This window comes from Petromyzon marinus, chromosome 72 (assembly GCF_048934315.1).
Source record: "Petromyzon marinus isolate PM22_M1 ecotype Great Lakes invasive population chromosome 72, UKy_Petmar_22M1.pri1.0, whole genome shotgun sequence".
NCBI lineage: Eukaryota > Metazoa > Chordata > Hyperoartia > Petromyzontiformes > Petromyzontidae > Petromyzon > Petromyzon marinus.
Genome location: NC_133738.1, coordinates 7243483 through 7387661, shown reverse-complemented (window position 1 = coordinate 7387661; position 144179 = coordinate 7243483). Strand labels below are relative to the sequence as shown.

General features: G+C 49.5%; 2 protein-coding genes across 2 annotated transcripts; one reads left to right on the top strand and one right to left on the bottom strand.

The window, feature by feature from the left end:
* Positions 1 to 6530: 6530 nt before the first annotated feature.
* AANAT (aralkylamine N-acetyltransferase) lies at positions 6531 to 13132 on the bottom strand. Its single transcript, XM_032979394.2, has 3 exons — positions 11519 to 13132; positions 9920 to 10074; positions 6531 to 8724 (listed from the first exon to the last, which is right to left on the bottom strand). The coding sequence occupies exons 1-3, from the start codon at positions 12180 to 12182 to the stop codon at positions 8230 to 8232; spliced, it is 1314 nt and encodes a 437-aa protein (XP_032835285.2). The 5' UTR covers positions 12183 to 13132; the 3' UTR covers positions 6531 to 8229.
* A 53198-nt stretch (positions 13133 to 66330) lies between these two features.
* Positions 66331 to 139338, top strand: LOC142906939 (RNA binding protein fox-1 homolog 2-like). The gene is made up of 10 exons (XM_076055733.1): positions 66331 to 66805; positions 94499 to 94771; positions 96342 to 96395; positions 109877 to 109969; positions 112496 to 112559; positions 113228 to 113474; positions 115583 to 115622; positions 116066 to 116133; positions 121099 to 121174; positions 128459 to 139338. The coding sequence occupies exons 1-10, from the start codon at positions 66746 to 66748 to the stop codon at positions 128501 to 128503; spliced, it is 1020 nt and encodes a 339-aa protein (XP_075911848.1). The 5' UTR covers positions 66331 to 66745; the 3' UTR covers positions 128504 to 139338.
* The last annotated feature ends 4841 nt before the right edge of the window (positions 139339 to 144179 follow it).

Here is a 144179-nt window from a genome sequence, read left to right as displayed (position 1 = left end):
TGACCCACCTACCCATCCACTCACCCACCCACTTACCCACCCACTCACCGACTGACCTACACTAACATCCACCCAAACACCCACCTACTCACCAACTCACACACCAACACACCAACTCTCACACTCACACACCCAATCACACACCCACCCAAGCACCCACTCGCTCATCCATCCACTCACCCATTCAATCACTCACCCACCCACTCATTCACTTACCCACCCACCCACTCACTTACTCACCCTTTCACTTACTTACCCACTCATCCACCCAACCACTGAAATACTCACCCACTCACCCACACGAAGATCCACCCAAACACCCAACTACTCACCTACTCACACACCAACACACCAACACACGAACTCACCCGCTCACGCACCACACACTCACCCACCCCCTCACTCACCAACCCACCCACCCACTTACCCACTCACCCACCCACTCACCCACTCAATCACTTACCCACACACTCATCCACTTACTCACGAACCCACCCACTCACTCACCTACTCATTCACTCACCCACCCACTCACTCACCCATCCACCCACCCACCCACTCGCTTACTCACCCATTCACTTATCCACTTATCCACGCAACCACTCACTTACTGACCCACTCAATCACTCATCCACCCACTCAAACAAAAACACCCACCCACTCACCCACTCATTCACCCACCCAGTCACCCACCCACTCACACACCCACTAATCCACCCACTAACACACCCACCCACCAACTCACCCACCCACCAACTCACCCACCCACCCAAAAACCCACCAACTCACCTACTCACACACACGCACCCACCAACTCACACACACACTCACACACCCACCCACTCACCCACTTACTCACGCACCCATCCATCCACTCATCCACCCATTCACTCACTCACGCACCCACCCAAACACTCACCCACCCACTCACCTACTCACACACCCACCCAACCACCCGACCACCCACTCACCCACTCACTCACTCAAATATCCACTCACCCATCCACCCACTCATCCACCCATTCACTCACTCATGCACCCACCCAAACACTCATCCAAACACCCACCCACTCACCTACTCACACACCCACTCACTCACTCATAAATCCACTCACCCGCCCACCCACCCACTCATCCACCCACCCACCCACCACCAACAACAATAACCACTGCTGTTCACCACTAAGTGGTAATGACGTCTTCACGGCGATTGTGCCAGGCTAGGTGCACTTTGAGGCGATCATGTGAAGTGTCGAAAGCCGGCTGGCGAGGAGATTACGGGACAGACCCAGCAGGTTCCATGGGTTGACTGACTGAGATCGCTGGGTAGATGCACCACCTGTGCTCCAATTATTGTGGTAGGCTCGGTGCAGAAGGTCACGGGACAGACTCTACAGTTTACCATTGGTTGACTGACTGAGATGACTGGCCAGTACACCATTTGTGCCCCCTACTGTGCCAGGATAGGTGCATGAGGGCACGGGACAGACCCATCAGGTGTCATGTGTTGGCTGACTGACATGACTGGCCGATGTACCTCCTGTGCACCCCTACTGTGCCACTCGTTGTTATGAGCATAACTCATCTGCCCTCTGTTGTTGCTGGAGGGCGACTGCCTCCTCCTCCTCCTCCACAGAGGCCGACCTTGACACCGCTAATACCAGTCCATTGATAAGTCCACTTATCTCCACATCCTCCTGTACCGCACCAGTCCATCTCTGTTCTAGCCCGTGCCATGCCACTTTATCCCCAATTCTCCACTGGCTGAACAGAATGAGGTTTCAAACACATATGCTTAACACATTCACAATGCAATGCATTGTGAATGTGTTCAATATTACGACGTAATCTAAACTATAAACTACTTATATTTTACTAGGGTAAGGATCACCACTGAGCTATGTAGCTCTTTCTCAGAAGCGACATGCCTATCACAAATTATAGCTTAACGAATTGGCTTATCAGCATCACGTGGAAATTAATTGCAGCCAAATACTCTAAACGCGTTTTTTTCTTTGGAAATGTAGAGGGGAAAACTGGAGCATCCGGAGAAAATTTCAAGCGACCACGGGGAGAGAGAGAGAGAGAAACGCAAAATCTAAATATATAGCAGGCATCGTCAAGGTTGAGGTCGAACCCACGAACCTCCTTTACACAAGGCGAGGTAGTTAACACCTCCACGGGCAGAGAGGGAGATAGACGCAAACTGCAAATATACAGCAGCAGGCATCGTCAGGGTCGGGATCGAGCCCACGATCGCCTGGAAACCAGGCGAGGTCAAATGTGATATCCTCTTCCCTGTGCATTGCAAGGGTTCCATCACGTACAGTCGCTAGCTTGGACATGATTCTGGGGCTCGGGAACTCGATTGCATACCCAAGAGTACAGTCAATTAAAATTTTACTACAATTAATCTGCTACAGTCGTATGCATCACACTTAAAGTCCGTCCATAAATGACGTCACGCACCTAGGGGAGGAGGGGGGTCAGACATTTGTGACGATGTGTGACAAGGGGGGGGGGGGGGGTGGTGGTTGAGAAATGTGACGTCACATAAAAATGCGCAACTTTAAATAAATATAGACAACACGTTCTACTTAATCAAACATACTTTTTAATAAATATTTTCTCCTACAACATCAGAGTGCAGCGCCGCATTTAATATGCACTACAATGACAATAGTTTAAAGCGATTTGAAGCATGTTTAATTTTTTTGGGGGGGGCAGAGTTTTGTGACGTCATATTTGAGGGGGGTCTGACTTTTTGTGACGCCGTGTGACGATGGGGGGGGGGTCAAAAGTCGTCAAAAATCGCGTGACGTCATTTATGGACGGCCCCTTACATGTGTGTGTGAACGAGAATGTGTAGTGTAGCAGAACGACACTACTGTATTGGCTCAGCATGGGGGCTGTAGGCAGGTGTCACGGGGGTCGTGTCGGGCCATGACACTCTGCGTGAAACCAACAGGACACGTGACCGGATAAAGGGGGGGCAGGGGCCCAGGGGAGTCACGTGGTTGGGGTTCGGGCCTTCCCGAAGGATCTGAAAGGTGGGCGTGGCATGGGGCGGAGCCGGCCAAGCCAGAGTGGTTATGTGGGGGCCGCTGTCCCCCGCCTCCACCGAATTGTCGGGGCCGCTGTCTCCCGACTCCTCCGTTACGATCGCGCTACTACCCCCTGACTGCTCTGTCGGGTTTGGGCTACCGACCCCCAATACCTCGCCCCCCTGTACCCCCGACTTTGTTGCTGCCCGCGTAGGCATGATTCGCGGCTGGCGCTTAGCCCCCCGGGATCCGTTCACACACACGCCCTAGTGCCCAGGCACTAACAAACCCGACTCCGCTACCTGCCCGGCTCCGTACACCAATCACACGCGAGGGACTTGGGGTTAGGGGTTAGAGGGCAGGGGTGTCCACGGTGCGCGCGCCGCTGATTGGAGGGAGTCACTCCGCCCCGATTTAAAGGCCGCTTAAACAGCCGCGCATGTACGCAGACGCCAGGCGCTTCACCCTCCTCTTCGCTGTAAACAGCCGTGCATGCACGCGAACGCAAGGCACTTCACCCTCCTCTTCACACTCAAAAAGAGCACCCGACACAGTTTATCCTCTACTGGCGATTTTATTCCCCGTGAATAACCCGCTAAACTACGCGTGATTGTGTGGGTCGACAGACACTAACTAGCCTATCCTTCGGGGATCCTGGACTCAATTTATCCTGCCTGTTGCTCCACTTTCTACTCTCTGATTAATCAGCCCCAAACTCACCTCTCCCTTACTTACGCTTACTCCCAATCTGATGCTCCGGGAGCTGTGGAAGGGCGATGCTGTGCATCGTCTCCGTGGAGAATTGGGCCTGGCTGCGTTGATCTTCGTCACACGGACGACTCGAATGGCTGGCTCCAACACCCCGCTGATCCTGATGCCTTGAAGGACTCCTGTTTTTACTGCCTGAATCCCCCTCCTTTTATCCTACCTACAACAAAGGAGTTCCGCTGTTTTGCCCCCTTGGCCTCCCGTCCAATCAGGGGCTCGGATTTTCCTGCTCTTTTGATAGTCGGATCCCAGCTCTGGTGACGTCACCGCAGTGGTCCCCTCGACGTCCGCTTTCTGCTCCTTCCGCTACCGGGATTTTCCCGCTCTTGATATTCGGATCCTAGCTCTGGTGACGTCACCGCAGTGGTCTCCTCGACGTCCACCTTCTGTTCTTCCCACTATCAGCCTACTGACTCGTGCTGTGTGTGCGCACTTCCATCCGCGGTGGCTCAACAGCCCCTGCCGTGACCATGCCATTACAATCCAAGGTCACGGCGCCGCGGTGCCCGTCAGCCTCGGGGGTAGGTCGCCCAATTCCCCGGCCGTAGGAAACCATGAAGCTTGATCCCAGTAGGGGGTTCTGGACGAAAACCCGTCGGCCAGGTGACCTTCCCCACCGGCTCTACATGAGGTATGCGTGCATTCATGTGGGGGGCGGCGAGGGGCACGCAGCGTCGGCGTCGTCACCCCTCGGTGGCGGCGTCATGGCGGTGGGCACGGCCCTGACGGAGCGGCTCCGCTGTGGCGGCACCACAGTTATAAGCGGGGTGTGGACGGAGAGCTGGGATGTTCTGCACTGTTCTGCTGGGTCAACTCTGGGATGAAGCCACCATCTACGATCCTCGGTCTCCGGCAAGGCCGTAGCCATGGAGTCAACATTGGGGGGGACCAAATCTTCCAGGGTATCTGGGGGTCCCAACCCAGAAAAATATCTATATTTTGAAAACTCATTTCCTGCCTAAAATATTTAAAAATTCACTAACACATGGGATGGAGTTTTTATTTATTTTTTACAATAATGTTTAATAGTGTTTGTATTACATTGCTCTGTTTTTACTTTTTTACCATTTCTTGTTTCATTGTATGTAATGGCAGAAATTAGGGATTAATAAAGTACAACCATAACCACAATAATATAAACAGAATATACGCATTGATTTATATGAAGACAAGTCCAGATATTGTGGCCAAGGTTTAGCAAATTGTTCTTTTTATTTACATAGCATAGCAAAAAATATATTGTAGCAATTTATTGGGGGGGGGGATATTTTGAGCATATTTGAATATTGGGGGGGGGGGGGAGTGTGTCGTCGTTCCCCCCCCCCAAATATATATTATAATCACGGCCTTGGTCTCCGGTCCAGAAATGTAGTATCCCCGTGTGTTAGCTAAGTTAGGAACGGTGGTTACCACCACCCTATGTCGTTATCCTGTTCTGTTAAGAGTTACCCGTTGTGTTTAGCTAATTAATTGTGTTGCCTCCAAAGTTCCAGTGTGTGCCTGAATTGAACCCACTACAAATGTGTAGAGCGGCAATGGAATGGTTTGTGCGCTGCCATACGAAACCCTTGCGACCCGAGTTCAATTCCCACTCACTGCCAACACCGGTGGCGATTATCTGAACTGGTCCCAGGACTCCCCTAGGTCGCCGCTGTCTCAAATGAGGACCTGATGCTGTGGTGTGTAGTAAACAACGCCACTGGGGAGACAAAGGTGGCCAGGCGGGCGTGGTACTGGCCATCCACCCCCTCGTGTGCCACAGTGCTGGCCTTCATAGGTGCTCACTGATAGCCCTTGCCCCAACAGCCTGTTCAGACTATACGGGGGGTCTGTGTATCTGTCTCTGTGTTTTTTGGATCTCCGTGTGTATCCAGCAAGGACACCCCCAGCGGTTGTCAAGTTCGGCTTCTCTCGAGCAGAATTTTACGGTGGAGGCTGGTGATGTACGTGACTGGGCAGTAGGAGGCAGTCGCCCACCAGCAACAATGGAGGGCTATTAATGGAGTGCCGCTCATAACAATCAACGGAGCGCCGGGTGGCTTTAAAGTTGGTCCTGTGATGAGGACAGCTGGTGGTGGTGCATCTGCCCAGTCATCTCAGTCGGTTAACCCATGGCACCTGCTGGGTCTGGCCCGTGATCTCCTGCTCCGAGCCTGGCACAGTGGAAAGAACAGGTGGTGCATCTCAACCCATAGCACCTACTGGGTCTGTTCCATCACCTCCTGTCAGCGACAAGCCTTGGACACTTTCACTTAATGGTTTCAAAGTGCACCTAGCCTGGCACAGCCGCCATTGTTGTTGTGTCTGTGTCTTAGTTTATGTATATGCGTGTGTGTCTATGTGTGTGGGGAGTGGTCCTCTAGCGGTTAGCAGGACGAACTTGGAAGACCCGAGTTCAATTCCCGCTCACGGCCAATACCAGTGACGATTATCTGCACTGGTCGTGGGCGTCCCCTAGGTCGACCTAGCCTCAAAAGCCTTTTTTCACGTATAAAAAGGGGTCCTGTAGATGTAGTTGCTAATGTAGCCCCTCCTACTACTCAATTATTCCTGCCCACTATTCGGGTAGCCCCGCCCACTATTCATGAAGCTCCCACTCCTCAGCAAGCCCCGCCTATTGTTCGTGTAACCTCTCCCACTACTCACATAGCTCCGCCCACTACTCGCGTAGCTCCTCACACACATTCCCAAAGCCACACCCACCCGCTCGCTGATCCCCACCCATCTATTATACCTCCTCCTCCACACCCCCCTACAGACCTCAAGCCTCACACAGTCCGCACACACATTCACGATTCTGAGCGCCACACGCGTTCGGTATGGTAAAGACACGCCGTTTAATTCACCTCTGCACGCAAAGGGAGGGTATTTACAGATTCAGAAACCGATATTCACGGCTCCGACTAGGAGAGACATCTCCGGACACAGACGCGCATAGATTTACAATTGAACATTGCCTCTTCACATTCTCCTCCGGACTCTTCCGCAACGGCAGTTAAGAGACTATACATATATAATGCATATCAAATGTTCTGCAGTTCCATCGTGTAAGTGAATCGTGAAATTTTTTTACATGTAGCCAAATAACCATGTTGGTGTATGTCATGTATGTTAGATGCGTTGGGAAGCAGTGTTATTATGTACAATATATAACAGACTCACATACAGAATCGCAGACTCTAACAGAGAGACCCGTAGATTCACATAGAGCCCCACATACTTGCATGGAGAATTATCGACTCACACAGAGACCCATAGACTCACATAGAGAATCGCAGACTCACACAGAGGCCCGTAAAATCGCATACTGAATCGCAGACTCACAGAGGCCCGTATAATCGCATAGCGAATCGCAGACTAACACGGAAGCCCTCGACTCTCATAGAGAATCGCAGACAACCACACAGAGACCCTTAAACTTGCAAAGCCCCACAGAGTAGCACAGAGAATTATCGACTCACACAGAGACCCATAGACTCACAGAGAGAAACCCATAGATTCGCATAGCGACCTATGGCTTATCTCCTTTCTCTCTCTATAAAGAATTCGCCTTTTGCCCATCCAAGGACAGGTGTATTGCAATAAATCTGAAACTTGCAAGCAAAAAGCAGACCACGACATGATATTCATTGCATCAATTTGTGTGCAATGTGTAAGGGCGTGGTGACACAGACCTATTTCATTTTAAGGTTATAATCCCTTGTTCATCATGACGTCCTTTTTACTTTGATGTCTCAACAGCGTGACAGAGATTGCGTGACGTGAGGGCGCCTCCGCCCCCCATGTGGAGTGACGTCAGCCGCTAATTATTATAAATGTGGGGAGGGGTGTCAATTTGGAGGACGTCACCTGCTCATGAATATTAATGAGGGTCGCTGGTCGATGTGGAGTGACGTCACAAGGGTTAAGGGCAGACATTCCTGGGTGATTATAGTAGGTATATGACCGATAGTCTGGCCTAAAAAAGTATTTTTTTCATTTTAATTTATATTTTTGGGACCCGTTTTGCCAGTTAGTCTGGCTTTGGGTTTTCAAAGGGTGGTGGTGTTGCTGGGTGGTGGTTGTGGGTGGTGGTTATGGTGGGTTGCGGTGGTGGTCATGGTAAGTGGTGGTGGGTGGGTGGTGATGGTGGATAGTGGGTGGTGGTGATGGTAATGGTGGGTTTCGGTGGTAGGTGGTGGTGGTTATGGTGGGTTGCGGTGGTGGTCATAGTAGGTGGTGGTGGGTGGGTGGTGATGGTGGATAGTGGGTGGTGGTGATTGTGGTGGTAATGTTGATGGTGGATAGTGGGTGGTGGTGATTGTGGTGGTAATGGTGATGGTGGCTGGTAGGTGAGTTCTTTTGTTGGCAGCCAATCAGCAGCATCTTCTTCGAGGGAGCCAGCCAGACACCCAATCAGACAGCCAGCCAGCCCAAATCACCAGCCGCTATTCCTCCGCCCTCCGAGTGCGCGACGGCTCGCCCGCCACTCCATCTCGACGAAGGCGAGCCCGGGCACGTGCACGGCGCAGGCACCCAGCGCCCGGAAGCCCGCGCGTGCGTAGAAGCCCACCAGCTCGCGCTCGCACATGAGCAGCGCCCGCCTGGGGTACACGGCAGGGCTAGGAGGAACCACAGCCGCAGCCACTGCAGTTGTGGCGGCGGTGGTCGAGATGTCCCTGACCCGCGTGGGAAACGCCGGAGTGCCCCTTGGCCAAGTGGGCGTGGTCACGGGCGAGGTGGGCGTGGCCAGGGGGGAAAGTGCGTTGGGTTGTCGCGGCTCGCCAAACCCGCTTCTGCCGCCGTGCTCGAGGCGTGCCAGGAAACGCCACAGCAGGGCGGAGCCCTTGCCCTGCTGGCGGCAGGCGCGGTGCACCGCCAGCACGTGGATGTGGGCGCACAAGCCACCCGGCACGTGTGTGTCCAGCGACTCCTGTTGTTGTCATTGTTGGGTGGTGGGGTGGATGGTCGGGAGGAGGAGGGAGGGAAGAGAGAGGAGGAACGAGAGGAGAGAGAAGGAGAAAGTCGGGGGCCAGAGACAAGGTCAGAACAGTACGAGTCGAGGGCACGTGTGGGCGACTGTGTGTGGCTGTGCATGTGTCTCTGCCATGTCTCTTCATCACTCCCCGTGTCTCCCTCTCCATGGAATCCCCGTGTGTCTCTCCCCGGGTCTCCTTGAGACCCTCTCCATGGCATTCCCGTGTGTCTCCCTGTGTCTTTTAATCACTCCCCGTGTCTTCCTCTCCATGGCATCCTCGTGTCCCCGTGTCTCTCTCCCCTTGTTTCTTCATCACTCTCAGTGTATCCGTCTCCATGGTATTCCCGTGTCCCCCGTGTCTCCCTCCCTCTCATCTATGTGTCTCTCACCCACTGGCGTACCCACCCACACACCCACTTGCTCATACATCAACGATCATCACGCGAACTCCGGTCATCCTCGCAGCGTCGGCTAGCCATAGAACAAAGACGGTCACCGCATCCCCAGTGACCATCTTTGTTGCTTCTGCGGCCGCCTGGAACACTCTCTTCCCTCGGATATTAGGATGCCACTGGGAGCTAGACGCTTTTAAATCAGTACCTAGATTGACAAACTCGTTTCTATAGAACTGCTGCTTATTTTTGTGTTAAATTTGTTGTCCTTCCCCCGCAACCTGCGATTAGCGCGGTTGGCTACATACGGTGCCAAACAAGTTCAACATACACACATACAAACTACTATCCACTGCACACTACACAACTATACACTACAGTATACACTACACTGCTATACATTACACACTATACAACTGTATAATACACTATATAACTACACTATACATTACTACACTACTATACACTACTATATATTACACTACTGTATACTACAATATATTATACACTACTTTACACACACCACTATTATACATCTACACTACACTATACACTGCACTACTATACACTACAATACATTATACACTACTTTACACGCTACACTACTATACATGTACACTATACACTACAATGCTATGCGCACTCCGGTTGGCTACGTACAGTGCCAAGGAGTTCACCCATACATGCACAAACCCACTGGCCCCTGCGTGTCTGCCCGTATGTCTCCCTGGCCCGTGTGTTGTGTCTCTCTGTCTCACCTGAGACAGTCGTGGCTTGTCCCAGCGCGACGCGATGATGAAGGCAGAGAGACGTCCCTGCTCGAACCAGCCGAGCGAGAGCTCGGGACACGCTCGCAGAAACGAGCGCAGCTGCGGCTCGCGCAGGGGGCACTCGCCAGACACAGACACGAAGGCTGCGATCCACGGGGAGACAGGGGAGGTGGAGGGTAGAGAGACGCGGTCAGCATGGTCACTCGAACTCCTGCATCACCCACTCACTCCTCTGCTCAAGTCACTCAATCACCCACCCACTCACCCGCCCATTCACAAACTCAGTCATCCACTCATTCACCTACCCAATCACTCACTCAGTAACTCACCCACTCACTTATTCACTCACTCACTGACCCACTCACTCACTTATCCACCCACTCACTCATTCGCTAAGTAACTGACCCAATCACTCATTCACTCACCCACCCACTTGTCCACCCACCTACTTAAGAAACGAAACTTTGTATTTTACCAGAGAAAGCCCACCGAGCTCTGCGGCTCTTTTCCATTTTCTCAAAGTGGATTATTATCACGTGGAAATGTATAGCAGCCAAATACTATAAGCCCATGTTGATTCAGAAATGTGGAGGGGAAACCCCCCGGAGAAAATCCGGAGAAAAATCCACGCGACCACGGGGAGAGAGACATGCAAATACCAAAAATACGGCCATCAGGGTCGGGATCGAATTCATGACCTCCTGACTACCAGGCGAGGTAGTTAACATCTTCTAACCACCGTGGCGCCCAATCCACCCACCTACTCACTCAATCACCCACTTACTCATCCCATTCACCAACTCACCCACTCGTCGCCCTCCTACTGGCAGACCAATGCACAGAGACAACTGTCACTGACGAGCACCTACGAAGGCCGGTACAGCACACAAGGGGTGAGTGGCCAGCACCACGCCCGTCCGCCTTTGTTTCCCTATTGGCGATGTTTACAGACTGCACCACGTACACATTTGAGGCTGAGTCGACCTAGGAGATGCCCAGAACCGGTTCAGATAATCATCACTGATGTTGGCCGTGAGCGGGAGTCGAACTCGTGTCGCCAGGTTTATAGCACAGTGTGCAAACCACTACACTACCACTCCCCACGCATACCTACACACACAAACTCGCAGACACCACACATACTCACACACACAGGCTCGCACTAACACGCAAACAGACTCACACAGACGCAGACTCATACACAGACACACACAGACACACACAGACACACACAGACACACACAGATCCCCCGTATAGCCTTAACAGACTGTAGGGGCAAGTGCTGTTAGCGAGCACCTATGAAGGCCGGAACGGTACACGAGGGGGTGGGTGGCCAGCACCACGCCCGACCGCCTTAGTCTCCCCAGTGGCAATGTTTTTATCCACCGCACCAGGTTCTCATTTGAGGCTGAGTCGACCTAGGGGAGGCCCAGGACCGGTTCAGATATTCGTCACTGGTGTTGGCCGTGAGCGGGAATCGAACCCGGGTCGCCAGGCTCATAACGCAGCGCGCTAACCGCTACACTACCGCTCCCCACGCACAGACACACACAGACACACGCACAGACACACACAAAGACACACACCTTCTCTCTCGATTTCGAAGACGCTGGTGGCGTCTGCCTCGCACAGCTCCCGGAACTCGCTGGCGGGCAGCGTGTGCCTACGGGGCCTCAGGGCGCCACACCTCACGATGTCCTCCTCCTCATCCTCCTCTTCACTCGCCTCTTCATCCTCATCATCGTGATCATCATCGTGATCATCATCGTCGTCGGACGGTCGACATTCAGTCGAGCCGTCGTCCTCCTCACGGCCGCCGTCTTGATATTCGCGGCGCCTGAAGATCTCCTTGATCTTCTGGAGGTCTAAGGTCTCCACCTCCTCTTCCTCCACCTCCTCCTCCACCACCTCTTCTTCTTGATGTTCGTGGGACATCAACTTATCCGCTTGATGTTCTAACGTCTCATGATCTTGAACCTCCTCCTGCTGTCTCAACGTCTCCCCCTCTTCCTCCACCTCCTTCACCTCCTCCTCCTCCTCCTGTCTCAAACTCCCATTCTCCTCCTCCTCCTCACGTCTCACATCTTCTCCCTCCTCCTGACGTCCAAAGGACCCTTCCTCCTCCCCCTTTTCTTCGCAGAAGAGCGAGGAGGCGAGGGGCTGCGGGGAGGTGGTGGAGCTCGGGCAATGCTGGTGCTGCGATGAGGTTTTGCTCGTCAGCGAGTGAATGGGGACAGAGAGAGAGGGCATGGCTGTCCCTTTGCGTGTCTCCGCGTGTCTCCGCGCGTGTCTCCCCTGTGTCTTCCCGCGTCTCGGCGTGTGTCTCCTGTCTTTCGCGCGTGTTTCCACTTCTCTCTCCGTAACTCTCTGTGTGTCTCTGCACCCGGTCTCCACACCTTTAATAACCACCAACCCCTCCCCTCATCCCCCCCCTCTTCATCCCCCTCACCCCCACCTCTAATCCCTCTACCCCATCCTGATGCTAATCACCTCCGCACGAGCACACGAGATTAGGGCGCGGGGGGGGGGACGCACGTGCTTGGCCCCTCCTCCCATCCCCCTCAGACCCCCTTCCAACTCCCACCCACCCAACGAGGCTTATCCACTCCACTCACCCAGAGCAGTGAGCTAAAGCTCGTAGTGTCAACGATTCAGACAGAGTTTCCAGGAGGCACCTTCTTTATTAACAACTTTCATGGTCTCGTCCACACACTCTCCGCAGTATCTTAGTCTAGCCTATACACAACACTAACCGTCTAACGCTGACGGCGCTGACTGAGATAGCCAACTACTCTCCTTCGTAGGGCAATATCTAGCAGAGACGATCAGCGACGACGAGACGAGTCCACTCCCAGAACCGGCAGCCGCGAGCCCCCCGCTCTCAGCTCCTTTTATGCTCCCAGAGCGGCCTGGCTGCACCGACCTAACCGCGCCTCCCTTCTCGAACCCGCTAGCAGGTCCCAGGGGCCTCCAGATGGGGTCCTCTACTCTGCCATTACACACACAACATGCTCACGCTCACCGGCGTGTGGACCGTCTGTCCACCACAGCTGCCGCTGCTTTCCAGCGCTATTACACTACACATGCATAGATACTTATAGACACTCACAGACATATGTTGAGACTCATAGACATGCATAGAGACTCATGGACATGCATAGACTCATGGACATGCTTAGAGACTCATATATATGCATAGAGACTCGTTGACATATATAGAGGCTCATAGAGAGACACGTAAAGACTCATGTACATGTCTAGTGAGTGAAAATGAGTCACAGATGTAGAATTGGAGGCAACACATTTATTTAACTCCAACACACGGGCTAACTTCCCCTTAACAGAATAACAACCTTTGGTGGTTTAACACAGGGATAACTACACTAGGTACAACGTAACTTCTACTATGGACCGGGACCAACAGCTCGGGTCCAGGTCCACGTGTTGGAGTCTCGTTGAACGGAGAATGTAGATTGTAGACGAAGGTTTCTTCCAGGATGAACAACAACAACCCTGGTCCATCTCGGCACCCGGCTTATATTCTGTGCGGCGTGGCTGGCTCCGCGCTTGGCCACGGCCACCTTCCAGAATCCTCGGGGAGGATCTGGATCCCAACCACGTGACCCTTCTAGCCCCCACTTGGGGCCCCTTTGTAGACTTAACTGGTCACGTGTCCTCTCGGGTCAACCAGAGTACCATGGCCTTTAGTAACCACATTCCTACGGCCGGCACTCCCACACCCTATCCTGTAGGGTTGGCACTGCACGCCAAGCGTGGTGCCATCCAACACTATCAATCAGCGCTCACCGGGCCCCTCTAGGGCCGGTTCTACACCCACACCATTTTGGTATCCGCGATGTCGTTACACCGCACGCCGTGCCTCTCTAGGGCCAGCACTGCACAGTGACATCCCGCGATGTCACTACACATCAGAATCAGAATCAGAAAGGGTTTTATTCGCCATGAAAGTTCACACCGACACGGAATTTACTTTGGCAGGATGGTGCATACATTCAACATATAGGAATCTAAAATCTTAAATAAGTTTCAAACAAGTCTTACTGTAATAATAAGGGTTACAAGTCTAACTAACACCAAGGGGCTGAAGTATATAAAATTGAATAAATATCGAATATAAAATAGCTTTAAGATATAATTTGAAATAAAAAAATACAAATAGGTTAACATAGTTAATATCGGCAAGGTGTCATTATGTAGCATAGCGCTGGCTGCTGTAGGTAAAGGGTAACTGCGGTGTATGGCAGTAACAACGTCACCAGGCCACGATAGACATGAGAGGGGGACATCTCGGGGAAAGGTCACAGAGGTGGGGCCCATCGGGAAGTAGGTTCCAGAAGGGGGGCATGGCCGAAGCGGACCGAGGCCATGCTAAGAGTATGAGAGGAGCCTCTGTGAGGGACTTCGTGGCTGTTGCTGGAAGTGGGATCCCCGTCGTGCTTTTCAAGATCGTCGTCGTTACCACCTTGTTGCCATCGTCGCTGTGATCTTCACTCGATATTGCGCTGCTAGATAGTTGTTGGCTGTCTCCGCTCAGCGGCGTCAGTGTTAGACGGCTAGTGTTGTGTATAGGCTAGCAACAGTAATAGTGTGTACTCATGTAGTGTTGTCCATAGGCTAGCAACATTAATAGTGTGTACCCACGTAGTGTTGTGTATAGGCTAGCAACAGTAATAGTGTGTACCCATGTAGTGTTGTGTATAGGCTAGCAACTAATAGTGTGTACCCACGTAGTGTTGTGTATAGGCTAGCAACAGTAATAGTGTGTGCCCACGTAGTGTTGTGTATAGGCTAGCAACAGTGATAGTGTGTACCCACATAGTGTTATGTATAGGCTAGCAACAGTGATTGTGTGTACCCACATAGTGTTGTGTATAGGCTAGCAACAGTGATTGTGTGTACTCACGTAGGGTGTGGATTATCCCGATGGTGCTCGTTAAATAAAATCATTGCCTCCAAGTCTTACTGTCTCCAAGTTGAGTCACTACATTTGGTGTCAGAAGTGCTAAGACAAAGAAAATTCGTCATTTCAAAAGCAGCGAAAAGGAAGAACGTCAGCCCCTCAGCAGCCCCGTGATCCGGGACCCTGTCCATCTGTCCCGAGGCTGCGGCACCTGCAGACCAGCGTGAGCAGAACGCCGGCCCCTCGCAGCCACCAGCCGACGAGGGGTGGCATGACCTCACCGACCACCTTGCACACCTAATCTCCTCTGCCACGCAGCTGGTCGTCAAACTTGAGTCGGCTGCACCCCTCCAGAGGAGCCGCAATGCAGGGGCTGCAGGCGGACGGCTCACCTTCGACCGCCGTGCCAGCGCGGGAACCGGCGGGTTTCTTGCCCCGTATAAGCGGCCGCCATTTCGCCCGCCGCGGGCACGGCGCAGCAAGTGGCCGCCATTTTGTCAACAGCGTAGAGCCTCATGGACATATGTAGAGACTCATGGAAATGCATAGAAACGCAGGCATACGTAGAGACTCATAGAGAGGCATGTCAAGACCCATAGACATACATAGAAGCTGATAGACATGCATAGAGATTCATGGACATGCATAGAGACTCATGGACATGCATAGAGACCCATTGACATACGTATAGACTCAGACATACACAGAGTCTCACAGAGAGGCACGTAGAGACTCATATGCATATGTATTGGGCCCAACTGAGTCTAAGACGTATTTCTTAGAGGCAAAACATTCATTACACCAACACGAATACACAAAGGGGTAGCTGCCCCTTTACCAGATAACAGCCTAGGGTGGTGGACCACCCGGCTAACTACACGAACACACTGGGAGTTAGCAACAATGGACCGGACCCCGGCTCGGGTTCCGGACCACGTGTTGGAGACTCTTTTGGACGTAGAACGTCGATCTTCAGATGACGGTAGCAACAACGAACCCCGGTCCCTCCGGGGACCCGGCTCGTCCCTTGGCCCCTCCAACCTTCGAGAAAGCTTTGGCTCTCTCTCGACTCATCTTGAGACAACTTTCCCTGGACACGTGACTACCCCTTAGCCATCACCTTGGGGCCCCCCTGTAGACTTTATTGATCACGTGCCGTCGGGGTCAACCAGAGTGCCATGGCCCAGGGTAACCCTGTCCCTGGGCTGACACCCTCCCACTCCCTCCGGTGGGAGACAGCACGCCACGCGTGGTGCCACTGCGCTATCCCAGCACTCACCAAGCCCTCACTAGGGCTGGTACGACAGCCACCTATAGGGTGTCCGCAATGATGGTGCATCGCACGCAGTGCCTTGCTAGAGCCGGCATTACTCGGTGTGGGGTAGGGGGAGGGCGAGCGCTGCGTGGTGTAGTAGTACCCGGCAGATATGATAGACGACAACCACTACAAAGCAGTTAGGGTTTTACCTGGTTAATAAATCATCTTCGTGGCTATCAGGGACGATTATAGATGGTCAAGAATACAGGCAGAGCTCACTTAGCATTGACCCTGGAGAACGCTGATTCGTTACGTGCTCTTTTATTCTGGAGAATATTTATCATCATTATCATCACAATCCATTGTTGCAGATATTTAATAAACCCAACACTACCATTGACTCGCCACTACCTATGGACTCAACACTGCTCATAGACTAAAAACTACCTATACACTCAACATTGCTAATAGACTCAACACTGCCCATAAACTCAACACAACTCATAGACTCAGCACTGCCCATAGCCTCAACACTGCCCATAGACTCTACACTGCCCCTGCGATTAGCATGGTTGGCTATGTACGGTGTGAAAAAAATTCAACATACATACTACCCATAGACTCAACACTGCCTATAGACTCAACACTAACCATAGACTCAACACTGCCCATAGACTCGACGCTGTCCATAGACTCAACACTGCTCATAGTCTCTACACTGTACCTGCAACTAAAATGGTCGGCTATGTATGGTGTGAAATAAATTCAACATACATACTACCCATAGACTAAACACTAGCCCATAGACTCAACACTACCCATAGACTAAACACTGTACATAGACTCAACACTGCCTGTAGACTCAACACTGCCCATAGACTCAACACTACTCATAAACTCAGCACTGCCCATAGACTCAACACTGCCCATAGATTCAAAACTGCCCATAGTCTCAACACTGCCCATAGACTCAACACTACCCATAGACTCAACACTACCCATAGACTAAACACTGCACATAGACTCAACACTACCCATAGACTCAACACTGCCCATAGACGCAACACTGCCCATAGACTCAACACTACCCATAGACTCAACACTACTCATAGACTCAACACTACCCATAGACAACACTAACCATAGACTCAACACTGCCCATAGATTCAACACTGCCCATAGTCTCAACACTGCCCATAGACTCAACACTACCCATAGACTCAACACTGCCCATAGATTCAACACTGCCCATAGACTCAACACTGCCCATAGATTCAACACTGCCCATAGACTCAACACTGCCCATAAACTCTACATTGCACCTACGATTAGCGTGGTTGGCTATGCACGGTGCCAAAGAAGTTCAACATACGTACATACTTAGAGGTCTCCTGGCCCAACTCCATTTAAAACTAAACTATTGATTTTTTACCAGGTGTAAGGTCCACTGAGCTACGTAGCTCTTTATCATAAGCGACCTGGCCATTATAAATGATCATGAAGTGGCTTATCATCATCATGATGTAGAAATGTCATGATCATCCTCACCACTATCATCACAATCCCTGGGGCAGGTAGCCCGTAGTCGTCACATTTCGTCTTTTGTTATTTTAACTATCATCTCTCTGTCTTGTAAGTGCCAATCTTGCTCAACGAGTGCACATCCTAGTAGTGTAGTGTATAGTATTGTATAGTAGCATAGTGTACAGTAGTGTAGTGTATAACAGTGTAGTTTATAGCGTAGTGTATAATAGTACAGTTTACAGTGTAGTGTATAGCATAGTGTATAATAGTGTAGTGTATATTGTAGTGTATAGCATAATGTATACAAGTGTAGCATATAGTGTAGTCTATCATCATCACGATCCATGGGGCAGACAGACCATCGTAGGTATGTCCACCACTGCAAATTTAATATTTTGTTGTTTGCACTTTCCTCTCTCTGTGTTTTAAGTGCCAATATTTCTTAAGTAGTAGCGGCACATCTTTCTGGCTCTGATCTCTCTCATGATGTGGTCTTTGTCAAATCAATTACTCTGTGATTAGCGGGTTCTTCTTCTCTTTCACGGATTCCTTCCATGCGTGTGTGTGTGTCCAAATAGTGCCAGTTTCATACTCTTTGTTTTTTTCGGTAAAGTCACGTAGGTGAAAAAATAAATAATTATAAAATATATAGAAATAAATAAATCACGACGTTTCGACTGCAACACAAGCAACCATCATCAGGTGTGACAACCACAGCAAGGATTTTTTTTTTACTGAAGTGGGAGAGAGACCAGGGTTAGAGAGGGGGGGAGGGTAGGGGGGGGGTTGAATGGTGCAAGGGGTGCGTAAATTGCAGGTAGAGCAGAGACGCTGAGAGTAAAAGGACAACATGATTGTTGTCAAGATAGATGATGACATCTAAAGTCGCACTGCTAAACGCTAAGGATGCAATTAACTCGGTGAAATAGACTAATACTCGGTAAATAAGATGGAACAACTATGAACAGTTAAATTTTACTTGGTTAATAACATCTTTCCAATGATTGCTCAGTTTATATCCGTCCTCTCGGATGAAGTTATGTCTATGTTTATATATCTGGATGGCTTCATGAACAAATCTTTGATGGTAGCCAGACGGCTTGCAGAGCACCTTGGTCTTGGAGAAAACAATATCATGAGAGCCCACAGCCTTATAGCAATGATCAGCAACGGCTGAGGAATTAGTTTTGCCGTGTTTCAGATCTGACTTGTGCTCGCGGATCCGGTCAGAGACATGACGTTTCGTTTCCCCAATGTAACAATCACCACAGATGCAACTTAGTTTGTAGACTCCAGGGTATTGCAAGTCAGGAATGACATCCTTCACAGATGACATTAGATAATGTATTTTGTGTACTGTACTGAATCGGACCTGGATCTTGTGTTTGTTTGAGATTTTAGCAATCTTTTAGGTAATGCCTGCTATATGTATGGTAACGTGATGGTTTTAGTCGGCGTCTCAGGAGGCTGTTTCTCCATGTTTGGAGAGACAGCTTTGCGGATAATACGGTCCGAGTATCCATGCATCTTGAGGACTCGGCGTCCGTGTTCCAGCTCACTGGCCAAGTGGTGTTGGTCAGAAATGCAGTGGGCTCTATGGTGCAAGGTTTTGATGAGATAATTCTTCTGTGCCAGGTGGTGGTGGGATTCAGGTTTCAGATATGAATCTGTGTGGGTGGGTTTCCTGTAGACAGAATGTCCTAAGGAGCCATCAAGCTTCTTTTCAAACAAAACATCCAGGAATGGTAGCTTACCATCCTTCTCCACTTCCATGGTGAATTTGATGGATGGGTGTATGGAATTGATGTGGTTGAGGAATTGGTTCAATGCTGGCAGGTCATGTGGCCAAATGACGAAAGTGTCATCTACATATTTCTTCCACAAGGAAGGACGTAGGGTGGATGTCTGGATGGCATCAGTTTCAAATTTCTCCATTAAAACATTCGCTATCACTGGAGATAAGTGGGGACCCATGGGTGTACCTTCATTTTGTTTGTAGAAAGTACCATTCCAGGTGAGGTAAGTATTGGTAAGGCAGTGCCTAACAAGAGTAGGAACATCAGGGTTCAGTCCATGTTGGACTAAATCTTCAATTATTGATAAGGTGTCAGGCACTGAAACCTTAGTGAACAGATAAACCACATCAAAGCTGACGAAAAGATCATCTGACTAGGTGAGCTGAATTAAGTACTGCTGAGGTAGTCTTGCCAGTGAATGGAAGCAAGGCGTCAGACAGAAAACGGGCTAGCTTGTAGTTAGGTGAGTTGATAAGTGGATCCTTGCAGTCACGAAACTTCAAATCTATAAAGTGCAGTTTCCCTTCTCATCACTGCCTGCATGGATGTATCAGGTCGTCTTCTTCTATGTGTGTAACCTTTTTTCTTACTTCTAAGTTGGTTACTCTTTTGTTACACGCAGTAGAACTCTCGATTATCTGCGTTAGTAACCACGAAGACGGCCGCGGATAATTCAAAATCGCAGAAAATCCAAAACATATCACAGTTTTCTGCGAATCTATATGCGTGCCAAACACACTAATTTAGGAATATATTATAATTAAGCTAAGTAAATAAAGTTTATTAATGACCGGATACTCACAAATGACTGATCGATGATTCGCTCCAGCCCAGCAGAAGACTCTGCCAACTAAGTGGATGATAGCAGAGCCACAGCCAATCATAATCAATAAAACTCCATGCCCACTAAGTGTAAATATATGCAACTACTGTACTGTAGAGGGGATCACTTGGATTTTTGATGAACCGGAGGCAACATATTTGTTCGGTTTCAGCACGTGTGACTTGTAATCAACAATTCTCAGACTATCAATATACGGTATAAGTTTGTAGATTATTAATTGGGCTTAAGGGGCCGTCCATAAATTATGTCACGCACCTAGGGGAGGAGGGGGGTCAGACATTTGTGACGATGTGTGACGATGGGGGGGGGGGGGGGTTGAGAAATGTGATGTCACATAAAAATGCACAACTTTAAATAAATATAGACAACACGTTCTACTTAATTAAATAGACTTTTCAATAAATGTTTTCTCCTACATCAGAGTGCAGTGCCACATTAAATACGCACTACAATGACAATAGTTTAAAGCGATTTGAAGCATGATGTTTTATTTGTTTTTTTGGGGGGGTGGGGGGGGCAGAGCTTTGTGACGTCATATCTGAGGGGGGGTCTGACTTTTTGTGACACCGTGTGACGAGGGGGGGAGGGGGGGTCAAAAATCGTTCAAAATCGAGTGACGTCATTTACGGACGGCCCCTAAGGGAAAAAAAAACCATCCAAGAGTTCTTAATTCATGTCAAAATCTTAACCATTACCGGTGTCATTAACTCCGTGAAATGTGTGTCATAAACATCACAACTGGGGAAACAAATGGGGCATTGCATGGTCCTGGCCAATCACCGCCTTGTGTGCCACTTTGCCGGCCTTCAAAGGTGCTAGCTAACAGCACTTGCCCAAAACGTCTGGTAAGACTATACGGGGGCTCTTTATATTTTTCCTGGTCAGTATCAGCTGTCCCTGTGCATTGGTCTACCAGTAGGAGGGCGATGAGTGGGGTGGATACGTGGATGGCTGAGGGGGTTAGTGGGTGAGTGGGCGAGTGAGTGGGTGAGGAACTGAGTAGATGAGTGGTGGGGGAATGAGTAGGTGGATGAATGAGTGGGTGGGTGAGTGAGTGGGTGAGTTGGTGAGTGAATGGTTGAGTTAGTGAGTGGGTAGGTGGGTGAATGAGTGGGTGGGTGAATGAGTGAGTGGATAAGTGAGTGAATGGGTGAGTTAGTGAGTGGGTGGGTGAGTGAGTGAGTGGATAAGTGAGTGAGTGAATGGGTGGGTAAATTCGTGGGTGGGTGGATACGTGGATTGCACGCTACCGTGGCAAGACATTAACTCCCTTACCTTGTATACAGGAGGTCGTGCGCTCTCCCTCTCACCCCGTGGTCACGTGCATATCTCTCCAGGTCCTCCGGGTTTTCCCCTCCACATTTAGAATCAACATCACACGTTTAGAGTGTTTGGCTGCCACTATAAATGTCCACGTGATGATGAGCCACTTCGTTGGGCTGTCATTTTTGATAGCCCGGTCGCTTCTGGAAAAAAAATATACATAGCTCAGTGGGGTCTTACCTGGAAAAAATAAATTGTTAAAATGGATTAACATCGTCAATCTAATATTATTGGTTCTTTCGGTAAAGTCACGTAGAAGAGAAACAATAAAATAATAAACATATAAAACAATACAATTCTCACGACGTTTCGACTGCAACAAAAGCAATCATCATCAGGCGTGAAAACCACAGCAAGAAAATTTGAAAAAAGTGGCGGTTATATTTAACGTTAGCACGAATGCAGTCCGAGACATGTCGTTTGGTTTCTCCAATGTAACTACTACCACAGAGGCAACTTAGTTTGCAGACGCCAGGGTACTGTATGTCCGGAAACACATCTTTTACAAACGGAACCAGATCACGGATTTTATGTAATGTGTTGAATCGGACCTGGATCTTGTACTCTTTGGTTTTATTCGGTAAAGTCACGTAGGTAAAATAAAATAAAATCAAAGAAAACAATTAAATCGCGACGTTTCGGAGGCAACACAAGCTTCCGTCTTCAGGTGGAATAGTCACAGAAGAAAACCTGTGTTAAGGACACAGCTCTGAAACGATCGGGTTTATATATAGGTCAAGGGGGGGGGGGAGGAGTCAGAAAGGGGGCGTGGGTGGGTGGGAGGGCTGAGTCAAGCCGCCTTTTTTTAAGCTGCAGGGGGGTCTGGAAGAGGCTGTGGTGCCAACAAATGCGGGTAAAATCCCTTTTGTTGTGCTGACGGGAGGTTGGGGGGGAGGCGATGGCGGGCGAGTAAGCCCCATTTTTGAAAACGAAAAGATCTAAAGTTTGGCATACCACCAATGAAAATTGCAGTACAATTAAAAGGCAGCTAACGTTTGACTTGATTTATAACATCTTTCCAATGGTTGCTTAATTTGAAACCATCCTCTGATAATAGCCGGTAGGTTTGCAGAGTACCTTGGTATCGGAGAAAACAATATCATGATAACCCACAGCGTTGTAACAGTGATCAGCCACGGCAGAAGAATTTGTTCTGCCGTGTTTCAAATCTGATTTGTACTCGAGAATTCGGTCAGAGATATGTCGCTTCGTCTCCCTGATATAGCAATCACCGCAGGTACAACTCAATTTGTAAACCCCGGGGTACTGTAAGTCAGGAATTACATCCTTCACGGATCGGATCAGATCACGAATTTTGTGTACTGTATTGAACCGGACCTGGATCTTGTGTTTGTTTAGAATTTTGGAAATCTTTTTAGTAACGCCTGCTAAATATGGTAGTGTGATGGTTTTGACCGGAGTATCAAGTGGTTGTTTCTGTATGGAGGGAGAAACAGCTTGGCGGATGGTACGGTCAGAGTATCCATTCCTTTTGAGGTCCAGGTGTACATGTTTTAATTCACTGGTCAGGTGGTGTTGGTCCGAAATGCAATGAGCCCTATGGTATAAAGTTTTTATGAGATAATTCTTTTGGGCTGGGTGGTGGTAGGAATCAGGTTTCAAGTAGGAATCTGTGTGAGTGGGTTTCCTGTAGACAGAATGCCCCAATGAGCCATCAGGTCTCCTCTCAAACAGAACATCTAAGAATGGTAGCTTGCCATCTTTCTCCACTTCCATGGTAAATTTGATGGCGGGATGTCTGGAATTGATGTGGTGTAGGAAAAGGTTCAGAGCTGGGAGGCCATGTGGCCAAGTGCAGTGTGTACTGCACAGTGTGTGTTGTATAGCGTGTATTGTACAGTGTGTATTGCACAGTGTGTGTTGTATAGCGTGCATTGTACAGTGTGTTGTATAGCGTGTATTGTACAGTGTGTATTGCACAGTGTGTGTTGTATAGCGTGTATTGTACAGTGTATTGTATAGTGTGTTGTATAGCGTGTATTGGCTAGAGTGGGAGTGATATGAGCACGTCTAGAGAGTGAGCGATAGGGCGGGTGAGCAGTGTTAACTAGCGGGTGTTCGTTATAGGGCTATGGGATAGGTTAAGCGCCAGTGAGAGTGATAGGGGCTTCTCAAGTCCACGTGCACGCGGTGCCTCGTGCTTCCGTTGCCCACGTGCACGCCCCCCTCACCCCACCCCCTCCCACCAGTCACGTATGCGTGCCTCGTAATCTCCCCCCACCCCACTCCTCTCTGCAGCATACAATTCCACTGGCTTCACGTGTCCACATGCACGTGACCCTCTAACACCCCCACCCCCACGATCGCCCCACGTGGCGCGTGCCTCCCTCCACCGCCCCCCGCCCCGCAAATCCATAACATCACTGCCTCCATGTGACGTATCAGCCGTCGAATGATTTCCATTGTAGGACTGTGAGCGCAAAAGCCCATCCGCCTTTTTGCCGACGATTAGACGCGTGTAAAGCACACACGAGAAAAATACATATCACAATGCACCTACCCATTCGTCCACTTATCACCACCCACTCACTGACCCACTCATTTAGCCACCCACTCACTCGTCCACTCACTAAATCACCCACTCACTCATTCATCCACTCACCCACTCACTCATCCACCCATCCACTCATTCACCACTCACTCACCCACTCTTTTAGCCACCCACTCGTCCACTCACTAAATCACCCACTAATTCATCCACTCACCCACTCAGTCATCCACTTATCCACCCACCTAATCACTCACCAACTCACTCACTCACTCATCCACCCATCCACTCATTCACCACCCACTCACTCACCTACTCATTTAGCCACCCACTCACTCGTCCACTCACCAACTCACCCACTCACTCATCCACCCATCCACTCATTCACCACCCACTCACTCACCCACTCATTTAGCCACCCACTCACTCGTCCACTCACTAAATCACCCACTCACTCATTCAGCCACTCACTCACTCAGTCATCCACTTATCCACCCTCATAATCACTCACCTAACTCACCCACTCACTCATCCACCCATCCACTCATTCACCACCCACTCACCCACTCATTTAGCCACCCACTCACTCGTCCACTCACTAAATCACCCACTCACTCATTCATCCACTCACCCACTCAATCATCCACTTATCCACCCACCTAATCACTCACCAACTCACCCACTCACAGCTGTCACTAACTGAGACAAACATCCCCCGTGTAGCCTCCTGAAACTCTTGGGGGGCAAGTGATGTGTGTAACAGCACCTACGAAGACCGGCACTGTGGTACACGAAGGGGTAGGTGGCCAACACGACCCTGGGCCGCCTTTGTCTCCACCCGGTGGCGATGTTTACTACACAAACACAACGCTGCACCAGCTACTCATTTTAGGCTGAGTCGACCTAGGGGGTGAGGGGAGGTCCAGGACCGGTTCAGCTAATCGTTATCACTGGTGTTGGTCCTGACACAAACAGACAAAAGCAGCAACAACAGCAACTGCTATTTCTAGATTTTAGGCTTTCGTGTCTGCAAGGATTCATACTCTTTGGTTTTTTCGGTAAAGTCACGTAGGTAAAGTAAACAAATAAAATAATATAATAATAAAAATAAAACAACTAGATTAAATCACGACGTTTCGGAGGCAACACAAGCTTCCGTCATCAAGTGGAATAGTCACAGCAAGACAGCTGCATCAAGTGAGGGGGCTCTGAGACACCCGAGCTTATATACAGGTTAAGCGGGGGGGAGGAGCCAGGCCGGGGATGATGATGAGGTGCGGGGCTAAGTTAATCCGTCTTTTGTTATGCTGAGGGTTCGGGGGATGCAGTGGTTCACTGACGAGGACAAAGGAAAAAAGGGGGGAAACAAGGTTGTGCACTTATAGGGCAGCTAAAGTTTTGACTTGGTTCATGACATCTTTCCAGTGGTTGCTTGATTTAAAATCATCTTCTCGGTTTAAGTTGTGTCTATGTTTGTATATCTGGATGGCTTCATGGACAAATCGTTGGTAATAACCGGGAGGTTTGCATAGTACTTTGTATCGGAGAAAACAATGTCATGAGAACCCGCTGTGTTGAGACAATGATCAGCTACGGCCGAAGAATTCGTTCAACCGTGTTTCAAATCTGATTTGTGTTCGCGAATTCGGTCAGAAATATGTCGTTTCGTCTCCCGGATATAGCAGTCACCGCAGATACAACTCAATTTGTAAACACCGGGGTACTGTAAGTCAGGAATGACGTCCTTTACGGATGGTATCAGATTCCTACTTGAAGCCTGATTCCCACCACCACCCGGCTCAGAAAAATTATCTGATCAATACATTATACCATAGAGCTCATTGCATTTCTGACCAACACCACCTGACCAGTGAATTGAAACATGTACATCTATCCCTCAAAATGAACGGTTACTCTGACCGTATCATCCGCCAAGCTGTTTCTCCCACCATACAGAAACAACCACTTGATACTCTGATCAAAATCATCACACTGCCATACATAGCAGGCATTACCAAAAATATTTCCAAAATTCTAAACAAACACAAGATCCAGATTCGGTTCGATACAGTACACACAATCCTTGATCTGATCCCATCCGTAAAGGATGTCATTCCTGACTTACAGTACCCCGGTGTTTACAAATTGAGTTGTATCTGCAGTGACTGCTATATCGGGGAGACGAAACGACATATTTCTGACCGAATTCGTGAACACAAATCAGATTTGAAACACGGCAGAACGAATTCTTCGGCCGTAGCTGATCATTGTCTCAACACAGCGGGTTCTCATGACATTGTTTTCTCCGATACCAAAGTACTATGCAAACCTCCCAGTTATTACCAAAGATTTGTCCATGAAGCCATCCAGATATACAAACATAGACACAACTTCAACCGAGAAGATGGTTCTAAATTAAGCAACCACTGGAAAGATGTCATAAACTAAGTAAAAACTTTAGCTGCCCTATAAGTGCACAACCTTGTTTCCCCCCTTTTTTCCTTTGTCCTCGTCAGTGAACCACTGCATCCCCCGAACCTTCAACATAACAAAAGACGGATTAACTTAGCCCCGCACCTCATCATCATCCCCGGCCTGGCTCCTCCCCCCCCTCCCCTTAACCTGTATATAAGCTCGGGTGTCTCAGAGCCCCCTCACTTGATGCAGCTATCTTGCTGTGACTGTTACACCTGAAGACGGAAGCTTGTGTTGCCTCCGAAACGTCGTGATTTAATTTAGTTGTTTTCTTTTATTGTTATATATTTTTTTATTTTACCTACGTGACTTTACCGAAAAAAACAAGAGTATAACAACTGCTATTCACCACTAAGTGGCAGTGACATCACCATGGTGCTTGTGCCAAGTTATGTGCACGTTCAGGCCACGTGAAGGTGACGAACTCCGCCTGGCAGGAGGTCACGGGACAGACCCAGGTGCCATGGGTTGACTGACTGAGATGATTGGCCAATGCACCACCTGTGCTCCCTACTCTGCCAACTTGCTATATTTTAGCCACCTGGAACTCCACTTGTTGTGAGCATGACTCCTCTGCCCTCTGTTGTTGTTGCTGGAGGGCGACTGCCTCCAAATGCCCCAGTAGCGTCCTTCACGAGCCTCCTCCTCCACAGACACACACATAGAAACAGATACGCACAGCTATACACAGACACAGAGACACACGCACAGACACAGGAATATAGCTAATCTACTAATCTGCTTATTCCTGCTCCGTGCGTCTGATCTGGGCAAAGCTGCAGGTGGTGCTGGGGTTCGGAAAAAGGAGTGAGCTATGTGGGTTTGTGCTTCAGAGTGTGCGTGAGTTCGTGTGTGTATGTGTGTGAGTGTGCGTGTATATGTGTGTTAGGGCAGTTGTGGTGAGAGTGGAGAGTTTCCATACCTGGGCAGTGTGCTCATGACCGGCTCTGGTTTGACAGCAGAGGTCTCTCTCCGAATCAGTCGAGCAGCATTATATTTTCTTTGGTTTTGTAATGCAGTGTGGAAGCTACCTGGTCTGTCGCTCTGAACGAAGCTCCATGTCTTCTCAGCCACAGTCATTCCCCTGTCTACGCTTGTGAAATGTGGACCCCGTCATGGTACATCTTTGCCGGTTAGAAACATTTGGGCTGGCCTGCCTAAGTTCCATCCTGGGTTTGACCAGGTTGGATTGTGTGAGGAGCTCACATATCCTTGAAAGATCAGGACAAAGTCCCATCGGTTAGCTCCTCCGGCAGGCAAGGCTGCGTTGGCTGGGTCATGTAGTCCGCATGCCCAGCCACCGCATGCCTAAACAGCTTTTGTTCGGTCGGATCGAGGGGACTAAAAGGGCACGGCACGGGATAGATAAGTGATGGAGTGATGTGGAACAGGAGGACGTGGAGCTGTGTGGACTTGCCGATGACTGGTACCAGCGGTGTCAACATCGGCCTCTGTCGAGGAGGCTCGTTAAGGACGCTACTGGTCAGTTGGAGGCAGTCGCCCTCCAACAACAATGGAGGACGGAGGAGTGACGCTCACAACAACGAGCGGAGCACAGCAAGTTGGCACAGTAGGGGGCACAGGTGGTGCATCAGCCAGTCATCTCTGTCATCTCAATCAGTCGACCCGTGGTACCTGGGTCTGCCCCGTGACCTCCTACCAGCGGGCGTTCTACACTTCACGTGGCCTCAACATGGCACAAGCATCGTGGTGACGTCACCACAACTTAGTGGGGAATCGCGGTTGTTATGTATATGTGTGAGTGTGTATGTGAGTATATGTGTGTAGGTGTCTGTGGGGAGCGGTAGTGTAGTGGTTAGCACGCTGCGCTATGAACCTGGCGACCCGAGTTTGAGTCTGTGTGCACAGGGCAACATCAGTGGTGATTATTTGAACCGGTCATGGGCCTCCCCTAGGTTGCCTCAACCTGGAATGAGTACCTGGCGCGATGTATAAACATCGCCACGAGGGAGACAAAGGCGGCCGGGCGTGGTGCTGGCCATCATAGGTGCTCGCTAACAGTACTTGCCCCCACCGTATGTTACAGGCTATACGGGGCATCTTTGTCTTTGTGTATGTGCGTGTATGTGCGTGTATGTGCGTATATGTGCGTGTATGTGAGAGTATGTGAGAGTGTGTGTGCTTGTATGTTCGTGTGTGTGAGTGTATGTGTGTGTTAGTGTGCATGAGAGTGTGTGTGTATGTGTGTTCGTATGTGTGTTAGTGTGTATGTGTGTGAGACTGAGAGTGTGCGTCTCTGTGTGTCCGGCAAATCGACCCCCTACCTCCTCGGTGGTGCCGGACGGTAATGCTGTGGTGAGCAGTGCCATGGGGGGTAGGCCATTTTCAATTGTCCATTCCCCTCATGGCATTTTTAGCCACCGCAGCAGCCAATTGGGGCTCTGGATAAGTACGGGGGGGGGGGGGGGGTTAGTAACCCCTCCAACGTCAGCCTAAGTACCACTAAACTACATGGAAAAAAATCTAACTAAGCTTGTGCCGGAGGCCCCCGGGGGACAGATATCCGTGACATCTCCTGACCAGACCCCATTTGCCAGAGCTCCACACCCTCGGGGTTCCTCCATAAACAGCAAAAAGCCACTGCAATTGACCACGTGAAATGTTTGAATGCTCACTGCGAAGGAGAGACTGACACTCCTCTGGATCGGTACCGTCTGGATCTCTGCGGTATTCAGGTGGACGGGCTCTGGCTCCAGTCATACTCTTTGGTTCTGTCGGTAAAGTCACGTAGGTATAAAATAAAATTAATTAAATCACGACGTTTCGATCGCAACACAAGCGACCGCCATCAGGTGGAACAGATACAGCAGGAGAACTGCTGACATAAGAGAAAGAGCTGCTGCAACGGATCTAGATTGAGTGGACAGTCCTCTACTCAGGGCAGGAGACTACCAAAAAGCAGGAAGTGGCTATATTTCTGAACAAAATAATGCATGGGAAATGGGAGAGTGGCAGTTTGGTGTGGGAAGCGTAAGCACCAGGTTATTGTAGGCTCACCTTCCCATCAAACAGAGGCGAAGAGTGGTGGTTATAGTTAATTACGCTCCCATCAAAGGCGAACATCAGTAAAGGGATGCAGGCAAGGCCGATGAGTCAGATTTCTCTGATGACCTCCTCTCACAGGTACTAGCTAAAGCGGCCCCTCGGAATAGAGTGATCCTGTTGAGAGACTTTCCTGCCTGAGTGGGGTCATTATGCTGGCATCTGGGCTTAAGTTATTGGAAGGCATGGGCCAGATCAGCTCAATAACAACGGTAGGAGGCTACTAGACTTCTGTGCAGACCAACATGCTGGTCCGGCAATGGTGCATCCACACAACATCATGGATGCAGGCCGAGTTCAAGCAGGAACATTTGCTGGACTACATTGTGATCGAACAGCGGATGCGGGCCCATGCCCTTTACACCCAGACCTACCGTGGAGCAAACCCACTGACCATCTGCTTAAGATGCACCTGCCATTTTTCTACTCCAGTGGTGAGTGTACATCTAGGAACCCATTCAAACCCACAGTTGCCTGGTCTCAGCTAGCTGATGAACGTTCCAAGTGAGAATTTCATCATCGCTTGCAGCTGGGGTTGGCGTCGTCCCTACCTCCTCTTGATGCGATGGGGAAATGGGTGAGGTTTAGGACTGTGGCTCATGCAGCTGCAATGGCTGCTTTTGTTACACGGTCCAAATCTCCCCAGAGACCCTGGATTATGGAGGAGGTGTTCCAGCTGGATGAGAAAAAGCGACAGACCCACACCTACTGTCTACAGCATCCCACGTCAGAAAATGAGGAGGCTTAGTGCATCCTTTGCTCAAAGGCTCGGAGAGCCATAAGGCCCTTCAAGGATGGGTGGTGGTCGTGGGATGCTGAGGAGATGGAGTCTCCCTCAGTAGCTTGCGATCACCAATCACTGTTTAACTCCATCAAAAAAGAAACTTGCAGTACAAAAACTTTCACAATCGTTAGGGGAAAGAAAGGTGATCCTATCTCCGACCCCCGGGAATAGGTTTGCAGATTTGCTAAGCAGTAATGTGAGGTCTTGGGGAGGGGAAATTACTCAGCCTGGAAAACATCATGGGGCAAAGTAAGGATGACCCTACTGAGGCTGCTATGCCTCATATATTGGAAGAAGTACTCACCCCCTGTGAGTGACTCGCTGAAGTGCCGTCTGTTGAGGAAGTACGGAAGGCGATCCAGAGTCTGAGAACATGAAAAGCACCAGGCAGAGATGGTCTCTCAAGCGAAATGCTGAGGGAGGGTGGCGTTTGTGTGTAGACTGCCCTATATGACATCATAATAACAGCCTAGATAACTGGATGGGTTTCGCAGGATTAGAAGGATTGGAAGGATGCCCTGGTGGACCCCCTTCTTTAAGAAGGGGGACCACACAGACTGTAACAACTACAGGGGCATCTCCCTCCTCAGTGTGCTGAGAAAGGTCCTGGAAAGGATTATTCAACATCGCCTTGCCAGGCACGCTGAGGAGAGGCTCAGTGAGTGGGTGTGTGTGTTCGTCATGGGTGAGTGAGTGGGTGAGTTAGTGGGTGTGTGTATGGGGTGAGTGAGTAGGTGACTGGGTGAGTGAGTGGGTGAGTGAGTGAATGAGTGAATGAGTGAGTGGGTAGGAGAGTGAGTGGGTGTGTGTGTGTGTGTCTGGGATGAGTGAATGGGTAGGTATGTGGGTTAGTGGGTGAGTGGTTTGGTGAGCGCGTGGGTGAGTGGGTGTGTGAGTGGGTGGGTAGGTGAGTAAGTCAGTGGGTGGGTGGATGAGTGAGTGGATGGTTAGGTGGATGAGTGAGTGGGTGGTTGAGTGAGTGAGTTGTGTGGGTTGTTGGGTGAGTGGGTGGTTAGATGTGTGGGTGAGTAGGTGAGTGGGTGGGTGGGTGACTACGTGAGTGAGTCGGTGGGTGTGTGTTTTTCTGGGGTGAGTGAGTGGGTGAGTGTAGTGAGTTGGTGTGTGTAAGAGTAGAGTGAATAGGTGAGTCAGTGAGTGGGTGAGTGAATGGGTGAGTGAGTTGTTGAGTCAGTGAGTGAGTGGGTGAGTGGGTGGGTGGGTGAGTGATTGTGTATGTGTCTGGGTCGAGTGAGTGGGTGTGTTTGTGGGTGAGTGGGTGGCTAAAGCACAGCAGGTTGGCACAGTAGGGGGCACAGGTGGTGCATCAGCCAGTCATCTTAATCAGTCGACCCGTGACATCTGGTTCTGCCCCGTGACCTCTTGTCAGCGGGCGTTCGACACTTCAAGTGGCCTCAAGGTGCACATGGCCTGGCACAAGCGTCGTGGTAACGTCACCGCCACTTAGTGGCGAATGTTGTGGGTGTGTGTGGTTCTGGGTTGAGTCAGTGGGTGGGTATATGAGTGAGTGAGTGTGTGGTGTGGGGTGGGTCGGTGGGTTGGGTGAGTGGGTTGGGTAAATGGGTGAGTGGGTGAGTCAGTGAGTGGGTGGGTGAGTGAGTGAGTTGGTGGTGGGTTGGTGAGTGGGTGGGTGAGTGAGTGTGTGTCTAGGGTGAGTGGGTGTGTGTCTGATGTGATTGGGTGGGTGAGTGAGTGTATGTCTAGGGTGAGTGGGTGGGTAAGTGGGTGTGTCTGGGGTGAGTGGGTGGGTGAGTGCGTGTGTGTGTGTCTGGGTTGAGTGAGTGGGTGTGTAGGTGGGTGTGTGGGTGTCTGTGTGTCTGGGTTGAGTGAGTGGGTGTGTAGGTGGGTGAGTGGGTGTGTGTGTCTGGGTTGAGTCAGTGGGTGTGTAGGTGGGTGAGTGGGTGTGTGTGTGTATCGGTTGAGTCAGTAGGTTGGTATATTAGTGAGTGAGTGTGTGGTGTGGAGAGGGTCGATGGTTTGGGTGAGTGGGTTGGTGAGTGGGTGGGTGAGTGAGTGTGTTTCTAGGGTGAGTGGGTGGGTAAGTGGGTGTGTGTGTCTGGGTTGGTCGGTGGGTTGTGTGAGTGGGTGGGTGAGTGGGTGGTTGAATGAGTGGTTGGGTGGATGGGTAGGTGTGTGAATGAGTGAGTAGGTGTGTGTTTGTCTGGGGTGAGTGAGTGGGTGTGTAGGTGGGTGAGCGGGTGTGTGTCTGGCTGGGTTGAGTGAGTGGGTGTGTAGGTGGGTGAGTGGGTGTGTGTGTGTCCCGGTTGAATCAGTGGGTGGGTATATGAGTGAGTGAGTGTGTGGTGTGGGGTGGGTCGATGGTTTGGGTGAGTGGGTTGGTGAGTTGGTGGGTGGGTGAGTCAGTGAGTGGGTGGGTGAGTGAGTGAGTTGGTGGTGGGTTGGTGAGTGGGTGGGTGAGTAAGTGTGTGTCTAGGGTGAGTGGGTGGGTAAGTGTGTGTGTGTGTATGGGTTGCGTGAGTGGGTGTGTATTTGGGTTAGTGGTTGGGTGAGCGAATGGGTGAGTGGGTGTGTGTGGTGTGGGGTTGGTCGGTGGGTTGTGTGAGTGGGTGGGTGGATGGGTGAGTGAGTAGGTGTGCGTTTGTCTGGGGTGAGTGAGTGAACGAGTGAATGAGTGGTGTGTGTATGGGGTGAGTGAGTCGGTGAGTGGATGAGTGAGTGAGTGGGAGAGTATGTGGATGAGTGTATGGTGAGTGGGTGTTTGTGTGTGGGGTGGGTTGGGTGAGTGAGTGAGTTTGTGGGTGGGTGAGTGAGTGAGTAAATGGGTGAGTGAGTTAGTGGGTGGGTGGGTGAGTAGGTGAGTGAGTGGGTGGGTGAGTGAGTGAGTTATATTATTATCATAGCCCTTCTTCAGTGGAATGTCTCAAATGCGGTTTGAATCTTTTCACATGTAATCTTCATAAGCTATAACGTACCTCAAGCAAGCAAGACACTATGGTAAGCAATATTCACGATTTTTTTTCATAGTAACATTGTATTTGTATCTATTTTCGATATATATTTTATTTTTCATAGCTTTTTAATTATTATTAGTATTATCTATATTCGATATATATTTTTACAATGTATTATTTGTATTATATATTGATCTTCTATCTTTCTTCTTTCTTGTATATCTTCTTTATTATTATTTGTATTACCTATCGATCTTCTTTCACTATCTCCGATCTGCTAGATAGGCGTACGTCGCGCCGGTTAGAAAAATGATAGCGACTGCTATAACATTACCTATCTATCTTCGATCTATCCTGTGTCTTGTATATCTTATTTAGTTATATTATCTAGTGATCTTCTTTCGATACACGTCACGCGAGGCAGTAGTAATGATGATTATCTAGGATAGCCCCGGCCGACACGACATTGGCCTGCACGCAGACTCCTTTGCTAAGTAATTATGGATAAGGATTTGCATTTATGTGGCGCTCAATTGCTCTTAGCATCTCTCCAAAGAGCGGCTTACCCCAATAATCCATAAAATACAGAGCACTGAGGTGCAGAAAAGAGGAAAATGGGGTAGTGGGGAGAGGGGAGGGGCCGGGGGACGGGGAGAGAAAAAAATACGAGACAATTTCATCTATTGAGTTGATTCATCTACGCGAGATTCGTCGATTTCTGATCGATCGAAATGTGACCGATCGATATCTGTATTGTCCCTGACGTTTCTATTCGCTTCGTTAATTTTGTTTTCAGTTTCATTTATTTGGTATAGCACTGTGAGCCATTCGGCTCTTGAACCGGGTGCAACCGCAACAAACAAAAACAAAAACATGAACAAGAAAAACTGCTTAAAGTGACTACACGCAAACAGAAAAATCCAGAAAAAAACAGCAAAAATCTTCCAGAAAAAGCACCGTATATCAATGCTGCGTGCAAAAATCCCAGTGGGATGCAAGTCAAACAATAACAGTATTCCTCCTCCTCCCTCCTACCTTCTCCCTCCTTGTCCTCCTCCATACTCCAAATATTTCGTTATGTGTTGCATGCGAGTTTTGAATATGCCACAGGCCAGAGCAGCGTGCCTGCAATGGCTTTATGTCTCTGATCAAGAAGTTAACGGCTCTTTTGATTTCCCCCAGCCGAAAATGCTGATTTTTCTATTTTCAACACGTAGTAGGGCATTCGCGACCAATAGTATCCATCGGAGATGTGTTGTTTGGGTTATATCGCTTAAAATATAATGTGTCGTTAAACCCGCCACCACCCGACACAGCCAATTAGTAATGTGTAAGGACAATGTGCATGCACAATGTATATTTATTACCCTATGAATAACCCAACCGGTAATGGATACCTATTGTAATGTACAATAAAACCTTGGCTTGCGAGTAACTTGGTCTGCGAGTGTTTTGCAAGACGAGCAAATTTTTTTAATAAATATTAAATTTGATAAACGAGCGAGGTCTTGCAATACGAGCAGTGTACGTGTAGTACGCTTTGTCTGCTGAGCGTCACGTGATCACAACTGATATACGAGTGCTTTGATATACGAGTGCTTTGGATTTCAAACACGTTTCCGGAACGAATTATGCTCGCAATCCAATGTTTTACTGTATATGCAAATGTAGTGAGTCCAACTGAATCGCAGACGTTGTTCCTTTTTAGAGGCAACACATTTATTTGTAACACAAAGAGGTAACTGCCCCTTCACCAGATACAGCGGAGGGTGGTGATCACCCAGCTAACTACTCTATACAGAGGAGTAACTGCTACAAAGGGTCGGGCCTCACTCGGGTCTGCGTCATGTGTGTACAGACCCAACACAGTAGTGGCACATGACATGCCTACCGTGTTGGGTCTGTACACACATGACGTCACTGCTATGTCGGGTATGTTCACATCACGTCACTGCTATGTCGGGTTGGTACGAATGACGTCACTGCCGGGTCGGGCTGTGTGGAGGCTGTTGACGAGTGCCACGGGGGTCGTGTCAGGCCGTGGCACTCTGAGTGAACCCGACCGGACACGTGACCAGATCAAGGTGGGGGCCAGGGGCCCCAGGGGGACCTTGCGGGTCACGTGGTCGGGGAGCAGAACCTCTTCGAGGGTTCGAGGTGGGCGTGGCCTGGGTGTGGCCGGCCATGCCGAGGCGCATATAAGCGGGCTCCGCATGCAGAGCGGGGCTGAACTGCTGATATAGGAGAAAGAGCTGCTGCAACAAGAGTTTATATCGGATTTTGGTGGGCTCAACCCAAGGGTAAGTGGGCGGAGCTAGAGAAGGAATTTGTACTTAAATGTAAATGTGAGAGATTAGCATGTCAATGTGAGGTGGAGGGGATCCTGTGCCTGGGCTGCCTCACAGATATTTAGCCTGGTGATGTACTCGGAGAGTCGTAATAACAGCTGACATAGACAGGTAGGATGGAAACATCACAGTCAGATATTCAGACCACGTTATCCGCAAAGCTGTTTCTCCAACCATGGAGAAACAACCCCCTGAGACGCCGATCAAAACCATCACATTACCATACATAGCAGGTGTTACCAAAAAGATTTCCAGAATCTTAAACAAACACACGTTCTCCTGCTGTGTCTGTTCCACCTGACGACGGTGGCTTGTGTTGTGATCGAAACGTCGTGATTTAATTTATTTTATACCTATGTGACTTTATCGAAAGAACCATAGAGTATTGATCCCTGTAGTCACGAAAACTTCAAATCTAGATTGAAGACTGAAGACAGAAGCCTCAAGTCGTTGTGGCCAATCAGAAGCCCTCCTGGCTTGGCCACGTTGAGTAGTACCCGAGTGTTCAAGTGTTAGCGAGATTAGGACGGTGGTCACCACCTTATATATAGTATGTGTGTTACAGTTGCATTGCAGTTGTGTTAAATAAATAGTGTTGCCTCCATACAAGTGTGTGCGCCTCTGTCGAGCCATTACATTTTGATCCTGACTCTGACGATGCCTGGTGTTTATATTTGTAGTTTACATGTGAACGACCTTGCCTGGTATACAGGAGGTCGTGGGTTCGATCCTGACACTGACGATGCCTGCTTTGTATTTGTAGTTTGTATCTTAAGGACCTCGCCTAGTATGCAGGCGGTCGTGGGATCGATCGCGACCCTGATGATACCTGCTGTATATTTGGAGATTGCATGTTAACTACCTCGCCCGGGATACAGGTGGTCGTGAGTTCGATCCCGACCCTGACAATGCCTGCTGCTGTATATTTGCAGTTTGCATGTTAACTACTTCGCCTGCTATACAGGTGGTCGTGGGTTCAATCCTAACCCTGATGATACCTGCTGTATATTTGGAGATTGCAAGTTAACTACCTCGCCCGGGACAGGTGGTTGTGGGTTCGATCCCAAGCCTGACGATGCCTGCTGCTGTATATTTGGATTTTGCATGTCTGTCTTTCCCCGTGGTCACGTGGATTTTCATCTGGGTCCTCCGGTTTTCCGCCTCCACGTTTATAATCAGCATCACACGTTCAGAGTTTCTTTGGCTGCTCCTGTAAATTCCCACGTGATGATGATGATGATGAGTATCCACTTCGGTGAGCAGCTATCATTTGTGATGGCCAGGTCGCTTCTGAAAAAGAGGCACATAGCTCAGTGGTTGCCTTACACCTGGTAAACATAAAAAAATTGGTTACCCTTTACGATAAAACAGTGATCTGGAGTTAAGGTATCAAGTGCAGCCAGCCATTGCACCTGCGTGAGCCACTATGTCCTGACAGACCTGACCCAATTTCCCTATCAGCCTCAAGTGGAGAGAGAGAGAGGGAGAGACACGGATGGAGGAGGGGAAGGGATGGAACGATCCAGAAGGCCGAGCAGTGCGCGATGATGAAATACCCCATTTATAACCTTCATCGGCTAACCAACAGCAGCCTATTTTTGGTGGGTTTTTAAATAATGCTCCTCAGGCTTGACAAGCCTTACCAGCGCGGTTAGACGAACTGGGGAAATGGGGGGCGCATCTTTACGGATAGGCGAGCCCACTCTTTTCGGTTAGTTGGACGCATCATAGGTCGCGCGGTAGGATTTGTGCGAGTCAGAAACAACAACAACAAATAGTGGGGCTAACGGCCATTCGTTCGTTCGTTCGCTCGTTCTCACAAATCCCCTTATGCAGGCGGGGCAAGATGTCAAAACATTGCCGCTCTAGGGCAGGGCCAAATGAAGGTTGTTGTAGGCTTTGAGTGATCAATTTCCAACAGTTGGTTACTGCTGCCCCATGTCACCACTACTACTGCCGCCATCACGCCGCTTGATTCTCGCGCGTCAGTACTTCATCAAAGCCACTGGACAAGACGTCGCGTAACATAACACGCTTGACCAAGAGGGAGCCATATCCCTTGACTGCACCCAACAGGCATCGGTGAGCCTCCCATTAGCATCTGCACCAGATAAAAAAATACCGCTGGCGCAGCCAGGGCTGAATCAAGGTTCTTGCTATTTTATACCTACGTGACTTTACCGAAAGAACCAAAGAGTATGGATCCCTGCAGTCACGAAAGCTTCCAATCAATATTGGTCCTAGGCACTTGCGTTTCGTTGGGCCTTCAGTGATGACTTTCCAAAAGTTGGCACTGCTGCCCCCGTTGTCACCGCTACCGTCGCTGTCACTTCGCTTGTTTGTCACGCGGTAGTACTTCGAATTGTGAATGGGGAGCGTTCTTTTTCGCAGCTAAAGCTGATTTTAAAAAAAAAACAGCAGGTGTTAAGATGTCCAGACACCAAATAGATGCCCGGTGTTGCGAGGAATCAAGGAGTGCATTAACCACACGCACAGTACTGGTGGTGAACATTCAAACAAACTCTGATAATATATTGCCCTGTCTTTGAAACCGATTGGCCTACACCTTCTTTGAAGCCTGTCTCTGGTTGTCGGCCAATCCGTTTCAAAGACAATGCGTGGATTATTATCAGCATGTTTATTTGCATGTTCACCACAAGTAATGTGTGTGGTTAAGGCAGTACTTAATTCCTTCCAACAGATATAGTCTAGTTTAACACGTAAGCTGGTTGAAATTACTGGCGAAACGCCGTACTCAGATTGTAAATGTTGTGGCTTGGCTCTCCAACAACACACCGGTGTGCTGTACGAGTGACGAATTGGCCACGTTCTGTTTACGTGACAACCCTTACTAGTTGGCTGTGTCGGGTCGTGGTGGGTTTTAACGACACATTTATAGATTTATGCGATCTAATCCAAAAAACCTCTATTAAGCTATAGTCTATTTGGTGTTTGAACATCTTAACACAAATCCTGTTTTAGTTTTTTGCCAAAAGGAGTAAAAACACCAAATTACCATTTGTCATACTTTGATCTCTCAGCACAAAAGAACGGTCCCATGGTTTACTTTTGGAAGGTAAAAACGGAATGAATGCTTTGATGGATGTTGAGGGAACGAATAGCGCTGATTCGTCGGGTGATTAGTATTTTGAGCGACTTGCAGAAGCCTCAGCAGCCTCTTACCATTATTGTAGTGGCTACAGTGGCGGTGGTGGATCTGCTGCTAATCTGGCACCCGGCGAGGTTCCAATCAATCACTCGTGGCCGAGTGTGAGCCCGAGCATCTGTTGACCCACTGTGGCATTTAAAACTTACCTAAGATGTTCCCTCTGTTCCCGCATTAGGCACCACTGTCCTGTGACACACAAAGATTCCCAACCTCGCCGCAGCTGTGCGCTTAGCCTACATATATTGTCAGCGACACGGTGACGAGGTACATGTTAACTACCTCGCCCGGTACACAGGAGAGCGTGGGTTCGATCCCAACCCTGATGACGCCTGCTGCTATATATTGGAGTTTGCATGATAACTACCTCGCCCGGTATACAGGAGAGCGTGGGTTCGATCCCAACCCTGATGACGCCTGCTGCTATATATTGGAGTTTGCATGATAACTACCTCGCCCGGTTTACAAGAGAGCGTGGATTCGATCCCAACCCTGACGACGCCTGCTGCTGTATATTTGGAGTTTGCGTGATAACTTCCTCGCCCGGTATGAAGGAGGTTCAATGCGATCCTGAATATGCCTTCTGTATATTTGAAGGTTGCGGTGTCTCTTTCTAATTACAATCATCAACATCACGGTGGCTCAGGGGTGTTAACTACCTCGCCTGGTATGCAGGAGGTCGGGGTTCCATCCCGACCCTGACGCCTGCTGTATGTTTGGAGTTTGCGGTGTCTCTCTCCTCGTGATCGCATGGTTTTTTTCCCCTCCACAATTTAGAATCAACCTCACTCGTTCAGAGTATTCAATTGCTGCTATACATGCCCACACGACTGTAGAGGAGTAGTGGGAGGAAGTGAGGGCATCGGCAGCAAAGAGCTGGATTACGTAATAGGGTGACGTCATGTTACCCAGAAGAGAGGGGTATTTAAGGGGGATCCCGTGCCGATGGGCGGGGTCGTTGTGGGGAGCCGAACGAACGGAGGTCTTGAGGAGACGGAAGATACGCCGCTCGGCACCGAGACCCTAGGCCAAAGAAAGAGTGGGATTAGTGGGGAGCTTAGGTGAGGATAGGCCGAGTAGTTAAGCGGGTACCGGGATGGTCCACGGGAAGGACCAAGTGTAGAAGCACCTACCTCTGGCGTGATCCTGTGATTCTGTACGTGAGTGTTGTAGTTAATAAACTGGCAATAGCCCTTACAGAGAATCTCGTCTCCGTGTGAGTTTACACCACTACACGATGATGATGATGATAATAAGGAGCCACTTCGTTGAGCTAATATTATTTGTAATGGCCAGGTTCATAGCGTGGTGCGCTCGCCGCTGTGCCACCACTCCCCACACACTCACAGATACACACAGACAGACCATGTCTGCTTAACTCAAATACTTAACTTATCGTCATGGAACGCAAATGGGGAAAACCCCAGGATTAACCCAGATCCGCGTGACCTAGATATGCACAAAAAAACAACAACGGCAACCTCCAATCGCCACTAAGTGGTGATGACGTCCCCACGGCGCCTGTGTTAGGCTAGGAGCACGTTTTAAGTGCCACGTGCAGTGGTTGAAGCTCGCTGGCAGGAGGTCACGGGCCAGATCCAGCAGGTTCAATGGGTTACATGACTGAGATGACTGGCAGATACACCATCTGTGCTCCCCTTACTGTGGCAGGCTAGGTGCAGGAGCTCACGGGACAGACCCAGCAGGTGCCATGGGTTGACTGACCGAGATGACTGGCCAATGCACCAGCTGTGCCTCCTATTGTGCCAACTTGCTGAGTTTTAGCCGCCCGACGCTTCGCTCATTGTTGTGAGTGTCGCTTCTCTGCCATCCATTGTTGCTGGAGGGCGACTGCCTCCAACTACCCAGTAGCGTCCTTCACGAGCGTCTTCCACAGAGGTCGATCTTGACACCGTTGGAACCAGTCATCGGCAAGTCCACTCAGCTCGATGTCCTCTCATACCAACATAATCCCAATACTTCTCTAGGCCGTGCAGCGCCCATTTAGCAACCTCGATTTGGCCAAACAGAAACTGCATGGGTATGTGGTGGCTGGGCATGCAGGTTACATGACCCAGCCAACACAGCCTTGCCTGACAGAGGCGCTCACTAATGGCACTGTGTTCAGATCTTTCAATCATTTGTGAGCTCCTCACACAATCCAGTCTGCAGGTTAAATCCAAGCAGGCCAGCCTGAATGTGTCTAACCGGCTAAGATGTTCCTTGACGGGGGTCCACGTTTCTCAAGCAAACCCAAAGCTTCGCGCAGAGCGATAGACCAGGTAGTTTTTACAAAGCAGTGTTGCGCACCCGATGATGATATAATGCCGCTCAACTGATTCGGAGTGAGACCTCTGCTGCCCAACCCGAGCTGGTCATAAGCACATTACCAAGGTATGGAAACTGTCCACTCTCTCCACAATTGTCCCATTACTCAAGGAGAGTGAAGGAGGGGGGGGGGGGGGTTGGCGTGTTTGATGAACACAACATACTCAGCAGGTGCTTAGTTTGGGGCTGATGGTAAGGCCACACCTCTTAGTGGCACCCTCCAGTTTCAGCAGTAGCACCTCCAACTCCTTCTTGAACAGAGCAGAAATAACCAGATTATCAGCATACATAACATGGTTGACCAAGAGGGAACCATATCCCTTGACTTCATCCAGCAGGCATTGATCAGCCTCCCATTGCATCTGTCCCAGATGGAAATACCTCTGGCGCAGCCGTGGCCGAATTATACTTTGTGTAGGTCCTAGGCACTTTTTCATTTATGCATTCAGTGATAACTTTACAACAGCTGTCACTGCTGCCCCATGGTTACTACTACCACCGTTGTCAGAACGTTTGACTTCCCTTGGACTGCGACTCGACTCAGAATGAGATTGTGCGGACAACGCACCATTTGAAGATGTTTATTTGCTCATTTTTATCACGAAAAAAATCTCTAAAAGTGTTCATTTCTATAATCTCTGGTTCTTTCGGTAAAGTCACGTAGGTATAAAATAAAATAAAAACTAAATCACGACGTTTCGATTGCAACACAAGCAATCATCATCATCATGAATTTTAAAGTAAGCCTCCACAAAAAAAAACGATTTTGTCCATTTGATTAGGCGCTTTCGTGACTGCAGGAATTACTCCTTTTTTTTCCCGGCAAAGTCACGCAGGGGAAAAAAATAATTAATTAAAAAATACAATTATATATAATTTTATTATAAAAATTATATATAATTATATATAATTTTATTTTTTATAATTTTTTATTATTTCTACGTGACTTTGCCGAAAAACCAAAGAGTATTTGGTCCATTGGCGTACAAGGACAAGGCAGGCTTGTGTTGCAATCGAAACGTCGTGATTTATTTGTATTTTATTTATACCTACGTGACTTTACCGAAAGAACCAGAGAGTATGGATTCCTGCAGTCACGAAAGCTTCAAATCTAGTGTTAATTTCTCTCTCACCTAATGAACCAATTGTCTCGTGCTGGAATAAATAAGGACTCCTGTTTGTCGAAGACTACTGTGTCGAGTGTCACTACATATATATGGAGCACCTCCACTCAAAGCGGTCGATGGAATAGCTTAACACGACATTGACAGGAATGGAATTACGTAGCAGAATGGTTGAGCAGTGCCAGGAGGTAGAGCAGAACCCCATCTTAACGACCACCCCCCTATTCATATTCTTAGTTTTTTCGGTAAAGTCACGTTGAAGAGAAACAACAAAATAACAAAATATATATAAAACAATAAAAAATTCTCACGACGTTTCGACCATAACTCAAACGGTCATCATCAGGTGTGTCGGTTTGCATAAATTTATTTTGAAAACGGCATATTTATTTATATATATAAAAAATAACGTTTGCGTCACGCGCAACGATGGCAGTTTGCCAGGACTAGTCCATCTATTTTTTGAAAGGAGGAGGGGGGAGACGAAATTTGTTTTTATGTATGCTGTCTGAAAGGCACTGTAAGCGTGAACAATCAATCAAGAACTGAAATGATTTATCAAATCTTTCCAATGATTGCTAAGATAGAATCCATCTTCTCGGTTGAAATTGTCTCTGTGTTTGTATATGTGGATAGCCTCATGAACGAATCTCTCATGGAAGCCAGATGGCTTACAAAGAACCTCCGTCTTGGAAAAGTCAATGGCATGTGAGCCTACTGAATTAGAACAATGATCTGCTACGGCCGAGGTGTTGGTCCTACCGTGTTTAAGGTCTGCTTTATGTTCACGAATGCGGTCCGAGATATGGCGTTTGGTTTCTCCAATGTAACTACTACCACAGAGGCAACTTAGTTTGTAGACACCAGGGTATTGTATGTCCGGAATCACATCTTTTACAGACGGAACCAGATCACGGATTTTATGTAATGTGTTGAAACGGACCTGGATCTTGTGTTTATTCAAGATTTTGGAGATCTTTTTTGTGATCCCAGCAATGTAGGGTAAAGTGATGGTTTTGAAAGGCTCCTCAAGAGGGTTCTTCTTCATGGTTTGAGTGATAGCTTTGCGGATTGTATAGTCGGAGTAACCATTAGCCCTAAGAGCTTGGTGTACGTGCTTGAGTTCACTGCTTATGTGTTCCTGGTCGGATATGCATTGGGCTCTATGATACAGAGTCTTGATGAGAGAATTCTTCTGTGATGGATGGTGGTGGGAATCCGGTTTCAGATAAGCATCCGTATGGGTAGCTTTCCTGTAGACAGAGTGGCTCATTGAACCATCAGGTCTCTTTTTAATTAGGACATCCAAAAAAGGTATCATGCCATCTATTTCGACTTCCATGGTAAATCTGATGGCTGGGTGTATGGAATTGATGTGGTCGAAGAATTTGTCTAGAGCAGGCCGGCCATGTGGCCAGATGACAAAAGTGTCATCCACGTACCTCTTCCATAAGGTTGGGCGCAGAGTGGCAGTCTGGATGGCGTCAGTCTGCGTCCTTTCACTGGAAAGACCACCTCTGCGGTACAAAATTCTACTCACCTGGTATCAACAATCAAGGGTATTTCCCTGTCCCCAGACGACCTGCTTGTCAGTTTTGATGTAGTTTCCTTATTCACCAAGGTTCCTGTACCTGACACCATTGCAATCATTGAAGACTTGGTTCATCAAGGACTAAACACTGAGGTACCCCCCCTGGTGAGACACTGTTTAACCAATACATACTTCACTTGGAATGGAACTTTCTACAAACAAACTGAGGGCACCCCAATGGGCTCCCCCCTTTCTCCAGTTATAGCTAACATTTTCATGGAGAAATTTGAGACTGACGCCATCCAGACTGCCACTCTGCGCCCAACCTTATGGAAGAGGTACGTGGATGACACTTTTGTCATCTGGCCACATGGCCGGCCTGCTCTAGACAAATTCTTCGACCACATCAATTCCATACACCCAGCCATCAGATTTACCATGGAAGTCGAAATAGATGGCATGATACCTTTTTTGGATGTCCTAATTAAAAAGAGACCTGATGGTTCAATGAGCCACTCTGTCTACAGGAAAGCTACCCATACGGATGCTTATCTGAAACCGGATTCCCACCACCATCCATCACAGAAGAATTCTCTCATCAAGACTCTGTATCATAGAGCCCAATGCATATCCGACCAGGAACACATAAGCAGTGAACTCAAGCACGTACACCAAGCTCTTAGGGCTAATGGTTACTCCGACTATACAATCCGCAAAGCTATCACTCAAACCATGAAGAAGAACCCTCTTGAGGAGCCTTTCAAAACCATCACTTTACCCTACATTGCTGGGATCACAAAAAAGATCTCCAAAATCTTGAATAAACACAAGATCCAGGTCCGTTTCAACACATTACATAAAATCCGTGATCTGGTTCCGTCTGTAAAAGATGTGATTCCGGACATACAATACTCTGGTGTCTACAAACTAAGTTGCCTCTGTGGTAGTAGTTACATTGGAGAAACCAAACGCCATATCTCGGACCGCATTCGTGAACATAAAGCAGACCTTAAACACGGTAGGACCAACACCTCGGCCGTAGCAGATCATTGTTCTAATTCAGTAGGCTCACATGCCATTGACTTTTCCAAGACGGAGGTTCTTTGTAAGCCATCTGGCTTCCATGAGAGATTCGTTCATGAGGCTATCCACATATACAAACACAGAGACAATTTCAACCGAGAAGATGGATTCTATCTTAGCAATCATTGGAAAGATTTGATAAATCATTTCAGTTCTTGATTGATTGTTCACGCTTACAGTGCCTTTCAGACAGCATACATAAAAACAAATTTCGTCTCCCCCCTCCTCCTTTCAAAAAATAGATGGACTAGTCCTGGCAAACTGCCATCGTTGCGCGTGACGCAAACGTTATTTTTTATATATATAAATAAATATGCCGTTTTCAAAATAAATTTATGCAAACCGACACACCTGATGATGACCGTTTGAGTTATGGTCGAAACGTCGTGAGAATTTTTTATTGTTTTATATATATTTTGTTATTTTGTTGTTTCTCTTCAACGTGACTTTACCGAAAAAACTAAGAATATGGACCACCCCCCTGTTAACGACTAATCGTTTAACGACGGGCTTCCATAGAGCCCAATGTGTAGTGTATAGTGTAGTGTATAGTGGTGTAGTGTATAGTATTGTAGTGTACAGTGTGTTGTATAGTCGTGTATTGTGTAGTGTATAGTAAAGTGTATAGTAGTGCATTGTGTAGTGTAGTGTATCGTATTGTCTAGTATTGCAGCGTGTAGTGCAGTATATAGTATTGTCGATTATAGTAGTGCATAGTGTTGTGTATAGTCGTATATTGTGTAGTGTATAGTAGTGAAGTGCACAGTGTAGTGTATAGTAGTGTATAGTATTGTCGTGTATAGTAGTGTATAGTGTAGTGTATAGTATAGTGTATAGTAGTGTAGTGTACAGTGTAGTGTATAGCATTGTCGTGTATAGTAGTGTATAGTGTAGTGTACAGTAGAGTATTGCGTAGTGTAGTGTATAGCAACAAAGATTCGTTCATGAAGCCATCCACATATAAAGACACAGACAGAACTTCAATCGAGAAAATGGGTATAAGCTGAGAAATAATTGGAAGGACGTTATCAACCAGTTTAAGTAATAACTGGCTGTGATGTTCCTATCCTACCACCTTCTGATGAAAGTTGTTATTTTCGGTTCTCTAATTTTACATTGACAGGTTAATCTAATCTCTTACATTTATCTTCTTTGGTTCTTTTGGTAACGTCACGTAGAATGAGAATAAAATAATAAATTGATAAAATAAAATAACACAATAATATTCTACTAACCATTAGCCCTGAGAGCTCTCAGGGCTAGTGGTTACTCCGACTACACAATCCGCAAAGCCATCACTCCAGTCATGAAGAAGGATCCTCTTGTGGAGCCACTCAAAACCATCACCTTACCCTACATTGCAGGGGTCACTAAAAAGATCTCCAAAATCCTGAATAAACACAAGATCCAGGTCCGATTCAACACAGTACATAAAATCCGTGATCTAGTTCCATCTGTAAAAGATGCTGTTCCAGACATACAGTACCCCGGGCGTTTACAAACTAAAGTGCCTCTGTGGTAGTAGCTACATTGGAGAAACCAAACGACATATCTCGGACCGCATCCGCGAACATAAAGCAGACTTGAAACACGGTAGGACGAACTCCTCTGCCGTGGCAGATCACTGTTATAATTCAGTGGGCTCACATGACATTGACTTCTCCAAGACGGAGGTTCTTTGCAAACCAACCGGCTACCATGAGAGATTCGTTTATGAGGCCATTAACATATACAAGCACAGAGACAATTTCAATCGAGAAGATGGATTCTGGCTTAGTAACCATTGGAAAGATGTTTTAAACCATTTCCGTTCTTAATTAATTGTATTTTACGATGACCTTCAGACCGCAGCTCTTTCGCTGGCATTGACTCTTAATACCTCTCACACCGCGGTTAATGGTCTGGTTTACAACATGGAGTATAACAGCGCCACGCAGCTGTCTCTCTCCCCCTCCTCTGTTCCGACCATGGATGAACTCGTCCGTCTGAACGGGACCCGTAGCTATCCGTGTTGCTAAAGTTGAGGGTAAGAATCCACCCATTTTTCGCCATATAGCATTGTGATATATAACGACTTATTGTTGGTAGCTTAGCTGATTGGAGAATATAGAGTTTATTGATAACATTGAGGTAATTTATATTTTAGTATTTTTTATTGGTTCACTATATAGTATTCATTATATATTGTATTGTATACCCAGTTACTGTGAATAGCTCAGATGTGTAGGCCTTAACTTCAACAAAGCCATTTCTGTGACCAGTCACAAGCTAATGACTCAGTTATTTCAATGCTAAATTTGCCTAGTTATTTCAATGCTAAATTCTCCTGTTTGATTTGTACTAGTTGCCTCGGTGAATGTATATGCTCTGACTTTAACATAGCTATTTCTGTGACCAGTTACAAGCTAATCACTCAGCTATTTCAATGCTAAATTCTATGCTAATTCCTTTGTCAAGGAGTGCCTCTGCGGATGTGTATACTTTAACTTAGCTATTTCAACGCTAAATTCTATGCTAATTCCTTTGTCAAGGGGTGCCTTTGCGGATGTGTATGCTTTAACTTTAACAGCCTTTTCTGTGACCAGTCACAAGCTAATCACTCAGCCATTTCAATGCTAAATTATATGCTATTTCTTTGTCAAGGCGCTTTGTTTCTTCTCACACAGCTTAAAGGTCGTGATCTCAGCGTCGCTTTCTCACTCCAGCGCTGTCCTCCAGACAGTCTCGTCCCCTTCACCTGATGAAGGCCGCTTGTGTTGTGGCCGAAACGTCGTGATAATATTATTGTGTTATTTTATTTTATCAATTTATTATTTTATTCTCATTCTACGTGACTTTACCGAAAGAACCAAAGAAGATTAATCCTTGCAGTCACGAAAGCTTTAAATCGAAATCTATGGGTAATGTTGAACCTATGGGTAGTGTTGAGTCTACTGTGCAGTGCTGAGTCTATGATGCAGTGCTGAGTCAATGAAAAATATTAAAACCTATTTTTATTTTTTCGTCATTTTGGATACTGGAAACAGTCAAATAAATCTACCCATAGATCTCTCCGCATCTGATGTGCACAGCTTTTGTGACGAACAGACGGTGAGCGAGTGAACGTCCAACGGAATTCATCCTTGGGTTGCAGGCTACGAAGAGCCACAAAAGCTCTTCGTCTCTCTCGCACAGATGTTCAGTAGGTGGCACTGGGTGCTGGCGGCCAACTACAATGGAGCACGCAGTCTTTAAACGGTGGGGTCCCTTATCTATTTAATGCAAATGTACATTTTTATGTTCCCAGCTGTAAGGCTACTGATATGCTATGTAGCTATTTTTCAGAAGTGACTGCCTAGCTATCACAAATGGAAGCAGCTCAACTAAGTGGCGTGTGGTCATCATCGTGTGTCAATGTATAGCCGCTGTCCAAATAACTCTAAATCGCGTGCTTCTCCAGCCTAATAGAGACGTATAACCCACAGAGACCCATAGAGACCCATACTCAGAGATCCACAGAGACGCCATATAGAACAATAGAGACCCACATGGTCCCATGGAGACCCATACTAAGACTAAACTATAACTTTACGAGGTGTAAGGCCCAAACGAGCTGCTACGTAGCTCTTATTTAGAAGCAACCCTGGCTGTAACGAATAACAGCAGCTCGACCAATCAACCAAGTGCCAACTGACACCATCATCAAAACGTGGGACATTTGAACCTCATGGCGGGACCCCGGGGTTCCGAATAAACGGAAGTCAAATCGGATTTTTTTTGCGACTCTGTCCCACCGTAGTCACAAACAACAACTTTAAAACTTTGATCAGCACATCGTGTATAGCTCGTTGAGAGGAATTGATTGCCGTATCGTTTGCCTTTGACAGACATAAAATGATGTCACAACGCAGTTTATGAGAGAGCCGGGGGCTTATGGGACACCGGGGTCCCGCCATCAAGGTCATTTACAGCAGTAGCTAAATTACTCTAAAAGGAGTGTTTCTACAGACTCATAGAGACCCATAGACCCACCGAGACCCAAAAAGACCCATACTCAGATATCCACAGAGACCCATAGAGACCCACACACTCACAGAGACTGATAAACTTAACTAGTTCATTATACCAGGTATAAGGGGCCGTCCATAAATTACGTCACGCGATTTTGGACGATCTTTGACCCCCCCCCTCGTCACACGGCGTCACAAAAAGTCAGACCCCCTCAAATATGACGACACAAAGCTCTGCCCCCCTCCCCCCAACACCATATTTCCATTTTGAAAATAAAACATGCTTCAAATCGCTCTAAACTATTGTCATTGTAGTGCGTATTTAATGTGGCGCTGTACTTTGATGTTGTAGGAGAAAACATTTATTAAAAAGTCTATTTAATTAAGTAGAACGTGTTGTCTATATTTATTTAAAGTTGCGCATTTTGATGTGACGTCACATTTCTCACCCCCCCCCCCTCGTCACACATCGTCACAAATGTCTGACCCCCCCCCCCCAAATAGGTGTGTGACGTCATTAATGGATGGCCCCCAAGACCCCAGTGAGATGCTGTGTAGCTCTTTTTCAGAAGCAACCCCTGGCTGTAACAAATGATAGCTCAACGAAGTGGATCATCATCATCATTTGGAAATGTATAGCAGCAGACAAATAACTCTAAAACGCGTGTTTCTCCAAACTCATAGAGACTCATAACCCACAGAGACCCATAGAAACCCATACTCAGAGATCCACAGATACCAATATAGAATAAATGGGCCCACAAAGACCCATAGAGACACGCACTCATCGAGATCCATACTAAAACTAATATATTATATTTTTTCCAGATGTAAGGCCCCACTGAGCTATGTAATTCGTTTCAGAAGCGACCCCTGGCTATTACAAATGATAGCTCAACGAAGTGGCTTATCATCATCATCATCTGTAAATGTATTGCAGCAGCCATTTAGACTGAATGCGTGTTTCTACAGACGCATACTAACCCATAGACTGACGGAGACCCATATAGACCCATAGAGACCCATGCTCAGAGATCCTCAGATGCCAAATAGAGACCCACAATCACAGAGATTGATACTAAAATTAAACTAGTTTTATTTGACCAGGTATAAGGCACCACTACTTAGTGTCTATGTAGCTGTTTTTCAGAAGCGGCCCCTGGCCATCACAAATGATACCTCAGTTGAAGTGACTGGTATCACCATCGTGTGGAAATGTATGATTGCAGCCAAATACGCTAAACGCGTGTTTCTACAGACTCATGGAGACCCATAGAGACCCATAGGTAGAGATCCACAGATACAGATAGAGACCCACACTCACAGAGACTGATACTATAGATAAACTTTTATTTTATTTTAGTAGGTGTAAGGCACCACTACTGAGCTGCGATGCATCTGTTTTGTAGAAGCGATCCTGACCATCACAAATGATAGCATCGTCATCATGTAGGGAATTTAAGGCAGCAGCAAAATAACTCTAAAACTAATGTTCCTACAGACTCACAGAAACCCACAGAGACCGATGTTCAGAGACCCATGAGGATTCAGAGACCCATTTACAACAACTGAGACCCATGAGAGACCCATGCTCATCGAGACCCATAATAAAACTCAACTATATTTTGTATTTTACGAGGTGTAAAGGCCCCGATACTGAGCTATGTAGCTCTTTGTCGGAAGCGACCGGGCCACAAACGAATCTATTTTTATCTTACCATGCGCAAGGCCCCACTGAGGTGCTACGTAGCTCTTCTTTAGGAGTGACTTGGCGATGCCGAACGGCGGCTTATCATCATAATCACTTGGGAAAATGTACAGCATCGGCCAGGTAACTATGATACGTGTGGTAATGTTCCTTTTAAATGTGGCAGGAGAGCAGGGGGTGGGTGATAAACGATGGGAATGCATTCAACATCCGATTATATGAATCCTGAACTGATATCTACAAACTCAACCTACACATTGTTAAACATTGGGGGATATAGAGGACAAAATGAGGTGACATGGCTTTGGCGTGCCAATGATTATTCCCCAGACGAGTGTTCTGGACTGTTCCGGCCTGGAAATAATCACTGGCCAATGCCCGCTAATAGCCTCCAATAATCCTCCATTCCACTCCCCACGACGCATCACATCAGAGCCCCATGCTCTTACTGAAAGTAGCCTCAGTCGTGTCTGAGTCTCAAGGGATATAGTGATGGGGGTGGAGTAGATACCAGGGTGGGTGGGTGAGTGGGTGAGTGAGTGAATGGATAAGTGAGTGTGTGGATGGTTGCGTGAGTGGGTATGTCGGTGAGTGGTTGGATGAGTGAGTGGGTGGATGAGTGAGTGAGTGAGTCGGTGAGTGGGTGGATGAGTGAGTAGCTGGATGAGTGATTGAGTGAGTGAGTGGATGAGTCCGAGGGTGGACGAGTGATTGAGTGGGTGAGTGAGTAGATGAGTTCGTGAGTGAGTGGGTGATCGACTAAGTGGGTGAGGGAGTGGGTGGATGAGTGAGTAGCTGAGTGAGTGGATTAGTGAGTGAGTGGATATGTCAGTGAGTGATCCAGTGGGTGAATGGGTGATCGAGTAGGTGAGTGGGAGGATGAGTGAGTGAGTTGATGGATGATTGAGTAAGTGGGTGAGTGGGTGGATGAGTGAGGGAGTGGGTGATCGAGTGAGTAATTGGGTGAGTGGGTGGTTGAGTAAGTGATTGAGTGGGTGGATGAGGGAGTGAGTGGGTGAATGAGTGGATGAGTGAGTGGGTGATTGAGTGAGTGGGTGAATCAGTGAGTGGGTGAGTGAGTGGATGATTGGGTGTGTGAGTGAGTAGGAGGGTTAGTGACTAAATGAGTGGGTTAGTGAGTGGACGAGTGGGTAAGTGTGTTGGTGGGTGGGTGAGTGAGTGATTTGGTGAGTGAGTGGGTGAATGAGTGAGTGAGTGGGTGAGTGAGTGAGTGGGTGATCGAGTGGGTGAGTGGGTGATTGAGTAGGTGAGTGGGAGGATGAGTGAGTGAGTTGATGGATGAGTGAATGAGTGAGTGGTTGAGTGGGCGAGTGAGTGGGTGAGTGAGTGAGTGAGTGGATGATCGAGTGGGTGAGTGGGTGATCAAGTAGGTGAGTGGGTGTATGAGTGAGTCAGTTGATGGATAAGTGAGTGAGTGCGTGAGTGGGTGGATGAGTGAGTGAGTGATTGGATGAGTGAGTGGGTGGATGAGTGAGTGAGTGATTTGGTGGATGAGTGAGTGGGTGAGTGATTGGATCAGTGAGTGGGTGAGTGAGTGGATGAGTGCGAGGATGAGTGAGTGGGTGGCTGAGTGACTGTGTGGGTGAATTAGTGAGTGGGTGAGTAAGTAGGTGAGTGAGTGAGTGGGTGAGTGAGTGGGTCATTGGGTGTGTGAGTGAGTAGGTAGGTTAGTGCCAAGGTGAGTGGGTGAGTCATTGGACGAGTTGGTGAGTGAGTGGGTGGGTGAATGAATGAGTGATTGGGTGAGTGAGTCAGTGAGTGAATGGGTGGATGAGTGAGTTGGTGAATGAGTGGATGACTGAGTGAGTGAGTGGATGATAGATTGGTTGGCTGGGTGAGTGAGTAAGTGGGTGGCTGAGTGACTGAGTGGGTGAATGAGTAGATGAGTGAGTGGGTGATTGATTGAATGGGTGAGTCAGTGAGTGGGTGAGTGAGTGGATGATTGGGTGATTGGGTGTGTGAGTGAGTAGTTGAGTTAGTGACTAAGTTAGTGGGTTAGTGAGTGGACTAGTGGTTGATTGAGTCTTTGGTTGAGTGGGTGAATGAGTGAGTGGGTGAGTGAGTGGGTGAGTGAGTGAGTGGATGAGTGAGTGGGTGATTGGACGAGTGAGTGGGTGGATGTGTGAGTGAGGGAATGATCGAGAGAGTGGTTGGGTGAGTGGGTGGATGAGTGAGTGAGTGATTGGGTGAGTGGGTGGATGAGTGAGTGAGTGAGTGGGTGGTTGAGTGAGTAGGTGAATGAGTGGATGAGTGAGTGGATGAGTGAGTGGATGAGTAAGTGGATGAGTGAGTGGATGAATGAGTGGATGATTGAGTGGATGAGTGAGTGGATGAGTGAGTGGGTGGGTGAGTGAGTAAGTGGATGGCTGAGTGACTGAATGGGTGAATGAGTGGATGAGTGAGTGGGTCAGTGAGTGAGTGGCTGAGCGAGTGGGTGATGGGTGATCGATTTTAGAGGAGGACATTTTTGGCAGAGGTTTCCGATGAGCTCCTTCCGTGCATCCTTTTTAAACATCATGGACGTCTCCTGCTATCCCGGGCCAGAAGAAGTTAAGCCGGAGAGTCGACAATGTCTTTTGGACACCAAGATGCACCACCCGTTCGTGCGTCGCCCATATTACTTCGGCCCACAAAACGGTGGGCACAACGATGTTTTTGCAATTCCCCGTCCCATCTCATCGATAGACCCCCTCTAAGGATCACCGTGGACAATGCTCGTCGGCTCCCACCCTCCTCGAAGTCCTTGATATGGCGCCTCATTTTAAATAAGGAGGCATCCTCTACCTGGAGTCGCCCACATGTGGATGAGGCAAATTGTGTGGTCCCGTATGTCAGCAGCGCTTGTGTGTGCAACGTTCGATGCAGCCACAATAGCGCGAGATGGTCCCGTCTCAGTGGGCTTGCAACGCCCCGCACCCGTAATGCATGCACTCACTCACTCATCCACTCACTCACTCACTCACCCAATCACCCACTCACTCACGCACTCATTGACTCGCCTACTCACTCAACCACCCACTCACTTATCCACTCACTCATCCACTCACTCATCCACTCACTCACCCACTCACTGATCCACTCACTCACCCACTCATAGACCCACTCACTCACTCATCCACCCACTCACCTAATCACTCACTCGATAATTCTCTCACTCACACATCCACCCACTCACTCGTCCAATCACTCACTCACTACATGGCGAACACCCTTTCTATAGGAGACCACAAACGAGAAGTCCTGAAGGACTTCTAGCCATTGGGAGAGTTGGCCAGACGGCTGTTCGACTCGTAGCGCATACTGGAGAGCCGCATGATCCGAGCATACCTCAAACTTCCGTCCATAGAGGTACAGACGGTGCTGCTGGACGAAGTGAACGATAGCCAGCAACTCACCGCATGTCACGCAGTAGCGCTGCTCCGCCTGGGACTGTACTCTACTCCCATACGCGACAACACGCTCCACTCCGTTTACAACCTGGGATAATATGGCGCCGATCCCAGTGTTATTGGCGTCGGTATCCAGGATGAAGGGCAAAGAAAAGTCAGGGTACCGAAGGGTGAGGTGCGTTGATCAGGCCATCTCGCAGCGAGGCAAACGCAGCCTCCTCCCCCCATATAAATTTTGTCCTTTAGCCGTGAGGACATGGAGAGGCTTTGCGATCGTGGCAAACGCGGGAATAAAACGTCGATAGTAGGAGGTGAACCCAACGAAACTACGCACTTCACCCACCGAATTGAAGATTGGCCATGTGCGCACGCACACAGTTTTATCAGGGTCCGTCGATATCCTGGATTCGCTGACAATGTGCCCCAGGTACCGGACCGACCTTTGCTGCAAATTAAATTTCTGTGGCTTAAATTTTAGTTTCGCAGTCTGCTGTTTAAGAAAAAAGACGTGCAACCTCTGCAGGTGTTCCTCGAACATATGGCCGAAAACAACGACATCATCGAGGTAAATCAGACATGCGTCCCATTGGAGGCCCGCCAACACCAACTCCATGAGCCTCTGGAACGTGGCAGGGGCCGAGTGAAGTCCCATCGGGAGCCGGTTAAATTCGAATAACCCTTGGGGTGTGCGGAACGCAGTCTTAGGTTTAGAGCTGTCGTCCAAGAGCAACTGCCAGAACCCCGACAACAAATCAAGGGTGCAGAAGAAACACGCCCCTGACAAGGCGTCCAAAGAGTCATCCATACGTGGGAACAGGTACACGTCAGCCACAAAGGCTTTGTTGAGTGTGCCGAAATCGATGCAAAATCTCAGACTCCCATCCTGCTTTTTCACAAGCACAATAGGGGGCCCCCCATGGACTGTTTGATGGAGAAATTATGTTAGCGGCCAACATCTCGTCGACCGCGTGGCACGTAGTCTTTCTCCTCGGGACTTAATCTGTATGGGTTTTGGCGAATGGGGGCGGCGTTTCCCGTATCATTCTGGTGATGTAACAGAGGCGTGCAGCCAATATCGTACGTGCTTTTACAAATGTGGACGCAACTGGAGCCTCTGTGCCTCGGATAAATCCGGGCTCTCAGAGCAGAGTGCGTCAATCCATGACTCGTTACATTTCTCCCCGTGCCCCACAGCCGCCGCAACTCCCACAGTCTCAGCGTTTTCCCACCTCGCAACACGCGGCCGACGCGTGAGCCAAAACCCGCTTGTATGACGGACGTCTCCGAACCGACGTTCAAAACCTGGATAAATGGATGCTGAACGTTTGCCATGAAGGTTTGACCTCGAACCGCCTTGTTGGAGGGGACTAACAGCATCCCTCCCGCGGTCGTTTCCCTGTCGAGTTGTTACTGCAGACGCAAGGGGACGAGCATCTGTGCACTGGGGGGGATTTGAATAGTTTGTTAGGCCAGCGCTTGTACCGAGGTGTTAGCTATGCGAAACTGAGTCGGGGAGGACAAAAACGCCATTCGGTCACCCCACGGTAACTCAATGCTGCCTTGATCCATAAGGATCTTCAGCGGCATTTTCCCTTGAAAATCTGTCGCTTTAAAACGGCGGCCAGTGCCGCCACGGCAGCCAGAAGGTTGCCCATGCACGCGTTCCGCGATTGGCGCTCCCTCCCTGGTAACAATGGCGGGGCGAGATCCAGGCTTTTTCCATGCTTCGCTGGCAAAAGATCTTCGCGCTCCATCTCCGGGACTGCAGCTCCCGGGGCTGTATGTAGAATCACCCCGTCGTCCTCCTCCTCATTTGAAGACGACTTGGTGAGTTATTTCCGCCTAGTTAACATTATCTGTTCTTTTTCACTTCTGACTCTAGTTGTAGTGTTCTTCACAAAGGCACACACTTGACTTGGAGGCAACACGTTCATTTCACAGCCCCAACAGGGCTAACATAGGGCCGCTCGCTGCAAAGTATGATCTTGTGTTTTGATTTAGTGTGCTGATCTTTAAAGTTGCATTGAAATATTTTGATACTCCTACTGATGCTCCTGCTGTTGTGGAGTGACTCATGCAGCCAGATATGGCTACAGGGTTTGGTGGTACATGTTGTTTATGTCGTTTGTTGTGAAATTTCGGTCACAGTTCCTATGATCACTGTTACATTGCTTTTATGGCTTTATTTTGGTGATTTACAAAATGTTTTTTGGTTTGGCCATGTTTGTTTGTTGTAGTATGAAGTTAAACTGATGGCTTTAACCTAAGTTGTCTTGTGGTTGTTGTTTGACTTGAATCCCACTGGGATTTTTGCACACAGCATTGGTGTACGATGCTTTTTCTGGAAGATTTAGCTGTTTTTTCCTGGATTTTTCTGTTTGCGCATAATCACTTTAAGATGTTTTCTTGTTCATGTTTTTGTTTTTTGTTTGTTGCGGTTGCACCCGATTCAAGAGCCGAATGGCTCACAGGGCTATACCAAATCAATTTAATGAATGAAATGAAATGAAGACTGAAAACATACACACGTCAACCAGACCCCAACAGGGTAACTACATAACCGGGTCAGTCAGTAACTTCCTGACTGACCCACGATGCTGAGCGGAGACCGAAGATCGAAGAGACGTAGTGCCGAGGGTTGATTCCAGAGAACAGCGACAAACACTCTCGGGACTGCCACTTGATGCTCCTGAGTGTGGCCTCGCTCCGCCCTCGGCCACGCCCCCTTCGGGATCTTTCCCAAAGGATCCTGACCGAGCATTACGTGTCCCCCAAGCCCCCTTCGCTACCCTGTCCCGTTCTAGATTTGAAGCTTTCGTGACTGCAAGGATCCATACTCTTTGGTTCTATTCGGTAAAGTCACGGAGGTAAAAAATAAAATAACAAAAATCACGACGTTTTGGCCACAACACAAGTGGCCTTCATCAGGTGAAGGGGCCGTGCTGTCATGAGGACAGCGTTGGAGTGAAACCATCCAAGCCCAGGTCACGTCCTTTAAGCTGTGTGGGAGGAAGCAAATCGCTTTGACAAAGGAATGAGCATAAAAATGAGCATGATGTACGTAAGAGGTGCATGGGCCATGATGGACCAGGAGCGGGTGGGGACCATGACGGACCAGCAGCGGGGGGGCGAGTAGAGTGAGTGAGTGGAGTGAGTGAGTGGAGTGAGTGAGTGAAGTGAGTGGAGTGAGTGGAGTGAGTGGAGTGAGTCAGTGAGTGGAGTGAGTGGAGTGAGTGAGTGGAGTGAGTGGAGTGAGTGGAGTGAGTGGAGTGAGTGAGTGGAGTGAGTGGGTGGAGTGAGTGAGTGGAGTGAGTGGAGTGAGTGAGTGAGTGGAGTGAGTGAGTGAGTGGAGTGAGTGAGTGGAGTGAGTGGAGTGAGTGGAGTGAGTGAGTGGAGTGAGTGAGTGAGTGGAGTGAGTGGAGTGAGTGAGTGGAGTGAGTGGAGAGAAAAAAGCAGCTGTGAAAGTTTGGGATACCACTACTTGAACATTTTTTTTTACTGTACCATTGAAAATTAGTTTAATGTTTGGTTTGATTTAGAACATCTTTCCAATGATTGCTTAATTTGAAACCATCCTCTCGGTTGAAAATGTGTCTGTGTTTGTAAATCTGAATTGCCTCGTGGACAAATCTCTGATTAAAACCCGTGGGTTTGCAGAGAACCTTGGTATCGGAGAAAACTATATCGTGATCACCCACAGCGTTGTAACAGTGGTCAGCTACGGCAGAAGAATTCGTTCTGCCGTGTTTCAAATCTGATTTGTGCTCGCGAATTCGGTCAGAGACATGTTGCTTCATCTCCCCGATATAGCAATCACCACAAGTGCAGCTCAATTTGTAAACCCCGGGGTACTGTTAGTCAGGAACGACATCCTTCACGGATGGGATCAGGTCATGGATTTTGTGTACTGTTTTGAACCGGACCAGGATCTTGTGTTAGTAATGCCTGCTATATATGGTAGTGTGATGGTTTTGACCGGAGTATCAAGTGGTTGTTTCTGTTTGGAGGGAGAAACAGCTTTGCAGATGGTACGGTCAGAGTATCCATTTCTCTTGAGGGTCAGGTGTACATGTTTTAATTCACTGGTCAGGTGGTGTTGGTCCGAAATGCAATGTGCCCTGTGGTATAACGTTTTGATGAGATAATTCTTTTGAGCTGGGTGGTGGTGGGAATCAGGTTTCAAGTAGGAATCCCACCAACACAGATTCCTACTTGAAACCTGATTCCTACCACCACCCAGCTCAAAATAATTCTCTCATGAAAACGTTATACCACAGGGCACATTGCATTTCGGACCAACACCAGCTGACCCGTGAATTAAAACATGTACACCTGGCCCTCAAGAGAAACGGATACTCTGACCGTACCATCCGCCAAGCTGTTTCTCCCTCCATACAGAAACAACCACTTGATACTCCGGTCAAAACCATCACACTACCATATATAGCAGACGTTACTAAAAAGATCTCCAAAATTCTAAACAAACACAAGATCCTGGTCCGGTTCAATACAGTACACAAAATCCGTGACCTGATCCCATCCGTGAAGGATGTTGTTCCTGACTTACAGTACCCCGGGGTTTACAGATTGAGCTGCACCTGTGGTGACTGCTACATCGCGGAGACGAAACGACATGTCTCTGACCGAATTTGTGAGCACAAATCAGATTTGAAACACGGCAGAACGAATTCTTCTGCCGTAGCTGACCACTGTTACAACGCTGTGGGTGATCACGATATAGTTTTCTCCGATACCAAGGTTCTGTGCAAACCCACGGGTTTTTATCAGAGATTTGTCCACGAGGCAATTCAGATTTACAAACACAGACATAATTTCAACCAAGAGGATGGTTTCAAATTAAGCAATCATTGGAAAGATGTTCTAAATCAAACCAAACATTAAACTAATTTTCAATGGTACAGTAAAAAAAAATCAAGTAGTGGTATCCCAAAGTTTCACAGCTGCTTATTTCTCTCCACTCACTCACTCCACTCACTCCACTCACTCACTCACTCCACTCACTCACTCCACTCACTCCACCCACTCACTCCACTCACTCACTCCACTCACTCAACTCACTCACTCCACTCACTCACTCCACTCACTCCACTCACTCCACTCACTCACTCCACTCACTCACTACACTCACTCACTCCACTCACTCACTCCACCCACTCACTCCACTCACTCACTCCACTCACTCATTCACTCCACTCACTCCACTCACTCACTCACTCCACTCACTCCACTCACTCACTCCACTCACTCACTCCACTCACTCACTCCACTCACTCACTCACTCCACTCACTTCACTAACTCACTCCACTCACTCACTCCACTCACTCACTCTACTCGCCCCCCCCCCCCGCTGCTGGTCCGTCATGGTCCCCACCCGCTCCTGGTCCATCATGGCCCATGCACCTCCTACGTACATCATGCTCATTTTTATGCTAATTCCTTTGTCAAAGCGTTTTGCTTCCTCCCACACAGCTTAAAGGACGCGACCTGGGCTTGGCTGTTTTCACTCCAACGCTGTCCTCATGACAGCACGGTTCCTTCACCTGATGAAGGCCATTTGTGTTGTGGCCGAAACGTCGTGATTTTTGTTATTTTATTTTTTACCCTGTCCCGGTCACGTGGCCTCTCGGGTTCACCCAGAACTACCCCGTCCTCACTTGCCCTCTCCCAGGCCGTCACCAGGAATATGCCCCCTAGGGCCTGCTCGCATGCCGTACTCACTCTGGCCCCCGAGAGAGGTTCCAGACACACAGCACTCTTGCGACAGTGGCTGGCGCTCACACCACAGTAACACAATTAACGTCACTACACATCTATGGGTCTGTGCTTAGTGTGTTTGGCTGTATGGGGTCTCTATGAGTGTGGGTCTCTGTGTGTATCTATGGGTCTGTGATTAGAGTTTTTGGCTGTATGGGGTCTCTATGAGTGTGCATCTCTGTGTGTGTCTATGGGTCTGTGGGTCAATGTGGGTCTCTGTGTGTCTCTATGTGTCTGTGCTTATAGTGTTTGGCTGTATGGGAACTCTGTGAGTATGGGTCGCTATGGGTCTTTGTGGGTCTCTATGGGGACCTATGGGGCCGTCCATAAATGACGTCACGCAAATTTGGACGATTTTTGACCCCGCCCCCTTCATCACACGGCGTCACAAAAAGTCAGACCCCCCCTCGAATATGACGTCACAAAGCTCTACCCACCCCCCTGCCCAAAAAAAATATATATAAAACATGGTTCAAATCGCTTTAACTATTGTCATTGTAGTGCATATTTAATGTGGCGCTGCACTCTGATGTTGTAGGAGAAAACATTTATTAAAAAGTCTATTTAATTAAGTAGAACGTGTTGTCTATATTTATTCAATGTTGCGCATTTTGATGCGACGTCACATTTCTCAAACACTCCTCCCCTCGTCACACATCGTCACAAATGTCTGACCCCCCCCTCCCCCCAGGTGCGTGACGTAATTTATGGACGGCCCCTATGGGCCTCTATGCAACTCTGTATGGGTCTGTGGTCAGAGTATTTGGCTCCTATTCCTTTCCACGAGATAAGCCATTGTTGTTGAGCCAGCATTTGTGATGGCCAGGTCGCTTGTCTGAAAACAAATTGCAGCTCAGTGGGCCCTAACTTGGTAAGCTGAAATAATTTAGTATGTCTCTACCCTTGCGTGTGTTCTCTAGTCCACTGTATTCCTCTCTCTCTGTGTGTCTCAGTTTAATTATCATCATGTGCGCACAGAATCACACAGAAACCTACAGACTCACACAAAGACTCACAAGAGACCCACAGACTCACGCAGAAATTCACACAGAGAGACCCACAGACTCACACAGAAGCCCACAGACTCACATAAAGACTCACATAGAGACCTAGAGACTCACACAGAGAGACCACAGACTCGCACAGAGACACACAGACTCGCACAGACACCCACAGACTCACACACGGGCCCACAGACTCACACAATGAACCATGAGACTCACAGAGGTGCTCACAGACTCAGAGACCCATAGACTCACACAGATCCCCAACGGCTCACACAGAAACCCACAGGCTCACACAAATACCACAGACTCATATAGAGAACCAAAGACTCACACAGAGAGACCCACAGACTCACACATTGACCCACAGACGCACACAGAGACCCACAGACTCACACAGAGACCCACAGAGCCACACAAAGACCCACAGACTTACAACGAGAACCACAGACTCGCACAGAGACCCACAGACTCACACAGAGAGACCCACAGACTCACACATTGACCCACAGACGCACACAGAGACCCACAGACTCACACAGAGACCCACAGAGCCGCACAAAGACCCACAGACTTACAACGAGAACCGCAGACTTGCACAGAGACCCACAGACTCGCACAGAGACCCACAGACTCACACAGAGAGACCCACAGACTCACACATTGACCCACATACTCACACAGCAACTCACATAAAGAGACCCACAGACTCGCACAAAGACCCACATACTCACACAGCAACTCACATAAAGAGACCCACAGACTCGCACAAAGACCCACAGACTCACACAGCAACTCACATAAAGAGACCCACAGACTCGCACAGAGACCCACAGACTCGCACAGAGACGCACACAGAGACCCACAGACTCACACAGAGACCCACAGACTCACATAGAGAGATCCACAGACTCGCACAGAGACCCACAGACTCACACAGAGAGACCCTCAGACTCACACATAGACCCACAGACTCACACAGAGACCCACAGACTCACACAGAAACCCACAGAGCCACACAAAGACCCACAGACTTACAACGAGAACCACAGACTCGCACAGGGACCCACAGACTCGCACAGAGACCCACAGACTCGCACAAAGACCCACATACTCACACAGCAACTCACATAAAGAGACCCACAGACTCGCACAAAGAGCCACATACTCACACAGCAACTCACATAAAGAGACCCACACACTCGCACAGAGACGCACAGACTCACACAGAGACGCACACAGAGACCCACAGACTCGCACAGGATCTCACAGACTTACACAGAAACTCACAGACTCGCACAGAGATCCACAGACTCGCACCGAGACCCACAGACTCACACAGAGACCCACAGACTCACATAGAGAGGCCCACAGACTCGCACAGAGACCCACAGACTCACACAGAGAAACGCACAGACTCGCACAGAGACCCACAGACTCGCACAGAGACCCACAGACTCACACAAAGACCCACAGACTCACAACGAGACCCGCAGACTCGCACAGAAACCCACAGACTCGCACAAAGACCCACAGACTCACACAGCAACTCACAAAAAGAGACCCACAGACTCGCACAGAGACCCACAGACTCACACAGAGAACGACATACTCACACAGAGACGCACACAGAGACCCACAGACTCGTACAGAGACCCACAGACTCACACAGAGACCCACAGACTCGTACAGAGACCCACAGACTCACACAGAGACCCACATACTCACATCGAGAGACACACAGACTCTCACAGAGACCCACAGACTCACACAGAGACCCACAGACTCACATAGAGAGACCCACAGACCCACACAGAGACCCACAGACTCACATAGAGAGACCCACAGACTCACACAGAGAGACCCACAGACTCACACAGATACCCACAGACTGACTCACACAGAGACCCACAGACTCGCACAGAGACCCACAGACTCGCACAGAGACCCACAGACTCGCACAGGATCTCACAGACTTACACAGAAACTCACAGACTCGCACAGAGATCCACAGACTCGCACCGAGACCCACAGACTCGCACAGAGACCCACAGACTTGCACAGAGACCCACAGACTCACACAGAGACCCACAGACTCACATAGAGAGACCCACAGACTCGCACAGAGACCCACAGACTCACACAGAGAGACCCACAGACTCGCACAGAGACCCACAGACTCACACAGAGACCCACAGACTCACATAGATAGACCCACAGACTCGCACAGAGACCCACAGACTCACACAGAGAGACCCACAGACTCACACAGATACCCACAGACTGACTCACACAGAGACCCACAGACTCGCACAGAGACCCACAGACTCGCACAGAGACCCACAGACTCGCACAGGATCTCACAGACTTACACAGAAACTCACAGACTCGCACAGAGATCCACAGACTCGCACCGAGACCCACAGATTCGCACAGAGACCCACAGACTTGCACAGAGACCCACAGACTCACACAGAGACCCACAGACTCACATAGAGAGACCCACAGACTCTCATAGAGACCCACAGACTCACACAGAGAGACCCACAGACTCGCACAGAGACCCACAGACTCACACAGAGACCCACAGACTCACATAGATAGACCCACAGACTCGCACAGAGACCCACAGACTCACACAGAGAGACCCACAGACTCACACAGATACCCACAGACTGACTCACACAGAGACCCACAGACTCGCACAGAGACCCACAGACTCGTACAGAGACCTACAGACTCGTACAGAGACCCACAGACTCACACAGAGATCCACAGACTCACACAGAGACCCATAGACTCACATAGAGAGACCCACAAACTCGAACAGAGACCCACAGACTCACACAGAGAGTCCCACAGACTCACACAGATACCCACAGACTGACTCACACAGAGACCCACAGGCTCACACAGAAACTCACAGACTCACACCCACAGACTCGCACAGAGACCCACAGACTCGAACAGAGACTGACAGACTCGCACAGAATCTCACAGACTCGCACATAAACTCACAGGCTCACACAGAAACTCACAGACTCAGACAGAGACCCACAGACTCGCACAGATATCCACAGACTCGCACAGAAACCCACAGACTCACACAGAAACTCACATAGAGAGACCTACATATCTACATTGCGACTCAGTGGGGGCGGGGCCTTAGTGACGATGGGTGACGAGGAGGAGGAGGAGGGGGAGGGGGGGTTTGAGAAATGTGACGTCACATCAAAATTCGCAACTTTAAATAATTGTTAATTAAATATAATTTTCATTATTAACTATCTAGATTGAACTCTTTGATTATTTACTAAGGTCATCTTTTATTAATTCCATGAAGGAGCATTTTGCTTCTCCATATGAGAATGGAGAAGCATACATTTTTGTAAAAAAAAATAATGATTGTTATTAAACATTTTGATTATAATGATTCTGCCAGGGCTTCTCATTCTGTATAATGAATATGTGATTTAGTAATAGGTTTTTACCCTTTTATCTGGCACAACAACTGACACCTTTATACAAGGGATCACGTTTGCAATAACCACAACACAAGCAGTCAAAATGCAAACAAAAGAGACAACTCTGATAATAATATTGGCACTGTCCTTGAAATTGATCGGTCCACACCCGAGACAGCTTTTCTTAGAGCCTAGTCTCCACTGGTGTTGGACCAGAAGTTGATTGGTGTGGGCCAATCAATTTCAAGGACAATGCATATCATTATCAGAGTTGTCTCTTTTTGTTTGCATTTTTACTGCTTGTGTTGTGGTTATAGCAAACATGGTCCCTTGTATAAAGGTGTCAGATTTTGTGCCAGATAAAAGGGTAAAAACCTATTACTATATCTTGCTACTGGCAAAGGAGGTCTCAGTTAATATGTGATTGTTATAATTGTACTCTCCATTTTGCTTCGTTCTACTACAAAGTTTCAAGTATTTTTTTAATAGTTATAATTACTTTCAACGTATGATAATTATAAGAGAATTTCAATATAATATTCTGAACATCTGCAGTTTTATTTAGACGTTGAATATTTTTGAATTTCATGCTAAATTTCAGCTTTTCAACGCCTCCTTTTTAATAAATGTTTTCTCCTACGACATCAGAGTGCAGCGCCACATTAAATACGCACGACAATGTCAATAGTTTAAAGCGATTTGAAGCATATATATTTTTGGGGGGGGGCATAGCTTTGTGACGTCATATTTGGGGGGGTCTGACTTTTTGTGACGCCGTGTGACGATGGGGGTTCAAAAATTGGCCAAAATCGCGTGACGTCATTTATGGACGGTCCCTTACACCTGATAAAATAAACACAACTATAGCAACCAAAACAAATCGTTTAAAGAGTTGAATTTGTTACCATTAAGCCCGCTAAACATCGGGCCAACGTGGGGCGAACGTTACATTGAACGTTTTTGTTCCTGGGAGGTGCACCTCGGTGTCCCTTTCCGAAGTAAGAAGCAAGATCGCCGTGCGATGCGTGGATACTTCAGCCTCCCATTTAAGGCGGATAGGTCCCCTTAACAGGATGGACCGTGTCCCTTTAAGAAAGTGTGCAGGATCCCTTCAAGTAAAGACACCGGGGTTGCCTTGAAGAGAAGTGACCGTGTCTCTTTACGAAATGCGAGCGGGTCCCTTTAAGGTGAGGAAACAGATCCCTTTCAAGGTAAACACCGGGTTGCCTTTAAGAGAATTGGTCGTGTCGCTTTAACAGAAGTGACCGGGTCCCTTTAAGAGAAGGGAGCGGGTCCCTTTAAGAAAAGATACTGGTAATTTTAAAAGGGACTGGAACCCTTAAAGCGAATATATCGGATCCCTGTAACAGAATAAACTGGATCCCTTTAAGATAAGGGAGCCGATCCCTTTAAGAAAATTGACCTGAACCCTTGAAGAGAAGAGACTGGGTCCCCTTATAAGATTAAAAAAAATGTAGCGTGACCCTTTAAGAGAGAGAACGGCCGGGTCCCTTTAATGGGGAGGGGCCGGGTGCCCATTCGGGAAGAATCTGGTGCCTTTGAGAGACGTAAGGAACGGGTCCCTTTAAGAGAAGATACCGGGTCCCTTTAAGACAGGAAATGATCTCTTCCCTTTAGATTTTAGAAGATACGGGGCGCCTTTAAAATAATAAAGATATGAAATGACCGGGTCCCTTTAAGAGATGTGACCTGGGTGGTGTTCCTTTAAGAGGAGAGATGGGGGAGTGGTCCCTTCAAGAGGAGAGGTCCCTTTAAGAGTGGGTGGAGGGGGGAAGGGGAGTGGTCCTTTTGACATGATTGGGGAGGAGGTCCTTTTAAGAGGAAGGGAGCGTCTCCCTTTAAGAGGATTGGACTGAGCCGGTGTCCCTTTAAGAGGAGGGATTTGGGAGCAGTCCATTTAAGGGCATGATGGGGGTCCATTTAAGAGGCGGGACTCTGGGGCTAGGGTCCCTTTAAGAGGAAGGATGGGGGAGTGGTCTCTTAGACGAGGATTTTGGGGGGGTCCCTTTAAGAGGCGGGACTCTGGGTCTGGTGTCCCTTTAAGAGTAGGGATTTGGGAGTGGCCCCTTTATGAGGCGAGACCCGGATCCAGAGACCCGGTTCCGTAGTGTGGAGAAAACGCCGAGACGCAGCAGAGACATCGGGGCGTGAAGATCTCTCCCTCCTCGGCCGTCTTTGTCTTCCCGCGTATCACCCCCCCTCTCTCCTCCTCCTCCATCCCTCCCTCCCCCACAACCCATTTGTGTCCCCTGGAATCCTTTAATCTCGCCGCGGCCGTCTTTGTCTCTCCATCTCTTCTCCCACCTCTCCATCTCGTCTCTCTCTCTCATCTCGTCTCTCTCTCTCACCTCGTCTCTCTCTCACACCTCGTCTCTCTTACACCTCGTCTCTCTCTTACCTCGTCTCTCTCTCACCTCGTCTCTCTCCGCCCGCGATGTCGGGAGAGAATCGAGAGGAGCCCGAGGCGAAGCGAGCGCGGACGGAGGGGCCCCCGGTGAGAATCATCGTCAACATCAACAACATCATCGTCAACATCATCATCATCAACATCATCATCAACATCATCGTCGACATCAACAACATCAACACCATCATCAACAACATCGTCATTAACAACAACATCAACAACATCAACATCGTCAACATCATCAACAACATCAACACCATCAACAACATCAACACCATCAACAACATCAACACCATCATCATCAACATCATCGTCGACATCAACATCATCATCAACATCATCGTCGACATCAACATCATCATCAACAACATCGTCATCAACATCAACACCATCATCATGAACAACAACAACATCGTCATCATCAACATCAACAACATCGTCATCATCAACATCAACAACATCATCATCAGCTACATCGTCATCATCGTCAACATCAACATCGTCATCATCGTCAACATCGACATCAACAACATCATCAGCAGCTACATCATCGTCAACATCATCAACAACATCGTCAACATCATCAACATCATCAATACCATCATCAACATCCTCATCAACATCAACATAAGCTACATCATTGTCAACATCATCAACACCATCATCAACATCATCATCAGCTACATCATCGTCAACATCAACACCATCATCATCAACATCGTCATAAACATCAACACCATCAGCTACATCATCATCCACATCAACATCGTCATCAGCTATATCATCAACATGATCATCATCAGCTACATCATCAACATCATCATCAGCTACATCATCAGCAGGAGCTACATCATCGGCCACATCATCAGCAGCAGCATCGGCATCATCAGCATCGTCATCATCATCAGCTACATGATCGTTAGCATCAGCATCATCAAGATCGTCATCATCAGCTACATCAACATCCTCATCAGCTAAATCAGCATCAGCTACATCATCAGCTACATCATTATCAAGATCGTCATCAGCTTCATCGACATCGTCAACATCACCATCATGATCAGCTACATCACCACCAACATCATCATCACCACCACCAACATTACCACCAACATCATCACCACCAACATCATCACCACCATCATCACCACCAACACCATCATCACCACCAACACCATCATCACCACCAACATCATCATCACCACCAACACCATCATCACCACCACCAACATCATCATCATCACCACCAACAACATCATCATCATCATCACCACCAACAACATCATCATCATCATCACCACCAACAACATCATCATCACCACCAACATCATCATCACCATAATCATCGCCACCACCATCATCACCACCATCATCATCGCCACCATCATCGCCACCAATGTTATCGCCACCAACGTCATCGCCACCAACATCGCCACCAACATCATCATCACCACCAACACCATCACCACCAACACCATCATCATCACCAACATCATCACCACCAACATCATCACCACCACCAACATCATCATCATCACCACCACCAACATCATCACCACCACCAACATCATCACCACCACCAACATCACCACCAACACCATCATCATCACCAACATCATCACCACCAACATCATCACCACCACCAACATCATCATCATCACCACCACCAACATCATCACCACCACCAACATCATCACCACCACCAACATCATCACCACCAACATCATCATCACCACCAACATCATCACCAACATCATCACCATCATCACCACCAACATCATCACCAACATCATCACCATCATCACCACCAACATCATCACCACCATCATCAACATCATCACCAACATCATCATCACCAACATCATCATCACCAACATCATCATCACCAACATCATCATCACCAACATCATCATCACCAACATCATCATCATCACCAACATCATCTCCACCATCATCACCACCATCATCACCACCATCAATAACACCACCATCTTCACCTTCATCACCACCACCATCAACAACACCACCATCTTCACCTTCATCACCACCATCAACAACACCACCATCTTCACCATTATTACTACCATCAACAACACCACCATTTTCACCATTATCACTACCATCAACAACACCACCATCTTCACCATTATCACCACCATCAACAACACCACCATCTTCACCTTCATCACCACCATCAACAACACCACCATCTTCACCATCATCACTACCATCAACAACACCACCATCTTCACCATTACCACCACCATCAACAACACCACCATCTTCACCTTCATCACCACCATCAACAACACCACCATCTTCACCTTCATCACTACCATCAACAACACCACCATCTTCACCATTATCACCACCATCAACAACACCACCATCTTCACCTTCATCACCACCATCAACAACACCACCATCTTCACCATTATTACTACCATCAACAACACCACCATCTTCACCATTATCACTACCATCAACAACACCACCATCTTCACCATTATCACCACCATCAACAACACCACCATCTTCACCTTCATCACCACCATCAACAACACCACCATCTTCACCATCATCACTACCATCAACAACACCACCATCTTCACCATTACCACCACCATCAACAACACCACCATCTTCACCTTCATCACCACCATCAACAACACCACCATCTTCACCTTCATCACTACCATCAACAACACCACCATCTTCACCATTATCACCACCATCAACAACACCACCATCTTCACCTTCATCACCACCATCAACAACACCACAATCTTCACCTTCATCACCACCATCGCCACCACAATCTTCACCTTCATCACCACCGTCAACATTACCACCATCATCTTCACCATCATCACCAACATGAACATCGTCATAATCTTCACCTTCTTCACCATCATCATCACCACCACAATCAACAACATCACCATCTTCACCATCATCATCACCACCATCATCACCACCATCATCACCACCATCGTCACCACCATCGTCACCATCATCATCATCACCACCATCATCACCGCCATCATCATCATCAACACCATCGTCACCACCATCATCACCACCATCATCACCACCATCGTCACCACCATCGTCACCATCATCATCATCACCACCATCATCACCGCCATCATCATCATCAACACCATCGTCACCACCATCATTACCATCACTATCATCACCATGATCATCACCACCACCATCTTCAAAACCACCATCATCACCACTATCACCATCTTCATCACCATCTTCATCACCACCACCATCTTCATCACCACCACCATCTTCATCACCACCATCTTCATCACCACCACCATCTTCATCACCACCACCATCTTCATCACCACCACCATCTTCATCACCACCACCATCTTCATCACCACCACCATCTTCATCACCACCACCATCTTCATCACCACCATCTTCATCACCACCATCTTCATCACCACCACCATCTTCATCACCACCACCATCTTCATCACCACCACCATCTTCATCACCACCACCATCTTCATCTTCACCACCACCATCTTCATCTTCACCACCACCATCTTCATCTTCACCACCACCATCTTCACCTTCACCAACACCACCACAATCACCACCATCACAATCACCACCATCACAATCACCACCACCACAATCACCACCACCACAATCACCACCATTATCATCGTCACCACCATCTTCATCACCATCTTCATCATCACCACCACCATCATCTTCATCCTCACCACCACCATCTTCACCTTCACCACCAACACAATCATCATCACCACCATCATCACCATCACCACCATCATCACCATCACCACCACCACCACAATCATCATCACCACCATCATAACCATAATCACCACCACCACAATCACCACCACCACAATCACCACCACCACCATCTTCATCTTCACCACCATCTTCACCTTTAGCACCACCACAATCACCACCACCATATTCATCACCACCACCACCATCTTCATCACCACCACCATCTTCATCATCACCACCCCCACAATCACCACCACCATCTTCACCATCACCACCACCATCACCACCACAATCGCCACCACAATCACCACGACCACCGTCACCACCACCATCACGACCCATGCGTGAGTGTGTGTGTAACATGGTTAGAGACAAGAATGAGGATGAAGGCGCTTTCCTGGGTCTGCCCCTAGGCCTCAAATGGGTTAGCTGGTGTGGTGGTGTGCAGTAGTTAAATTAGGCCAACAAGACAAAGGCGGTCAGGCGTGGTGGTGCTGGTCACCCTCCCCCTCGTGTAGCCACAGTGCCGGCCATCAATAGGTGCTTGCGAACAGCACTTGCCCGTACAGCCCTGCTAGAGGCTACCTGGGGGAGCTTTGTGTGTGGTGTGGGTAGTACATAGACACTGCTGCTACTCGCTACTAACAGCACTTCACTTGCCCCTAGAGCCCTGCTAGAGGCTACCTGGGGTAGCTTTGTCTGTGTGTGGTGTGTGTAGTACGTAGACACTGCTGATACTACTCGCTACTAACAGCACTTGCCCCTACAGCCCTACTAGAGGCTACCTGGGGGAGCTTTCTGTGTGGTGTGTGTAGTACATAGACACTGCTGCTGCTACTCGCTAGCTAACAGCACTTGCCCCCGACAGTTTGTTAAAGGCTATCCGGGGTAGGGGGGGGGTATTTGTCTTTGTTGTGAGTGGATAAGTGGGCGAGTTGGTGCTTTGTTGTGAGATGTTGTGTTGGCGGCAGCGGTGGTGGGTGAAGCGGTCAAAGTGTCTGGTCAGACCCGAGTCCTCAGCGTAGGAGGGGATAAATCGGCGTTGAGATATTCACAGGGGAACGGCAGGCAATCAACGTTGAGTAGCGAGAGAAGAGTGAGTGATCACCCACCGTAGGTATGCGCTAGAGGTCTCGAAGGGACGGCACGTGGAAAGTCTCGGCGAGTCTGTGGGTCTCTGTCCATCTGTGGGTCTCTGTGGGAGACGATGATTCGTGAGAGTCTGTAGGTCTCTGTGTGAGTCTATGGAAGGATGCCCTTCAAGAGAGGTGACCACACAGACTGTAACAACTACAAGGACATCTCTCTCATCAGTGTGCCAGGAAAGGTCCTGGCAAAGATTATTCAACATCGCCTTGCCAGGCGCGCTGAGGAGAGGCTTGTGGAGTCCCAATGTGGTTTCAGGCCAAGGCGGTCCTGCACAGATGCCAGATTTTCTATCCGTCTGCTACAGCAGAGGTGTAGGGAATTCCAACAGGATCTGGTTTATTAACCTGGTCAAGGCCTATGATACCATCAATAGGCCCGAGCTCTGGGTTGTTCTTAGTGCTTTCGGAGTCCCTGCAGCTCTGCTCATGATCATTAGAGCCTCAGGATGTTGGGCAGGCCCCAGTAAAACTACGTGGCTTGGAGTCGGAGCCATTCCCTGTTCATCATGGGGTGCGACAGGGATGTCCTCTGGCTTCCATATTATTTAACATCTATTTCGACCACGTAGTTAGTGAAGCCTTTTATGGCTGTACTGGAGGAATCTCCATCTGGAACTGATACAATAAGAGGCTGATTGATCCCCGGGTGTGGTCAAAGGATGGCTCCCTATTGCTCAACCATGTTACGTATGCCGATGATCTGGTAATTGCTGCTACCTCAGAGAAGGAGTTTGAGGTGCTGTTGCTGAACCTGGAGCGTGCCACTAATAGGTGGGGCCTTACCATCAGCCCCACCAAAATTAAGCACCTGCCTGGGTATTTTGTGCTATCAAACACTCCACCCCTCATCTCTCCATTGGTGATGGGGCAGTTGTAGAGAAGGTGGAGAGTTTTCCATACCTGGGTAGTGTGCCTATGACCAGCTCCAGTTTGACAGCAGAGGTCTCACTCCAAATCAGTCGGGCAGCAATATCTTTTCATCGGCTGCATAACGCTGTGTGGAAGCTACCTGGTCTGTCACTCCACATTAAGCTTCGGATCTTCTCGGCCACGGTCATTTCCTCCCTTCTCTACGGTTGGGAAACATGGACCTCCCTAATGGAACATCTTCATCAGATAGATGCATTTAGGCTGGCCTGCCTACGATTCATTCTGGGTTTAACCAGGTTGGATTGTGTGAGGAGCTCACAAATCCTTGAAAGATCTGGACAAAGTCCCATCGGTGAGCTCCTCCGGCAGGCAAGGCTGCGTTGGCTGGGTCCTGTCACCCACATTCCTAAATAGCTTTTGTTCGACCGGATAGACGAGGCTAAACGGGCGTGGCACGAGCTAGAGAAGAGATGGAGTGATGTGGTACAAGATGATATGGAGCTGAGTGGACTTTCCGATGACTGGTAACCAGCGGTGTCACGATCAGCCTCTGTGGAGGAGGCTCGTGAAGGATGTCACTTGGCAGTTGGAGGCAGTCTCCCTTCAGTAACAACAGTGGGCAGAGGAGCGACGCTCACAACAACGAGCGGAGCGCCGGGCGGCTAAAACACAGCAAATTGGCACAGTAGGGGGCACATTTGGTGGTGCATCTGCCAGTCATCTCAGTCGGTCAACCCATGGCACCTGGGACTGTCCTGTGACCTCCTGCCAGCGGGTGTTTGCCTTAAAGTGTACATAGCCTGGCACAAGCACCGTAGTAACATCACTGCCACCTAGTGGCAAATGGCAGTTGTTGTTGGGTCTGTATGAGTCTGTGGGTCTCTGTGTGAGTCTATGGGTCTGTGTGAGTGTTTAGGTCTCTGTGTGTGTCTGCGAGTCTGTTGTGGGTCTGTGTGTGCATCTGTTGGCCCTCTGTGTGCATCTATGCATCTGTGTGAGTCTGTGGGTCTTTGTGTGTGCAACCAGCACTTGCCACAACAGTTATTTTGATGCTATACAGGGGGCGGCGGGGGGCGGTCTTAATGTCGTTTTTGAGTGTCTGGGCTGATGATGACCCATTTTGCCGTGAAGGTTTGAAGAGTCGATCCGGAACCTGATGGGACATGGGTCAAGTTGGCAGCTGCAATGGCCACACTGGGTGACTTACCCCATACCTCTGAGCTTTTTTTAAATTTCAAACGATAAACATGGTTTCTTAATTCATTTAACAGGTGTAAGGCCCTCTTTTCTCTATGGTTGCGAGACATGGAGACCTTGAAAGGAACATCTCCCCCCGGTTTGAAACATTCAGGCTGGTATCGACCTACAATCCATCCTGGGTTTAACCGAACTGGAGTGCAGTGTGAGGACTTCGCAGACCTTGAAAGCGCTGGTACACCGTCCCATCAGTGAGTTCCTCTGGCAGGCGAGGCTGTGTTGGCTGGGTCATGTTTACCAGCAATGCCCAGCCACCGCATACCCAGGCAGCTTCTGTTTGGCCAGATTCAGGGGGCTAAATGGGCACGGCATGGCCTAGAGAAGGGATGGAGCTGATGCGGTACAAGACGATGTGGAGTTGAAGTGACTTGCCGATGACCGGTACCAGTGGTGTCAAGTTCAGCCTCCATGGAGGAGGCTCACGAAGGACGCTGCTACTGGGCAGTTGGAGGCAGTCGCCCTCCAGCAACAACAAACAGGACAGCGGAGCGACGATCGTAACAACGAGCGGAGCGCCGGGCGGCTAAAACACCGCAAGTTGGCACAGTAGAGGAGGTGCTAGGCGGCGCATCTGCCCAGCCATCTCAGTCGGTCAACCCCATGGCCACCCGCAGGGTCTGTTCCATGACATTGCCGGCGACGAGCATTGTACACTTCACGTGAGGAGCCCCAAAGTGCACCTGGCCTGGCACAAGCGCCGGTGTGATGTCAGGGCCACTTAGTGGGCCAACATTTGGCTGTTGCGTATATTGGAATTGGAGTACGCACATTTGTGGACCCCCGTTTATGGGATAATGCCGCGCTTTGTTCCTTAGTCCTTTCTGTTGACACTCGCGGGGCAATTTGGGGGAATAACGTCACCCGGAATGTGACGTACATGCGTCCACCCCATGCCTGGCATCGTGATACACCCATGCCTGGCATCGCGATACACCCATGGTATACCTGTCAACCCATACGGTTTACCCATATTCTTGTACAGGGAAATTGAGTAAAAAAAAATTCATTTGTTTGCATTTCTCCCCTCATGATGGGATTTTGTAGGATGAACGATGGGATTTATAAGTGGCACGGGGGTGACCAATGAGGTCTGAATTGGTCTCTAATAAGGTAAGGCATTGATAATGGATTGACAGGTTTGTAGTGGTGAGTGTACTAGCAGTGAGTGTACTAGCAGTGATTGTCTATTTGTTTGTGTTTCTCACTTGTGTTGGGACTTTGTAGGATGAACGTTGGGATTTAGAAGTGGCATGGGGGTGACCAATAAGGTCTGAATTGGTCTCTAATAATGTAGGGAACTGATCAGGGGTTGACAGGTTTGCAGTGGCATTTCCCGCAGCCAGTGCGGTAACTTGGTCCGCTACACCGTGCAGCATCTAACCGCACGTGCACAAACGCCCTCTTCCCCTTGGTGTCAACAACGCAACTCCAGCGTAGCGACTAACACTGTAGGTTTAAATAATACCGTATTTCTTTATTTTTCTTTCATTGGAAGTATATTCGAGTTTACATTATTTTCTAATTTTAAGTATTGTGTGTGTACATGTATTGAATTGATTTCGGCTAGGATAATGTAGGCAATTATGTCTACGACTGCGAGTTGAATTACCTAACCCCCCCCCCCCTCCTTCATTATTTCTTACGGGAAAATTGCTTTTGACGAGGCGATTTCGAGATATGCGTGCTGTTCCAGGAACGCATCCATCGTGTATGTCAAAGATTGCATCTATTTATTTATACTTGAGGAGTCCGATGAGCTATGAAGCTCTTTCACAGATGTCCAGTAGTCAGGGCCGTATTATCCAGTAGGCCACCGTGGCAGGCACTGCCTAGGGCCTGCACACCCACCCAATCACCCAGCTACCCACTCATTCACCCACCCACTCATCTTTCAGCCACCCACTCACTCATTCACCCACCCAATCACCCAGCTACCCACTCATCTTTCACCCACCCACTCATTAATTAACTCATTCACCCACCCACTCATTCACCCACCCACTCATCTTTCACCCACCCATTCATTCACCCACTTACTCATTCACCCACCCACTCATATTTCACCCACCCACTCATTCACCCACCCACTCATTCACCCACCCACTCATCTTTCACCCACTCATTCACCCACCCACTCACTCATTCACCCACCCACTCATTCACCCACTCACCCACTCATCTTTCATCCACTCACTCATTCATTCACCCACTCATTCATTCACCCACTCATTCACCCACTCATTCACCCACTCACTCATTCACCCACCCACTCATTTACCCACCCACTCATTCACCCACCCACTCATCTTTGACCCACTCACTCATTCATTCACCCACGCATTAATTCACCCACCCACTCATTCACCCACCCACTCACTCGTTCACCCACTCACTCATTCACCCACTCATTCACCCACTCATTCACCCACCCACTCACCCAATCACCCAGCTACCCACTCATTCATTCACCCAACCACTCATTCATTCACCCACCCACTCATTCATTCACCCACCCACTCATTCACTCACCCACCCACTCATCTTTCACCCACTCATTCATTCACCCACTCATTCACTCACCCACTCATTCACCCACCCACTCATTCACCCACCCACTCATTCACCCACCCACTCATTCACCCACCCACTCATTCACCCACCCACTCACTCATTCACCCACTCACTCATTCACCCACTCACTCATTCACCCACTCATTCACCCATCCACTCTTCACCCACTCACTCATTCACCCACCCACCCTTCACCCACTCACTCATTCATTCACCCACTCACTCATTCACCCACTCATTCACCCACCCACTCACCCAGCTACCCACTCACTCATTCACCCACTCACTCATTCACCCACTCACTCATTCACCCACTCACTCATTCACCCACTCACTCATTCACCCACTCACTCTTCACCCATTCACTCATTCATTCACCCACTCATTCACCCACCCACTCATTCACCCACCCACTCATTCACCCACCCACTCATTCACCCACTCACTCATTCACCCACCCACTCACTCATTCACCCACTCACTCATTCACCCACTCACTCATTCACCCACCCTCTCTTCACCCACTCATTCATTCACCCACTCACTCATTCACCCACCCACTCACCCAATCACCCAGCTACCCAATCACCCAGCTACCCACTCACTCATTCACCCACTCACTCATTCACCCACTCTTCACCCATTCACTCATTCATTCACCCACTCATTCATTCACCCACTCACTCATTCGCCCACTCACTCATTCACCCACCCACCCACTCACCCAATCACCCAGCTACCCACTCATTAATTCACCCACCCACCGACCCACTCGCCCAATTCACCAAGGCTGTATTATCTAATAGGCCACAGTAGTGGGTACTGTGCCTAGGACCTACGGAAACTAAAGGGCCCTACGGTAAACACGTTGAGCATGTTTTTTTGTTCGTACGATAAAAAATATAACCAAGGTCCTGGGCCTCCCCTAGCGTCGACTCAGCCTCAAACGAGTAACTGGTGTGGTGTGTGAACATCGCCACTGGGGAGACAAAGGCGGCCGCGCATGCGGACGAAGCCGTGTAGTCAGGCTAGTATATTTATATACCAAGGATAGTGCACGGTGTAAATATAAATTGACAGAGTGGCATCAATGTTTTTTTCAACGGTTTTACTTGATTCCTCTGTTTGTCGTGGTCAAATCTTGTAATCAAAATTTCGTCCACTTCCCGTTGTCCAATCAACTCCACATTTTGTCCACGCACTCAGATCTGGTGACAATGCATGCCTGTATCAAAATCGGCATAAATTAATCAATTAATTCGCTACTTTTAAGCAATTTACATTTTGTATGGATGCCTTATGTATTGTGTAGGTCAAAAAAGCCTAAACTGTGGAATCGGCTCGCACAAAACGCAGGCGCCACTGACGTACTTCTCGACCCGTGAGTTAAACAAAGTTGTTAATAAAACCGTTGTTTAAAAAAAAAAAAAACTTTTTTTAAAGGAGTTTATTTTTCCATGAGGTGGGAGAGAAATTGAACACCTGAGATTAACTTTTCAATAATTTTTTTCAACACAAAAATAAACATTTCAAAATACTGAACTAAGAATAGGTTCATATATTCTTTCTGGAAACAAAACAGGTGTTAAGGTATAATCATAGTTTTTTACCCTTTCTGGCAATAAAACAGGTGTTAAATTGTTAAAACACCAACATATATTACACGTAGGCTTTCGCGACCAATATTAATCATAATAAAGGTTTTTTGGGTTAGATCGCGTCAGTATAAATTGTGTCGAAACTCTCCACCACCCGACACGGGCAATCGGCAAGGGATTTGTCACGTAAACAAAACGCCAAATAGTTCACTGCTTCAGCCCACCGGCATGTTGAAGAGTGAATCCACAACATCGGCAAATCGCCCGATGATGCTGGATGTAATTACCTGCGAAACGTCGTACTCGGATTGTAAATCCAGATTGGAAGCTTTCGTGACTGCAGGGATCCATACTCTTTGGTTCTTTTGGTAAAGTCGCTTAGGTATAAAATAACAAGAACCTTGATTCGGCCCTGGCTGCGCCAGAGGTATTTTTCATCTGGTGCAGATGCTAATGGGAGGCTGACCGATGTCTGCTGGGTACAGTCAAGGGATATGGCTCCCTTATGTTACGCGACGTCTTGTCCAGCGGCTTTGACGAAGTACTGACGCGCGAGAAACAAGCGGCGTGACGGCCGCAGTAGTAGCGGTGACATTGGGCGGCATTAACCAACTTGGAAATTGATCACTGAAGGCCTACAACAACCTTCATCTGGCCCTGTCCAACGTGTGTGTGTGTGGGAGAAGCGGTTAGCGCAATGCGTTATGAACCTGGCGACCCGGATTCTCTTCCAGCTCGCAGCCAACCCAACATCAGTGACGATTTTATCTGCACTGGCCCTGGGCCTCCCCTAAGGTCGACTCGGCCTCAATTGAGCACCTGGTAGCGGTGTGTAAACATCCCCACTTAGGGAGGCAAAGGAGGCCGGGCGTGGTTGCTGGCCACGCACCCCCTCGTGTGTTGTGCCAGCCTTCGTAGGTGCTCGCTAACAGCACTCGCCCCCCCACAGTCTGTTATAGGCTCTACTGGGGCGTGGATAGTTGTCATTGTGTCTTTGGGGAGCAGTGGCGGAGCGGTTGAATTCGACTCTTCAACTCCGGGGGCAACGTCGGTGGTCGAGTTGGTATCTGAAGCGTTCCCGACGCCTCCTCCTCCGCCTGCCCCCCAGGTCCACATTAAGCGGTCACCTTCACTCTTCCCACTTTGCACTCAGAACTCGCTGATTGTTACCGCTAACTCACCCACGACCCCACCTTAATCCCCTCCCGCCCCCTCATATCTCCCATATTATCATTATACCGCTATCCCTCATTAACCCTCATTCATTCAATATATTCATCATCCTTGACTGTCAGAACAATAATTATTCACATTGTAAGCTATCTCGCATTAATCCCCATTCATTCCTTTCGTCATCATTTACCGTCAAATTAATAATAATTCTCATTGTAAGACTATAACTCATTAACTCCCATTCATTCAATTCATCTTTTGCTATTGGAATAATAATTCTCATTACAAGGCTATCACTCATTAACCCCCATTCATTCAATTCATCATCATATACTGTCAGATTAATAATGATTATCATTATACTGCTATAACCCGTTATTCCCATTCATTCGAGCCATTCACCATCATTTACAGTCAGAATAATTATTCTCATTTGGCTATAACTCATTAACCCCATTCGTTAATTCCATCTGTTCATCGTCATTTACTGTCAGATTAATAATAATTCTCATTATGCTGCTATAACTCATTAACCCCATTAATTCATTCGATCTGTTGACCATTATCATTTACTGTCATCAATTTTGTTTTCACCGTTATCACGCATCGCAGATTTGCCACCCAAAGCTTCCTCTCATCTATTTCATTCCCCGCTCATCTCCACCACGACATTGGAGTGTTATACACCTTATCAACGCTGTGTAAAGCGCCTCGGATAAGGCGCTGCATAAATCCGTTCAAGATAAGATGAGGTCGGCTTTGAAAGCCTCGAGTGAGTTCGTGGTGCGGCCCGTGCCAAACGTGTGAGCATTGACGACGGGCAGACGAAGGTGGCCGGGCTGGCGTGGTTTGTGCTGCCCGCCTGCCCCGTGGTGTCCCACAGTGCCGGCCTGCATCGGTGCTCTCCAACAGCACTTGATGCTCCAACAGTCTGTTAAGATCTCGATTTGAAGTCTTCGTGACTGCAGGGATCCATACTCTGGTTCTTTCGGTGAAGTCCACGTAGGTAGAAAATGAAAAGTAAAATACATTTTTTTCGATACAGTCACATAGGTATGAGAAAATTAAATAAATGTATTTTATTTTAAATACATTTCTTTTATTTATTTTTTCGGTAAAGTCACGTAGGTATAAAAATAAAATCAATTTATTTTACTTAAAATAAATAAAAATACAAATAAAATAAATTAATTTTTGGTTTTCATGTATAAAGATCAAATAATTTTATTTTTAATTTTCGGTGAAGTCATCACGTAGGTATAAAAATGTAATGAATTAAATCACGACGTTACGGGCGCAACACAAGCGTCCGTCATCAGGCGGGACAACCACAGCAAATAAACAATTGCTGAAGTGGGCAAAAGGGGCTGCCATAACAAGAAGCTATATAGGTAAGAGAGGGGGAAAGGAGCCAGGGAGGAGAGATAGGGGGGGTGTGGGGTAGGGGCAGTGGAGCGCTGCCAAGTGAGGCGCTACTAGAAGTCTATTCTTGGTTCTTTCGGTAAAGTCACGCAGAAGGGAAATAATAAAATAATAAAAAATAACAATAAAATTATCATCACGTTTCCATTGCAATACCAAGCAGTCGTCATCGGGTGTGAAAACCACAGCAAGAAACATTTTTTTTATTGAAGAAAGTGGCGTTTTTTTTCTTTACGTGAATCCCTGCAATCACAAAAGCTTGAAAGAGAAATTTATTAGAAGTCTGTTAAGAGGCTACACCGGAGTGGGGGGGGGGGAGTGTGGGGGGGTCGAGGATCTTTGTGAGTGGTGGCGCAACAGTTAGCGCAGTGCACCGCAGCTGGCGTGAGAGTTCCCGAGGTCGATTCCCGTCTCGCCGCTCAGCGGTGGCCTTCCCCGAGGTCAAATCGACGTGAAATGACGACCTGGTGCGCTGTGGGTGGTGGTGGTTGTAGCAGCAGTAAACATCTAGCGCTGGGGAGAGACAAAGGCGGCTGGGTGTGCCGTGGCAGTGCTGGCCACCGCACCCACCCCACCTATCGTGTGCCACGGTGCCGGCCTTCATAGGGTGCTGCTGCTACTGCTGGCTACGACTAACGGCCACTTGCCCCCCCAAACCATCTGTTAGAGGCTACACGGAGGACCTTTGTCTTTGTGTGCAGCAGTGAGTGCCACGGATCTTTGTGGCTGAGGCCCGAGGTTCTGTTCCCGCCCGCGGCCACTGTGACCCAGTGACGGCGGTCATCTGAACCGGTCCTGGGCCTCCCCCCGAGGTCGACTCGGCCTCAAATGCGTTACTTGGTGCGGATGTGGTGCGGAGTAAAACGTCGCCACCGGGGAGACAAAGGCTACACGTGGTGGGGGGGGGGGGGAGGACCTGCGTCTCCGCAAAGAGACCCACATACTGGCACAGAGACCCACAGACTGGCACAGAGACCCACAGACTGGCACAGACACACACAGACTGGCACAGACCCACACAGACTGGCACAGACCCACACAGACTGGCACAGACACAGACTGGCACAGACCCACACAGACTGGCACAGACACACAGACTGGCACAGACCCACACAGACTGGCACAGACACACAGACTGGCACAGACCCACACAGACTGGCACAGACACACACAGACTGGCACAGAGACCCACAGACTTCCACAGACACACACAGACTGGCACAGACACACACAGACTGGCACAGAGACCCACAGACTGGCACAGAGACCCACAGCCTGGCACAGAGACACACAGACTGGCACAGAGACACACAGACTGGCACAGAGACACACAGACTGGCACAGACACACACAGACTGGCACAGACACACACAGACTGGCACAGACACACACAGACTGGCACAGAGACCCACAGACTGGCACAGAGACCAACAGACTGGCACAGAGACCAACAGACACGCACAGAGACCAACAGACACGCACAGTGACCAACAGACACGCACAGAGACCAACAGACACGCACAGAGACCAACAGACACGCACAGAGACCAACAGACACGCACAGTGACCAACAGACACGCACAGTGACCAACAGACACGCACAGTGACCAACAGGCACGCACAAAGACCAACAGGCACGCACAAAGACCAACAGACACGCACAGAGACCAACAGACACGCACAGAGACCAACAGACACGCACAGAGACCAACAGACACGCACAGAGACCAACAGACACGCACAGAGACCAACAGACACGCACAGAGACCAACACACACAGAGACCAACAGACACGCACAGAGACCAACACACACACAGACCAACAGACACACACAGAGACCAACACACACAGACCAACAGACACGCACAGAGACCAACACACACAGAGATCAACAGACACACACAGAGACCAACACACACACAGAGACCAACAGACTTAAATAGACCGATAGACACCCACAGAGACCCATAGACTGACACAGAGACCACAGAATCACACGGACGAGTGGACCTAGGGGAGGCCCAGCACCGGTTCAGATAATCGCCGCTGATACTGTTCGTGGGCGGGAATTGGACTCGGGTTGCCGTGTTCATAGCGCAGAACGCTCACCACTGTGCCACTCACTCGCACACCAATCCACAAACCCACCCTGTCATCTACCCACCCACCCTCTCATCTACCCACCCACCCTCTCATCTACCCACCAACCCACTCATCCACTCACCCACCCACTCACCCACCCACTCACTCATCCACTCACCCACCCACTCACCCACCCACTCACCCACCCACTCTCTCACTCACCCACACACCCATCCACTCACCCACCCCTCCCCCTCACTGCACATTCCACTCTTGAGGCATTTCCGTAGCCCGCTTGATTGTTAGCAGATGTCCCTCTGCAGACAGAGGCGACCACGAGGCCCGAGGTCGCTGTTTCTCGCGCGCACGGGCTGTGGTCCATGAGCCCCATGAGGTGTCTCGAGTGAGTGCGGGGGGAGCGGTGGCGCCGTGGTTAGCGCTACCGCACTGCGTCACCCCCATCTGTGAAGCAAGAGCTTCACAGCTCATCGGATTTTTTCCCAGTATAGATACAGACCCAAGTTCGATCCCAACATGTCGGTCGACAACTCACACAGTGATAGCGATTAGGGGTCGTCCATAAATGACGTCACGCACCTGGGGGGGTGGGGGCAGACATTCGTGACGATGTGTGACAAGGGGGGGGGGGTGGGTGAGAAATGTGACGTCACATCAAAATGCGCAACATTGAATAAATATAGACAACACGTTCTACTTAATTAAATAGACTTTTCAATAAATGTTTTCTCCTACAACATCAGAGTGCAGCGCCACATTAAATACGCACTACAATGACAATTGTTTAAAGCGATTTGAAGCATGTTCTTTTTTTTGGGGGGGGGGGGCGGCAGAGCTTTGTGACGTCATATTTGAGGGGGGGGGTCTGACTTTGTGTGAGTGGGGGGTCAAAAATCGTCCAAAATCGCGTGACGTAATTTATGGACGGCCCCTTATCTGAACTGGCCCTGTGCCTCCCCTAGGTCAACTCGGCCTCAAATGAGCACCTGGTGCTGTGTGTGTGTAGTAAACATCGCCACTGGGGAGACAAAGGCGGCCGGGCGTGGTGCTTGCCTCCCGCCCACTCGTGTGCCACTGTGCCGGCCTTCATAGGTGCTCGCTAACAGCACTTGCCCCTGCAGCCTTGCTAGAGGCTACCTGGGGTAGCTTTGTCTGTGTGTGGTGTGTGTAGTACATAGGCACTGCTGGTACGACTCGATACTAAGAGCACTTGCCCGTACAGCCCTGCAAGAGGCTACCTGGGGTAGCTTTGTGTGTGGTGTGTGTAGTACATAGACCCTGCTGCTACTCGCTACTAACAGCACTTGCCCCTAGAGCCCTGCTAGAGGCTACCTGGGGGAGCTTTGTCTGTATGTTGTGTGTGGCATACATAGACACTGCTGCTGCTACTCGCTACTAACAGCACTTTGCCCCAGCAGCCTGTTAAGGCTACACGGTGGATCTTTGGCTTTGCTGTTCAGTTAGCGTGATGTATTCGTGATGATTGACTCGCGCAGAGACCCACAGGCTCGCGCGGAGACCCGCAGGCTCGCGCGGAGACCCGCAGAGACCCGCAGCGACCCGCAGACTCGCGCAGAGACCCGCAGACTGGCGCAGAGACCCGCAGACTCGCGCAGAGACCCGCAGACTGGCGCAGAGACCCGCAGACTCGCGCAGAGACCCGCAGCGACCCGCAGACTCGCGCAGAGACCCGCAGACTCGCGCAGAGACCCGCAGACTCGCGCAGAGACCCGCAGAGACTGCAGAGACCCGCAGCGACCCGCAGACTCGCGCAGATTGACCCCTGCCCTCGCATCGGGCCTCGTTGCGGGAGAGCTGTGTGCCGGTGCATTGGGGCCTTCCCCTGCGTGTGGGGGTGGGGCTAGGGAATTTGCTTTGAGCAGATGGAAGATGGGAAACAGATGTGACCCAGAGAGTGGTGTGGTGGGGTGGTGGTGTGGTGTGTGAGTGTGGTGAGTGTGTGGAGTGTGTTTCGGGAGTGTGGTGTGTGAGTGTGAGGTGCGTGTGGTGTGTTAGTGTGTGAGGTGTAGCGTGTTCGTGTGGGTGTGTGGGTGGGGTGTGGGGTGTGTGTGTCGGGAGTGTGGTGTGTGGTGCGTTGGGAGCCGTAGTGTAGCGGTTAGCTCGCTGTGCTTCGAACCTGGGTTCAATTCCCGCTCACGGCCGGCACCAGCGACGATTATCTGAACCGGTTTTGGGCCTCCCCCTAGGTTGGCTCAGCCTCAAATCAGTACCTGCTGCGGTGCGTAAAAACATCGCGACTCGGGAGACAAAGGCGGCCGGGCGTGGTGCTGGCCACCCACCCCCTCGTGTGCCCACAGTACCGGTAGCCTTCATAGGTGGCGCTGCTGCTCTCTACTAGCAGCCACTTTTGCCTTTGATTTCGGGAGTAGTGGCGCAGCGTTTCCTGTGCCAGCAAACCATCGGTGGCTGTGGAGCGTCGGGAAGAGTGAGGCTGATGCTTGCTTCGTTGAGCGGCCCTCCCCTAGGTCAACTTGGCCTCAAAATGAGTAGCCCGTGCGGTGGCTAGGAGACTTAACTTCCCTCGCCTGGTATGCCGGAGGGGTTCATGGGTTTGATCCCAACCTCCCTGACACCTGCTGTATAATTGGAGTTTGCGGTGTCTCCCTCTCTCGATCTCCCCGTGGTTGCGTGGATTTTTCTACGGGTGCTCTGGTTTGAACACCCTCCACGTTTAGAAATACACGTCGCCACGCATTCTTTGTCTGCTGCTATAAATGTCCGCGTGGTGATGACGATAAGCCGTCACTTCACCGGGTGGCTATCATTTCTGATACCCAGTGTCGCTTCTGAATAAATAGCTATACATAGCTCAGTGTGGCCTTACACGTGGTAAAATAATAAATATATATTTCCCGGATCGTCCCTGGGGTGACAAAGGTGGCCGGGTGTGGTAATGCTGGCCAACCCCCAGCCACCATCGGTGCTTGCTACTCGCTACTCAGTGCACTAGCCCCCAAAAGTCTGTTAAGGCTACACGGGGGATCTTTGTATATTTGGGGAGCGGTGGTGTATCAGCAGTCAGCGCTGCTACGCCATGAACCCGGCAGAGACCCTAATTCGATTCTCGCTCTCAACACCCAGTGATAGCGGTTTTCTGTGCCGGTCCCGGGCCTCCCCTTGGTCGACTTGGGTGTGGCGTTTGTGTGGTAAAGATCTCCACTAGGCGTGGTGGTTTTGGCCACCGTGCCGGCCTTCATAGGGTGCGAGATGTTAACTACCTCGCCCGGTAAACAGGAGGTCGTGGGTTCGATCCCGACTCTGACGATGCCTGCTGCTGTATGTTTGGGGTTTCCATGTTGACTACTTTGCCCGGTATATAGGAGGTCATGGGTTCGATTCCGACACTGACGATGCCTGCTGCTGTATGTTTGGAGTTTTCATGTCTCTTTCTCTCTCCCCGTGGTGGTCGCGTAAACATTTTTTGCCTCCGGTTTTTTTCATCCACGTTTAGAATCGACACGCGTTAAGATTCTTTAGATTATTTTGCGACTCTAAATGTCCATGTGGTGATGGGCCACTTTTGTGGAGCTGCTATCATTTGTAATGGCCATCGGTCACTTCTGAAAAAGAGCTAGAAAACAGCTAAGTAGTGGTGCCTTACACCTGGTCAAATAAAAATAGTTTAGTATGGGTCTCGAAGAGTATAAGTCTCTGTGGGTATATGAGGGTCATTATTGTAATATATGGGCCTCTGGATATCTGTGGGTCTCCGAGTATGACTCTCTATGGGTCTCTGTGGGTCTATGGGTCTCTATGAGTTTGTAGAAACACGTTTTAGAGTCGTTTGGCTTCTGCGATAAATGTTTCCACACGATGGTGATATCGGTTGCTACTTGGTTGAGTTGATATTATTTGTGATAGTCAGGGTCGCTTCTTTAAAATAAGTGAATACCTCAGTGTGCTTTGTCTGGTAGAATGGGGATGGTTTAGTGTTGTATTTATTTGGGTGATTTGTTTAACTTTATTGTAATTTGCACTACCATCGTTATTTTGTTGTTGTTTGTTATTGTAATGTTCCTACCCCGCGCCCCTACTGGACAGTTGTGAATTAGAGTTTTATAGCTCATAGGATTCTTCCTGCAGTGTAAATAAATACAGGGACTCCTTTACTTCGGAACAAGTTAGGTTCCATAGGTCTGATTATAAGTCGATTTGTTCATGAGTCCAACTTTACTCCTGTCAATTCTAAACATGTTGTGCATTGTATTATGTACACCAAACATGGGGATGGCTTTAAAAGTTTTATATTCTGCTGTCGATGTAGATGCCACTGGTTCTTCATGTTGTACAGATGTAGATGCCACTGGTTCTTCACATTCTACAGATGTAGATGCCACTGGTTCTTCATGTTCTACAGATGTAGATGCCACTGGTTCTTCACGTTCTGCAGATGTAGATGCCACTGGTTCTTCACGTTCTACAGATGTAGATGCCACTGGTTCTTCATGTTGTACAGATGTAGATACCACTGGTTCTTTACGTTCTGCAGATGTAGATGCCACCGGTTCTTCACGTTCTGCAGATCTAGATGCCACTTTCTTTCTTCACGTTCTGCAGATGTAGATGCCACTGGTTGTTTACAGTCTGCAAATGTAGATGCCACTGGTTCTTCATGGTTCTGCAGATGTAGATGCAACTGGTTCTTCATGTTCAGCAGATGGAGACGACACTGGTTGCTCATGTTCTGCATATGTAGATGCTGCTGGTTCCTCGTGTTCTGCATATGTAGATGCCACTAGTTCTTTACGTTCTGCAGATGTAGATGCCAGTGGCTCTTCATCTTCTGCAGATGTAGATGCCACTGGCTCTTCATGTTCTGCAGATGTAGATGCCACTGGCTCTTCATGTTCTGCAGATGTAGATGCCACTGGTTCTTCACGTTCTGCAGATGTAGATACCACTGGTTCTTTACGTTCTGCAGATGTAGATGCCCCTGGTTCCTCATTTTGTAGATGTAGTTGCCACTGGTTGTTTACATTCTACATATGTAGATGCCACTGGTTCTTCATGGTTCTGCAGATGTAGATGCCACTGGTTCTTCATTGTTCTGCAGATGTAGATGCCACTGGTTCCTCATTTTGCAGATGTAGATGCCACTGGTTGTTTACATTCTACATATGTAGATGCCACTGGTTCTTCAAGGTCTGTAGATATAGATTTTACTGGTTCTTCACGTTTTGTAGGTGTAGATGCCATTGGTTCCTCATGTTCTGCAGATGTAGATGCTAATGGTTCTTCACGTTTTGTAGATGTAGATGCCGCTGGTTTTTCACGTTCTGCAGATGTAGATGCCACCACCGCCATCTTTTGCACGGCGATTGAACTTACAACACTCAGGTCCGAACAGGCAACCGGACATTACAGACAGGTTTTTCATATCTCTGAAATTTCATGAGTCAATTGTTGATAAGTAGAGGAGTCCCCATATTCTGATTCTGATACGAACAGCATTTGTCCCCAACTGTCTGTTACAGGCTATACGGGGGCAGTCCCGGGGGGTCTTTGTGTCTCTTTGGTTGCTGGTCGTTGATGCTGTGGGAGGTTGAGAGTTACCCTCATGGGCCTGCTCGCAAGTGCCCAGTGGCCAGATGGAGCCCCGGACCGATGCAAAGGGGGCCTTGTTGAGCACCTTCAACCTTTCAGTTATGATAACCGCTAAACCACAGAGATAGATAACGGAGTTCAACACTGCCCATAGACTCAACACTGTAAAAGACTCAACACTACCCAGATGCAATACTACCCATAGACTCAACACTGCTCATAGATTCAATACTGCCTATAGACTCTACACTGCACCTCAGATTAGCACAATTGGCTATGTACGGTGCGAAAACATGTCAACATACGTACGTAGTGTATAATAGTGTTCTGTATAGCGTAGGGTACATTAGTGTAGTGTATTATAGCTTAGTGTGTAGCGTAATGTATACATGTTTAGTGTATAATAGTGCAGTATATAGTGTAGTGTGTATTAGTGTATCATCATCACGATCCATGGGGCAGATAGCCCGTAGGAGATGTGTTCCACTACTGCGCTTTTAGTATTTTGTTGTTTCCACTTCCCTCTCTCTGTCATGTAGTGCCAATCTACTCAAGTAGTGTCCACATCTTTTTGGCACCAATCTCCTAATGTCATTGTTAAACCATTACTCTGTTAGCAGGTCTTCCTCTCTTTCTGGTTCCTTCCATTTTTTTACGTGGAAAAGTATAGCAGAAGCCAAATACTGTGAACTTTGTGACGTTGATTGTAAATGAGGCAGGAAAAAGTGGAGGACCCTGTAGAAACTGCCCACATGACCACCACGGGTAGAGAGACACACAAACTCCAAATATATAACAGGCATCGTCGGGGTCGGGATTGAACCCCATGGCCTCCCATATACCAAGCGAGGTAATTAACATCTCCTTGCCGCCGTGGCACAGTTAACTGGATCCCCTCTCCACCGCTCAGAGCTCTTATAGATACAGCGAAAAGCCACTCTTGAATGGCCATGTGGGATGTTTGAGTGCTCGCTGCAGAGGAGAGAGGCTGCCAGTTCTCCTTCGTGGAGCTGGACGAGTACATCCTGGACCGCTGTCGAATATAGGCGGTCCGGTGGCCTGGTTCTGGCTCCAGTCACCATGGAGGGAATGTCAGTCCTCTACCTGGGCCAGCAAAACTGCCAGACAACAATGAGTGGCTCTTCTTGTGAACGAAAGAATGAAGGGCGCATGGGAGCATGGTGGTGAGGTGAGGAAAGGTGTAAGCCCCAGGCTACTGTGGGCTCGCCTCCCCATCAACAGGAGGTGAGAAATTATGGTGGTGGTTACTTATGACCCCACTGAAGATGAACATCAGTGGAGAGATGCAGGCAAGGCTGATGAGTCGGTTGCCTTCTATGACCTCCCATCACAGGTGCGAGCTAAAGTAGCCCCTCAGGATAGAGTCATCCTGTTGGGTGACTTTAATCCCTGAGAGCCATCATGCAGGCTGCTGGGTTGGAGTGATTGGATGGCATAGGGCAGATCAGCTCAGTAATAACGGTAGGGGATTTCTAGACTTCTGTATAGCTCATGGGCTTATAATCACCAACACGCTGTTCCATCATCGGCGCATCCACACAATGGCATGGATGCACGCCGGGTCCAAGCAAGGACTATATAGTGATGGACCATGTAAGCCCATCTCCTTGACACCAGGACTTACCATGGACCTGATCTGCTCACTGACCACCGGCTTGTCATCTGTAATAGGCGCCTGCAATTCTTCCACTCCGGTGGCGGGTGTCCATCTAGGACCCCGTTCAAACCCACTGTGGCCTGGTCTCAACCAGCTGATGGTGAAGGTTACAAGTGAGAATTCCATCATCGCCTGCAGCCGGAATTTGCATTGTCCCCCCCTCCTCCTGATGTCGAGATGATTATGGGTGAGGTTTAGGACTGTGGCTTATGCAGCTGCAATGGTTCCTTTGGGTACATGGTCCAAACCTCTCCAGAGACCCTGGCTGATCGAGGAGGTTTTCCGGGTGGCAGAGAAAAAACGAAAGGCCCACTCTCACCATCTACAGCATCCAATGATAGAGAAGGAGGAGGCTTACCGCAGCCTTCGCTCAGAGGTTCAGAGAGCTGTGCGGTGCTGCAAGGGTAAGTGGTGGTTGTGCGTTTCTAAGGAGATGGAATCTGCCTCAGTAGCCCATGATCACGAATCACTCTTCAATTCCATCAAAACATTTGCTTGCAGCGCCACACATATCACTATCCTTAAGGGAAAGAATGTTGATCCGATCTCTGACCCCCAGGAACAGGTTTCCAGGTTTGATGAGCATTTCTGTGAGATCTTTGGGGATTGAAAATCCAGAAAAAGTTATTGGGCAAAGTGGGGATGACTCTGTTGAGGCTGCGGTGCCTCAAATATTCAAAGTAGTCCCCCCCTGTCAGGCGCTGGCTTGAAGTGCCATCTGTTGAGGAAGTACAGAAGGCGATCCAGGGTCTGAGACCAGGAAAAGCGCCGGGCAGAGCTGAAGGATGCCCTGGTAGTCCCCATCTTCAAGAAGGGGGACTGCACACACTGTAGTAACTACAGGGGCATCTGCCTCCTCAGTGTGCTGGGAAAAGTCCTGGCAACGATTTTTCAACATTGCCTTGCCAGGCACGCCGAGGAGATGCTTGCGGAGACCCAATATGTTTCCAGTTCAGGGAGGTCCTGCACATATGCCATATTTTGTCTGTTTGCTAAAGCGGAGGTGTAAGGAATTCCAACAGGACCTACATCTCTGTTTTATTGACATGGTCAAGGCCTATAACACGTTGCACACAATCATTTAGGACCTTCATGATGGTGGACAGGCCAAGGTAAAGCTGTATGGCTGGGAGTCGGAGCCATTTTCTTTTCACTTTAGGGTGCGACGGGATGTCCTCTGGCGCCTACATTATTTAACATAATCTTTCGACCACATAGTTCAAGCTTTCCATGGCTGTATCGGAGGAATCTCCATCTGGAACAGATACATTGGGAGGCGGATCGATGCCCGAGTGCGGTCGAGGGATGGCCAACCATGTTACGTATGCTGATGATCTGGTGATTGCTGCTCACTCAGAGGAGTTGGAGGTGTTGCTGCTCTATCTGGAGTGTGCCACTTAGAGGTGGGGCCTTGCCATCAGCCCTACCAAAGCTAAGTACCTGCCTGGGTATTTTGTGCCAACAAACATTCCACCCCCTCAATGCCGCATTGGTGATGGGGCAGTTGTGGAGAAATTGTAGAGTTTTCCAAGCCTGGGCAGTATGCTTATGACCAGCTCTGGTATGACAGCAGCGGTTTCTCTCTGAATCAGTCGAGAAGCATCTTTTCATCGGCTGGGTTGAAGCTAACCTGGTTTGTCACTCCACACAAAGCCTCGGTCTTCTCGGCCATGGTCATGACCTCCATTCTCTATGCTTGCGAAACGTGGACCCTGCTAATGGAACACCTTCACCAGTTGGCCTGCCCACGATCCTTCCTGGGTTTAACCAGGCCGGATTGCATGAGGAGCTCGCAAATCCTTGAAAGATCTGGACACAGTCCCATCGGTGAGCTCCTCCGACAGGCAAGGCTGCGTTGGCTGGGTCATGTAGCCCGCATGCCCAGCCGCCGCATGCCTAAACCACTTGTGTTCGGCTGGATCGAGCGGGCTAAACGGGCGCAGCACGGGCTAGAGATTGAGTGATGTGGTACAGGAGGACATGGAGCTGAGTGGACTAGCCGATGACCGGTGCCAGCGGTGTCATGGAGGAGGCTCGCGAATGACGCTACTGGGGCAAGTCGCCCTCCAACAACAACGGAGGTCAGAGGAGTGATGCTCACAATGATGAGCGGAGTGTTGTGTGACTAAACCACATCAATTTGGCACGGTAATGGGCACAGGTGGTGCATCGGCGAGCCATCTCAGTCACCAAACTCCTTGGCATCTGCTGGGTCTGTACCATGACCTCCTGCCAGCTGGCTTTCAACACTTTACGTGGCCTTAACGTGCACCTAGCCTGGCACAAGTGCCAGGGTGACGTCACCGCCACTTAGTGGCGAATGGCAGTTGTTGTTGAGGCTATGGGGGGGATGGAGGGTAGGGCCAGGGGGGAGGAGCGGGGGAGGGGCTGTGGGGGGACGGTGGGAGGGACTGTGGTGGTTGGCGCCGTCTGTGGGGAATGGGGGGGAGGGGCTAGAGGGGGATTGGGGGGAGGGGCCGCGGGCTGCCGAATTCTCTGAATAAGTAAAAGGGGCCATAGGCTGATCGAGTTACACGTGGGGGAGTCGGTGAGTGACTGGGTGTGGTGGTGGTGGTCGTTGTTGTGATGGTGGTTGCTTTAACGATTGTGGTAGTTGAAGTGGTAGCGGTCGTGATGGGGAGCGGTGGTGCAGCGGTGACGATTATCTGAGCCGGTCCTGGGTCTCCACTAGGTCGACTTGACCACAAATGAGTATCTGATGCAGTGGTGGCCGGGCGTGGTGCTGGCCAGCCACCCACCTCCTCGTGTGCCACAGTGCCGGCCTTCATAGGCGCTGCTGCTACTCGCTTTCTAACCGAGGCTATATGGGGTACCTTTGCGGTTGTGTTTTTGTGTTCACGAGTTTATGGATGTGTGTGCGCACGTGGGAGAGTGGTGGCGCATTGGTTAGCACTGTGATGTGCTGTGAACCAGGCAAGAGACCTGAGCTCGATTCCCGCTGAATGGCCACCAACGCCAGCTGACGATTATCTGAACTGGTCCTGGGCCTGCCCCCTAGGTCGACTAAGCCTCAAATGAGTACCTGGTGCAGTGTGTATAGTAAACATCAACACTGGGGGAGACAAAGACGGCCAGGCGTGGTGCTGGCCATCCATGCCCTCGTGTTCCACGGTGCCGGCCTTCAATGCTGCATCTACTCGCTAATGGCACTTACCCCCCCAGCAGTCTGTTAAAGGATACACGGGGGAGCTTTGTGGCAGTGCAGCTGTTAGCGCTGTCTTACGAACCCGGGCGACCCGAGTTCGATTCCCGCTCACGGCCACCAACGCCAGCGACGATTATCTGAACTGGTCCTGGGCCTCCCCTAGGTCGACTCAGCCTCAATTGAGAACCTGGGTGTGGTGCGTTGTAAATATCGGGACTACGGAGTAGTGCTGGGCCACCCATCCCCTTTTGCTCCGTGCCGGCCTTCATTGGGATCACCAAGGTGGCTAGGGAGATGTTAAGTCCCTCGCCTGGTATGCAGGAGGGTCATGGGTTCGATCCTGACCCTGGCGATGCCTGCTGTACATGTGGAGTTTGCCCTGTCTCTCTCCCCATGGTGGTCGCATTTTGCTCTCTCCTCCATATTAAGAATCAACGTCGCTGTGCGTTCAGAGTAATTTGGCCGCTGCTATGGATTTGCACGTGATGCTGAAGCCACTTTCGTTGAGCTATCATTTGTGGTGGTCAGGTCGCTTCAGGAGAAGAGCTACAGTGCTCAGTGGAGTCCTTACACCTGGCCAAATAAAATAGTATAGTAGGTGCTGCTAATTGCTACTAACAGCACTTGCCCCGACAGTCTGTTAGAGGTTATACGGGGGTATCTTTGTCTTTGTGGTAGTGTAGCTGTTAGCGCGTTGCACTGTGAACCTGGTGACCTGAGTTCGATTCCTCACTCAGTTGAATATCTGAGAACGTTCGAACCATGTCTAGGGCCTCCTTCCCGAGGTCGACTCGGCCTCATATGAGTACCTGGAGTGGTGGTGTGGTAAACCTCGGCACCTTAGTCTACCTCCAGGTGCGATGTTTACTACACGTACAGCACCAGGTAAACATTTGAGGCTGAGTCGACCTCGGGAAGGCCCAGGACCGGTTCGAATATTCGCTGAAACTGTGTGTGTTGGTGGCCGTGAGCTCAAACGGCAACGCTCGCGCAGAGCCCCATAGACTAACGCAGAGACCCATAGACTAACGCAGAGACCCATAGACTAACGCAGAGACCCATAGACTCGCGCAGAGACCCATAGACTCGCGCAGAGACCCATAGACTCACGCAGAGACCCATAGACTCACGCAGAGACCCATAGACTCACACAGAGACCCATAGACTCACACAGAGACCCATAGACTCACACAGAGACCCATAGACTCACACAGAGACCCATAAACTCACACAGAGATTCATAGACTCAAAGACGTCATCACAGCGATGCACCAACCCTACTCCTGATGCAAATCATTAGTTTCATTAACTACCTCCCTAATCACTAGCCCTGTGTCTCCACCCCCCCCACCTTGTCCACCCATCTCCCTCCCAATCTCCCCCCCCTCTCCCCCCCCCCCCCCCCCGTGTCTCTCACCCTCCCCTCCCACTCCCACGTATATCAGGCGGAGGGCGCTGTGCCCCGGACCATGGATGAGTCTCCGGGGGATTCTGGTGGCGGTGGGGTAGCTGTGGCACCCCCCCCAACACCCCCACCCCTGCCTCCTCCCCCCCCGCCCCCCGCCAGCCCCACCCCCCCAGGGGCCCCCACCCCTCCGTCGTCCACCACCTCCTCCACCTCGTGCTCCTCCTCCTTGTCGTCCGCCACTCCCAAGAGGCTCCACGTCTCCAACATCCCCTTCCGCTACCGTGAGCACGACCTGCGGGCCCTCTTCACGGTGAGCTAGGCACAGCTCATACGCTCACCAACACACTCACCAACACGCTCACTCACCAACACGCTCACTCACCAACACGCTCACTCACCAACACGCTCACTCACCAACACACTCACCAGCACACTCACCAACACACTCACTCACCAACACACTCACCAACACGCTCACTCACCAACACGCTCACTCACCAACACGCTCCCTCACCAACACGCTCACTCACCAACACACTCACCAGCACACTCACCAACACACTCACTCACCAACACACTCACCAACACACTCACTCACCAACACACTCACCAACACACTCACTCACCAACACACTCACCAGCACACTCACCAACACACTCACAAACACGCTCACTCACCAACACGCTCACTCACCAGCACGCTCACTCACCAACATGCTCACTCACCAACACGCTCACTCACCAACACGTTCACTCACCAACATGCTCACTCACCAACACGCTCACTCACCAACACACTCACCAACACACTCACTCACCTACTCACTCACCCACCTACTCACTCACTCACCCACTCACTCACCCACCCTCCCACTCACTCACGCACCCACTCACTCAACCATTCACCAACACACTCACCAAAACACTTACCAATACACTCAACAACACACTCACCAACACACTCATCCACTCACTCACAACACACCCACCCACTCACCCACTCACTTATCCGCCCACTCACTCACCTACCTAACCACCCACTCACTCAGCCACCCTCTCGCTCACCCACTCGCTCACCCGTTAACCCACTCATTCACTCGCCAACTCAGTCACCAACTCACTCGCCCACCCACTCACCCACCCACCCACTTACTCGCCTACCCAACTACCCAGTCACTCAGTCACCCTCCCACGCACCCGCTCATTCACTCACCCACCCTCCCACTCACTCACCCGCTCATTCACTCACCCACCACTCACTAACCACTCACCCACCCACCTATTAACTCACTCACCCGCCGACCCATTCACTCACTCACCCACCCATCCATCCACCCAATCACTCACTCACCCACCCACTCAATCACCTTTTTAACTACCCACCCACTTACCCACTCACCCACTCACTCACTCACCCACTAACTCACCAACTCACCCACTCATTCAGTACCCACTCCCCCATTCACTCACTCGCCCACTCACTCACTCACTCACCCATCCATCCATCCACCCACCCACCCACTCACTCACCCAATCACTCACTCACCCACCCACCTATACACTCACTCACCCACCCACCTATACACTCACTCACCCACCTACTCAATCACCTTCTCAACCACCCACCCACTTACCCACTCACTCACCCACTCACTCACCAACCAACTCACCCACTCACCCACTCATTCAGTACCCACTCCCCCATTCACTCACTCGACCACTCACTCACCCACCCAACCACTCACGGACTCATCCACTTACTCACACACCCACTCACTCACCCACCCACTCAATCACCTTCTCAACCACCCACCCACTTACCCACTCACCCAACTACCCACTCACTCTCTGTGTCGTGATCTCTGTGTTGTCTCTACCAGCGCTTCGGAGCGATCGTTGATGTGGAGATCATATTCAATGAACGAGGCTCCAAGGTACGCAACCCCCAACAACAAGCACACAAGCACACAGCCACACAGCCACACAACCACACAACCACACAGCCACACAACCACACAGCCTCACAGCCACACACCCACACACTTATACAGCCGCACAGCCACACAGACACCATACAGTTTATGGTGTCTGTGTTGAGTCTATGGGCAGTGGTGAGTCTATGGGTAGTGTTGATTATATGGTGAAGTGTTGAGTCTATGGGTAGTGTTGAGTTTGGTGCTGTGTTGAGTCTATGAACAGCGTTGAGTCTAAAGGCAGTGTTGAGTCTATTGTGCAGTGTTGAGTCTATGGGCAGTGTTGTCTCTGGTCAATGTTGAGTGTATGGGAGTTTCGATTTAAAGCTTTCGTGACTGCAGGGATTCATCTTCTTGGTTCTTTCGGTAAAGTCACGTAGAATGGAAATAAAATAATAAAAATAAAACATAATAAAATGAAATTTTCACGACGTTTCGGCCACAACACAAGTAGCCTTCTTCAGGTGAATGAACAGGACTGTCCAGAAGACAGCGCTTGATTGAACATTGCTAAGCATGAATCGCGTCTTTTAAGCTGTGTGGGCAGAATTAACATATGAATTAGCATGTCACCCAGCACCACCACCGGATCGGAGGAGGCTGGCGGCTGGGCAGACAGAAAAGGAAGGTAAAAAAGCAGCCAAGGTGCGCTGCTCTGTCCTGTGTTGCGTTGTAACTCTGCTATAAACTGGACTACTATACAGTACAATATTATACCTTCCAATCTAAACTACATGGTATAATATAATATCCATAGACAAAATTCCACCTTTGAATTATACAATGCGTTACTGTACACTACCCTATACTTTAGACTATAAAGTATTAGACTTGTAACATTACACTGTCTTATTCTATCAACCCTACTATATACTACACTGCTGTATATTCACAATACAATTATGATACTATATATTGCCTTATGAATTATGTTAAACATTACAATGTTATACTATTATACCACATGCTATAAACCATACCATTGACCGACGTGTAAAAGGTATTAACAGGCAGTGCCAGCGAATGGACTGCGGTCTGAAGGTCACCGTAAAATACAATCAATTAAGAACCAAAATGGTTTATAACATCTTTCCAATGGTTACTAAGCCAGAATCCATCTTCTCAGTTGAAATTGTCTCTGTGTTTGTATATGTGGATGGCCTCATGAACTAATCTCTCATGGTAGCCGGATGGCTTGCAGAGAACCTCCGTCTTGGAGAAGTCAATGTCATGTGAGCCCACTGAATTATAACAGTGATCTGCCACGGCTGAGGAGTTAGTCCTACCGTGTTTCATTTCTGATTCAACAGCATTAATTGATCAAACCAAACAATTCTCGTTGAAACCTTCTGCGGCCAGACCGCCAAGATTATATGGCCTTCCAAAGATACATAAAGAAGATACACCCCTTCGTCCCATCGTCTCCACTATCAACTCCCCCACCTACAAACTGGCTCGTTTTCTGTCTGATATCCTGCAACCTTTCACTGGAAAAACCACCTCTGCGGTACTAAACTCTACTCACCTGGTATCGACAATCAAGGGTATTTCCCTGTCCCCAGACGACCTACTTGTCAGCTTTGATGTGGTTTCCTTATTCACCAAAGTTCCAGTACCTGACACCATCGCAATCATTGAAGACTTGGTTCATCAAGGACTGCATATTGATGTACCCCCCCTGGTGAGACACTGCTTAACCAACACATACTTCACCTGGAATGGAACTTTCTACAAACAAATTGAGGGCACCCCAATGGGCTCCCCCTATCTCTGATGGTAGCCAACATGTTCATGGAGAAATTTAAAACTGACGCCATCAAGACTGCCACTCTACGCCCGACCTTGTGGAAGAGGTACATGGATGACACTTTTGTCATCTGGCCACATGGCCGCCCTGCTCTAGACCAATTCGTCGACCACATAAATTCCATACACCCAGCCATCAGATTTACCATGTAAGTCGAAAAAGATGGCAAGTTACCCTTTTTGGATGTACTAATTAAAAGGAGACCTGATGGTTCAATGAGCCACTCTGTCTAAAGTAAAGCTACCCATAAGGTTGCTTAATTAAAACCGGATTCCCACCACCATCCATCCCAGAAGAACTCCTTCATCAAGACTCTATACCATAGAGCCCAATGCATTTCCGACCAGGAACACATTGCCAGTGAACTCAAGCACGTACACCAAGCTCTCAAGGCTAATGGTTACTCCGACTATACAATCCGCAAAGCCATCACCCCAGCCATTAAGAAGGATCCTCTTGAGCCATTCAAAACCATCACCTTACCCTACATTGCGGGGGGTCACAAAAAGATCTCCAAAATCCTGAATAAACACAAGATCCAGGTCCAATTCAACACAGTACATAAATCCGTGATCTGGTTCCATCTGTAAAAGATGTAGTTCCAGACATACAGTACCCAGGCATTTACAAACTAAGTTGCCTCTGTGGTAGCAGCTACATTGGAGAAACCAAACGACATATCTCGGACCGCATTCGTGAACATAAATCAGACTTGAAACACGGTAGGACTAACTCCTCAGCCGTGGCAGATCACTGTTAAAATTCAGTGGGCTCACATGACATTGACTTCTCCAAGACGGAGGTTCTCTGCAAGCCATCCGGCTACCACGAGGCCATCCACATATACAAACATAGAGACAATTTCAACCAAGAAGATGGATTCTGGCTTAGTAACCATTGGAAAGATATTATAAACCATTTCGGTTCTTAATTGATTGTATTTTACGGTGACCTTCAGACCGCAGTCCATTCGCAGGCACTGCCTCTTAATACCTTTCACACGTCGGTCAATGGTATGGTTTATAGCATGTGGTATAATAGTATAACATTGTAATGTTTAACATAATTAATAAGGCAATATATAGTATCGTTATTGTATTGTGAATATACAGCAGTGTGCTATATAGTAGGGTTGATAGAATAATACAGTGTAATGTTACAAGTCTAATACTTTATAGTCTAAAGTATAGGGTAGTGTATAGTAACGCATTGTATAATTCAAAGGTGGAATTTTGTCTATGGATATGATATTATACCATGTAGTTTAGATTGGAAGGTATAATATTGTACTGTATAGTAGTCCAGTTTATAGGAGAGTTACAATGCAACACAGGACAGAGCAGCGCACCTTGGCTGCTTTTTTACCTTCCTTTTCTGTCTGCCCAGCCGCCAGCCTCCTCCGATCCGGTGGTGGTGCTGGGTGACATGCTAATTCATATGTTAATTCTGCCCACACAGCTTAAAAGACGCGACCCATGCTTAGCAATGTTCACTCAAGCGCTGTCTTCTGGACAGTCCTGTTCATTCACCTGAAGAAGGCTACTTGTGTTGTGGCCGAAACGTCGTGGAATTTTATTTTATGTTTTATTTGTATTATTTTATTTCCATTCTACGTGACTTTACCGAAAGAACCAAGAAGATGTATGGGCAGTGTTGAGTCTATGGTGCAGTGCTGAGTCAGTGGTGAAGTGCTGAATCTGGTGCATTGTTCAGTCTATGGTGCATTGTTGATGCTATGGTGCAGTGTTGAGTACGGGTAGTGTTGAATCTATGGGCAGTGCTGACTCTATGGTGCAGTATTGAGTCAATGGGCAGTGTTGAGTCTGGTGCAGTGTTGAGTCTGGGTGAGTGTTGCATCAACGGTGCAGTGTTGAGTCTATGGGTAGTGTGCGTTATGGGTAGTCCTGAGCCTATGGTGCAGTGGTACGTCTATGGTCCCATGCTGTGTCTATGGGGCAGTGTTGAGTCGATGATGCAGTGTTAACTCTATGGTACAGTGTTGAGTCAATGGGTAGCAGTGTTGAATCTATGCTGCACTGTTGAGTTTATGGGCAGTGTTGAGTCTATGGTGCAGAGTCAATGGTGCAGGCCTATGGACAGTGTTGAGTCTATGGGTAGTGTTGAGTCTATGGGCAGTGAGTAGACGTGGTGATGCGTCGCCCTCTAGTGTTCGCTTGGAGAGGATTGAAGCAGGCAGAAGGAGTGACTTGGGGGAGACTGCAGCAGCAATTTTCCATGGCGTAACAACAATGACGATGACTTTAGAAAACAATCACCACCATCACCACACTTGAGCAGCAACCACCACCCAATAACCGCCACCACAACGATCATCGGCTCAATCACCAACACAACAACAACTGCCATTCGCCACTAAGTGGCAGTGACGTAACCACCACGACCATCAGCGTAAACGCCACCACGATAACCCACCCACCACAAGCACGGCTGCAGCCACAAAGTGCAACCACCTCCACTGCAACACCCCACCTGCAACCTTTACAACCACAGCAACCACAAATATAATCACCACCTGCAACCAACACAACAGCCACCTCCACCACTACCAACGCCACAACACATTGCACCCACCAGCACGAGTACATCTGTGTGTGTGTGTGATGTGCGTGTGTCTACACACACACGCGCGTGCGTAACCGCCGGTGAATATATCTACCCGTCGTGGGTGGGCCCTCTCCCTATAGGTCGACTCAGCCTGAAATGATCATCCAGTAGCTCGTGTGTGTGTGTGATTTTTTTGCATTGACAACATCACTATTGGGGGAGTAGACAAAGGTTGGCACGTGAATTGGTTCTGCCACGCTGATGTGACTGTGCGACGGCCTTCGTAGGTGTATCGCTTCCCCCCCCCCCCCCACCAGCAGCTGTAGTTGGGCTGGCCAGACAATGATCCAATAACGGTGGGAGCGAATCGATTCACAACCCCCACTGGGGAGACATTCTAGAGACCGGCACGTGAGAAAGAAAGAAAGAAAAAACACCACATGCACACCTTGGGCCCGTTTATATTCCAGGGAGTCCCTCAGTTTGCCATGCCTTCGATTAAAACGATATTTATCGATGGACGATACATTTTCGATTGATGGTACGGGTTTTCTTTTGTACGATATGTCACACGGACCGCACCAATTTCGGCACCAATCGGAGGGCGCTCCTAAGTGTAGAGATTCGGCAGATCTCAGCTGCCCGCTTTTATGAGCAGTTTTGAGAGCAAATGGACCCCGCTAAGCCTTTCAATGTTTGCTGGTGATTTGCTTATGGAAACAGATCTTTTAAATACTTAATACAATCGTATAACATTCCTTTATTAAACTTGCGTGTTTAAATATTACAAACGATGCTTTTTATGGTATAAAAAGGTGTCGACTTCCTATAGCCCTTTAACGTGTAATTTCTTATATTTAATTAATGATAATTTCAATAAAACTATGGTTTTTCGTGTAACCAATTAATATCGTTAACCAAGGGGCCACCACTGTGTTCTTGTTCTGATTCTTATCGCAGCTCTATGGGAGGGCGATTTTCGTGACCGTCGTAAGGGGCAGGGGCTAAAGAGGAAGGGGCGGGGCTTGAATATGAAGGGGTGGGGCGTAAATAGAAGGGGCGTGACATAATGAGGAAGGGGTGGGGTATATATAGAGGAAGAGGTGGAGGCTGAACGAGGAGGAGGGGGGTAGGGCTGAACAATTTGGAGAAATTATCTAATTGCGGCTTTTCTGACAGATATTGCGATTGCGATTTGATTTGCGATTACATTTTTTTTAAGTCAAGCTTCAGTTCAATATTCACGGTGTAATAGATTTAAAACATGTGATGGAGCATTACCACATGATAGCATCAACATGAACTGCTCGAAATATTCTAATGCAAGGATGAGAACTTAAAAGATTAATTGCTTCCAACATGTATTTATTTTGAAAAAAATATTTAAATAGCACAATCAAACAGGACAATTGTTAAGCTAAATAAATAAATTTAAAATAATAAAAAATAAAACAATTCCAATAAGCAAGTAATAGGACTTTTCAAATCACAAAAAATCGCAGCTTTTGCGATTTACTAATCGCATTATTTATTCTAGATTTGAAGCTTTCGTGACTACAAGGATCCATACTCTTTGGTTCTATTCGGTAAAGTCACGTAAAAGTATAAAACATATCAAATTGCAATTTCTATTTGAAATCGATTGATCGTTTGGCCCTTGGGGGGGGGGGGGTTCGGGGGTGGAAAATGCCCACGTCTGCAATATAGAGAAGGGAGGGGCCCATTGATTTAAGGAAACGGAAGCAGAGAATTGAATGAGTGCAGCAAGCACCAACCACGCATTGATTCAGATGTGGCCACAGGGCAACCACTCCATGTATCTTTAAGAGGTTGGATGCCTTTAGCAGTCTTAAGCTGCTCGGGAACGACAAATGGGTTTTTGGAGCAAACTTAATCCGCTTTGGATCTCACCCATGCATGAGTGTTTTGGCGTTTTATTCAGCCGCTCGCGCTGCCATCTGTTAATGGGTGGTTGTAAGAAACCCTCTTCGCTGCACACAATGGAAGCCCTTGGCACCTGAAAACGGAGAGAGAGCGCCGCTATCATTCCTGTCTAATGTGGCGTGATCTGGCATGTTCAGAAATATGGCCGACCGACGCGTGTCCGCGAGCAATCGAATCTGGTACACGATGAGAAAGAACTCATAATCGTGACAGGATGTTATCTTATCAGGCCCAGGAAAGCCACATGTAAAAAAAAAATATCCAGATACATAGACAAAGACCCCCCTGTATAGCCTTGACAGAGTGTTGGGGTAAGTGATGTTAGCGAGCACCTATGAAGGCCGGCACTGTGGCACACAAGAGGGATGGGTGGCCAGCACCACGCCAGCCACCTTGGTCTCCCCAGCGGCGATGTTTACACACCACGGGTACTCATTTGAGGCTGAGTCGACCTAGGAGGCCCAGGACCGGTTCAGATAATCGTCACTTGTGTTGGCCGTGAGCAGGAATCGAACTTGGGTCGCCGGGTTCGTAGCGTGGCGCGAACCACTACTACACACTACCGTTAAAGATGCATACATACACATGCACACACACACACGCAGAGAAACGCAGACACACAGCACGCAACTGCTGGGCATCGTGCGTAAAAAGCAAAACCATTATCAGTTCCTGAAGAACTGCACTGCGGTTCCTTTCTTGTCTTAGGTGACCCTTCAGACAAAAATGTCGAGCACGAGCAACTGTTAAAGGCCACATTTGGGGGTGGGGGAGGGGGGACGATCTTTGTCCTTGTTGTTTTATGTATGTGTGTACACACGCGTGCTCGCACACACACAAACACACGTGCGCTATACCTCTCCCTCCCACCCCTCACCCACCCCCATCCCCCTCACTCAGAGCCGCTGGAGTCATGTAGCCCTGCAGGACCTAGATGTAGCCCTGTGAAACCTCACCCCACAGAATATAACCTCAGCCTGCATACCTAGGCCTGCAGAATCTAGCCCTGCAGAACCTGAGCTTGCAGAATGTAACCCCACAGAACATAGCCATGTAGAACTTAGCCCTGCAGCAACTGGGTTTGCAGAACCTAGCCCTGCAGAGCCTTGCCCTGCAGAGAATCTAGCCCTGCAGAATCTAGCCTCTCGGAACTTAACCCTGCAGCACTGCAGGATCTGGGACTGCAGAACGTAGCCCTGTCTAACTTAGGCCCGCAGAACCTAGCTCTGCAGAACCTAGACATAGCCCTGTGGAATCTAGCCCGCCAGGACATAATCCTGCAGAACCTTAGCCTGCAGGCATAGGCCTGCAGAATCTTCACCACAGAACCTAGCCCTGCAGAACCTCGCCCCGTAGGATATGGGCTGCAGAGCCTAGCCCTGCATAAGATAGCCCTGCAGAATCTGGGCCTGCAGAACCTGGACCTGCAGACCTGGGCCTGCATACTTAGGCCTGCAGACCTAGCCCTGCAGAGCCTGGCCCTGCAGGACCTGCACCTGCAGAACCTGGACCTGCAGACCTGGGCCTGCAGACCTAGGCCTGCATACCTAGCCCTGCAGGACCTGGGCCTGCAGACCTGGGCCTGCAGACCTGGGCCTGCAGACCTGGGCCTGCATACCTAGCCCTGCAGAGCCTGGGCCTGCAGACCTGGACCTGCAGAACCTGGACCTGCATAATCTGGACCTGCAGACCTGGGCCTGCATACTTAGGCCTGCAGACCTAGGCCTGCATACCTAGCCCTGCAGAGCCTGGGCCTGCAGAACCTGGACCTGCAGAACCTGGACCTGCAGAACCTGGCCCTGCATACCTAGCCCTGTAGACCTGGGCCTGCAGATCCTGGCCCTGCAGACCTAGGCCTGCAGACCTGGGCCTGCAGAACCTGGGCCTGCAGACCTAGCCCTGCAGAACCTGGGCCTGCAGATCTAGGCCTGCATACCTAGGCCTACAGGACTTAGCCCCCGCAGGACTTGGACCTGTAGACCTAGGCTTACAGGACCTGACCCTGCAGACCTGGGCCTGCAGAACCTGGGCCTGCAGACCTGTCTCTGCAGAACCTGGGCCTACAGACCTAGGCCTACAGACCTAGGCCTGCAGAACCTAGGCCTGCAGACCTAGCTCTGCAGAACCTGGGCCTACAGACCTAGGCCTACAGACCTAGGCCTGCAGAACCTGGGCCTGCAGATCTAGGCCTGCATACCTAGGCCTACAGGACTTAGCCCCCGCAGGACTTGGACCTGTAGACCTAGGCTTACAGGACCTGACCCTGCAGACCTGGGCCTGCAGAACCTGGGCCTGCAGACCTGTCTCTGCAGAACCTGGGCCTACAGACCTAGGCCTACAGACCTAGGCCTGCAAAACCTAGGCCTGCAGACCTAGCTCTCCAGAACCTGGGCCTACAGACCTGGGCCTACAGACCTAGGCCTACAGACCTAGGCCTGCAGAACCTGGGCCTGCAGACCTAGCCCTGCAGGACCTGGGCCTACAGACCTAGGCCTACAGACCTAGGCCTGCAGAACCTGGACCTGCAGAACCTGGGCCTACAGACCTAGCCCTGCAGGACCTGGGCCTGCATACCTAGGCCTGCATACCTGGCCCTGCAGACCTTGGCCTGCAGAACCTGGGCCTGCATACCTAGGCCTGCAGACCTAGGCCTGCAGAACCTGGGCCTGCATACCTAGGCCTGCATACCTAGGCTTGCATACCTAGGCCTACAGGACCTAGCCTCTGCAGGACCTAGTCCCCCTCCCCACCCTCCCCCCTCCCCCGCAGGAGTATCCTCTCACAAACTAAATCCCTCTCCCGGCAGAGGCTCTCGCCCCCCTTGTGACACTCTGATCTCTCCCGACAGATCGTGGGACTCAACGACACACAAATCGCCCCCACCCTACCCTGTCCCTTTACCCCCCCCCCTACCCCTATCGACGCCTATCCCTTTCAGATCCCCCTTTAGACAATATCCCCCCCCCAACCCCCACCGCCGCCCCCTCTCCCCCCCACGTCCCCCCTCGGGGCTCCCCGTGTGTGTGTGCCAGGCCAGGTAAAGGAGGGGGAGGCGGTGGGGAAGTTGTGGCTGTGGGGCGCTGCTGTGGGCTGGGGCTGATTGTCGTTGTTTTGTGCACGAGGTGTCATTGGGGGCCCCCCTGGCATTTCTAACCCTGACTCACTCACTCCCTTCTCCCTGCCTCACCTCACTCCTCACCCACCACTCCTTACCCCTCACCCGTGGATCACTCAGCAACCCCCATCCCTCCCTCCTACTCCTCGTCACCAAAAACGAGATGGAATCGCAGTGTCCTTCACCCTCGCTCCTAGTGAGGCGGAGGCCGTGACTGAGGGATGTGGGGGGAGAATGAGGAAGTAGGGGCGAGAGGGAGAGATTGGGGGGAGTGAGGAGAGGGGTAGGGGGGAGAGGGAAGGGTGGTGGAGCCACCGGCGATGAGTATGGGAAAATACAAAAAAAGGCTTTGGGATTGTGTAGAGGCTGTAATTTTGGTCAAGCAAGAATGTATAGCATCGCAGGTGACGGGAAAAGGTGTTTAATGAATGATTCAGAGACACTGATGGTGGAACTGGTGATGAGTAGGGGGAAGAGGAGATTGAGGAGGAGGACGAGGCAGTGACGATACGAAGGGAGTGATTCCGGATGGGGGGGGAGTGAGGAGGGGAGGAACACCCCAACCCCCACCAAGCCCCCTGCATGCTGCTGCTGCTTGTGACGATTGCTGCACGGTGTCCCCCCCTTTGTGATCGGTGGCGCAGCCCGAGACGCGGATCTGGGCCGTGATTTGACTCCTTGTGTTCCTGTGATCCCTCTGCCTCTTCATGCCCCTTGTGTGTCACCGTGTGGTGTCCATATCCCCGTGTCACTATGTGTCTGTGTCTCTGTGTCAACGTGTCCCCTGTGTCACCGTGTGCCTTTGCCACGCTGTCCCTGTGTCTCGGTATCACCGTGTATCTGTGTCAGCGTGTTCCTGTATCTCCGTGTGTCTGGGTTACCGTGTGTTTGTATAATCATGTGTCTGTCTCCATGTCCCTTTGTCTCTGAGTGTCCCTGTGCGTGCTTCTGTGTCTCCGAGTGTACCCACATCTCTGATTGTTTGTGCGTATCTGTGCATGTCTCTGCGTCTCTCTGTGTCCCCGTTTCTCTGCGTGTCCCCGCGTGTCTGTGTGTGGTGTGTGTGTGGTGCGTGCGTCCTCCATACCCTGTTGTGCTGCATGCCGGGTTCATCATTTTGTGACGTCAGCCTTTGTGACATCACCGTTGTGACATCACCGTAGAGACGTCATGTGTCATGTTGTGTCACCCCCCCTCCCGCCCCCCCTCTTTCCCCCCCCACGCACGTGTAACCACCTGCATTGCTCGTCTTTCTGATTGGCTGGTTTTTTGCCCGGTGCTCTCTTGTCTGCTCATTGGCTGGGCGCTGGTCATGTGGTGTGCACACTTGCACGTGATTGGTTGGTTTTGGAGTCATGTGGGGGGGGATTTGTGTTTTTTTGTGCATGAGCGACGCGTCCTTAACGGTGTCGGCGCCCAGCGTCACACAATGCACGCAGCACAGCACACAGCATACGCACAGAGCAGCACAACGCATGGCAGAATGGCATACACACCGCATGACGCACAGCAGCACAACATACAGCTTACACACAGCATACACATAGAGAAGAACAACGCACAGCAGCACAACACACAGCACACACACAGAGTAGCACAACATACAGCATACACACAGCAGCACCACACGCAGCATACACATAGCACAACACAAAGCAGGACAACACAGCATACACACAGAGCTACACGATACACATCACAGCATACGTACAGAGCAACTCAACACATACACAGGCCAGCACAACAGACGTCATCACAGCACACAACAGCATTAACCAGAGCAGCATAACACACAGCATCCACGTAGCATCATACACACAGCGTCACAATACACACACAACATACTTAGCCTTACAAGATGCAGCATCATAGACAGGAGCATCACGAGACACGTATAGCAGGTCAACAAGCAGAGCATACGAACAGTATCACCCCATACTCGGCATCATACACACAGCGTAATACATTCATAGAGCAGCGCAACACGTCACAACAAACTCCCACAAAGCAGCAGCACACGCACACAAATAGAGCAGCATACAGCATCATTCATAGAGCATCAAATACGCAGCATCATGCACAGCGCGGCACAACACAGCATAAACGCAGCATCAGAGAGCATTATGCACACATCATGCACAAAGAAGCATGCACACAGCAATCATGAACACAGCATAAACACAGAATAATACAGCATCATTACAGTATCGTGCGCATAGCAGCATGCACACAGCAGCATACCCACAGCATCACAATGCAGCATCATGTACATAACAACATGCACACAGCACCGCCTCATACAGCAGCATACACATAGCCTCATGCACACAGCAGCATACACACAGCATCACAATGCAGGATCATGTACATCACAACATACACACAGCATCATGCACACAGCACCACAACACAGCCTCATACAGCATCACGCACACCGCAACATACACACATGTGCACAGCAGCACACAGAAATTATCATACGCACAGCAGCATACACTCAGCCTTATTCACACAGCAGCATATACACAGCATCATGCACACAGCATCATGCACAGAGCATCATTCACGCACCATCATGCACACAGCATAATGCACACAGCATCATGCACACAGCATCATGCACACAGCATCATGCACACAGCAGCATATGCACATCATCATACATGCAGCGTCATACACGCAGCGTCATACACGCAGCAGCATGCACACATCATCACCACACAGCTTAATACAGCATAATGCACACAGCAGCATAGACACTATATAATGCCACAACACTTTTCTCAGCATCATCACAACACAAAGCACAACCAATATAACACCACACAGAATCCCTCACTCATCACAATCCACAGTATCATACACATCGCAGCATATCACCCAGCATCACAACATACGCAACAAATCACAACATACGGAGCATCACAACACACAGCATCAAAACATGCACACCCACACACAGCACAACACACAGTCACACCAAACTCAGCACAACACCCACACTCGGCACAACACACAGTCACACCAAGCTCAGCACAAAAAACAGTCATATACAATACCACACACAGCACAACACGCACACCCACACAAAGCACAACACGCACACACAGCACAACACAGTCACACCACATTCAGCATAGACAGTCACACCACACACAGCACAACACGCACACCCACACACAGCACAACACGCACACACAGCACAACACTGTTACACCACACACAGCACAACACTGTTAGACCACACACAGCACAACACGCACACCCACACACAGCACCACACAGTCACACCAAACTCAGCACAACACAGTCACACCAAACTCAGCACAACACAGTTACACCACACACAGCACAACACGCACACACAGCACAACACTGTTACAGCACATACAGCACAACACTTACACCACACGCATCACAATATAGTCACACCAAACTCAGCACCAAGCATAGTCATACACAGTACAACACAGTCACACCACACTCAGCACAACACTCATACCACAGCATAACACAGAGTGCAGGACAAGCAAGCTATTACAACACCCATACAGCAGATCCTGATACATCTCAGCACGTCATACACACAGCATCACCGCACACGACACGACTCTCCTGAGCCACGTGTAATGTGTGCTTTCTGGTGTGCTGTGTCCCTGGTTTGTGTCGTGTGGTGTGATGCGTGGGGTGTGGTGTGTCGTGATGTGTCCCTGGTTTGTGTCGTGTGGGGTGTCATGGTGTGGTGTGATGTGTGACGTGTGGTGTGTGGTGTTCGGTTGTGTGGTATGACATGTGCTGTGGTGTCATGGTGTGGTGTGACGTGGTGTGGTGTGACGCGTGGCGTGTGGTGTTCGGTTGTGTGGTATGACATGTGCCGCGTGGTGTGTCATGGTGTGGTGTGACATGGTGTGGTGTGACGTGTGGTGTGTGGTGTTCGGTTGTGTGGTATGACGTGTGCTGTGGTGTGATGTGACATGGTGTGGTATGATGCGCGGCGTGTTGTGTATATAGGGGTTTGGGTTTGTGACGTTTGAGAAGAGTTGTGACGCAGAGCGAGCAAGGGAGAGCCTCCAGGGCAGCCTTGTGGAAGGACGGAAGATCGAGGTGCGTCACACCCTGTCACGTGGCACACCATCACACACCACGTCACACGACCACGTCACACCACCACGTCACACCATCACACCGCGTCAAACCATCACACGACCACATCACACCATCACACACCACTTCACACCATCAGATTACCACACACCAGGTTACACCATCACACGACGTCATATCAAAACACACACCATCACATACTATGTCACATCATCACACCATGTCACACCATCACACACCACGTCAAACCATCACACGACCACATCACACGACCACGTCACGCCATCACACGACCACGTCACACCATCACACGACCACGTCACACCATCACACGGCCACGTCACACCATCGCACACAACGTCACACCATCACACACCATAACATTCCACGTCACACCCTGTCACGTGGCACTACATCACACACCACATCACACCATACACCACGTCACACCATCACACACCACATCACACCATCACACACCACGTCACACCATCACACACCACGTCACACCATCATATTATGTCACACCATCACATATCACGTCACACCGTCACATGTCACATCATGTCACACTGTCACACCATCACACCGCCATATACACCCCGTCACACCATAGACCATTACGTTCACTTTGTGGGAAGAGCTAGTTGCTGGGTGGGCATGGCCGTTTGGAAGTGGGCGTGCCTGTGTTAAAATGGGTACGGGGAGCGGTGGCGCAGCGGTTAGCACTACGGCGCGCTTACGAACCCATCAGAGACCCCGAGTTCTCCCCCCGTGTCTCCCCCCGTGGCTCCCCCCTGTCTCTTTGTGTCTCCCCCCGTGTCTCCCCCCCTGTCTCTCCATGAGTCTCTCTGTGTCTCCCCCCGTGTCTCCCCCCATGTCTACCCCCGTGTCTCCCCCCCCTGTCTCTCCATGAGTCTCTCTGTGTCTCCCCCCGTGTGTCTCCCCATCTGTGTCTCCCCCCGTCTCTCCATGAGTCTCTCTGTCTCCCCCCGTGTGTCTCCCCATGTGTGTCTCTCCCCCCTTGTCTCCCCCCGTGTGTCTCCATGAGTCTCTCTGTGTCTCCCCATGTGTGTCTCCCTCCATGTCTCCCCCCGTGTCTCCCCCCGTGTGTCTCCCCCCGTGTCTCCCCCCCTGTTTCTCCATGAGTCTCTCTGTGTCTCCCCATGTGTGTCTCCCTCCATGTCTCCCCCCCTGTCTCTCATGAGTCTCTCTGTGTCTCCCCCCGTGTCTCCTCCCGTTTCTCACGTCTCCCCCTGTCTCCCCCCGTGTGTCTCCCCCCATTTCTCCCCCCGTGTCTCATGTCTCCACCCCATGTGTCTCCCCCTTTGTGTCTCCCCCCGTGTCTCCACCCCCCCACCCCCCTTGTCCCCCGTCTGTCTCCCCGTGTCCGCTTGTCGAACTCATCAGAGACCCCGAGTTCGATTGCCTGCTCAAGGCCACCACGAACGCCGGTGATGGCGATTATCTGAATTTGGTCGTGAGCCTCCCTGAGGTGGACTCGGCCTCAAATGAGTACCTGGTCACGTGGTGTGTAGTGAACATCGCCACTGGGGGAGACAAAGGTGGTCAGGCGTGGCTGTCTTCATAGGCGCTGCTATTCGCGACTTGCATCACTTGCTCCTACAGTCTGTTAAACTAGGCCATAGCCACGGAGTCAACATTGGGGGGGACCAAATCTTCCAGGGGGTCCCCCCCCAGAAAAAAATATAAATTTGAAAACGAATTTCCTGCCATTTCCTGCCTAAAATATTAAAAAATTCACTAACACATAGGATGGACTTTTTTTTTTTTTACAATGTCTAATAGTGTATTGTATTACATTGCTCCGTTTTTTTCTTTTTTACCTTTTGTTTCATTTTATGTAATGGCAGAGATTAGGGAATAATAAACTACAACCATAACCACAATCACATAAACAGAAATCTATGCATTGATTTATATGAAGACAAGACCAGATATTGTGGCCAAGTTTTAGCAATTTTTTTTTTTACATAGCATAGAAATTATTATTTTTATAGCAATATATTGGGGGGGACATTTTGAGCATATTTCAATATTTTGGGAGGATGTGTCCCCCCCCCCCCAATATATATTATAAGTACAGCCTTGCTGTTAAATATGGTTTAGACCCCGAACCACACCTACAGGAGGTCCATCCTGAACCTGACGCCGGCTGAAAATTGGGAGTTTGCGTCTCTCTCTCGCCGTGGCCACGTGGATTTTTATTCTCCGGGTCCCCCGGGTTTTTTGCCCCTCCACATTTAGATTGAACGCGCTTTGAGAGTTATTTAGGATTCTGCTATGCCTTTCCACGCGACGATGATAGTGATCACGTCGTTGACCTACCGTTTGTGATGGGCAGGTCGCTTCTGAAACAGAGCTACTACATATTGCAGCTTAGTGGACCTTAAGCCTGGTAAAATAAAAAAAAAATGTATTATAGTTTTGAAGGGTATACGAGGGTCTTGCTCCCAAATGACCATACTTCACTATTCTGACCCTCCTTCCCCCTCCCCCGCCCAGGTGAACAATGCAACTGCACGGGTTCAGACAGGAAAGAAGCCAGGAGTCTCATACGCAGCAAACGGTGAGACGCACGGAGACACGGGGAGATCCACGGGGAGACACGGGGCTAGCGGGGGGAGACACTTGGAGACACGGGGCGACAAGCGGACACGGGGAGACGCATTAGGAGACATACGGAGGGAGAGACGGTGGGGGACAAGGGGTGGGGGGACACACGGAGGGAGACACACGGGGGAGACACAGGGAGACTTATGGAGAGACACACGGGGGGAGACATGCAGGGAGAGACAGGGAGACTCATGGAGAGACACGTGGGGAGACACGCGGGGTGGAGACGGGGTAAGACACTGGGAGAGACATGCGGGGGGGACACACGGGGAGTCTCACGGGGGGGAGACTGGAAGACACGGGGACACGGTCTATTCCTGTACCCAGGCTGGAAGCTAGACCCCCTGTGTGCATGCGTGTTAAATACCATGGTATACCTCTCTCTACGGTATACTCTGTACACGAAGCTGGGCCTCCTGTACGGTAAATACCATGGTAAACTCTGCATTCTATTCGCTGTGGTTAAGCTGGAAGCTGGGCCCCACTGTGTGTATGGTAAACGCCACGGTAAACCTCTCCACCGCACTACTCTGTACCCAGGCTGGAAGCTGGCTCCCCACGTGCGTGCGTGTGTGTAGTAAACACCACGGTAAACCGCTCCACCATTTACTCTGTACCCAGGCTGGAAGTTGGCTCCCCACGTGCTGGGCGCCCCGGTGAGTGCCCCTGAGCTATATGCGTTGGGCATCCCCTACATGGGCGCCGGGGTGGTGTCGGCTGGGCTGCGTGGGGGAGCTGGAGCCTTCCGTGGTTCTCGCTCCTCCTCCTCAGCGGCAGCTGCGGCCGCGGCGGCTGCGGCGGCCGCTGCTTCGCGGCCGGTCCTGCGAGCTGCCGTCTCGTCGCTCGCAGCCATCCCCTCGTACGCTGGGTGAGTGGGTGAGTGGTTGGGTTGGTGAGTGGGTGAGTGGTTGGGTGGGTGGCCGGGTGGGTGGCCGGGTGGGTGGCCGGGTGGGTGGCCGAGTGGGTGGCCGAGTGGGTGGCCGAGTGGGTGGCCGAGTGGGTGGGTGAGAGGGGTGGTTAGGTGAGAGGGTGATAGGGTGGTTGGGTTAGAGAGTGGGTTGGTGGATGAGAGGGCTGGGTGGGTTATCGGGTGAGAGGGGTGGGGGGGCTGGTTAGAGGGGTGGGTGGGTGAGTGAGTGAGAGAGTGGGTAGGTGAAAGGATTGGTGGGTTCCTCTGTGGTTGTTTGAGAGGGTGAGTGGGTGAGAGGGTCGGTTGGTGGATGAAAGGGTGGGTGGGTCGGTGAGAGGGGTGGGTGGGTGAGAGGGAGGCGTGGGTGGGTGAGAGGGAGGGGTGGGTGGGTGAGATGGGTGGGGTTGGTGGATGTGAGCGTTGGGTGGGTGGTTGGGTTGGTTGGTGGGATGGTGGGTCGGTGAGGGAGAGGGTGAAGTGGGTTAGTGGGTGAGAGGGTGAGAGGGGTGGTTGGGTTAGTGGGTGGATGAGTGGGTGGGTGAGTGGATGGGTGGGGTGGTTGAGAGGGTGTGTTAGAGGGTTGGTGAGCGGGTTGGTGAGGTGGGTGGGTTGCATGTGTGGATGGGTGGCCACGACTTGGCCACAAATGATGGCTCAACGAAGTGGCTTATCACGTGGACTTTTACAGAAGGTAAATAATTATCTAAATTATCTCGATGCATGATTTTAAATGTGGAGGGAAAAACCGGAGGACCCGGAGAAAAATCCACACGACCACAGAGAGAGAGACGCAGACTTCAAATATACAGGTGTCAGGGTCGGGATCGAGCCCACGACATCCTGTATACCAGGCGAGGTAGTTAACATCTAGTTAATCATGATAAAGGTTTTTGGGTTAGATCGCGTTATTTATAAATGTGTCGAAACCCTCCACCACCCGACACGGCCAATCAGTAAAATAAAGTGTCACTTTGACAAAAGACAAATAGTTCACTACTTTAGCCCACCGGTGTGTTGAAGAGTGAATCCACAACATTTACAGTTTGAATACGACGTTTCGCTGGTAATTACATCCAGCATCATCGGGCAATTCGCTGATTGGCCGTGCCGGGTGGTGGAGGGTTTCGACACATAAATAACGTGATCTAACCCAAAAACCTTTATTATGAATAATATTGGTCGCGAAAGCCTACATATTAAACTAACATCTAGTTAAGTTTAATCGTTTTAAAAAGCTATATTGGGTGGTGTATATCTTCTTGATTATCTGTAAGTGTGTTTTATATCAGTCTGTTTTTGTTGTTAATTTGTGTGTCTTAAACAGTGTGCGTGTATGTTCATCTGTGTGTTCATGTGTGCGTGTGAATGTGGAGTGGTAGTGTTAGTAGTTAGCGCGCGACGCTACTAACCCGGTGACCCGAGTTCGATTCCCGCTCATGGCCAACACCAGTGACGAATATCTGAACCCCAAGGTCGACTCGGTGACTAAAACACAGCAAGTTGGCACAGTAGGGGGCACAGGTGGTGCATCGGCCAGTCATCTCAGTCGGTTAACCCATGGCACCTGGGTCTGTCTCGTGACCTCCTTCCAGCGGGCGTTTGACACTTCACGTGGCCTCAATGTACACCTGGCCTGGCACTGGTGCCATGGTGAAGTCACTGCCACTTAGTGACCATTGTCAGATGTTGTATCTGTGTGTTTCTGTGTGTGTTTTATGGGTAGTGTAGTGGTCGGCGCACTGCGCTACAAACCCGGTGACCCGAGTTCGATGCCAGCTCACGGCCAATACAAATGACGATTATCTGAAACGGTCTTGGGCCTCCTCTAGGTGGACTCAGCCTCCAAAAAGTACCTGGCGCGGTGCGTAAACATCGCCACTATGGAGACAAAGGCGGCTGGGTGTGGTGCTGCCCACCCCACCCCCTCGTGTGCCGTTATGGCCTTCATGGGTGCTGCTCACTTACGGCACTTGCCTCAACAGTATTTAAGGTTGCACGGGGGATCTTTCTTTCTTTGTCGTGTGTGTGTGTTAATCTGTGCATGTGTTATTAATCTTTGTGTCCAGGTTGGTCTATCCAGAAAACTTCTACACAACTGACCTCTACGTGAGTATACAAACACACACACATACGCTCGCATGATTGGCACGGTTGGCTACATGCGGTGCGAAAGACGTTCAACATCCACACGTGCGTTGTAGTGTAGTGTTTAGCCCACCGCACCACGAACCCGGCGACCCGAGTTCGATTCCCGCTCGCGGCCAACGCTGGTGACAATTATCCGAACTGGTCCTTGACCACTTCTCCTCGGTCCACTCAGCCTCAAATGATGCGGTGGCGTGCAGTAAACATCACAACTGGGGAGAGACAAAGATGGCTGGGCATGGTGCTGGTCACCCACCCCCTCGTGTGCCACAGTGCCGGCGTTCATCGGTGCTCGTCACAACAACACTTGCCCCAACAGTCTGTATAAAACTATATGGGGGATCTTTGTCTTTGTGCGTGTGTTGATGTGCGTGTATTGATGTGCGTTCGTGCGTGTTTAACAGGGTGGCTATGCTGCATACCGTTACGCTCAGTCTGCTACGGCCGCCGCCACAGCTACCTACAGTGACAGGTGAGTGTGCACCTCTGTGTGTACGTGTGTGTACCTGTGTGTGTGTGTGTACCTGTGTGTGTGTGTACCCATCGGTGATGGGGCAGTTGTGGAGAGTGGAGAGTTTCCCATACCTGGGCAGTGTGCTTATGACCGGCTCCAGTTTAACAGCAGAGGTCTAACTCCGAATCAGTCGAGCGGCAATATCTTTTCATCGGTTGCATAACGCTGTGTGGAAGCTTCAGGTCTTCTCGGCCACGGTCATTCGCTCCCTTCGCTATGCTGAAACGGGGACCCCCTAATGGAACATCTGCGCCGGTTAGAAACATTTAGGCTAGCCTGCCTACGATCCATCCTGGGTTTAACCAGGCTGGATTGTGTGAAGAGCTCACAAATCCTTGAAAGATCTGGGCAAGTTCCCATCGGTGAGCTCCTCCTCCGGCAGGCAAGGTTGCGTTTGCTGGGTCATGTAGCCCGCATGCCCAGCCACTGCATGCTGAAACAGCTTTTGTTTGGCCGGATCGAGGGGGCTAAACGGGCGCGGCACGGGCTAGAGAAGAGATGGAGTGATGTGGTACAGGGGGACGTGGAGCCGAGTGGACTTGCCGATGACTGGTACCAGCGGTGTCAAGATCGGCCTCTGTGGAGGAGGCTCATGAAGGACGCTACTGGGCAGTTGGAGGCAGTCACCCTCCAACAACAACGGAGGGCGGAGGAGCGACGCTCCTCCGCTGGCTGAAGCACAGCAAGTTGGCACAATAGGGGGCACAGGTGGTGCATCAGCCAGCCATCTCAGTCATTTTAGTCGAACCGTGGCACTTGGGTCTGCCCCGTGACCTCCTGCCAGCGGGCGTTCGACACGTCACGTGGCCTCAAGGTGCACATGGCCTGGCACAAGCGTCGTGGTGACGTCACCGCCACTTAGTGGCGAATGGCAGTTGTGTGTGTGTACCTGTGTGTGTGTGGTGTGTACCTGTGTGTGTGGTGTGTACCTGTGTGTATGTACCTGTGTGTGTGTGTGTGGTATGTGTAAAAACAAACCCCTACCTCCTCGGTGGTGCCAGACGGCAACGCCGTGGTGGATGTGAGCAGTGCCATGGAGGGAAGGCCAATCCCAATTGGCTATACCCCTCATGGCGCTTGTAGCCACCACAGCGGCCAAATGGGGGTTCTGGGTGGGTACGAGGGGTTCTTAACCCCCTCCACCTTCAATTAAACTACCGCTGAACCACATGCAAAAATATAGAACATAGCTTGTGTCGGAGGCCCTGGGGGAACAGGCGTCCATGACAAGCTCCTGGCCAAATCCCGTTTGACGGAGCCAGGAGACTGAACCTGTGACCTTGGGGGTTCCTCCAGAAATGGCAAAAAGCCACTGCAGGTGGCCACGTGGAATGTTCAAACACTCTCTGCAGAGGAAGAAAGGCTGCCCACTCCTCTGTCGGGAACTGGACCAGTACCGCCTGGATCTCTGGGGTATTCAGGAGGTCCATGAGGGGTGGACAGTCCTCCACTCGGGGGCAGGAGACTGCCAAACAACAGGGAGTGGAACTGCTTCTGGACAAAAGAATGAAGGGGGTGTGGGAGCGTGGTGGTGAAGTGTGGGAAGCTGTAAGCCCCAGGCTACTGTGAGCTCGCCTTCCCATCAACCAGATAAGTGGTGGGTGGTATGCTTATGCCCCCACAGAAGATGAATATCATTGAAGGGATGCAGGCAAAGCTGATGAGTCAGATGCCTTTCATGAACCTCCTGTCACAGATGCGAGCTAACGTGGCTTCTCGGGATAGAGTCATCCTGTTGAGTGACTTTAATGCCCGAGTTAGTCATGATGCTGGCACCTTGGCTGGGGTGATTCGAAGGCATGGGCCAGATCAGCTAAATAACAACGGTAGGAGGCTGCTAGACGACTTTTCAGCCCATTACCAACACGCTGTTCCAGCATCGGCGCATCAACACAACATCATGGATGTACGCCGAGTCCACGAAAAACATCTGCTGGACTATATAGTTATGGAAGTGCGGATGCAAGGACCTACCGTGGAGCTGATCTGCCTACTAACCATCACCTTGTCATCTGGAAGATGCGCCTGCAATTCTTCCCCCGCTGGTGGTGGGTGTCCATCTAGGACCCCATTCAAACCCACAATGGCCTGGTCTCAGCTAACTGATGAAAGTTGGAAGGGAGAACTTAAACATCGCTTGCATCTGGGGTTGGCATCATCCCCCCCTTCCTCCTGATGCTGAGGGAACATGGGGTGAGGTTTAGGACTGTGGCTCATGCAGCTGCAATGGCTGCTTTGGGTGCACGGTCCAAACCTCCACAGAGACCATGGCTGATGGAGGAGGTGTTCCGGCTGGCTGAGAAAAAGTGACAGGCTCATTCCCACTGTCTACATCATCCCACGTCGGAGAATGAGGAAGCTTACCGCAGCCTTCGTTCAGAGGTTGGGAGAGCCGTGCGGCACTGCAAGGATGGATGGTGGTCGCGGGTTGCTGAGTAGATGGAGTCTGCCTCCGTAGCCTACGATGACAAATCACTATTTAACTTCATAAAAGTAAATTGAAGCGCCACACCTATCACAATCCTTAGTGGGGGGAAAAAGGTGATCTGATCTCTGACCCCCAGGAATAGGTTTGCAGATTTGCTGAGCATTTCTGTGAAGCCTTGTGGAAGGGGAAATCCCTCAGCGTAGCAAACATCGGGCAAAGTGGGGATGACCCTCCTGAGTTTGCCGTGGCTCAAATATTGGAAGAAGTAGTCTCACCCCCTGTTGTGAGTGGCTGGCTGAAGTGCTATCTGATGAGGAAGTATGGAACGCAATCCACAGTCTGAAACTAGGAAAACCGCTGGGCAGAGATGATCTCCCAAGTAAAATGCTGAGGGATGGTGGCATTTGTGTGCAGAATGCCCTACATGACATCATAACAGTCTGGACCACTGGAATGGTTATCCATGATTGGAAGGATGCCCTGGAAGGGTTCTCCAGGATCTTTAAGAAGGGGGACTGCACAGACTGTAACAATTACAGGGGCATCCCCCACCTCAGTGTGCTGGGTAAGGTCCTGGCAAGGATTATTCAACATCACCTTGCCAGGCATGCCGAGGAGAGGCTTGTGAAGCCCCAATGTGGTTAACAGGCCAGTGTGGTCCTGCACCGATGCCATATTTTCTGTCCGTTTGCTACAGCAGATGTGTAGAGAATTCCAACAGGACCTATATCTCCAATTTATTGCCCTGGTCAAGGCCTATGATACAGTGCGCTTGGGCTCTGGGCTGTTCTTCTTGCTTTCAGAGTCCCTAATTTCATGATGGTGGGCAGTCCCGGGTCAAGCTACGTGTCTGAGAGTCAGAGCCATTCCCTGTTCACCTAGAGTGCGACTGCGATGTCCTCTGGCTCCAACATTATTTAACATCTTTTTGACCGCGTAGTTCAAGAAACCTTCCATGGCTGTCCTGGAGGATTCGCTATCTGGTACAGATACAATGGGAGGCTGATTGATGCCCTGGTGCGGTCGAGAGATGCCCCCCTCTTGGTCAACCATGTTACGTATGCCGATGATGTGGTGATTGCTGCTCACTCAGAGGAGGAGTTGGAGGTGCTGCTGCAGAATCTGGAGTGTGCCACTAAGAGGTGGGGCCTTACCATCAGCCCCACCAAAACTAAGCACCTGCCTGGGTATTTTGTGCCATCAAACACTCCACCCCCTCAACCCCCCCCATTGGTGATGGGGCAATTGTGGAGAGAGTGGAGAGTTTCCCATACCTGGGCAGTATGCTCATGACCAGCTCCAGTTTGACAGCAGAGGTCTCGCTCGACATCAGTCGAGTGGCATTATCTTTTCATCAGCTGCGTAACGCTGTGTGGAAGCTACCTGATCTGTCGCTGCACACAAAGCTTCGGGTCTTCTCGGCCACAATCATGTCCTCCCTTCGCTATGCTGAAACGGGGACCCCCTAATGGAACATCTGCGCCAGTTAGAAACATTCATGCTGGCCTGCCTACGATCCATCCTGCGGTTAACCAGGCTGGATTGTGTAAGGAGCTCACAAATCCTTGAAAGATCTGGACAAAGTCCCATCGGTGAGTTCCTCCAGCAGGCAAGGCTGCGTTGGCTGGGCCATGTAGCCCGCATGCCTAGCCACTGCATGCTGAAACAGCTTTTGTTTGGCCGGATCGAGGGGGCTAAACGGGCGCAGCACGGGCTAGAGAAGAGATGGAGTGATGTGGTACAGGAGGACGTGGAGCTGAGTGGACTTGCCGATGACTGGTACCAGCGGTGTCAAGATCGGCCTCTGTAGAGGAGGCTCGTGAAGTACGCTACTGGGCAGTTGGAGGCAGTCGCCCTCCAGCAACAACTGAGGGCAGAGGAGCGACGCTCACAACAACGAGCGGAGCGCCGGGTGGCTAAAGCACAGCAAGCTGGCACAGTAGGGGGCACAGGTGGTGCATCGGCCAGTCATCTCAGTCAGTCAACACATGGCACCTGGGTCTGTCCAGCCACCTCCTGCCAGCGGGCATTCGACACTTCACGTGGCCTTCAAGTGCACCTGGCCTGGCACAGGTGGCGTGGTGAAGTCACTGCCACTTAGTGGCCAATGGCAGATTTTGTATCTCTGTGTGTTTCTGTGTGTGTTTGAGGGGTAGTGCTGTGGTCAGCGCGCTGCGCTACGAACCCAGTGACCCGAGTTCGATTCCTGATCGCGGCCAACACCAATGACAATTATTTAAAACGGTCCTGGGCCCCCCCTAGGTCGACTCGGCTTCTAATAAGTACCTGGTGGGATGAGTAGACATCGCCACTAGGGAGACAAAGGCTGCCGGACGTAGTGTTGGCCACCCATCCCCCCCTCCTGTGCCGTGCCGGCATTCATAGGTGCTGCTCGCTAACAGCACTTGCCCCAACAGTTTATTAAGGCTAAATGGGGGATTTTTGTGTTTGTCTTTGTTTGAGAGTGTACGTGTGTGTGTGTATCTTTGTTTCAGCTTTGGCCGGATATTCACGGCTGCAGATCCATACCAAGCAGCGGCTCTATCCCCAGCGTTTAGCATGGGGGCCATGGTGAGCAACGGCACACGCAGTACAAGCCACACACTCCATAGACAGTACATGGCACACACTGCATACTGCACACACAGTACAAGCCACAACTGCACACTGCACACACAGTACAAGCCACACACTCCACACTGCACATGCCGTACAAGCCACACACTGCACACACAGTACAAGCCACACACTGCACCCACAGTACAAGCCACACACTCCACACTGCACAGACAGTACATGGCATACACTGCACACGCAGTGCAAGCCACACACTGCACACTGCACACACAGTACAAGCCACAGACTCCACACTGCACACACAGTACAAGCCACACACTCCACACTGCACAGACAGTACATGGAACACACTGAACACTGCACACACAGTACAAGCCACACACTGCACAGACAGTACATGGCACACACTGCACACTGCACACACAGTACAAGCCACACACTCCACACTGCACAGACAGTACATGGAACACACTGAACACTGCACACACAGTACAAGCCACACACTCCACACTGCACACACAGTACAAGCCACACACTCCACACTGCACACACACTCCACACTGCACAGACAGTACATGACACACACTGCACACTGCACACGCAGTACAAGCCACACACTGCACACACAGTACAAGCCGCACACTCCACACTGCACACACAGTATAAGCCACACTCCACACAGTGCAAGCCACACTCCACACTGCACACACAGTACAAGCCACACACTTCACACTGCACACACAGTACAAGCCACACACTCCACACTGCACACACAGTACAAGCCACACACTCCACACTGCACAGACAGTACATGGCACACACTGTACACGCAGTACAAGCCACACACTGCACCCACAGTACAAGCCACACACTCCACACTGCACCCACAGTACAAGCCACACACTAAACACCGCACACACAGTACAAGCCACACACTCTACACTGCACACACAGTACAAGCCACACACTCCACACTGCACAGACAGTACAAGCCACACACTGCACACACCGTACAAGCCACACACTCCACACTGCACAGACAGTACATGGCACACACTGCACACTGCACACACAGTACAAACCACACACTCCACACTGCACAAACAGTACAATCCACACATTCCACACTGCACACACAGTACATGCCACACACTCCACACTGCACAAACAGTACACGGCACACACTGCACTCTTTACACGCAGTACAAGCCACACACTCCACACTGCAAACGCAGTACAAGCCACACAATCCACACTGCACTCGCAGTATAAGCCACACACTCCACACTGCACACGCAGTACAAGCCACACACTGCACACACAGTACAAGCCACACACTCCACACTGCACACACAGTACAAGCCACACTCTCCACACTGCACACACAGTACAAGCCACACACTCCACACTGCACACACAGTACAAGCCACACTCCACACAGTACAAGCCACACTCCACACTGCACACACAGTACAAGCCACACAATTCACACTGCACACACAGTACAAGCCACACACTCCACACTGCACACACAGTACAAGCCACACACTCCACACTGCACAGACAGTACATGGCACACACTGTACACGCAGTACAAGCCACACACTCCACACTGCACACACAGTACAAGCCACACTCCACACAGTACAAGCCACACTCCACACTGCACACACAGTACAAGCCACACACTTCACACTGCACACACAGTACAAGCCACACACTCCACACTGCACAACACAGTACAAGCCACACACTCCACACTGCACAGACAGTACATGGCACACACTGTACACGCAGTACAAGCCACACACTGCACGCTGCACACATAGTACAAACCACACACTCCACACTGCACCCACAGTACAAGCCACACACTAAACACTGCACACACAGTACAAGCCACACACTCTACACTGCACACACAGTACAAGCCACACACTCCACACTGCACACACAGTACAAGCCACACACTAAACACTGCACACACAGTACAAGCCACACACTCTACACTGCACACACAGTACAAGCCACACACTCCACACTGCACAGACAGTACAAGCCACAGACTGCACACACAGTACAAGCCACACACTCCACACTGCACAGACAGTACATGGCACACACTGCACACTGCACACACAGTACAAACCACACACTCCACACTGCACAAACAGTACAATCCACACACTCCACACTGCACACACAGTACAAGCCACACACTCCACACTGCACTCGCAGTATAAGCCACACACTCCACACTGCACACGCAGTACAAGCCACACACTGCACACACAGTACAAGCCACACACTCCACACTGCACACACAGTACAAGCCACACTCTCCACACTGCACACACAGTACAAGCTCCACACTGCACAGACAGTACATGGCACACACTGCACACACAGTACAAGCCACACACTCCACATTGCACAGACAGTACATATCACACACTGCACACGCAGTACAAGCCACACACTCCACACTGCACAGACAGTACATGGCACACACTGCACACACAGTACAAGCCACACACTCCACACTGCACAGACAGTACATGGCACACACTGCACACTGCACACACAGTACAAGCCACACACTCCACACTGCACAGACAGTACATGGCACACACTGCACACACAGTACAAGCCACACACTCCACACTGCACACACAGTACACGGCACACACAGTACATTGCACACACTGCACACACAGTACAAGCCACACACTCCACACTGCACACACAGTACAAGCCACACACTTCACACTGCACACACAGTACAAGCCACACACTCCACACTGCACACACAGTACAAGCCACACACTCCACACTGCACAGACAGTACATGGCACACACTGTACACGCAGTACAAGCCACACACTGCACCCACAGTACAAGCCACACACTCCACACTGCACCCACAGTACAAGCCACACACTAAACACTGCACACACAGTACAAGCCACACACTCTACACTGCACACACAGTACAAGCCACACACTCCACACTGCACAGACAGTACAAGCCACACACTGCACACACCGTACAAGCCACACACTCCACACTGCACAAACAGTACAATCCACACATTCCACACTGCACACACAGTACATGCCACACACTCCACACTGCACAAACAGTACACGGCACACACTGCACTCTTTACACGCAGTACAAGCCACACACTCCACACTGCAAACGCAGTACAAGCCACACAATCCACACTGCACTCGCAGTATAAGCCACACACTCCACACTGCACACGCAGTACAAGCCACACACTGCACACACAGTACAAGCCACACACTCCACACTGCACACACAGTGCAAGCCACACTCTCCACACTGCACACACAGTACAAGCCACACACTCCACACTGCACACACAGTACAAGCCACACTCCACACAGTACAAGCCACACTCCACACTGCACACACAGTACAAGCTACACAATTCACACTGCACACACAGTACAAGCCACACACTCCACACTGCACACACAGTACAAGCCACACACTCCACACTGCACAGACAGTACATGGCACACACTGTACACGCAGTACAAGCCACACACTCCACACTGCACACACAGTACAAGCCACACTCCACACAGTACAAGCCACACTCCACACTGCACACACAGTACAAGCCACACACTTCACACTGCACACACAGTACAAGCCACACACTCCACACTGCACAACACAGTACAAGCCACACACTCCACACTGCACAGACAGTACATGGCACACACTGTACACGCAGTACAAGCCACAAACTGCACACTGCACACATAGTACAAACCACACACTCCACACTGCACCCACAGTACAAGCCACACACTAAACACTGCACACACAGTACAAGCCACACACTCTACACTGCACACACAGTACAAGCCACACACTCCACACTGCACAACAGGACAAGCCACACACTAAACACTGCACACACAGTACAAGCCACACACTCTACACTGCACACACAGTACAAGCCACACACTCCACACTGCACAGACAGTACAAGCCACAGACTGCACACACAGTACAAGCCACACACTCCACACTGCACAGACAGTACATGGCACACACTGCACACTGCACACACAGTACAAACCACACACTCCACACTGCACAAACAGTACAATCCACACACTCCACACTGCACACACAGTACAAGCCACACACTCCACACTGCACTCGCAGTATAAGCCACACACTCCACACTGCACACGCAGTACAAGCCACACACTGCACACACAGTACAAGCCACACACTCCACACTGCACACACAGTACAAGCCACACTCTCCACACTGCACACACAGTACAAGCTCCACACTGCACAGACAGTACATGGCACACACTGCACACACAGTACAAGCCACACACTCCACATTGCACAGACAGTACATATCACACACTGCACACGCAGTACAAGCCACACACTCCACACTGCACAGACAGTACATGGCACACACTGCACACACAGTACAAGCCACACACTCCACACTGCACAGACAGTACATGGCACACACTGCACACTGCACACACAGTACAAGCCACACACTCCACACTGCACAGACAGTACATGGCACACACTGCACACACAGTACAAGCCACACACTCCACACTGCACACACAGTACACGGCACACACAGTACATTGCACACACTGCACACACAGTACAAGCCACACACTCCACACTGCACAGACAGTACATGGCACACACTGCACATGCAGTACAAGCAACACACTGCACACACAGTCCACGGCACACACAGTGCATGGCACACACTGCACACACAGTACAAGCCACACACTCCAAACTGCACACACAGTACATGGCACACACTGCACACTGCACACACAGTACAAGCCACACACTGCACACACAGTACAAGCCACACTGCACACGCAGTACAAGCCACACTCTCCACACTGCACAGACAGTACATGGCACACACTGCACACACAGTACAAGCCACACACTCCACACTTCACAGACAGTACATGGCACACACTGCACACACAGTACAAGCCACACACTCCACACTGCACAAAAAGTACACGGCACACACAGTACATTGCACACACTGCACACACAGTACAAGCCACACACTCCACACTACACAGTACATGGCACACACTGCACACGCAGTACAAGCCACACACTGCACGCACAGTCCACGGCACACACTGCACACACAGTACATGGCACACACTGCACACACAGTACAAGCCACACACTCCAAACTGCACACACAGTACATGGCACACACTGCACACTGCACACACAGTACAAGCCACACACTTCACACTGCACACACAGTACATGACACGCACTGCACACACAGTGCAAGCCACACACTGCACACTGCACACGCAGTACAAGCCACACACTGCACACACAGTACAAGCCACACACTCTACACTGCACACACAGTACAAGCCACACACTCCACACTGCACTCTGCACACATAGTACAAGCCACACACTCCACACTGCACACGCAGTACAAGCCACATACTGCACACACAGTACAAGCCACACACTGCACACAGTACAAGCCACACACTCCACACTGCACACACACTCCACACTGCACAGACAGTACATGGCACACACTGCACACGCAGTACAAGCCACACACTGCACACACAGTACAAGCCACACACTCCACACTGCACACGCAGTACAAGCCACACACTGCACACACAGTACAAGCCACACACTGCACACACAGTACAAGCCACACACTCCACACTGCACACACATTCCACACTGCACAGATAGTACATGACACACACTGCACACGCAGTACAAGCCACACACTGCACACACAGTACACAGCACACACTGCACACGCAGTACAAGCCACACACTCCACACTGCACACACAGTACACGGCACACTGCACACTGCACACACAGTACAAGCCACACACTCCACACTGCACAGACAGTACATGGCACACACTGCACACATAGTACAAGCCACACACTCCACACTGCACACACAGTACAAGCCACACACTCCACACTGCACACACAGTACATGGGACACACTGCACACTGCACACACAGTACACGGCACACACTCCACACTGCACACACAATACAAGCCACACACTCCACACTGCACACACAGTACATGGCACACAAAGTACACTGCACACAGTACACTGCACACGCAATACACTGCTCGCCCACAGTACACACAGGACAAACACGCCGTGGTGGCTAGGAGATGGTGTGCAGGAGGAGGTCGTGGGTTCGATCCCGACCCTGACGCCTGCTGTATATTTGGAATCTAGATTCGAAGTTTTCGTGACTGCAGGGATCCATACTCTTTGGTTCTTTCGGTAAAGTCACCACGTAGTAGGTAGAAAATAAAACAAATTAAATCACGACGTTTCGGGCGCGACACAAGCGTCCGTCATCAGGTGGGAAAGCCACAGCAAGACACAACTATATTCTTAGTTTTTTCGGTAAAGTCACGTTGAAGGGAAACAACAACCGAAAAAACTAAGAATATGAATTACTGCAGTCACGAAAGCTTTAAATCAAAATTTAAGACACAACTACTGAAGTGGGTAGAAAGACTCCCGTAATACGACGTTATATAGGTAAGAGGGGGGGGGGGGGCTAGATAACCTTCTTCCCACTTCAGCAGTTGTTTCTTGCTGTGGTTGTCGCGCCCGAAATGTCGTGATTTAATTTATTTTATTTTCTACCCACTACGTGATGATATTTACCGAAAGAACCATATGGATATTGGGAGTTTGCGTCTGCGTCTCTCTCCCCGCGGCCATGTGGATTTTTCTCCCCGGGTCCTCCGGGTTTTCGCTCCACGTTCAGAATCGACATCGCCACCACCGCAGCATGATGACGATGATGGCGGCCACTCCGTTGAGCTGCCGCCATCATTTGTGGTGGTGGTGGCCAGGTCGCTTCTGACAAAGAGCTACACAGCATCTCAGTGGAGCCTTACCTTGGAAAGTAAAACGTTTCGTAGTCTCGTCCTGTTGTGTGGTTTGACACTAACTTTGTTTGTTCTTTTCTTGCCTCGTCTCTGTGTCTCTGTCTTCCTGTGTCCCCACGTCTCGCCATGTGTCTGTGTCTCCCCGTGTGTCTCTGCGTGTCCCCGTGTCTCTGCGTGTCCCCGTGTGTCTCTGCGTGTCTCCGTGTGTCTCTACGTGTCCCCGTGTCTCCCCCCCCCCCTTCCCGTGTCTCCCCTCCCCCCGTGTCTCCCCCCCTGTCTCCATGCGCCAGGCGAGTCTGTATCGTGGAGCCTACGCACGCTTCTCTCCCTACTAGAGACGCCACCACCGCCACCACCGCCACCACCACGACAACCAAACATGGCCTGCGTGACTGCCCGAGTGTTTGTGTGTACGCACGTGTGTGTGTGTACGCACGCGCGTATGTGTGTGTGTAGGCGCTTATGTATTCTTATACGTATATGGGTGTGTAGACTCGTGTGTACACACGTGTGTGTGTACACACGTGTGTGTGTACACACGTGTGTGTGTGTACAAACGTGTGTGTGTGTACACACGTGTGTGTGTGTGTGTGTACACACGTGTGTGTGTGTGTACACACGTGTGTGTGTGTGTACACACGTGTGTGTGTGTGTACACACGTGTGTGTGTGTGTACACACGTGTGCGTGTGTGTGTACACACGTGTGCGTGTGTGTGTACACACGTGTGCGTGTGTGTGTACACACCCGTGCGTGTGTGTGTAGACAACCCGTGCGTGTGTGTGCACACACACCCGTGCGTGTGTGTGTAGACAACCCGTGCGTGTGTGTGCACACACCCGTGTGCGCGGACGCGCGCGCGTGCGTGCATGTGTGTGCGCGTACGCGCGCGTGTGTGTGTTTTTGTGTGTGTGGGGGGTGGAGCGGTGGCGCAGTGGTTAGCACGCTGCACTGCACCGCACCACGAACCCCCTTTGGGGACCCAAAGTTCGATTCCCTCTCTAGGTCGACTCAGCCTCAAATGAGTTACCTGGTGCAATGATGTGTCGTAGTAAACACCGCTACTTGGGAGAGACAAAGGCGGCCGGGCGTGGTGCTGGCCACCCACCCCCTCGTATAGCCACAGTGCTGGCCTTCATAGGTGCTCGCTAAAGGCACTTGCCCCTACAGCGTGGTAGAGGCTACCTTGGGGAGCTGTGTCTGTGTGTGTCTGTTTAAGTGGGGAGCGGTGGCGCAGTGGTTAGCGCTACGCCGCGCTACGAACCCGGCGACGATTATCTGAGTCGGTCCAGGGCCTCCCCTAGGTCGACTCAGCCTCAAATGAGAACCCCCCCCAGTGCGGTGGAGTAGTAAACATCGCCACTGGGGAGACAAAGGCGGCCGGGCATGGTGCTGGCCACCCACCCCCTCGTGTGCCACCGTGCCGGCCTCCGTAGGCGTCGCTGCTCGCTAACAGCACTTGCCCCTACAGTCTGTTACGGGGCGATCTTTGTCAGTTTAATTGGGGAGCGGTGGCTCCGAAGCTGGAGATGGGAGTTTCGATTCCCGCTCACGGCCGACACTGTGGACTGAATCCGGTACCTGGGCGTCCCCCCCCCCCCTAGGTCGACTCAGTCTCAAATGAGTGTACCTGGTGCAGTCGTGTGTAGTAAACATCCCCACTGGGGGAGAGACAAAGGCGGCCGGGCACAGTAGCGCTGGTCACCCACTCACCCCCTCGTGTGGCCACAGTGCCGGCCTTCATAGGGTGCTGCTGCTACTCGCTAACAGCACTTGCCCCAACAGTCTGTGTGGGCTATACAGAGGAGGGGGATCTTTGTGTACACGTACCTGTGTGTGTCTGTGGACTGCCTGCATTGCGAGCCTGCCTACGTGTACATGTGTCCGTGTGTGCACGTGTCTCTGTGTGTGTGCGCGCACCATGTGCGTGTACCCGTGCCTGTGTGTGTGGACTGCCTGCGCTGCCAGCCTGCCTGTGGGAACACGTGTTCATGTGCACGTGCCTGTGTGTGTATGCACCAGTGTATGTACACCTTGCCTGAGCACACATTCCTGCATGTCTACACTTAGTGCGTGTGTACACGTGCCTGTGCGTGTGTACGCGTGCCTGTATGTGTATGTACACGTGCCTGTATGCGTGTGTACACGTGCCTGTATGTGTGTGTACACGTGCCTGTGCGTGTGTACACGTGCCTGTGCGTGTGTACACGTGCCTGTGTGTGTGTGTACACCTGCCTGTGCGTGTGTACACCTGCTGTGTGCGTGTGTGTACACGTGCCTGTGTGTGTGTGGGGAGCGGTTGTGTAGTGGTTAGCTCAATGCGCTATGAACCCAGCAACCCGAGTTCAATTATTTTCACACCAGTGACGATTATTTGAACCGGTCCTGGACCTCCCCTAGGTCAATTCGGCCTCAAATGAGTACCTGGTGCGGTGTGTAGTATACATCGCCACTGGGGAGACAAAGGCTGCCGGGCGTGGTGCTGGCCTTCATATTTGCTCGCTAACAGCACTTGCATCAACAGTATGTTAAGGCTATACGGGGGATCTTTGTATACACGTGCCTGTGTGTGTGTACACGTGCCTGTGTATGTGCAAATGCACCTCAACAACCACAATAGTAACAGCCTACAGTGCCGCCAACACCACCGCCATCATCATCATCATCAATGTGATGATGAGATATTAAGGACACTAACGAGGTGAGACACTGACACTAACGAGGTAAAATAGTGACGAGGTGAGACATGGACAGAACACTAATGAGACAGAACTCTAACGAAGTGAGACACTAAAGAGGTGGGACATTGGTAGAACACTAATGAGACAACTCTAACGAGGTACACGTACGTCCATTGGGAACGAGATCGGAAGAATAAAAAACTGATGGCGTCCCACCATCTTACGTATGCCATTGGCCCAAGAAACTCTCCCACCTCCCTCAGATGTTGAGTTGGGCAAGCCTCGGTGCCCACAAAGTTATTCCATTTCAGTTTTTCTTCCGGTTCGGTTCCGAGGATGTACGTAGCACGCACGCACGTATGTACGCCATCGGGAACGGTGCCGGAAGAAAAACTGATTACGTTTACACCATGTGCGTACGTCATCAGGAACGGGATGGGACGAAAAAATGGAGCGGGAAAAGGTGGTTAAGAGGCCTCCGTCGAGAAATTCCTGCGTAACATTTTAAAATTTTAATATATTTAATTTTACGTCAAACTTTCAACTTCGCATTTTGAAGAGGCACTCCTCAATGTGCGAGGCCTACCTTTCCCCACCCCCCCACCTTAAGCTGTCCCTTGCTTGCCTTGCTCCTAAATCCTGGCGCTTTTAATAGCTCATCACCGTGTTCCCCCGGTGTAAATACATCCGATTCTGATTCCGTTTTGGACCTGAACGACAAATGTAAAAAAAAACCAGAACGTTAACAGCGTGGCGCGGTAATCAACAGCATCATCAGCAAAAAGCACACACTCTTAAGTTGGCTGGTTGTTGTCAGATATCCTAAAATTATCGACCTATCCCAGATAGTATCACCCTCCAGGAACACAATTTAGCATAACCTGGAGCAGTGGTTCTTAACCGTTACTACTCAATCGTTACGACATTTATAATGTGAATTAATACATTGGGTTTGACGAAACGAAGTAGTTGTGCTTAACGTGCCCGTGGTTAATTTGTGTTTCGATTTCGCTTCTAAAGAAATCTGGCCACGTCTCGCACCCACCCAGGTTAAGAACCACTGCCCTAGAGGGGGATGGGTGGGGGGGTGTTACTCTGTGGGTATGAAACTGACGATTTGAGATTTGCAATTGCGTCAACTCACAGATACCCACACGGCCTACTAAATATCCCTCCTCTCCGGGAAACTCTCCTGTGCCTCTCATTGTCGTCTCAACATCATCACCGTCATCCTCCATCATAATCATCACGATCATTCTCGTCTGGTTTTTAAGTCTCATTGTGATGTAACGTCTTCACACACACACACACACTGAACATGAACACACACCGAACACACGCATGCACGCACACCAAACGCACACACAGCGAACATGAACATACACACACCGAATACACACACAGACTGAACATGAACACACACACACAAACGCACACGCACGAACACGTGCGATCGATTTCACGAGGTGACTCTTAGCAGCCCGCCAGAGGTATACCGCTGTGTATGCGTGTGTGCGTTTACCGCTGTGTATGTGTGTGTGCGTTTACCGCTGTGTGTGTGTTTACCTATGTATGTGTGTGTTTACCGCTGTGTATGTGTGTGCGTTTACCGCTGTGTATGTGTGTGCGTTTACCGCTGTGTGTGTGTTTACCTATGTGTATGTGTGTGTGCGCGTTTACCGCTGTGTGTGTGCGCGTTTACCGCTGTGTGTGTGTGCGTTTACCGCTGTGTGTGTGTGCGTTTACCGCTGTGTATGTGCGTTTACAGCTGTGTGTGTGTGCGTTTACCGCTGTGTGTGTGTGCGTTTACCGCTGTGTATGCGTGTGTGCGTTTACCGCTGTGTATGCGTGTGTGCGTTTACCGCTGTGTATGTGTGCGTTTATCGCTGCGTGTGCAAAGTTGACGAGGGGGAACCGCTCGCGTACTCGAGCCGCAACCCTTCACGAATCAAGACAATTTAAAAAAAGCGTCGCTCGTTGGAATTGGTTTGGGTATGTTAGGGGTGGGTGGGAGTTTTAGGGAGTGGGGGTGCGAGTCCTCTGCGTGCGGAGCGGCCGCCCCCCACCGACTCTCTCGTTCAGTTTTGTTACCAAAATCATCGCGGATAACGTGCCGTGTTGGCACGCGTTCGACTGTGTAAATAGAGAGGGGGAGAGAGAGAAGGGCGACGTGGTGAGCTACGCGATTCACCGACCCACGTGGGGGGCGCTGGGTGTTTGAAGTTTCCTAGGACAACGCAACAGCCAACCGCTTCCCACCACAGTTGCGTTGTAATCGTAAACGACGGACGACGATGCAGTAGAATTCGTAAACCGCGCACCAATGTACGTTCGACCTCTCCGACAGAGAATCATCGAGAAGAAGATCTTTATTTTGGACTGTAGCGAGGAAATCTGATTAAGCTAATGAAGCTATTATTTTGTGTGTATCACAGATGTCCCCAGCAGATTGTCACAGATGTCCCAGTAGATTATCACAGATGCCCCAGTAGATTCTCACAGATGCCCCAGTAGATTGTCACAGATGTTCCCAGCAAATTGTCACAGATGCCCCAGTAGATTGTCACATGCCCCAGTAGATTGTCACAGATGCCCCAGTAGATTGTCACAGATGTTCCCAGTAGATTGTCACAGATGTCCCCAGTAGATTCTCACAGATGTCCCCAGTAGATTCTCACAGATGTCCCAGTAGATTGTCACATTTCCCAGTAGATTGTCACACATGTCCCCAGTAGATTGTCACAGATGTCGTCTTAGAAAGACGACGATGATATGGCAGGCGTGCATGGGGAGGGGGTGGAGCCTTCGTTCTCGAGTGAGGATTGTTTGGCCAACTCTGTAAGTGGAGTCACCACCACACGCCATGGGGTAAGGAGTTTCACAAAATGCGTGTGATCCACTAACCCTCACCTCCACAGTACTGGAGCACGGGCATTACATAAGGAAGCAAAGCAGCGCCCGTCTGATTGGCATCAGTACACCCACCTTTGCACCTCCGATTTTTGCACGGTTGGCTACGTACGGTGCGAAATAAGTTCAACATACACACTGCCCATAGACTCAACACTACCTATAGACTCAACACTAAACCCGGATTTTCAAATAGCTGAAAAGACCGATCCGAGAGCCGCAGATTCTGCTGCAGTGTGGGCAATGGTGTGTCGTGGTGGGCGATGGTTGGGCCTTCTTGGTGGTGAGGCTTTCCTTGTGTTGTTACCGATTTTCCTTGGCGGGACGGCGAAGATCTTTTTTTCCAAGAGTGTGACCCCCTCCTCCACGTGGTTCTGTCCTGTGCGATGTCCTCTCAGTTTCTGGTGTTGATGTGGCACTTGTTAAGGTTGATCCTGATGTCCTTATTGCAGTACCCTAGTGAATTTGTCAGGGCAGCCGATTTTTGACGGTTCATAGAGTCGAAGGCTTTTGTAAGGTCTCTAAAGGCCATGCAAAGTGGTTGTTTTTGTTCCCGGCATTTCTTTTGCAGTTGTCGTAAAGTGAAACCATGTCTGTTATACCTCTGGATGGGTAAAAGCCACACACTGTTTGATTCTGGGAAGATCTCTTCTGACAGGGGTAGGAATCTTTGCCAGTATACTGGTATTTTCCCAGTGGTCGGCCTTGTCCCCCTTTTTAAAGATGGAAACAATCATGGCAGCTCTGAGTTCTGTTGGGATTCCCTCGTGCCAGATCTTCAGGAGGTGGGCATGTACGTGGGTGGTGTAAGAGCTCTTACCCACCTTTCATTAAAATGTCTGCTGGAATCCCATCAGAACCAGGGGCCTTGTTATATCTAATCCTCCTGATGGCATCTTTGTACCTCATGCATATTGGGTGGTTCTTCCATGTCCTCTTATATGGGTCGCTGAGGGATTCTGTCGATGAGTTCCATCTCAACAGTTTTGCTTTTGTTGATTTTTTCCAAAGTGTTATTTCCACCGGGATTTGATTGAATCATCATCCTGGAGCAGATTTTGTCTCTTTTGAGTGAGGGGGCTTTAGGTCGTGGTAACTGGGTCCATATACTGCTTTGGTTGTGTGGAAGAAGCCTCCTTTGGTATCGCCGGAGTCTGCCAGCTGCCGGATCTCCAGGGCTTTCCCTGTCCACCATTTGTTTCTGAGCTCCCTCGGCGTTGGACATTCGCCTTCGCTCAGGCGTGAAGCCTCTCTTTCGGCCTTGCAGTGTGTGCCATTCTGCCACGTGCAAAAAGGTTCTTCGTTTTGTGTCGACGAGCCGTTCAATTTCAGTGTCGTTCTCATCAAACTACTCTTTGTGCTTTTTTATCTTATAGCCAATGGTATTCTAGCAGGTGTTGAGGATGGTAGACTTTGATATCATCAGGATATCCTTTGGGGAGTTCTGCACCAAGAACAGTCTGGAGGTGTTGTAGTTCTCCGGTATTGTCCAGACACTCGATGTTAAGTCTCGGCCGACCCAGCGTTTTTTGCACACTCCTTTTGCATCAGTCCAATGGACGTGGTGGAGCGGATCAGGCGATGGTTTGTCCAAAAGTCGTCTGCACTCGTCATTGCCCTTGTGATGTTCACGTCACGACAATCCTTGGCTCGGACAATGACATAGTGGGATTGCCAGAGTTTGGAGTGGGGACGCATCCAGGATGTTTTTAATTAGTTTTTTTCTCACGAAGAGCGTGTTGGTGATGATGAGGTCATGTTCCGTACATTTGGTTTGGAGAAGAACTCCATTTGAGTCGTATTACCGGCACCTTTCCAATCGTGCCTCTCCAAAGCTTGTGGTCCTGGCCGACCCTGGCATTAAAACTCAACACTACCCATTGACTCAACACTACCCATAGACTCAACACTACCCATTTACTCAACACTATCCATTGACTCAACACTACCCATTGACTAAACACTACCCATTGACTAAACACTGCCTACAGACTGATCACTGCCCATCGACTCAACACTGCCTACAGACTCAACACTACCCATTTACTCAACACTACCCATTGACTCAACACTGCCCATAGACTCAACACTACCCATAGACTCAACACTACCCATAGACTCAACACTACCCATTTACTCAACACTACCCCCATTGACTCAACAATACCCATAGACTCAACACTACCCATAGACTCAACACTACCCATAGACTCAACACTGCCTACAGACTCAATACTGCCCATAGACTCAACACTACCCATTGACTCAACACTACCCATTGACTCAACACTACCCATAGACTCAATACTAGACGTAGAATCAACACTGCCCATAGACTCAACAGTGCACCTTCGATTAAAACAGTTGGATACGTACGGTGCGAAAGAAGTTCAACATACATACTCTTCCCATAGGCTCAATACTACCCATGGACTCAACACTACCTATAGACTCAACACTGTCCATAGACTCAACACTACCCATAGACTTAACACTGTCTATATACTCATTTCATTTATTTGGTATAGCCCTGTTAGCCATTCGGCTCTTGAATCGGGTGCAACCGAAACAAAACAAATTAACAAGAAAACATCTTAAAGTGACTATGTGACTGTGCAAACAGAAAATCCAGGAAAAAACAGAAAAATATTCCTCAACACTACCCATAGACTCAACACTACCCATAGATTCAACACTGCCCATATACTCAACACTGCTTCTTTTGCACCGTATGTAGCCGACCATTCCGACAAGAAGTTCAACATGCAAATATGTACATGTATGTTAAACTTCTTCCGTACCTTACGTAGCTGACCGTAGCTAATCGGAGGTGCGGGAGGACGACAAACTAAACACGAATAAATGAGTTTGTCAGTCTAGATGATTTAAAAGTGCATCATAGCTCCCAGTGGCTTCCTAATATCGGAAGAAAGAGCGTTCCAGACGGCCGGGGAAGCAGCAGTGCAATCTGAATGCGCCGCGCGATGCAGTAAAAAAATAATTAACTTGTTCAGCTTCACCTAATTTTTGGTTTTATACAGACAGAGAGTGCCGTCCATTTCACCAGGGGGAGGGGGACTTTGTGAATCGTTTTGATCTGTGTTTCGTCCGCAGGGTCAGGCTCGATATTAAATAGGACATTCTGCCGGTTTAACCGTCATTCGACGACTGATGATGCTGCGGGTCACGCACACACGCTGGATGTGCCCATAGTTGTTCTCCGGGGGCGGATTACAAACGTTACACGAGGAACGACTGATATTAGCCAATCAAACTGTGTGTGGGGGGGTGTAAATGGAGAGTGGTAGTGTAGTATAGTGGGTTAGCGCTACACTGCACAATTTGTGTTGATTCGGCTTCAGTCGATCCCCGGCACGTCGCTCAAGAGGTTGACCAGGGCAGCCCTCCTGACAATGTGTGCGATTCGTTGGCAATCAATTCATTGGAACGGGTAGTCTCGTGACACGCCCCCCCCCCCCCCCTTTCGTTTGATTAACGTTTTTTCATCCATCACAGGAAAACTCCTGTGAACCGAGATAACTGTTCATCGAATGTAGGGCTTGCACGCTTAAAAAAAGGTATCCATAACAGAAGAGGTGTAATGTTAAACGAAGCCATCCCCGAGGTCTAAAACGGCTCATTCGATGGGACGTCTCCGATTGGTCGAGGGGCGCGTGGCTCAGCCCCCACTTTACGAGTAGCTCGGATTGGCCAAAGTTGGCGCCACCGCGTGCGCGCGCTCACGCACGTGTGTATATAACGTAAGCAACACGTGACCGCTAATAATAATGGACGTTAAGGTTTTGGGTAGGCAAAACCTTAACGCCCGGAGGAGCGACGTTAAGCCGATGTCACCGTTAACCGAGGGACTGACTCCAGACTGCGTTTCGGGCATGCATCGGTAAATGTTAATGTATATCCTCCTGTTTCGGTCTTAAATAGATGAGGGATATATTTTTATTGTTATCCCTCTATTTAAGACTGAAACAGGAGGATGCAAAAAAATAAACATTTATTTAAAAATAAATATTTATCCTCCCCTGTTTCAGTCTCAAATAGAGGGATAAAAACAATTATATAAAAACATGTATCCCTCTTTAAAAATAGAGGGATGAAAATACCCATTTATGCCCCCATCTCTTTAAGACTGACAGGAGGGATACATGTTCATTTCTATCCCTCTATTTGAGACTAAAACAAGAGGAGGATTTCTCCACAGCTCTGGCTGTCGCCTAAAGATGCTGGTTGTTGTAATTACCGGCGACACATCACGGTTACTCAAATTGTAAATGTCGTGGGTTAACTCCCAACGCACGACAACCGGTTTAGTGCTGAACTCGGTTAAACGAATATTGCGCACGTTTTTGTGTTTACGTGAGACAAAACCCCCCTTTCACCGATTGGCCGATGTCGGGAAGTGAATGTTGTGGTGGCGATGTTTAACGACGCAACATTTATATTTTACACGCGATCTAACCCGACAAAAAAACCCCACCTCTGTCTGTTATGGACAATATTGATCGTGATAGCCCTGCGACTACTGCTATTACTACGTTTTAAACGTTATGCATCGGTTGAGTCCCGTTGCGGTCTGCTTTTATTGTAGCACATCATCCACCTATTGGCAAAATCTTGCAAGAGAAGATTTATTTTGCGCAAAAGGAATAACCCTGAGGAGTGTCAGAGGAGGGAAGGGGGATGGGAGAGAGAGAGGCAGGGGAGGGGTCCTGCCATTCCGAAAATGTTTACCAAAAAAACCAATGCCTAAACTCGCCAAGTTTACAGAATTAATCAAAAATACAAAATTAGTTAATAAATAGAGGCTGGCCGAGCTGGCGAGCTGTAGGATTTCTTGGACAGCGTTCGTGAAAGGGTTAACGGTTATTCGCCAGTGCTATGGCGGGGGCAGTCCCTGAAAGGGTCACTTTAAAAACGTCCATGGAAGCTTCAAACCCTCGTTTGGGCGACCCCGAGGGGTGGTGTGGTGGGTCTGAGTGTGCCGTCACTGTTATATAGAGAGGAGCTGAGCTGCCTGGAGTTGTATCTCACCTAAGTGGACTTTGTGTTACAATGAACTTTTTTCTGTTGTTACAACTGCCGCGGATGAATTTCCCCGCTTACAATGTATCATTATTACTACGTTATTTTGGCTGTCACACTTTATATATTTTTTGTTGTTGTTGACGTGTGACGTGCTGTGTGCGTCTCTCATTCTCAAATCAGGACGTGGCGGTGGCTGCGGGAGGGGGGGATCTCTGTGCTCCCGTTTTGTTTTTTTACCGAGCCCACGCACGTGCGGTGTGGTGGTGGTGTCGTCTTTATAATTATAATTTCACGTTCGTTTGTTTTGTACGCGCCGGAGTGTTTCTCGTGTGTGCGTGTGTGTGGTGTTGTTTTTTTAAAGTGGATTCTGTGTTTGTTTTTTTTATATATATTCGTCGTCGTTTTTTTTGCCGTCTAAGAAGTTGCGTGTGCATGCCGCGTCGCGTCAACGCTATAACCGCCATAAGTGACGTCGTTCCCTTGTTACTCGCCTGTACTCCCACACAATTGTAACAAGTTTATGCAGTATAAACCCTGCGCCGGTGGTCGTTGTGGTTGTTTTGGTGGTGGTGGCGTGGTTAGAGAGAAACTCTTCGATCTCGCCAAAACAAAACAAAATCCGTTCTATTTCCCTCCCAGGGCCGTATAGTGTATAGTGTCGTGTGTAGCGTGTAGTGTATAGTCTAGTGTGTATAGTATAGTGTGTAGTATATAGTATAGTGGAGTGTGTATAGTGTGGTGTGTATAGTAGTGTGTAGTGTATAGTAGAGTTTGAGTATGGATCCCTCGGTCACGAAAACTTCAAATCTATAATGAATCGCCTCTACGGGGAGGGTTTCCACACTTCTGTTAGAGTTCTTAACAGACAACGGGACAAGAAGGCTAAACTAATCGAGTCACTAACCTTCCTCAAGAGATGCCGCGACAACAAGGTAATACCTATCGCATTTACACTCACTTCTGCTGCTGTCACTTCTAACGCTAAAGTATTTTGCTTTAAAGCCAGACTATCACTAATCTCAGGGAGAAGATTGCTCCGGTTTGAACTTGATTATTTAGACAAGACTCTTATACAATCATACCTAATATTAACAGAAAAAATGTCCACTTCATATTGAGACCCTGTTGACAACATGACAGTCTCTGCTAATTCAATGTCAACCAAATGTAAAGTTAACTTGATCGCTAAATTCAACCTCCTGTCAAAAAAGAAGCCAGATCCACACGCTAAAAAGTTAGATGTTAAAAAGATTGTCAGCAATCAGAGTAACATCCCAATTACTGACAGCCTGAAATCGGTACTAGCTAAAGGGTTGAATTTCGCAGTCACCCCTAAGCATATCCCAGTGGATGATATAATCGCCCAGGTCAACGTAGCCCTCAAAGGCTTGGGACACATCCCAAAAGACGTTGCTAGAGCTGAAATTGCCACCAACCTTAAAAATGCTAAGAAACCCATTAGTAACATCAGCAAAGACGAGCGCTCTGAACTCGCAAATTTGCAAAAGAGGGATGACATAGCCATCCTCTCGGCTGACAAGGGCAATGCTACGGTCATGGATAAAACCACATACAACAAAATCCAGGATCTTAATGATGGCAGTTACACCAAAATCAACAGATCCTACGAACAGCCTGACGACAAAAACCAATAATTTTAGCTGTTCGACTTCTCTAATCGAACCAGTCAAACGGCTCTTCCTAAAACCTGCTACTAGACCACCCAGATTCTATGGTCTTCCCAAGATCCATGAAGATGGTACTCCACTTCGGCCCATCGTCTCCACTATCAGCTCACCGACCTACAAACTGGCCCGTTTTCTGTCTGATACCTTGCTTCCATTTGCTGGCAAGACTCCCTCAGCAGTACATAACTCAGCTCACTTGGTCTCTAATCAAGGGCATTTCACTGTCCCCAGATGATTTGCTCGTCAGCTTTGATGTGGTTTCTCTGTGCACCAAGGTTCCTGTGCCTGACACGTTAGCAATAATTAATTATTTAGTCCAACACGGACTGAACCCTGATGTTCCTATTCTGGCTAGGCACTGCCTTACCAAAACTTTACCTGGAATGGCACTTTCTACAAACAATGAAGGTACCCCCATGGGATCCCCCTTATCACCAGTGATAGCGAATGTTTTCATGGATAAATTTGAAACAGATGCCATCAAGACATCCACCCTACGTCCTTCCTTGTGGAAGAGATATGTGGATGACACTTTAGTAATTTGGCCACATGGCCGTCCAGCACTGGACCAATTTCTCAACCACATTAATTCCATACACCCATCCATCAAATTCACCATGGAAGTGGAGAAGGATGGTACGCTTCCGTTCCTGGATGTTTTGTTTGAAAAGAGACCTGGTGGCTCTCTGGGACACTGTCTACAGGATAGCCACCCACAGATTCCTATCTGAAACCTGATTCCCACCACCATCCGGCACAGAAGAATTCCCTCATTAAAAACACTACACCATAGGGCCCACTGCCTCTCCGACCAACACCACCTAGCCAGTGAACTGGAACACGTACACCAGGCCCTTAAGATGAATGGATATTCGGACCGCATTATCCGCAAAGCTGTTTCTCCAACGATGGAGAAACAACCCCCTGAGACAGCGACCAAAACCATCATGTTACCATACATAGCAGGCGTTACCAAAAAGATTTCCAAAATCTTAAACACAAGATCCAGGTCTGATTCAGTACAGGACACAAAATCCGTGATCTAATCCCATCTGTGAAGGATGTCGTTCCTGACATGCAATATCCTGGAGTCTACAAACTAAGTTGCACCTGTGGTGATTGTTACATTGGGGAAACGAAACGTCATGCCTCGGACTGGGTTCGCAAGCACAAGGCAGATCTGAAACACGGCAGAACCAATACCTCGGCAGTGGCTGACCATTGCTATAACGCTGTGGGCTCTCGTGATATTGTTTTCTCTGAGACCAAGGTGCTCTGCAAACCTTCGGGCTACGATCAAAGGTTTGTTCATGAAGCCATCCAGTTAAATAAACAGACATAACTTAAACCTAGAAAATGGATACAAATTGAGCAATCATTGGTAGGATGTTATTAACCAGGTACCACCTTAACTGCTTTCTAGTTTGTGTTCATATCCGCATCTCCAGTGTTCTTTAGCCTTCCTGCTCCTAGCCCCGCTCACTTCTCAGCCCCGGCATTCTGTCTTACTGTCCGTGCTTGCGGAACACCACCTTCCATACCCAACACCCCCACCCTCTCCAACCCCCCTCCCTGGCTCCTCCCCCCCCTCTCAACTATATAGCCCCCTTGTTACAAGCAGCTCTTTTGCCCGCCTTAGTTTATTGCTGATTGTCCCGCCTGATGACGGACGCTTGTGTTGCGCCCGAAACGTGATTGGATTTAATTTGTTTATATCTACGTGACTTTATCGAAAGAACCAAATAATATGGTGTGGTGTGTATAGTTTAGTGTATAGTGTGTGTATAGTATAGTGTAGTGTGTAGTGGGTAGTGTATAGTGTCGTGTGTGGTGTGTAGTATACCCCTTTGAGCGCTACCCCGTACAGCGCTGGTTTATTATTGAGATGTTTGTTCTCGGGCTATTTTTTGTTACGTAAAAAAATATTTTTTTATACAGTACAGTATATCTAACAAAATTAATACGAGGGTGAAAATCCGTACTTGAGTTAGTGGGGTGTATGATCTCATCGAAATAATGTAGTATCGCGCCCTTTTATAATAGAGGTTTTTTTGGATTTGATTGCATAAATATATAAATGTGTCATTAAAACTCGGCACCACCCGACACCCCGACACAGCCAACTAGTAAGGGTTGTCACGTCAACAGAACATGGCAGTTCTTCACTAGTACATCACACCGGTGTGTTGAAGAGCCAAGCCACAACATTTACAAACTGAGTACGACGTTTCGCCAGTAATTACAACTAGCTTCATCAGGCGACAGCCAGATCTGTGGAGAAGTCCACCTGTTTCGTTCCTTATATAGAAGCGTTGATGTGGTGACCACGCTTCTGCACTCTTGCGCAAAGTGAGGGTGGGGGGTGATTACTGAGGCAACTTACATTATGCATGTGCATTATGCGAGCCCTTTGAACTTGTCCATCCTGTCTGTTGTGTGTATTAAAATAGCCGTACCAATGGTAATCCCTATTGAAGTATGCTGCCCTTTATAGGCATGCATTTAAATAATGTATTATTTGATGATTCGCTTCCACGCAGCACTAAGGCGGTAGCTATCTGAACGCTTAAAGTTATTTTTATTTCAATTTCGATAGTTTCTCTAATTAGTCTTGACTAGTAGTCGCTAGTTTTGCACATAACTTCAACATTATCAAAATCAATTGAGTGTCCTTGTTGGCACGCGTGTTTTGCTACTGCTGACAGTGTATTTGGGAGACTTTAATATTTATCTGTTCTTTTAATAACTGGTACAAAGGTGAACTGGTTGGATGGGTTTTGCGAGTTGAGATTATTTAGAAATGCGTTTAGTGTATCTTTGCCGTGTGGCCAGACCACCAATGTGTCATCCACATATCTAAACCAAGCAGATGGTTTTAGTGTGCTTGAAGCTATTGCTTTTGTTTCAAAATCTTCCATGTGCAAATTCGCTATCACACGAGACAAAGGAGAGCCCATTGCTGTCCTTCCTTTTGTTTATAGAAGTCACCTTGCCAAAATAAGTTCTTTAGACACTTGAAAGGGCTCACAATGCTTGATGTACATTGCCTCGTTAATCCCCCCCAACCCCACGTTACGCAAGAGCGCAGAAGGTTGGTCATCACATCTACGCCTCTATATAAGGAATGAAACAGGTGGACTTCTCCACAAATCTGGCTGTCACATGATGAAGCTAATTTGGAATTACTGGAGAAATGTCGTACTCAGATTGTAAATGTTGTGGCTTGGCTATCCAACACACCGGTGTGATGTACTAGTGACGAATTGGCCACGTTCTGTTTACGTGACAACTCTTACTAGTTGGCTGTGCCGGGTGGCGGCAGGTTTTAACGACAAATTTATATATTTACGCGATCTAACCAAAAAACCTCTAATGGATATTGGTCGCGAAAGCCTCCTACTTGTTAAACTCGTGCCCTTTTACTCTCTCCGTCCTCAGCCAATGAGCGAGTGCTATTGTACTCGAGTTGTCCAATGAATACTTTCCTCGAACACGGGGGGGGGGAGGGGGGGAGTCAAGTAAATTATTGGATTGTACCATTCAAATACGGGGAGAGGGGGAAGTGAGTGTCAGATTGGACTGCACCACTCACACTGGGAGAGGGGGGGTAGTCAAGGCAATGATTGGGTTATACCATTAACACTGGGAGAGGAGGGAGTCAAGTCACAGATTGGTCTGCACCACTCACAC

What these genes read in the sequence shown, in the direction of transcription:
- LOC142906939 (XM_076055733.1), top strand. Translation starts at nt 66,746, where the DNA reads ATGTCGGGAGAGAATCGAGAGGAGCCCGAGGCGAAGCGAGCGCGGACG. An exon ending in CGCGGACGGAGGGGCCCCCG is followed by an intron (nt 66,806 to 94,498) that starts GTGAGAATCATC and finishes CACGTATATCAG; the next exon opens with GCGGAGGGCGCTGTGCCCCG. An exon ending in TCAATGAACGAGGCTCCAAG is followed by an intron (nt 96,396 to 109,876) that starts GTACGCAACCCC and finishes TTGTGTATATAG; the next exon opens with GGGTTTGGGTTTGTGACGTT.
- AANAT (XM_032979394.2), bottom strand. Translation starts at nt 12,182, where the DNA reads ATGCCCTCTCTCTCTGTCCCCATTCACTCGCTGACGAGCAAAACCTCA. An exon ending in CTTCGAAATCGAGAGAGAAG is followed by an intron (nt 10,075 to 11,518) that starts GTGTGTGTCTTT and finishes CGTGGATCGCAG; the next exon opens with CCTTCGTGTCTGTGTCTGGC. An exon ending in ACAAGCCACGACTGTCTCAG is followed by an intron (nt 8,725 to 9,919) that starts GTGAGACAGAGA and finishes TGACAACAACAG; the next exon opens with GAGTCGCTGGACACACACGT.